Source organism: Hemiscyllium ocellatum, chromosome 33, assembly GCF_020745735.1.
Source record: "Hemiscyllium ocellatum isolate sHemOce1 chromosome 33, sHemOce1.pat.X.cur, whole genome shotgun sequence".
NCBI classification, from domain to species: Eukaryota; Metazoa; Chordata; class Chondrichthyes; order Orectolobiformes; family Hemiscylliidae; genus Hemiscyllium; species Hemiscyllium ocellatum.
This window is the reverse complement of record NC_083433.1, coordinates 1,110,242-1,254,420: the sequence shown is the minus strand read 5'-3', so window position 1 is coordinate 1,254,420 and position 144,179 is coordinate 1,110,242. Positions and strand designations below refer to the sequence as shown.

The 144,179-nt window shown below is 42.1% G+C and overlaps 1 protein-coding gene across 1 annotated transcript; it reads left to right on the top strand.

Annotated features, from left to right (window-relative positions):
• Positions 1 to 66,132: 66,132 nt before the first annotated feature.
• LOC132831521 (branched-chain-amino-acid aminotransferase, cytosolic-like) lies at positions 66,133 to 124,560 on the top strand. The gene is made up of 11 exons (XM_060849717.1): positions 66,133 to 66,410; positions 85,455 to 85,529; positions 91,633 to 91,833; positions 93,046 to 93,156; positions 101,353 to 101,472; positions 102,337 to 102,500; positions 106,901 to 107,043; positions 107,463 to 107,548; positions 109,347 to 109,487; positions 118,992 to 119,066; positions 120,238 to 124,560. The coding sequence occupies exons 1-11, from the start codon at positions 66,348 to 66,350 to the stop codon at positions 120,277 to 120,279; spliced, it is 1,221 nt and encodes a 406-aa protein (XP_060705700.1). The 5' UTR covers positions 66,133 to 66,347; the 3' UTR covers positions 120,280 to 124,560.
• Positions 124,561 to 144,179: the final 19,619 nt, after the last annotated feature.

Here is a 144,179-nt window from a genome sequence, read left to right as displayed (position 1 = left end):
TGCAGTGGCGGCTGGGACGCTAAATATCTTCAAGGCAGAGACCGATAGATTCTTGTTGTCTCGAGGAATTAAGGGCTACGGGGAGAATGCGGGTAAGTGGAGTTGAAATGCCCATCAGCCATGATTGAATGGCAGAGTGGACTCGATGGGCCGAATGGCCTTACTTCCACCCCTATGTCTTATGGCCTTATGGAATGGTGCAGATTAGCGATGGAGCACACCCCCCCAAGATTATTCTTACTGATATGGTGCACCAGAAAACCAAACTATTTTATAAAACGTGGCAGCCCTAAGTAACATTCACGCTACACAAATACCAGGCAATGACCATGCCCAATATGAACCAATCTAACCACTACCTCTTGATTTACAATGGTGTTATCACCACTTAATCTCCCACTATCAATATCCCAAAACAGTGGATTACTATTGACCAGAACTTAACTGGACTTGCCAAAAAAACACAGTGACTACAACAGCAGGTCAGAGGCTAGGAATACTGCACAACTTACCTTCTGACTCTCCGTAATCTGCAAGGCACAAGTCAGGAGTGTGATGGAGTACTCTGAACTTGCCTGGGTGGTGAAGCAACCCATTTAATTGGCACTACATGCACAAGCACCCACTCCCTTCACCATCGACTCAGCATTCAGTAGCAGCAGTATGAACTTCATACAAGATGCAATGCAGAAATTCATTAAAGATTCGCAGACAGCACCTTCCAAACTCATCACTACTTCCAGCTAGAAGGGCAAGGGCAACAGAGACTTAGGAACACCAGCACCTGCAAGTTGCCTTCCAAACCATTCACCAACTGGATTTGGAAATATATCACCATTCATTTACTGTTGCTGGGTCGAAATCTGGAATTCCCTTCCTAAGGGCGTTGTGGTTCAACCCACAGCATGTGATTGTAGCAGGTTAAGAAGGCAGCTCACTACCACCTTCTCAAGGGCAACTATAGACAGGCAATAAATGCTGGCCAGGCAGCAACATCCACATCTCACAAATGAATTTTAAAAAACCTCAAGTAACTTAGGAGTGTGAAACTAGTCTTCAATACTGATGTTAAATGGGTAATAATTTAAAAAATGCCAATTCATAATATGGCTGATTTCTGGTCAGATGTGAAACAAGCTCATGATTTGCTATTGACAGTTTTGTGGCATCAGTGAAGATCACCTGCAGAGATCCAATTTCTTCCACTCAGTCATTGAATTCAAGAAACACAAAAAGGTTTCAGTGCATTGGCAAACTAATTTTTCTGCAATTTTCATAAATAATAAACAGAAACAAGGTTCTTACGATTATACGCAATCTTCTTTAGATGTTGCTGCAATGCATCACCAAGATCTTCAGGCAGAAAACTTCTCTTAAGACCCGGAAGTAAAATTCTACATTTATAGCAAAAGAAAAGTGTCAACTTCATGCATTGTTTCTATCTTTTCACTACAGTATATGTATATATAATCTCTACAAATATACGAATTAGTCTGTACATTTTGTTGCAGTCATGCTGGAATTTCGACAAGCAATAAGTCAACACTCCTTATAACACTCATGGCTGTCCTAATTGAAAATCACTGGTGCATACTTTCCAACAAATGTCTCTGGTTGGAATTGGGAATAGGAACTCCAGCTATTTTTTTCCCTTTATGTCCTGGATCAAAAACATTTTATTGTTGTTGGGAATCAAATAAGGAGAGGATAGGACCGAATCTGTCACTCTCCTTGGCAACATAACTCATATATTGGTATTGCAAATAAATGTGCCACATAATCTGAGTACAAACATTTTTATTGCAGGAGGTAGTGCTCACTTTAGTTCTGCTACAATTTAGTAGTCTGTGAAGTATTTTCAGTTCTCCTAGCAAGTTCTTAAAATGAAACGTAATTTTTTGCTGAGAGTTTTGAGAGGGCATGTAGCCAATCTCTGTTTCAAACAGCACCTCCTGCACCATTGAGAAATTTGACCAGACACGTAAGAAACTTCATCAGAAAAGTCCTGATCGTTTTTCCTTGAGAAAAACTACTTTTAAAATGAATTGATTTTAATTGAAGAGTTAATTTATAAAACTGTGTGCACTATTCTAAACTGATTATAGAAAAACATTAATAATGTTTTGAATAAGACTATCACCTATCCAAGACCCCGGACATATCTTTCAGGTGAAACAGTGATTTATTTGCATGATACTCAATGTAATTTACTATATTTGCTGCTCATATATAATCTCCTCTACAATGGGGAGATAAAACGTGGATAAGGTGACTACTTTGCAGAATACCTACATTTTGTTCACAAATACAACCCTGAGCTTCCTATTGCCTGCCATGTCAGCACATCACCATGTTCACTGGCCAACATCTCTGTCTTGGGCTTGCTGCAGTGTTTCAGCGAAGTTCAACACAAACTGGAAGAATAGCATCTTTTCAAACTGAGGACTCAGCTGCCTTCAGAACTCAATAGTAAGTTCAATAATTTTAGAGCCTGAGCATCTTTTCGCATGCCCATGTCTTTACCCCAGACTGCACACAACAGGCCTTGTCATTACATGGACTGCTATCACAAACATCTCATAACAAGGTGACCAAAACTGAACACAATCCTCCAAGTGTGGCTTTACCAACGTCCTGTATCAACTTAACTTCCCAACCTCTCAACTCAGTGCCCTGACTGATGAAGACCAGTGTGCCAAAAATCTTCTTCACTGCCCTATCCACCTGTGACTCCCCTTTCAGAGAACTGTTCATCTGAACTCCAAGATCCCTCTGTTCCACTACACTCCTTCAGGAAATTTCACCATGATTTCACTTTCCAAAATGCAAGACCTCACACCTATCTATATTAAACTCCATTTGCCATTTCTCGGCCCACTTGCCCAGCTGATCAAGGTCCTGCTGCAATTTCTGATAACCGTCCTCACTGTCCACCGCATTGCCTATGTTACTGTCATCTGCAAACTTATTAATCATACCTTGTACATTCTCATCCAAATTACTGATATGGATAAAAAATAGTAATGGGCCCAGCACTGACGCCTGAGGCATACCACTCGGTCACAGTCCTCCAGTCCACAAGCATCCTTCCACTATTGCCCTCTGTTTCCTACCATCAAGCCAATTGTGCATCTAAATTGTCAGCTCCCCAAGATTCCTTGTGATGTAACCTTCCAGAGCAGCCTACCATGTGGAACCTTATCAAAGGCCTTACTGAAATTCATATAAATTATGTCTACTGCCCTGCCCTCATCAACCTTCCTGGTCACTTCATCAAAGAACTCTAAAATTTGAGAGGCATGATGTCCCACGCACAAAGCCATGATGACTATCCCTACTCAAATCCTGTTTTTCCAGATGCATATATATTTTATCTCTCAGAATTTTTTCAACTAACTTACCTACTACAAATGTTAGGCTTACTAGTCTATAGCTCCCAGGTTTTTCTTTACAGCCCTTTTTGAACAAGGGCACAACATTCACTATCTTCCAGTCTTCCAGGACCTCACTTGGAGCTAATGATGATGCAAAAATATCAGCCAGGGTCCCCACAATTTCTTCTCTAGCCTCTTGCAGTGCCCTTGGATATATCTGGTCAGGACCATGTTCCCCCTCATTGTCATTATATCACATTCTCACACAGCTTTTTGTACTTGTAGCTCACCAAGCATACTCACCATATTTTCTGCATTTACAGATATATAGTAAACCTTTGCAGTCCTCATAATCCTTCTTAATCCAATTCTATCTAAAATCAAACCACATTCTTCTCACTTACTGCCCAACATTCTGGCCTCAATTTTCCTTTTTGAAGTAAAAGAATGTTGGACAACAGGTTTAATGGCATCATTTCCACGATGGCCAAGGGAAAATTACTGCAGATTATCATGCTCTTCTGACTTGCTTATTTATGTAAGCAAGATGTTGAGTGCATTATTCAGCAAACCTGCTAGCGAGATAGAAGTGCTTGCCACTATTAGGATCTCTCAGTTTCTAAGGTTCAGTTGCTGTACTTAATATTCAGCTGGATGCACTTCAGATGTTGCAAGCCAGAAGCTGTCCCTCACACTGTGGTGCTTGCCCTATAAACTATGGAGAAAGTGAGGACTGCAGATGCTGGAGATCAGAGTCGAGTAGAGTGTGGTGCTGAAAAAGCACAGTAGGTCTGGCAGCATCCGAGGAGCAGGAGAATTGACATTTCAGGCATAAGCCCTTCATCAGGAAGATAAGCTTTGACCAGATGGCACAGGAGAAAATTAGGTTCACTGGCACCTTCATGGAAAAAGATCATGGGCACTGGTGGACAGGTTATGGAGAAAAGGTCAGTCCTCTTCCTGACTGACTGCAACAAGAGACCCCGCCCCCCCCACCTGACCAAGCCAGCCTAAGTAGAAATAGCTAGAGACAAACAAAAATGTAGATGACTGAATCCAAGGTAGATGTACAGGGGGCTGGAAGAACACAGCTAGTCAGGCAGCATCAGAAGGTGGAGAAGTCAATGTTTCGGGTATAAACCTTCTTCAAGAGCTGGTGGCATGGATTAGTGCTGTCTTCATTTTGAAAAGCAATAAATAGGAGGGTAGGGGGTGGGGGATGAGGTAGCTCGGAAGGCGACAGGTAAATGCAGATGGGAGGTGATGGTGATAGGTCGGAGGGGAAGGTTGAGCGGATAGGTGGGAATAAAGATGGACAAGTAGGACAGTTCAAGAAGGTGGTGTCGAGTTGGAGGATTGTATCTGGGATGAGGTGGTTGGAGGGGAAATGAGGAAACTGATGCTCTGTGGTTGGAGGGTCGTAAGGTGGAAGATGAGGCCACATGGTATCAATGTAGACTTCACCAGTTTCCTCATCTCTCCTGCCCCACCTCACCCCAGATGCAACCCTCCAACTCGGCACAGCCTTCTCGAACTGTCCTACCTGTTCAAAATGAGACCTAGCTCAGTCAAGCGAAGGAAGGTGATAGTGGATGGAGATGATTTAGGCTTCCTCCCAATAAGGGAGAACCTTCAGACCATTCTGATTAAAAAGACAGACAGAGGGATTGCGCATGCATGCTGAAAAAGAGGCAGCTGGGGGCAGGAAACTGGAATTTATGGACCTAATGTAAGACATCAGAAGAGTTAGTGGGAAGAGACTGAATGTGGAAAGATTTTAAAAAAGGCAAGATATGAAGAATTAAGTTCAGTGGGGCAGGAAGAGTCTAAGATGTTGAGTCTGACAATGCCCGTTGTTCATTTTGGGAGAAGGTAGAAGCAGGCTGACATTAAACAAAGAACGTGCGGATGCTGGAGATCCAAAACAGAAACAGAAATTACTGGCAAAACTTTTCAGGTTTGGCAGCCTCTGTAGAAAGAAAGCAGAGTTAATGTTTCGAGTCCATTAGAAACAGGCTTTGTGAGCTGAGGGAACAATGAGATGGAAAGATGTGGAGCGGAGATCTCGGGAGGAGATGAGGTCAGTGACAGTTCTGGAATCAACAATTTGCTGTTCAGTGATGTAACATAGTCGAGGTGGGGATAGGGGGAACTGTCTGAGGCTTGTCGCTCAGCCTCTATAAGCTAGAGGTCGATTCACCAGATGACAACAGCATCAGCTTTGTCCATAGGTTTGATAATAGTCAGGCAGACCTGACAGAACAGTGTGCAGAAAGTCCAGAGAGAAACAGGTTGGAGTGGGTAAGGAAAGCAGAAAAATGAAGGTAGTTGATATCAAGTTGACAATTCTCAATGAAGAGATCAAGGGCAGTTAAGAGACCATTAGGAGGGAGTTCAGGTGGAGACAAGTATTGGAGATGGATGAAAGGGTACATGGAGAGGAGAGAGGATTCCTGCCCAAAGAAATAGGCGCAGAGTAAAAGTAACAGTCAATCAATTCAATGTCATGCTGTGCCCTAAATTCATTGAGATGAAGACGTAAAGGGATAAAACTCAGTCCTTTGCTGAATACAGATTGTTCAAGAGAGAGGGGAAGGTCAGAGGGTACAGTTAATATACAATAAGAGGTAGGATTACAGGGAGAAAGCGAGAGAATGGAGTTGAGAAACTTATCAGCCATGAGTAAATAATGGAACAGACTTGATGGGCTCAATGGCCTAATTTCTGCTCCTATGTCTTGTGGTCTTATGATTAGAAGATGGGATGGAGCCAGAGGGAAGCTGTTGGCATTTATGAATCATTGGGACTTGTGTTCCATAACACTTGAAAGGAAGAGAATACTTGTCTTGTTAAGGACTGAAATAAGCTGAAGAATGAAATGGTAATGGGGGAAACCAAGAAGCTTTGAGATAGCATAAGTTGGTAGTGATGGAGTGAGAGGTTGACAGTGTACACAAAGTGGCACATGACACTAAATGTTGATCTCAGGATGTAGTAAGAAAAGCTGTCTGAGTTTCATTGCGTGGCTCAGAGATGCCTGAATTCTTGGTGGATTCGAAACGTGAAGGATGGAACTACAGTTGGAATCCACGTGGGATAGGTCGGAGCCAAACACAGTAATTGATTAAGGAGATTTGGGTGTGAAAGTGAATTTTGGCAAACACCTTATAGGGAGGGAAATAAAAAGCAATTGAGGTAAACAGCTGAAAATGCAAATGGAAATTCAAATTCAGGAGAAGAGCAGAACTCTTTCAAGGTGGGCATAACTGGTTGAGAAATGGTGGGAAATTAAACACTCAAGTAAATGGAAATTATTGCAGATAGAAATACAGAAAATGCTGGAGAAAATCAGCAGTTCTGGTAGTAAACACGGAGAGAGAACTAGAGTTAACATTTTGAGTTCAACGATTCTTCTTTGAAAATTCCAGTGAAGCCCAATGGAAGCTGGAGAATCAGCACATTTTCTGCTTAGGCATTTTACAGTCTTCAGGACTTAACACTGAGTTCAAAAACTTGACACCATGATCATTTCCTGATGAAGGGCTTATGCTCGAAACGTCGAATTCTCTATTCCTGAGATGCTGCCTGGCCTGCTGTGCTTTGACCAGCAACACATTTTCAACCATGAACACTGTCCATTATCTTGATTACAGCCACTTAGTATCTTGTTTGCATTGGTTTATTTTCAGCAGAGCTGATCTATCTTCTGTTATTAACACCTCCAATTAATATGTACTCTATATTTGCAGATTGCACTCTGCTTTTTGCACTCTCTTCACTTTTGCTCTGGGAATCCTTACCATTTGTTCCACTTGCTTCTGCCCCCACTCTTTGTCAAAGCATGAAAACCATCATTTTCCAGGTGCCAACAGTTCTGTGGAAGTCACATTTGACTTGAAACTTTAACTTTGTTTCTCCATTTACATATGCCACCAGACATGCTGAGTTTTGCTAGCATTTTGTTCTTATTTCAGATCTCCAGAATCCATAATTCTTAAAAATAAATTCTAATGGAATAATACAGCAAAACTGACATGAAATATTTTATATAATTGTTTTGACATGCTTACCGTGGAAATTTGATTGAGTCAGTAAATACAGGTTCATCAGATGAACTAATTTGGAACTTCACAAAAGATCCATTGCTGACTGGTAGGAGTTGAAGGTTGTTAAGGGAACTGTATTGCTCATCACTTAGAACATACTCCAGAAGCATTAATTTTTGTTCATATGGAATACCGTACATATCACAATTCTGAAGTATGTTTCTTAAAGATGCTGGCGTGACCATGTTTAAGTAACTTTTATTTTCCAAAGTGAATAATATGGCTTTAAACACATGACTTGGGACTCTAACCAAAGGTTGAGCCTCTTTTATCAAAACATTCTCTATCGCCTGTCTTAGGTCACGTCGATCATCGCACTCCAAGAATATAGCTTTGTCAGCTCTTATCCACTTTTCTTCACAGGCAGCCAAACAAAGAACATTAAGTTCCAACAAACGCTTGATAGTTTCCTTAGTTATCTTAACCCAACGTTCTTTATGATTCATTTTGTCATAGTCTGGCCATAAATGATATACTGATGAGGGTTTTAGCACTGAGGTTTGAGCCAGAGTAATTGCATCGAGGATAAATTGGCAGTATGCACATGGAAGGATTTTCTCTATCAATAGCTCATTCCACTTGGCTGCTTCATCATATCTCTGGTCTGATTCAATCCACTTGATATGTCTTCGGTTGTCTGAAAGTCCGAAGAAGGCATTTATATGGACAGGTAGTCCAGTCTTGTTGGCCTCATTATTTGGGAGTGGTAGAAAGAAACTAAGACGCCCTTCGAAGTTTGCTCTTGTTTCAGTCTTTATGGTTTCACCTTTAGTTAATGGAAAAGCCAATCCAACATATGGAGTATAACTTAACTTCTCAGCCAAATCATCTAAGTTAGCCCATACACCTGTGTTGCCTGTACAATTTGTTATTAACCAGTGATTGTGATGTTCTTCTGTTGCAATGCGATGTGAAATAGCTTTAATGCAGGTAGAAGATTTAACACTGGAGATTACTTCCTGCCTTTCAACATTGAGGTTATTATTAAAATTTGGAATGTACTCAGGCTGCAAAGCAGCTATTTCTAAACGGACTTTTACATTTCCACTGGTGTCAATGTGCTTAATACAGACAGAAGTAACATTTCTGAGAAACAGGAGACTCATATCTTCATCTGCTTGGAAGGAGTCAAATAGATCAAAGATCTTTGCTTTGTCATACAAGTTGTCTAATATTTCTGAAGGTTCAGTTCTCAAAGGAAATCGAAATAAAGTTCCATTGAAATAATGTTCTTTTAATGCGTTAGCCCATGTTATGGTCCCAGTCGCTTCCATGGCATATCTGAATGGTCTGAACTGATCTCTGGAGTTTTCAAGAGCTTTCCTGTCCTCTAGGTCATCAAGTGACCATATATATCCAGCTTCTTGTTCTCCAAACAGCTTTTCTTGTGGGTCAAATATACCAATGTATTTTCCACTGAATATACTTGGCAAATCTACAGGAATTAAAGTTTAAAAATCATCACAGGAGATCACAATACTGCCTGCATAAACTGACAAATCAGACTTTAGTTGACAAGCTTCAAATATAAAAATAAACACCAGACAGCTTTTACCTTTAACTGACTGTTCTATGAAATATTTGGTCATATTGACCATATGTTGACAAATAATACTATATTATTACTTTGGTAACTTTGCGTTATTTTGTGATGCTGCTGGTCCCTGTAGCAAAAGTGACTACAATTTTCACAATTTTGTTTTCATGCTGATATACACATCTAAAATATACATAGTCCAGTATATCTGGATATCCAGAAGGCATTTGATAAGGTGAGGCATTAAAAGGTTAACACACAAGTAAGATGGGGTTGGGGTAATTTATTAGCTTGGATAGAGGATTGGCAAACCAATAGAAAGCAGTGAGTTGGAATACAAGGGTCTTTTCTTGATTAGCAAGATACAACTAGCAGGGTGTCACAGATTTTGGTCCTCGGGCCCCAAATATTTACAATCTATATTAATGACTTAGATGCGAGGATAGATTGTCAAATTTACAAATGATACTAAAATACATGGGAAAGTAAGTTGCAATGAAGAAATAAGAAATTTACGAATAGATATGAATAGCATAGGTGAATAGGCCAAGATTTGGCAGAGCTGAAAAATGTATTGCTGGAAAAGCGCAGCAGGTCAGGCAGCATCCAAAGAGCAGGAGAAGCGACATTTCGGGCATGAGCCCTTTGCTCTTTGGATGCTGCCTGACCTGTTGCACCTTTCCAGCAATACATTTTTCAGCTCTGATCTCCAGCATCTGCAGTCCTCACTTTCTCCTACAAGATTTGGCAGACCAAGTTTAACATGGATAAGTATGAGGTTATCCATTTGGTCAGAGGAAAAGAAGAGCAACTTATTATCTAAATGGAGAGAAACTTCAGAGTGCTTCAGTGCAGAGAGATCTGGGTGTCCTTGTGCATAAATTGCACAAAACTAATATGTGGGTGCAGCAAGTAATGGGGAAGGCAAAAGGAATTTTGGCAATTATTGCAAAAGAGACAGATTATAAAAGGTGGGAAGTGTGCTGCAACTGTACGAGGCATTAGTGAGATCCCAACTGGAATATTTTGTACAATTCTGATTTCCTTACTCAAGGTGGGATATTGTTGCATTTGAGACAGTTTAGAAGAGGTTCACTCGATGAGGGGTTTGTCTTATGAAGAGAGTTTGAATGGTGTAGGCTTATACTCACTGGCATTTAGCAGAATGAGAGGAGATCTAATTGATGTCTATGAGATGCTAAAGGGGATTAACAAAACATTCAGAGGGGAGGATGTTTCCCCTGTGTCTAGATTAGAGTGGTGCTGGAAAAGCACAGCAGGTCAGGCAGCATCCAAGGAGCAGAAAATTTTATGTTTTGGGCAAAAGCCTTCATCAGGAAGTCTATTCCTGATGAAGGGCTTTTGCCCAAATGTCGATTTTCCTGCTCTTCAGATGCTGCCTGACCTGCTGTGCTTTTCCAGCACCACTCTAATCTAGACTCTGATTTCCAGCATCTGCAGTCCTTGTTTTTACCTGTTTCCCCTATGTGGCAATCTAGAATAAGAGGTCCTAGTTTTAGGATAAGAAGTAACATATTTAAAACAGAGATGAGGAAATATTAATTCTCTTCTAGGGTTGTGAATCTATTGAATTTACTTTCCTAGCGTATAGCAGATGCTAGGACATTGAGTAAACTTAAGAAGGAGGTAGATAGATTTTTAGTTAGCAACGGATTGAAAGATTAAGGAAAGCAGGCAGGAAAGTGGAGTTGAGGCCAAGATGAGATCAGCCATGATCATATTGATTGGTGGAACAGGCTCAAGTGGCTGAACTACTGACTCCTGCTCGTAGTTCTTGTGTTCTCATATACGTAAAGGTAACACTTATAAATGGCTAACTTACTTCAAGTAAAACATAGAATAGCATTTTCCAGTTGTATTATATAATACTCTTTTGTTTACTAAAAGTAATTCTTGTACCTGTAATGTGATAAACAGTATTGAATCCAAGGCCGAATTGGCCAACTTTGCTGGGATCATTACGCTTTTTACTGATTCCTGTAGTTTGAATACTCTGCCAATCCTCTTCTGAGAATACAGAATTGTTATAAACTATGAGAGCTGGGCCTAAAGGAGCAAAATAGAAAACAGTGATCACAAAGTTGCTGGTAATGTTCACAAACTAAAATAACGATTCTCGTTTGAAATGAAAAGAACTTGAATAGGTTTTTCAAAAACGTTCACAGGTTGTGAGAATTACAAGTAACACTAGTATTCTGTGCCTATTCTCAATTACTCTCGAGATGATGATGACAAGTCGTCTTCCTGAACCACAGCAGTCCAACATTTTGAGAAAGTACTTTGTCAAAATAAACTCTGGAACACTTAATTTAACAAGCTCTATAAGTGCCAGTGTATTAAAAGACTGATTTCATTTTTTTTGTGTGTGTATACATTCACAGGATGAAGGCGTTGCTGGCGTGGCTGACATTTATTGCCCATTCCTAATTGAGGATTAGAGTCAACCACATTGCTGTAGGTCTAGAGTGACACTTAGGGCAGACCAAGTAAGGATGGCAGTTTCCTTCCCTAAAGGATATTAGTAAACCAGATGGGTTTTGCTGACAATCAGCAATGGTTTCATGGTCACCATTATATTCTTAATTCCAGATTTTATTGAATTCAAATTCCACCATCTGCTAAGGTGGAATTTGAACTTGGGACCCCAGAACATTAGCTAGCTCTCTGAATTAACAATCCATCAACAATACCACTAGGCCATTTCCTCCCCTTATGCAGATGGGCCATAAGATACTCAATGGTAAAGAATTAGGGCAAGCGTTGACTTGAACAGTATGCTTCCTTACCTGGAGTGAAGCTTTTTACACAGAGTGTGGTAAGTGTGTGGAGTGTGCTGACAGGGGAGGTGGGAGAAGCAGATATAACTGCAATGTTTCATGGACATTTAGACAGATATATAACCAGGTCAGGAATTGAGGGATACAGACCAGCACAGGCAGATGGAATTAGTTTAGAATGGTATCATAGTCAGCATAGACATGTTGGGCGGAAGGGACTTTCCTGTTCTGTATTGTTCCACTAGCTCTCTCACTAGCTCATCCTGTAAAGTACCCAAAGGGTGATTAAGTGAATGGAAGGGCATTTTCAGAAGAGTGATACCTCTCTTCTTCCACATTGCGCAGGTTTCTGGCATCAGGCAGGTCTGACCAGAGCATCTCCAGATAAAGGATCAATTAATTACTTTTCTAGACTTAGAACAAACAAGTGAGTGTCAAAGCACATGGGTACCTTTGTTACTACTGATATATTTTACACACATCTAACTATTCATTTCCAGTGGTTACATATTGCACAGTGAGTGAGTGAATAAAATTCTGTTCTTTTGATGAATACTATCAACTACTCAGATGATTCCTTAGAGGGAACATGGGTACCATCCATGACATCTTGAACATACGGAATACAGCCATGGCTGTGAATGCCATTGCTATTTCGGTTGGACAGTTCTTATTTGTCCGGCATCTCACAGCAATTGCAGCTCTCTAATTCAGTGCATTTGTTGCATTCTTAATTCTGTGGTGAGTTGCTATTTAAAGCGTGCCATAATTGTCACCTGCAGATTCTTGAAAGCAAAGTAAGAATCATAGATTCTCTACAGAGTGGAAGCAGGCCATTCAGCCCATCAAGTCCACACTGGCACTGCAAAAAGCATCCCACTCAGACTCATCCCTCTATCCTCTCCCTGTAACCCTGCATTTCCCATGGCTAACCCAGCTAGCTTGAACATCCCTAGTCACTATGGGCATAACCAATCCCCAGCTAACCTGCACACCTTTGGACTCTGGGAGGAAACCAGAGTAAACTCACACAGACACAGGGAGAATGTGCAAACTCCACACAGACAGTTGTCTGAGGGTGGAATTGAACCTGGGATCCTAGCAGTGTGAGGGCAGCAGAGCTAATCACTGAGCCACCATGCCAACAAGCTGCAGAATCACTGGTATTGGGTTGCCAATTAAGCCCCTTGGCGCTCAACATCCTGCATTAATGAGCAAACTTCTGTGACTGTATCTTATGAGCAGGTATTTCCCAACAAGGAAATGAAACTAGATGAAAAAGATCACATGTCATTGATCCAGCCACCAGAAGTGACAATAGCAAAAACAGCGCTGCCAAACCTGCATAGTCCTCCTTACCAACATCTGGGACAGCTATTTCATTGTCATACTCACAGAATCATACCTTACAGACAATGTCCCAGATACCATCATCACTGTTCCTGGATATGTCCTGTCCATTGGCAGGACAGACCCGGCAGAGATGGCATCACAGCTGTATGCAGAGGTACAGTCGAAATAGAGTTGCTCTGGGAGTCCTCAGCATTAACTCTGAACTCCATGAAGTCTCATGACTTCAGGTTAAACATGAACAAGGAAACTACCTGCTGATTGCCATGTACTGTCTTCCCTTGCTTGATGAATCTGTACTCCTCCACGTTGAATAATACTTGGAGAAAGCATGGAGGGTGGCAAGGCCACAAAATGCCCTCTTGTTGGCAGTGGGGGAGGGGTGTTGGTTTCACTGTCCACCACCAAATGTAGCTTGGCAACAGCTTTTCTGATCAAGCTGGTCAGGTGTTAAAGGGCATAGCCGCTAGACTAGGCCTGTGACAGATTGTGAGGAACCAACAAGAGTGAAAAACATACCTGACCTCATTCTCACCAATCTGTTAGCCTGTCTCCTTTTGGAGACAAAGTCCCACCTTCACATTGGGAATACTCTCCACCGTGTGTGGCACTATCACTGTGCTAAATGGGATACACTTTAAACAGATCTAGCAACTCAAGACTGGGCATTTATGAGGTACTGTGGGCTGTCAACAGCAACAGAATTGTACTCCAACACAATCTGCAACCTCAAAGCCCAGCATATCCCCCAGACAACCATTATATTAAGCCAGGGGATCAACTCAGGTTCAATAGAGAGTGCAGGAGGCATGTCGGGAGTAGCACTGGGCATCCCTAAAAATGAAGTGAAGCTACAGAATAGGAATGCTTCCGTGCAAAACATCATAAGCAGCAAATGAAAGACAGAGCTGTATTCAACCAAGTGTGGCCTCAGGGAGCCCAAGCAAAACTGAAACTGTGGGAATCAGGAGCAAACTCTCTGCTAGTTGAGATTATACCAAGCACAAAGTAAGATGGTTGTGATTGCTGGATATCAGTCACCTCAGCTCCAGGACATCTCTGCAGGAGTTTCTCAGGGTAGTATCTTCAGCCCAATCATCTGCAGCTGCTTCATCAATGACTTTCCCTTCATCATAAGGTCGGAGGTAGGGACAGTTGCTGATGACTATGCAATTATTCAGCATTATTAAATTGTTCAGCATTATTCGCAATTCTTCAGATACTGAAGCAGTCGTTGTTTAAATGCAACAAAATCTGGACAATATCCAGGTTACGGCTGACAAGTGGCAAATAGCAATCATGCCATACAAATGCCAGGCAAGGAACATCTCCAATAAAAGGCATTCTAAGCACTACACCTTGACATTCAATGGTGTTACCAGCATTATGTCCGCCACTATCAACATCCTGGGGGTTACCTTGATCCGAAACTCAACTGGACTCACCACATAAATACCGTGGCTACACCAGCAGGTCAGAGGCTAGAAATACTGTGACGAGTACCTGGACTCCTAACACTCCAAAGCTAGTCGATCATCATTAAGGCACAAGTCAGGAATGTGATGGAATACTCCCCACTTGCCAGAATGGGTGAAGCGCTAACAACACTCCGTTCTGTCTACTAGGTAATTGCTCATAATTATGCACTGGAAATTATGACAATCTTCCCTATTTGGTAAAACTGAAATGAGTTTCTAGCCCTTTCATAACTCTCGCTTTGAAAGCTGGAAGCTTATTGGGAGGTGATGGCCTAGTGGCATCATCACTGGACTGCTAATCCAGAGATCTGGTAATAGAGTCATAGAGATGTACAGCATGGAAACAGACCCTTCGGTCCACCCAGTCCATGTCAATCAGATTCCCAACTCAATTTAGTCCCACCTGCCAGCACTTGACCCATATCCCTCCAAACCCTTCCTATTCATATACCCATCCAAATGCCTCTTAAATGTTACAATTGTACCATCCTCCACCACTTCCTCTGGCAGCTCATTCCATACACATACTACCATCTGTGTGAAAACATTGCCCCTTAGGTCTCTTTTATATCTTTCCCCTCTCACCCTAAACCTATGCCTTCTAGATCTGCACTCCCCGACCCCAGGGAAAAGACTTTGCCTATTTACCCTATCCATGCCCCTCATAATTTTGTAAACCTCTATAATGTCACCCCTCAGCCTCCGACGCTCCAAGGAAATCAGCCCCAACCCATTCAACCTCTCCCTATAGCTCAAATCCTCCAACGCTGGCAACATTCTCGTAAATCTTTTCTGAACCCTTTCAAGTTTCATAACATCTTTCCGATAGGAAGGAGACCAGAATTGCACACAATATTCCAAAAGTGGCCTAACCAATGTCCTGTACAGCCGGAACATGACCTCCCAACTCCTGTACTCAGTACTCTGACCAATAAAGGAAAGCATACCAAACGCCTTCTTCACTATCCTATCTAACTGAAACTCCACTTTCAAGGAGCTATGAACCTGCACTAGCAGACATGTGATTGGCACCACATGCACAAGGGGCCACTCCTTCTAACATCAATGCTAGTAAAAGCAGATGTACTGCTGAAATTCACCAAGGCTTCTTAGACATCTTCCAAATCCACACATCTTCTATCAAGAAAAACAAGGGCAGCAAACACATGGGAACACCATCCCCTGCAAGCTCCTCTCCAAGCCACTTACCATCCTGACTTGGAACTATGCAACTGTTCTCCTTCAGTGTTGTTGGGTCAAAATCCTGGGATTCCCTCCCTAATAGCATTGTGGACCGCAAGAAGGTAGCTCACCAACACCTTCTCAAGAACAACTAGGGACAGACAATAAATGGAGGCCAGCCAGAGATGGTCACATTCTACAACTGAATAAAAAAAAGGTCAGCTTAGCCCTGTAATCTCTTATGTTAGTTGGGGGCCTGTATTAGCTGTTTTTCTGCTCATTGGTGAGCCATCCTTGTGCTGGCTCCTGTTGTCATTTTTGGGCTGCAAGCATTGTCAGTATGCAGCATGGCACTCGTCAACATCAAGGACAAAAGAGAACATATTAAATGATTCCTGTGGTGTCACAAACTCTCGCTTTCTTCTTTTAAATTCATTCACGAGAGCATTGCTGGCTAGGCCAACATTTATTGCCCATCTCTAATTGTCCTGAGGGCAGCTAAAAGGCAACCACATTGCTGTGGGTCTGGAGCCACATGTAGGCCAGACCAGGTAAGGATGGCAGCTTCCGTCCTTAAAAGGATATTAGTGAGCCAGATGGGTTTTTCCTGACAATTGACAATGATTTCATGGTCATCAGTGGACTCTTATTTACAGAATTTTATTGAATTTAAATTCCACCATCTAACATGGTGAGATCCAAACCCTGGTCCCCAGAACATTAACTGGGTCACTGGATTAATAGTCTGATGATGATATCACTAAGTCCTCACCTCTCCATAAGCTTCCAGCTTTCAAAGGGTGAGGTGTGAAGGGCAAGAAACTCATTTCAGTTTTGTCAAATTGGGAAGATTGCCTTAATTTCCAATGCACATCATTTAAATTATGAGCAGTCATTTGGTAGACAAAACTGGAATATTTCTGAAGAGTGAAAGTGTTTCATCTTGGACTCATCAGAACACATGCAAGAATTCCCAAATTTCAAACAATCACAATTTATATCACAGGAGAACAGAGTGCTGATTGATTTGTAAATTGATCATAATTGGCTGAGACATTGCCATGAGTGGGCAGCACGGTGGCACAGTGGTTAGCACTGCTGCCTCACAGCGCCTGTAGACCCGGGTTCAATTCCCGACTCAGGCGACTGACTGTGTGGAGTTTGCACGTTCTCCCCGTGTCTGCGTGGGTTTCCTCCGGGTGCTCCGGTTTCCTCCCATAGTCCAAAGATGTGCGGGTCAGGTGAATTGGCCAAGCTAAATTGCCCGTAGTGTTAGGTAAGGGGTAAATGTAGGGGTATGGGTGGGTTGCGCTTCGGCGGGTCGGTGTGGACTTGTTGGGCCGAAGGGCCTGTTTCCACACTGTAAGTCTAAGTCTAAGAAAGTAATGAATTATAGATTCCCCAAATTCCTGGATAATTCAAAAAGGTCATAAGACTTGAAAGTGGGTTTTTAAGTCCATGAAAATAAAGTGCTTGTCTCAAACAGACAAACATCCAGATTCCTTAGCTTCTCATTGTTGACTCAACTGAATACAATTTTCCTTGACAAGAGATGTCCTACACAATGTTTTATTTCCACCGCCAATCAAACTAAACAAAATTTAGCCCATTCTTCTTATGCCTTTTGTTGTCAACTTTTTACCTCAATCAATATCGATGCTTTTCCTCTTGTTAAGAGCCACAGATCATGAGAAAGGTCTCAAGTAACTGAATATCTAAGACTAGAAATGGGAGGCAATGGCCTAGTCTAATTATTGTTGTACCCCCTGTTAATTCAGAGACCTAGGTAATGTTCTGAGGACAACGGTTCAAACCCCAACACCTACCAATTTTAATTCGATAAAATAAAATCTGGTGTAAAGAGTCTAAACGATGACCATGAATCCATTGATAATTGTTGGAGAAAACCCACCCGGTTCATTCATTAGGATTGGACAATAAATACCACTTAACCAGCAATGCTCCCATCACATGAATGAATTTTTTAAAAAAAAATTCAGATAACAAAATTAGAGTAGCATTGAAAAGGAAGGGTGTAGTGGGATGGAAACAAATAAACTACTAATTTTCTTACATATATTGTCACAGTTAGAATGGTTGCCATCACATCCATATTATTAGATAGGACTATCATTTAATCAATATTTGTTTGAAATTCATCAGTTATCTTGAGAAAGAATAAAACTGAACTTTTAAATTCTCTTATAATTCTTGTTGCATCATATCAGTTCTACATCTTGAACAGACACACCTTGAAACTTTTTAAGATCCTTCATAAACACAGATGTTGTCCCATATGTTCGTTCATCAAATATAAACACCACCTCCTTAGCCTCAGCATCATCTGCATTTTGAATAAGTTCCTATAGAAAAAGAAAGACCATCAGTTACATAATGCATGATATCTGCTGTGTGGAAAGTGAGAAGTGTTGGGCTTAAAAATGGTACTTCAAGCTAGACCTTTAGGGATTAATTGTTAAGGGTTAACTGCTCATTACAATGATCAATTGAAGCAAAGTGGAAAAATACAGGAAAAGAGGCTTGGTGTAAAAAAAATGCCTGTTTTAGCTGGGTGGTAAATGCATAACATTGATTGGCTGTGGAAACTATTCTTTCACGTAGTTAACATGGAGCCACAAGAAAATCTTTACAGCTTGTTGTCTGCACTGTGGAATGTCTGGAAAAGTTGGTAATGGCGCCTCAGCATGTAATTTTAGAGTCAGATTAGTATAAGTATCAGACTGTTTGCCTCACTCATCTGGATGTTCACCATTGTCTGGGGTTCACAAAAATGGTGGATTGGAATCCAAGACAGAGGTTTAAGTGCCACCATCTCTAAAGTCCCTGACAGATAGAAGCCAATGTGAGATTCAGCTGTTTGCATATATACGTGTATTATGTAGTTTAAGTGAATAGATTTGTTCCATATGTCATACAGTCATAGAGATGTCTTTGGTCCAACTCGTCCATGCTGCACAGATAAGCCAAACCAATCTAGCCCCACCTGACAGCACTCGGCCCACATCCCTCCAAACCCTCCCTATTCATATATCCATCCAAATGCCTTTGAAATATTGCAATTGTACCAGCCTCCACCAATTCCTCTGGCAGTTCATTCCATACACATGCTACCCTTTGAATGAAAAGATTGCCCTTTAGGTCTCTTTTATATATTTCCCCTCTCACCCTAAACCTATGCCCTCTAGTTCTGGACTCCCTGACCCCAGGGAAGAGACTTTGTCGATTTATCCTATCCATGCTCCTCATGATTTCATTAACCTCTAAAAGGTCACCCCTCAGCCTTCGACACTCCAGGGAAAACACCCCAGCCTATTCAACCTCTCCTTATAACTCAAATCCTCCAACCCTGGCAACATCCTCGTAAATTTTTTCTGAACCCTTTCAAGTTTCACAATAACCTTCCCATAGGAAGAAGACCAGAATTGCACACAATATTCCAAAAGTGGCCTAAGCAATGTCCTGTACAGCCGCAACATGATTTCCCAACTGTACTCAATACTCTGACCAATAAAGGAAAGCACATCAAATGCCTACTTCACTATCCTATCTACTTGCGACTCCACTTCCAAGGAGCTATGTACCTGCAATCCAAGGTCTCTTTGTTCAGCAATACTCCCCAGGACCTTACCATTAAGTGTGTATGTCCTGCTAAGATTTGCTTTCCCAAAATGATCAAGATCCCATTGCAATCGGAAGTAACCTTCTTCGCTGCCCACTATACATCCAATTTTGGTATCATCTGCAAACTTGTTAACTGTACCTTATGCTCACATCCAAATATGTCTGTAATATCCAAGTAGAATAAGCGAATAAACTTGTTTCATATTAAAGTGCATGTCATCTTGTATTAATTTTGACCAGATCTTAAACAGCCCGTTAGGTATTTTTAGCATAACAATACAAAGTGCTAGAATTGATCAGTAACAAGTTGATAACTGATGACTTGGAAAATCTCAGGCTAATTAGAAAAAGGCCAACGGGATCAAATGGTATGGGGTAAGAGGGCGATCAAGGTACTGAATTGGATGATCAACTATAAATGGAAGAACAGGTATGAATAGGCCCTTCCTGCTTCTATTTTCTATGTTTTCTAAGAGTCAGCGTGGTTTAGTGAAACGGAATTCTGTTTAACTATGTCATTAGAATTTCTTGAAGGAGTGAACTGCACCATGGGTAAAGGGAGCTTGTTGATGTACTGGACTTGGATTTCCAGACGGCTTTTGCCAAGGTTCTACATAGAGATTATGTGAATAGGTGTTCATGGTGTAGAGGATAGCATACCAGTGCAGATAGAAGATTGGCTTGCATGAAAACAACAAGCATGTATAAATGCATCTTTTTCAGATTAACAGGAAGTGATAAGTAGGGTTCCGCAAGGGTCTGTGCTGATTCCCTAACTTTATACAATTTCTATTAATGACATAGATCACAGGATGTTTCCTCTTGTGGGTGAGCTTAAAACTAAGAGGCATTGTTAAAAAAAATTAGACCACAAATAAAGAAAAATTCTGTCAGATAGTTGTCTAACTTTGGAGGCATGGTCTTTGAATATTGTTTAAGATAAAGGTGGATAGATTATCATTGGGCAAGGGAATCAAAGGTTATTTGGAAGAGATGGAATCTGGAATTCAGAACACAAGCCGGTCAGTATTTTTTTATTCAGTCATGGGATGAGGAAGCCACTGGCTAGGCCAGCATTTATTGCCCATTCCTAATTAGCCAGAGAGCAATTAAGAGTCAACCATATTGCTGTGGGTCTGGAGTCACATGTAAGCCAGACAAGGTAAGGATGGCAGTTTCCTTTCCTGAAGGACATTAGTGAACCATTAAGAATATGATCTTATTGAATGCTACAGTAGTGTTATAGGGCTAAATAGCTTACTTTTGCTTCTATTCAAATATTCATGTGCATGCACTGAAGGGTGAAGCCATTTCTCCCTTCAGACCAGCAAAGCACAGTGGGAGAGGGGAACAATATCCATAGGTGGAATACTTGCGAAGTGATGTCCCAGAACAAGTCAAAACATGGCAAGTATTCAATAATTTTAACTTACACTTGATTAACTAAATTACAATGAAAATTATCATTAGATCAATTATTTTTAAATCAAAGCCTACTAAACTCTATGTAGTATTCAATTAATGAAATCTAGAGATCAAATTAAAATTAAATAGGCAGGCAACAAATAATGTGAAGAATTCCTATTTTCTATGCTTCTATCCATTTACGAATTAAATTTATTTCTGTTAATTAAAAAATACCATGATTTTGAATATAATCACCATTCAGTGTAAACTTATACAAACAGTCAGAGAATAGCTAACAGCAAGGCAGTCAAGTAGGGCCAGGCTAACTACCTGGGCAATGACATGGTGAGGACAGTGCAGGGCAGAGAGAGAGAGAGAGAGAGAGAGAGAGAGAAAGAGAGTGCTGTTTGAATTCATGTATCGCTGGACATTGGAGTACATCTGGGAAAATTAACAAACAGCGAAATTCACAACTAATCTTGGAGGAACTGTTGGGCAAAGTTCACAACACAGAATCAGATAAACTAATCATTGTTTTAAGTCTGTCCAAGAGAAAGGCTGCAGTAGTGAGTATAGTGGATTCTTTCTTGATTATATGTTTTTGGAGATAAGTCTCTTGATTAAACTTAAAATATAAGCCATAGCTATTAATTTAACCAGGGGCAGTGTTTGTAGAGGAATAAGACGGTGTTATTTTCTGGGTCTGTAGATTGTGAAGGAGCAAAAATGGCCTTTGCAGTGATATGTACTTCTTGTCAGATGTGGGAGTTTAAAGAGAGTTTAAGGGTTACTGCGGATTATATCTGCCATAAATGCTGTTGGATGCAAATCTTATCAGATCGAGTGGATTGGTTGGAGAGACAGATAGAAGCGATGAGGAATTTGCAACAGCAACAGTATGTGATGGATGTCAGTTATAGGAAGGGGGGGAAAGTCTCAGATACAGTCACATAGATGGGTTAACTCCAGGAAGGGTGAGAGCGGTCAGCACCTAGGGTGGGAGTCTTTTGTGGATATACCCATTTCAAACAGGTATGCTGTTTTGGAAAATGTAGGGGATGATAGATTCTCAGGGGAACGTAGCATGAACAGCCAAGTTTCTGGTATTGAGACTGGCTCTAATGCAACGAGGGGTACGTCGGGTTCCAAGAGATAAATTGTGTTAGGGGATTTTGTAGTCAGAGATACAGACAGATGTTTCTTTGGCCAGCAAAGAAAAATCAGAATGGTGTGTTGCTTCCCTGGTGCCAGGATCAAGAATGTCTCAGAGAGGGTGCAGAATGTTCTCACAGGGGAGAGGGGCCAGCAAGAGGTCATTGTCCACATTGGAACCAACGATATAGGAAGAGAAAGGTTGAGATTCTGAAGGGAGATTACAGAGTTAGGCAGAAATTTAAAAAGGAGGTCCTCAAGGGTAGTAATATCTGGATTACTCCCAGTGCTACGAGCTAGTGAGGGCTGGAATAGGAGGATAGAGCAGATGAATGCATGGCTGAGGAGCTGGTGCATGGGAGAAGGATTCACATTTTTGGATCATTGAAATCTCTTTTGGGGTAGAAGTGACCTGTACAAGAAGGACGGATTGCACCTAAATTGGAAGGGGACTAATATACTGGCAGGGAAATTTGCTAGAACTGCTTGGGAGGATTTAAACTAGTAAGGTGGGGTGGAGGAGTGCGACCCAGGGAGATTGTGAGGAAAGAGATCGATCTGAGATGGAAACAGCTGAGAAGAGAGGTGAGTCAAACAGTCAGGGTAGGCAGGGACAAGGTAGGACTAATAAATTAAATTGCAATTATTTCAATGCAAGGGGCCTAACAGGGAAGGCAGATGAACTCAGGGCATGGTTAAGAACATGGGACTGGGATATCATAGCAATTACGGAAACATGGCTCAGGGAAGGGCAGGACTGGCAGGTTAATGTTCCAGGATACAAATGCTACAGGAAGGATAGAAAGGGAGGCAGTGGCATTTTTGATAAAGGATAGCATTACAGCTGTGCTGAGAGAAGATTTTCCTGGAAATACATCCAGGGAAGTTATTTGGATGGAAATGAGAGATAAGAAAGGAATGATCACCTTATTGGGACTGTTTAATAGATCTCCCAATAGTCAGAGGGAAATTGAGAAACAAACTTACAAGGAGATCTCAGCTGTCTGTAAGAATAATAGGGTAGTTATGGTAGGGGATTTTAACTTTCCAAACATAGACTGGGACTGCCATAGTGTTAAAGGTTTAGATGGAAAGGAATTTCTTAAGTATGTATAAGACAATCTTCTGATTCAGTATGTGGATGTACCTACTAGAGAAGGTGCAAAACTTGACCTACTCTTGGGAAATAAGGCAGGGCAGGTGACTGAGGTGTCAGTGGGGGAGCACTTTGGAGCCAGTGACCATAATTCTATTAGATTTAAAATAGTAGTAGAAAAGGATAGACCAGATCTAAAAGTTGAAGTTCTAAATTGGAGAAAGGCCAATTTTGACGGTATTAGGCAAGAATTTTCGAAAGCTGATTGGAGGCAGATGTTTGCAGGTAAAAGGACGGCTGGAAAATTGGAAACTTTCAGAAATGAGATAACAAGAATCCAGAGAAAGTATATTCCTGTCAGGGTGAAAGGGAAGGCTGGTAGGTATAGGGAATGCTGGATGACCAAAGAAATTGAAGGTTTGGTTAAGAAAAAGAAAGAAGCATATGTCGGGTAGAGACAGGATTGATCAAGTGAATCCTTAGAAGAATATAAAGAAAGTAGGATTATACTTAAGAGGGAAATCAGAAGGGCAATTAAGGAGAATCCAAAGGGTTTTTACAAATATATTAAGGACAAAAGGGTAACTAGGGAGAGAATAGGGCCCCTCAAAGATCAACAGGGCGGCCTTTGTGTGGAGCCACAGAAAATGGGGGAGATACTAAATGAATATTTTGCATCAGTATTTACTGTGGAAAAGGATATGGAAGATAAAGACTGTAGGGAAACAGATGATGACATCTTGCAAAATGTCCAGATTACAGAGGAGAAAGTGCTGGATGTCTTGAAATGGTTAAAAGTGGATAAATCCCTAGGGCCTGATCAGGTGCACCCGAGAACTCTGTGGGAAGCTAGAGAAGTGATTGCTGGGCCTCTTGCTGAGATATTTGTATCATCAATAGTCACAGGCGAGGTGCCGGAAGACTGGAGGTTTGCAAACGTGGTGCCATTGTTTAAGAAGGGCCGTAAAGACAAGCCAGGGAACTATAGACCGGTGAGCCTGACCTCGGTGGTGGGCAAGTTGTTGGAGGGAATTCTGAGGGACAGGATGTACATGTATTTGGAAAAGCAAAGACTGATTTGGGATAGTCAACATGGTTTTGTGCGTGGAAGATCATGTCTCACAAACTTGATTGAGTTTTTTGAAGAAGTAACAAAGAAGATTGAGGAGGGCAAAGCAGTAGATGTGATCTATATGGACTTCAGTAAGGCATTCAACAAGGTTCCCCATGGGAGACTGATTAGCAAGGTTAGATCTCATGGAATACAGGGAAAATTAGCCATTTGGATACAGAACTGGCTCAAAGGTAGAAGACAGAGGGTGATGGTGGAGGGTTGTTTTTCAGACTGGAGGCCTGTGACTAGTGGAGTGCCACAAGGATTGGTGCTGGGCCCTCTACTTTTTGTAATTTACATAAATGATTTGGGTGCAAGCATAAGAGGTACAGTTAGTAAGTTTGCAGATGACACCAAAATTGGAGGTGTAGTGGACAGCGAAGAGGGTTACCTCAGATTACAACAGGATCTTGACCAGATGGGCCAATGGGCTGAGAAGTGGCAGATGGAGCTTAATTCGAGGTGCTGCATTTTGGGAACTCAAATCTTAGCAAGACTTATCCACTTAATGGTAAGGTCCTAGGAGTGTTGCTGAACAAAGAGACCTTGGAGTGCAGGTTCATAGTTTCTTGAAAGTGGAGTCACAGGTAGATAGAATAGTGAAGAAGCGCTTGGTATGCTTTCCTTTATTAATCAGAGTATTGAATACAGGAGTTGGGAGGTCATGTTGCGGCTGTACACGACATTGGTTAGGCCACTGTTGGAATATTGCGTGCAGTTCTGGTCTCCTTCCTATCGGAAAGATGTTATGAAACTTAAAAATGTTCAGAAAAGATTTACAAGACATTGCCAGGGTTGGAGGATCTGAGCTACAGGGAGAGACTGAACAGGCTGGGGCTGTTTTCCCTGGAGCATTGGAAGCTGAGGGGTAACCTTATAGAGGTTTACAAAATTATGAGGGGCATGGATAGGATAAATAGACAAAGTCTTTTCCCTAGGGTTGGGGAGTCCAGAACTAGACGGCATAGGTTTAGGGTGAGAGAGACCTAAGGGGCAACTTTTTCACGCAGAGGGTAGTACGTGTATGGAATGAGCAGCCAGAGGATGTGGTGGAGGCTGGTACAATTGCAACATTTAAGGGACATTTGGATGTGTATATGAATAGGAAGGTTTGGAGGGATATGGGCAGGTGGGACTAGATTGGGTTGGGATATCTGGTCGGCATCAACAGGTTGGACCGAAGGGTCTGTTTCCATGCTGTACATCTCTATGACTCTATGAATCTTCATTTCAAATAAAGTGAAATCAGAAAAAGCTGATTGGTGCATAACTGGTGAATTTTGATCTTTTATAGTGTAACACAGGAAATGTTTAGAAAAAGGTAGGTGGAGATCCAAGATGGCGGCGACTCAGCAAGTCTGAGTTTACAGTGCTCTTCCCAAAACCTGGGTAAAGTGAGTTACTCACCCCCACCACACTTACCAAACCACCCAAAAAAATTTTCTAACCTTAATTAGCTGTTTACTATTATATTTAAGCAGTTTAATATTAAGTGGATAATGAGTAAACCAAAGGGATCCCGCAGCTCTCAGAAAACAAAGACCCCTCCCCCACCCTCCTCTCCTCCTCCGGCTGCAGCTGATGTAAAAACAGGCCTTGAAGAGATGATTGCCAGGCTGGAATCGACACTCGTCAATTTCATTGTAGAATCCAGACAGAGATGGAATGCATTCGAAGAAAAGTTACAAAAGTACAGCCAGGCTCTCGAGGAATTACAGGGCCGAGTGGAGGGGGCGGAGCTAAAGGCCACGACCTCCGAGGCTGCAGCACAAACAGCTGCAGAACAGGTGCGAGCTCTGGAGCAGAGAGTCCGGGCCTTTGAAATCTACATGGATGACCTGGATAATAGAAATCGGAGAAAGAATATCCGTCTTCTGGGCCTCCCTGAACAAGAAGAGAAGGGACAGTTAGCAGTATTTCTGGAGCGATGGTTGCCCCAGCTTTTAAACCTGGGGGCTGAAACTGACCGGGTAAGGGTGGAGTGGGCCTACTGGGTCGCAGCACGCGGATCTGGCCCAAACCAGCGCCCACGCCTGGTCCTGTTCCGGCTGCAGAGTTATAGGGAGAGGCAGATACTCCTGGATGCCTCCAGAAATCTTGGAAAGGATCCTAAAGCTATGATTCATGAAGGATCCAAGATTATGTTATTTCAGGACTTCTCCCCGGCTTTGGCACGAAGGAGGAAGGCGTTTGGTGAGGTGAAGAAATGTCTAAGGAACTTAAATATTCAATACACCTTACGCTACCCAGCGACGTTATGCTTTACCCACGAAGGATCCGAGTATAATTTTAGATCACCAGAAGAGGCTAAGGAACTTTTAGACTCGTTTAAATAAATCGTAAGAGACAATTTATGTTGGCTTGCCTCTTCCACGCTCCGTGGGGAGAAGTGGATACTTTACTCTACTTTACTTTTGCTTCTGGGAGCAGGGTTGTCTTCTCTTGCTATTTTATGTTATTATACTTAATTGTAATTTGTTGGAGTTGTAATTTTATAGTTATGTGTGTTTGTACGTGGCATTGATGTATCAGATATACTCAGGTATGGGTGGGGAGGGGTGGGGGTGGGGCGCTCACTGTCAACTCTAGCTCGGTATTATATCTAAATCCTATTAAGGAGCGCCCGGGTCAAGGGTGGGACACTGTTTGGGAGAGGATATGGTGGACCTTTAGAAAGGAAGTAAGGCCCCCTGAGAACAGGGGGGAGGATCTCCATTCAAACATGTTTTTTTTTGCTCTTATTGTTTGGAAATAGTTTCCTTTTTATTATACTGTTATGAGTGTATTAGAGAACATTTTCTCTTGTTTGAAGGATGTAAGTGACTCAACTATACACTCTGGATAATTGTGGATTAGATTAGTAGTTAACTGAGTTTCATTGTTTTTCTTTCTTCTTTAGTATCATTCCTTTGAATTTTGATGATTATATATTTAAGATCTATTTTTATATTAATGTTTGTGCTTGAAAGTTCTGTTTATTTTTGTAAATCTGTCAAAATATTAAATTTCTAATAAAAATATCTTTAAAAAAAAAGAAAAAGGTAGGATTGGCCAGCCAGACATGTACAGGGGACAATTAATCGGGTGATGCTTCTCAGAATAGGACACAAACAGCATGTGTGCAACTAGTCCTGATTGTATTGAGAAACTACATCTCTTAGTTAGGAATGCAATCCAATGGACGTAGACAAGTTATCCAGACTAAGTCTGCTACCTCGAGTAGTGAACTGCACTGATGGACTTGGAAGGTTCACGGAAACAAGACAGCTGCTCAGTTTTAACTAGCTGGCAAGCGGCAGACTGTGTAAGGCAAAGGATAATGATAAAGCTGTGGAAAGAAGCAAAACCTGACAAGACAAACATTTGTGGAAGGTAGCACCACTAATCAAGACCAGTTGGAGAGTGTAAATTGTAGGCCATTTAATCTGACATTAGGAAATTACTAAAAACCTGAGTCACAGTCTAAGGAAAAGTGACAGATCACTTAGGACTGAGCGAAGGAAAACTTTATCCACCCAGAGATTGGTAAGCCTGTGGAATTCACTGTGATAGAGAGAGGTTGAGGCTAAAACTTTGAATATTTTCAAGGAGGAGTTAGGATATACTTCATAGGGCTCATGAGATCAAAAGGATTGGGGTGAAGGCAGAAACAGGGTAGTGAGTTGGATGATCAGCCATGATCAAATTGAAGATTTTGAATATGGTCACCATCCAGTGTAAGCTTATGCAAACAGATAGCGAATGGATAACAGTAAGGCAGTCAAGAAGGGCCAGGCAAAGTACAGCAGTTGTCTCCACAACATGTTTTGTTTTCAATAGACAATGGGTGCATGTGTAGGCCATTTGGTCCTTCGAGCCAGCACCACCATTCGTTATGATCATGTCTGATCATCCACAATCAGTATCCTCTTCCTGCCTTAACCCCATAAACCTTGATCCCGCTATCTTTCAGAGCTCTATCCATCTCTTTCTTGAAAGTATCCAGAGACTTGGCCTCCACTGCCTTCTGGAACAGAGCATTCCATGTATCCACACTCTCTGGGTGAAGAGGTTTCTCCTCAACTCTGTTCTAAATGGCCTATCCCTTATTTTTATAGTGTGTCCAAACAGTGTTCAGTTCTAATTTCTGAAAAGTGGTGGTAAGTTTTTGATTGCAGCCAGAGTCAAATTCAAGGGACCTATGGCTAGTATCCCTTTCAAAAATTTTGACCAGGTGGGTGGGATGGCAGGGTGTCTCTACTGGTATTTTGCCAGCTGTGAGGGAATGGCTTCAAATGGCCCATTCGCCCTTGGACAAATTAATGGTATTTCACCTGTGGCAGAATTTGCTTGCTCCATGAGGCAGGCTAGGATTAACAGAAGCTCTCCCTACTATAGAATTTATAACTCAAATTTTACATTTCACACTCTCTCAATTATAGCCTCTACCTTCTCTACTAGCCCTTACAAACTACTCATTTACTTAGGTGTCCAAACTAAGTAATGATCCTCAATGGGAAAGTTGACTGTATTCCTACAAGTGGTCACAGCTGCTATTGTTACTGCTGTGAGAAGACAGCTACTAGAGTTATGATTGGCTAGCAGCAAATGGAGGTTTGGCATCTTCTGACATGTAAAAGGAATTCTTAAGTTGAGTCAGTTGGACAGTCAGTTGGGTTAAAATCAGGTTAAAACTTGACGGCCTTGAGGAGTTGAACTTATCCATGAGTTTTCAACTTGGGATCAGAGGTGGCCAGCTACTGTCTCTTCAAGAGATTATGGCTGACAGTTACCTCAATTGCGGGTAGAGGTGAACAATGAGTCTATAGCTAGGAAACAAACTGGTGTTTCTATGGCCTTAGCCATGATTCTTAGATGGTATGTTGCCTGCTTGGTGCCTGGCTTAAAGAGGTTACTGAGTAGCTGGATAGTCAGGAAACAAACAGCTATAGGTATGATCCAAATTAAAACCAATGTGACAGGTACAAAGAGGTATGAGGTCCGATCACAGATTTTAGTAAGTTAGGAAAGAAATTACAAAGCAGGACCTCAAATATAGTAATATTTATATTATTCACAGTGCTAGCATTAGTGAATGTACAAACGTGAGGAGAGCGTGGATACCTTTATGGCTGAGAGGTGAGCTTTAAATCTATGGGACACTGAACCTCTTATAAATGGAACCTGGACTTGGACAGGCAAATCAGGTTATATCCAAAACCTCTACCTGAGCTACAAATCTACTCAAAATTCACTAAGTTATATCAGTACTGAAGATGCTGCAAACCTTAAACAAATAGAAAGAATGCTGGAGAAATTCAGCAGATCTGGCACATTTGTGGAAAAAGAAACAGAGTTAACATTTCGAGATCAGTGTGATTCTCCTTCGGAACAACTTCTCCCAGTTTTGAACTGTTACTCCTAGCCATTCCAATCCCTTCTAGTCTCAATAAAATAACAGATTTTAGTTATAGAATAAAAACAGTGCTGGAGAAACTCTGCAGGTCTGGCAGCATCTGAGAAGAGAGAGAGAGGGAGACAAAGTTAACATTTCAAGCATGGTATGATTTCTTTGGAATGGTTCCTGCACAATTATAGCAAGACTTTCTTTTTAATTTGTCCATGGAATGTGGACAACTCTGGTTAGACCAGAACGTAGTGCCCATTCTTTCTTTATTCTTGTATTGCAACCCCTCTTCCAATGAAGGCTGACATGACATTTACTTTGCTCATAGCTAACTATACCTACAAGCTAAATTTCAGTGGAAGTCTATCTGACCATAAACACTGAGTAATGTCAAGCCTTTTAAAATGTTCTGGATGTAGGTTTGCTCGCTGAGCTGGAAGGTTCATTTTCAGACGTTTCGTCACTATGCTAGGTAACACCTTCAGTGAGCCTCCGAAAGAAGCACTGTTGGTGTTTCATGCTTTCTATTTGGGCTCCCTTGGGTCAGTGATGTCATTTCCTGTAGTGATGTGATTTACCATAGTGATGTTATTTCCTGTTCTTTTTCTCAGGGGTGGTAAATGGGATCCATTAACCTGTACACAATCCTCCAAATGCAGCAGCACCAGAGCTTTGTCCAGCTGCAACATAACCTCATGGCTCCGAAACTCAATCCCTCTACCAACAAAATCTAACACACCATACACCTTAACAACCCTATCAACCTTGGTAGCAACTTTCAGGGATCTAGGCACATGGACACTGAGATCTCTCTGCTCACCCACACTAGCAAGAATCTTGCCATTAGCACAATACTCTGTATTCCTGTTGCTCTTTCCAAAGTAAATCACCTCACACTTTTCCACATTAAACTCCATCGACCACATCTCAGCCCAGCTCTGCAGCTTACCTATGTTCCTCTGTAATCTGAAACATCCTTCCACACTGTCCACAACTCCACCGACCATGGTGTCATCTGCAAATTTACTAACCTCACCCTCACAGCAGTGGCCCCAAAACTGATCCTTGCAGTACACCAGTAGTAACTGAACTCCAGGACGAGCAATTCTCATCAACCACCACTCTTGGTCTTCTTACAATTAGCCAATTTCTGATCCAAATCACTAAATTACCCTCAATCTCATGAGTCCGTATTTTCAGCAATGGCCTACCACGAGGAACCTTATCAAAAGCTTTACTGAAATCCATAGACACCACATCAACTGGTTTACCCTCATCCACCTGTTCGGTCACCTTCTCAAAGAACTCAATAAGGCTTGTAAGGCACGACCTACCTTTCACAAAACCATGTTGACTATCCCTAATCAAATTATTTCTTTCTAGATGATTATAAATTCTATCTCTTATAATCCTTTCCAACAGTCTACCCACAACCGAAGTAAGGTCCACCAGTCTATAATTACCAGGGTTGTCTCTACTCCCCTTCTTGAACAAGAGGACAACGTTTACTTTCCTCCAGTCTTCTGACATTTTTTCTGTAGATAATGACAACATAAAGGTCAAAGCCAAAGCCTCTGCAATTTCCTCCCTGGATTCCCAGAGAATCCTCAGAAAAATCCCATCCGGCCCATTTTTTTACACTTTCCAGAATTGCTAACACCTCCTCTTTATGAACCTCAATCCCATCCAGTCTAATAGCCTGCATCTCAGTATCCTCCTCGACCACATTGTTTTTCTCCAATGTGAATACTGACGAAAAAAAATTCATTTAGCGTCTCTCCTATCTCCTCAGACTCCATGCACAACTTCCCGTTACTGTCATTGACTGGCCCTACTCTTACTCTAGTCATTCTTTTATTCCTGACATACCTGTTGAAACTTTAGGGTTTTCCTTGACCTAACTTGCCAAAGACATCTCATGTCCTCTCCTGTCTCTTCGCTGTCTGTTTAGGTCCTTCCTTGCTAGTTTGTAACTCTCATGCGCCCCAACTCAGCCTTCAGGTCTCATTTTTACATAAGCTTCCTTCTTCCTCTTGACAACTTCTTTAGTAAACCATGGTTCCCTCACTTGACCATTTCCTCCCTGCCTGAGAGGTACATACTTATCAAGGACACACAGTGGCACGGTGGCACAGTGGTTAGCACTGCTGCCTCACAGCGCCTGAGACCCGATTTCAATTCCCAACTCAGGCAACTGACTGTGTGGAGTTTGCACATTCTCCCCGTATCTGTGTGGGTTTCCTCTGGGCGCTCTGGTTTCCTCCCACAGTCCAAAGATGTGCAGGTCAGGTGAATTGGCCATGCTAAATTGCACGTAGTGTTAGGTAGGGGTAAATGTAGGGGTATGGGTGGGTTGCGCTTCGGCGGGTCGGTGTGGACTTGTTGGGCCGAAGGGCCTGTTTCCACACTAAGTCTAATCTAATCTAACATAAGCTATTCCTTGAACAAGCTCCACATTTCAATTGTGTTCATCCCCTGCAGTTTCCTTCCACATCCTATACATCCTAAAACTTGCCTAATAGCATCATAATTGCCTTTCCCTCAGCTATACCTCTTCCCCTGTGGTATATACCTATCCCTCTCCATCACTAAAGTAAAACTAACCGAATTGTGGTCACTATCACCAAAGTGCTCACTTATCTTCAAATCTAACACCTAGCCTGGTTCATTACCCAGTATCAAATCCCTCGCCTCTTGTTGGCCTATCTACATACTATGTCAGGAAACCCTCCTGCACACATTGGACAAAAACTGACCCATGTAAAGTACTTGAACTATAGTATTTCCAGTCAATATTGGGAAAGTTAAAGATCCCATAACAACTACCCCGTTACTCTTGCTCCAGAATTATCTTTGCTATCCTTTCCACTACATCTCTGGAACTTTTTGGAAGCCTATAAAAAACTCCCAACAGGGTGACCTCTCCATTCCCGTTTCTAACCTCAGCCCATACTACATCAATAGGCGAGTCCTCAAACGTTCTTTCTGCCACTGTAATACTATCCTTGACTAACAATGCCACACGCCCCCCCACCCCCACCCCACCCCCCCTTCTTTTATCACCTTCCCTGTCCTTACTGAAGCATCTAAACCCTGGAACCTGCAACAACCATTCCTGTCCCTGCGATATCCATGTCTCCCAAATGGCCATACCATTGAAGTCCCAGGTATCAACCCATGCTGCAAGTTTGCCCACCTTATTCCGCATTCTATGGCACTGAAGTACTTCAAACCACCCTCCTGCCTGTGAGTACACTCTTGCGATCTTGAAACCTTATTTAGGACCTCATTACCCTCAACCTCCTGTACACCGGAGCTACAATTCAGGTTCCCATCCCCTTGCTGAATCAGTTTAAACCCTCCTGAAGTGCATTAGCAAACTTCCTCCCCAGGATATTGGTACCTCTCTGGTTCAGGTGTAGACCAAGCCATTTGTAAAGGTCCCACCACCCCAGAATGAGTCCCAGTTATCCAGGTATCTGAATCCCTCCCTCCTGCACCATCCTTTTAGCTCAGGGTTCAACTGCTCTCTCTCCCTATTCCTCCCCTTGCTAGCATGTGGCACAGTTAACTATTCAGAGATAACAACTCTGTTTGTTCTAGCTCTCAGCGTCCACTCTTGTTTCTTGAATTTTTGCCTTAAATCCCCATCCCTATTCCTACCTATGTCATTAGTGCTTACGTGGACCACAACTTGACATTAGTTAAGACAAAGAGGCAACCCATGCATACTGTCAAATGTATGTTCAGTCATGTAGCCACCTTCTTTGATCTGAGGAAAGATTACTGGACTCAAAATGGTAACTCTGATTTCTCTTCACTGATCCTACCAGACCTGCTGAGCTTTTCCAGCAACTTATGTTTTTGTTTCTAATTTACAGCATCCACAGTTCTTTAGGTTTTTATCCTCTTTGTTGTAACCATCCTATGATCCATCCTGCTCCAGCTTTCAATAATTAAATTAATTACAATGAAACCCAGGTGAAAATGTAATAAGTGATTTTGAGGGAATGATTCCAATTAAAAGATGACATTTTCCACAGAGTTAATAAGCCATTCATCTATTGTAAAGGATTTACCTTCAGAATTTGGCCACCATCAGGATATCTACGCAGAATCTCTTTCAGATAGTCAATAAATGGTGGAGTAGTTGCCCCAAACTTCTTTCTACATAAATGAAAAAAATTGTGAATTTGTAGTTAATTTCCAAGTTTAAATTGTCTTATTATCCAATTATTTTCTTTGCTAATGGATATCACTATGTTCCACAGTCTGTTTAATCAAAAGCCAGACAAAACATGGTCGTCATACCACCCTTGTAAACAAAATCACCTGAACATGATCAGACAATGGTCCATTCATTCAATATAATAATAATAATGCAATATATTACACTTTGGATTCAAGATCATACATAGGAACTCCTAGAGAAACATGACTTCAAATGGAAGAACCTCAACCTTGATTATTTTCATTTTCTAAACCAAGTTTCTTGAATCTGTTCAGTGTATGTTTGTGCACAAGAAAAATTGAAACAGGAAAGAAAACAAGTAGCACCAAGAAAAATAGAAAGTAACAAAATCTAATAGAGGTCAACATTAGAAAGGACCAAGGCACATAAATGTCTTGAAAATAACATTTAAAACAGGCATTAGGAAGACTTTATTTATAAAATAAAATGCGTTGACTAATAAACAAGGCTGATTCTCTCACTCCTTACACAGACCTCATTTTTGTAGAGTTGTTAATCATACGCTGCTATCCATCCCTATACTACGATATCAACCAGTCACAGACTATAAGCATCATCTCAGAGACTGAACTCACAGCGCAGGCACTACTAAACAATACTATCTAGCCTTCTGAATTAACTGGCCTCTTGTCCAGCTGATTCTTAGAATTAGAACTGGTAGACACATCTTCTGCCTTCTCCTTATATCCCTTGAATCCCTTACCCCCAAAATCAAGAACCTGTCTTAAATACACTCGAAGACGTAGCCTTCATGGTCCTCTGCAGTAATGATTTCCACAGATTAATCACCTTCTGGCTGAAGGAATTCTCCATCTCAGTTCTAAAGAGTCACACCTTCACTTTTAGGTCCTAGTCTCTCCTGCTAGTAGAAACATCTTCCTTATGTCCAGTCTATCCAGGCTTCTTAGTATTCTGGAAGATTTAAGCAGTTACCCCTCGTCCTTCTAAATTCCCATCAGGTTCAGACCCAAAATCCTCACCTGCTCGCCAAACTCTTCATTGCCAGGATCATTCTTGTAAACCTCTCTAGTCTCCCTCCAACATCAGCATGTTTTATTTTGATAGTTGGCCAAAACCTGCTCACAACATCTCAAATGCAGTCTGACCAGAACCTTATACAGCTTTAGCAATAAATCTCTGCTCTTGTACTTCTCTAACTCTCTTGAAATGAATTTTAACATAACATTTATTTTTCAACTGAATCTGTATGCTCCCTTAGGAGAATCCTAAACTAGGACTTACAAGTCCCTTTGTACTTCAGATTTCCAAAGCCTTTATTCGTTTAGAAAATAGTCAATGCCACTATTCTTCCACAGTGCATAATTTTATTGGTCAGGAACCACAGTGCATAACTTCACACTTGCCCACATTACTTTCTGCCAGCTATTTCTTTGCCCACTCTCTTATCCTGTCCAAGTCCTTTTTCAATCTTCCTAATTCCTCAATACTACCTGCCCCCCCACCTATCTTTGTGTCATCTGCAACTTAGCAAGAATATCTTCAGTTTCATTCGCAATCATGAATGGTACTAAACATTGTTTGCGGACGATTGCACATTCTCACCTCTCACTTTATAATGGAGGGATGGTCATAGATGAAGCAGCTGAAGATGTTTTGCGCTTAGGACACTACTCTATGGGACTCCCACAGTGATGTTCTCAGGCTGAGATAATTAATTCCCACCAGCAAAATTAACTTTCTTTGTGCTAGGAATTAATCCACCAGCAAAGTTTTTCCTCTGTTGTGCAATGTCTCCAGTTTTAACTGGGATCTTGAGTGCATAGTTGGTCAGATGCTGTCTCACCTCTGGAGTTCAACACTTTTTCCATGTTTGGACCGAGGTTGTAATTATTAGATCATTGCTTGAAAGGACTGTCAATTATCTAATCCAGCACCACGAAAAGTAGGTTAATGGGGTGGTAATTGGTTGAGTTGGATTTGTTCTACTTATTGTTGATAGAATATTCCTGGGTAAGTTGCCACATTACTGGATTGATGGCAGTGCAGCTGTGGATTTGATCTGCAATCACGTGAACGGTCTGCAGATTGTGGAATTTCAGTGCAGTGTTTTGACCAGAAGACACAGGTTCAGAAGCAGGCCATTCAGCTCTTCAAGTCTGATCCGCTATTCAATGAGATTACTACCGATCTCATAAGCCTCAATGTCCCTTTCCTGCCTTTCCTTGCACCCCTGATTCTCTTACTGTTTAAATATCTATATATTGCAGCCTTGAAGATACTTAATGACCCAGATGCTCAAGCCCCTTGTGGTATAATTCCACAAATTCACTACCCATAGAGAAAAAAATCCTTTCATCCATGTTTTAAAAGGGTGACCCTTGATTCTAAGATTATGCCCTCTAGTCCTAGACTCTTCCACGAGAGTAACCAATCTTTCTACATCTAGGATCACTGGACCTGAAATGTTAAATCTGATTTCTCTCCACAGATGCTGCCAGTCCTGCTGAGATTTAAATGTAATTTCTGTTTCTGCCCCTAAGAATCATGTATTTTAAACTGCCCACATTATGTTAGCTGAGGAATTTCGTAACCCCTGTGAATATAACTACATTTCAAACATCTAGAATGAATTTGGCTTAAAACATCCACGTTACTCAAATCAACTACAATGTATTGAATTTGGTTTAAAGTTAATCCTGGAACATTTTATTTATAGACTTTTAATTCAGATTGAGTGATCAAGAGACAGGAAGTTTCTTTAGAAAGTAATAACTGAAGATAATCATCCAAAGAGTTTGAGCAGGAGGGAACTAATTCTTCCATATCAGTTAAATTGAGGATTCTTTTTCAACTGACAATTAGCACTTGTTATTATCATACTATCATACAAATTAGGAGCAGAAGTAGACCATTCAGTCCATTGAAACTGCTCCATCATTAAAAAGATCACAATTGATCTGATTATAATCTCAACTCCACATTCCCACCTACCTCAATGTTTTGATGTCTCTACTTTAAAAATACTGAATGGCTTTATAAGATGATAAGACATTTAAGCAGAAGCAGGCCATTCAACCTACTGCTTCTGCTCCACAATTCAATTAAATCATAGTTAATCAAAAAGTCATCAACTCTGATTTTCCCATAACCGTTGATTCCCTTATTGATTAAAACTCTGTCTATCACGGCCTTGAATATACTTAATGACCCAGTCTTAATGGCTTTTGCAGTAAAGAATTCCACAGCCTCACGACCTTCTGAGAGAGAAATTTCTCTTCATCTCTGTCTAAAATTGGTGACTTCTTATTCTGAGATTATGCAGTTTGGTCCTAGAGTCTTCCACAAGGGGAAACAACCCCTCCACCTTTACGCTTTCAAGTCACCTAAGAATCTTATATGTTTCAATAAGATTGCCTCTCATTTGTCTAAACTCCAAACAGTACAGGCCAACTAACTCAACCCCTCCTCCTATGACATTCCTCCATATCCAGGATCAACTAAGTGAACCTTCTTTGATTTGCCAATATCTGTATTGGTTTCTTTTAATAAAAGGTCCAAAACTGCTTGCAGTATTCTCGCTGCGATCTGATTAGTGCCATGTGTAGTTTTATCAAAACTTCCCTACTTTTGTATTCCATTCGCTTTGAAATAAAGATCAACATTGCATTTACCTTCTCTATTACTTGCTGTGCCTGTTTGCCAGCTTCTTAAGATTTATACACAAGGATTCTCAAATCCTTCTGTGCTGTAATTTTCTGCAGTCTTTCTGTATCAAAATAATACTCAGTTCCTCTATTCTTCCTGCTAAAGTGGATAACCTCACATTTAGCCACATTATGTTCCATCTGCCAAGTTTTTACCCATTCAGTTAACCTGTCTATATCCCTCCATTGAATACTTGTGTCATTGTCACCACTTGGCTTCCAGGAGAAAGTGAAGACTGCAGATGCTAGAGATCAGAGCTGAAAATATGTTGCTGGAAAAGCGCAGCAGGTCAGGCAGCATCCAAGGAGCAGGAGAACCGATGTTTCGGGCATGAGCCCTTCTTGGCTCATCGTATTTGATCTCTGGGCTGGGACAGAAGGGTATGGTACAAATGAGGCAGTAACCGGGAAGTCAGATGGAAGCAGTGTAGGTGCCTCAGCTCTCACATTTGCCCAGCAATTGCAAGGTTTTCACTCAGCACAGACAAGAACAGGAATTCTAAGAGATTGGGCAAAACTAACCACACACCACCTGGGTGTACCATATATAAGTCATCAAAAGTAGCAGAACACCTATAGAGAGCTGCTAATAAAGCACACAGTAATTTAGATTTCATAAAAATGGGCAGAGATTACAATAGCTGGCTCTACGAGACTGCTTAGAGTCAGTGGATTGGGCCACATTCATGAACTAGCAGCCAACCTAAACGAGTATGCCAATTTCGTCACAAACTTCATTGGTAGGCATGATTTGGAGATGCCGGTGTTGGACTGAGGTGTACAAAGTTAAAAATCACACAACACCAGGTTATAGTTCTGTAGCACATAGCTTTCGGAGCGATGCTCCTTCATCAGGTGACTATCACCTGATAAAGGAGCGTCGCTCCAAAAGCTAGTATGCTTCCAATTAAACCTGTTGGACTATAACCTGGTGTTGTGTGATTTTTAACTTCATTGGTAGGTGTATAGAAGGCTGATTTGCTGAAAAAGTTAATCAGAATGTTCCCCAATCGGAAACTGTAGATGAACCGGGAGATCCATTCCCTACTGAAGTCCAGGTCTGAGGCGTACAAGTCGGGCAACCCTGACCTACACAGGAAATCCAGGTATGACCTTCGTAAGACCATCAGAAGCACCAAAAAGCAATACCAAACTAAGCTCGAGTCCTAGATCAACCACAAGGATACCTGTCATTTGAGCAGGGCTTACATGACATACTCGGCTGCAAATCAAAGTCGGCACCACAGGGATCGGTGCTGGGACCCCAGCTACTCACAACATAAATTAATGATTTGGATAATGGAATAAAATATAACATCTCAAAGTTTGCAGATGATACCAAGTTGGGTGGGAGGGTGAACTGTGACGAGGATGCAGAGATCCTTCAGTATGATCTGGACAGATTGGATGAATGGGCAAATTAATGGCAGATGTATTATAATTTGAATAAATGGGAGGTTATTCACTTTGGCAGCAAAAACAAGAAGAACGTGCACTCATCCTATGCAAACTAGTTGGTGGGAGTATCCGCGCCATGTTTAACCTCTCCTTACTACGATGAGAAGTCCCCATCTGCTTCAAGAAGACCACCATCATCCGAGTGCCAAAGTAAAATCATGTAGAATGCTTCAGTTGGCTCTGACCTCCATAATTATGAAGTGTGAAGGGTTTTGAGAGGTTAGTCATGACTCACATCAACTACAGCCTATCAACTGCCTTGATCCTTTGCAATTTGCCTACCAGTGGAAGAAGTCCACAGCAGATGCCATCTTCCTGGCCCTATACCCATCCCTGAATCATCTGGATAACAGGGATACCCATGTCAGGCTCCTACTTAGTGACTACAGTTCTGTCTTCAACACCATAATTCCAAACAAACTCATCTCTAAATTCTGAGACTAGGATCTGCTCCGCGCTCTGTAATGGGATCCTCGATTTTCTGACTCACAGACTGCAATCAGTAAGAGTAGGCAACAACAGCTCCTCCATCATAATTCTCAACACTGCCTACTCATCACCCTAATATACTCCTTATACACTCATGACTATGTGGCCAAGTTCTGTCCCAACTTCATTTTCACGTTTACTGACAACACCACCATTGTAGGGCTAATCTCAAACAACGATGAGACAGAACACAGGAAAGAGACAGAGTGCTCAGTGGCATGGTGTAAAGGCAACAATCTCTCCATCAACATCAGCAAAATAAAGGAGCTGGTCATTGACTTCAGGAAATGGAGTGGAGGGCATGTCCCTCTCTGCATCAATGGTGTTGAGGTGGAAATGGTCGAGAGCATCAAGTCCCTGGGCATGATGATCACCAACAATCTGTCTTGGTCCATGCATGACAACACAATGGTCAAGAATCACAACAATGTCTACCTCCTCAAGAGGTTAAAAGAATTTGGCATGTCCGCACAATCTCTGACCAATTTTTACAGCTGCACCATAGAAAACATTCTATCTGAATGCACCACAGCGAGGTTTGGCAACTGCTTTTCCCAAGACAGCAAAAACTACAAACAGTCATGAATATAGGCCAGTCCATTGCGCAAATCAGCTGTCCATCCAAAGTTCCCACTGCCTCGGGAAAGCAATCAACATAAGAACAAAGAAAATTTATAGCCCAGGAATAGGCCCTTTGGCCCTCCAAGTCTGAGCTGGTCCAAATCCACTGTCTAACTTGTCGGAGCTGAGAATGTGTTGCTGGTTAAAGCGCAGCATGTCAGGCAGCATCCAAGGAACAGGAAATTTGACGTTTCGGGCATAAGCCCTTCATCAGGAATGAAGAAAGTGTGTCCAGCAGACTAAGATAAAAGGTAGGGAGGAGGGACTTGGGGGAGGGGCGATGGAGATGTGATAGGTGGAACGTCGAATTTCCTGTTCCTTGGATGCTGCCTGACCTGCTGCGCTTTAACCAGCAACACATTCTCAGCTCTGATCTCCAGCATCTGCAGACCTCACTTTCTACCGTCTAAACTTGTCGCCCAATTTCTAAGCATCTGTATCCCTCTGCTCCCCACCTACTCATGCATCTGTCTAGATGCATCTTAAATGAATCTGCCGTGCCTGCCTCTGCTATCTCTGCTAGCAACGCGTTCTAGGTACCTACCACCCTCTGTGTGAAGTACTTTCTGCATGTATCCCCCTTAAACTTTTCACCACTCACCTTGAAAGCGTGACCTCTCATTACTGAATCCTTCACCCTGGGAAAACACTTATCTCTATCTACCCTGTCTATACCCTTCATGATTTTGTAGACCTCAATCAGGTCCCCCTTCAATTTCCTTTCTCCTAATGAAAACAAACCTAACCTACTTAACCTCTCTTCATAGCTAGCATCTTCCATACCAGGCAACATCCTCATAAACCTTCTCTGCACCCTCTCCAAAACCAGAACTGCACACAGTATTCTAAATGCGGCCGAACCAAAGTCGTGTACAATTTAACATCACCTGCCAGTTCTTATACTCAATACCCCGTCCAATGAAGGCAAGCACAACATATGCCTTCTTGACCACTCTATCCATGTGTGCAGCCATCTTCAGGGAACAATGGACCTGAACTCCCAGATCTCTCTGCTCATCAACGTTTCCCAAGGCTCTTCCGTTTACTGTGTGATTTGCTCTAGAATTAGACTTCCCAAAATGCATCACCTCATATTTGCCTGGATTGAACTCCATCTGCCACTTCTCCGCCCAACTCTCCAGTCTATCTATCTTCTACTGTATTCTTTGACAGTCCCCGATGCTTTCTGTTACTCCAACAATCTTAGTATCATCTGCAAACTTGCTGATCATACCAAAAGTACCCTCTTCCAGATCATTTATGTAAATCACAAACAACAGTGGCCCCAGCACTGATCTCTGTGGAACACCACTGGTCACCTTTCTCCATTTCGAGAAACTCTCTTCAACTACTACTCTCTGCCTCCTGTTGCTCAACCAGGTCTTTATCCACCTAGTCAGAACACCCTGCACACTATGTGACTTCACTTTGTCTATTAGTTTACTATGGGGAACCTTATCAAATGCCTTACTACAGTCTATGTATATGACATCTACAGCCCTTCCTTCATCTATCAACTTGGTCACTTACTCAACAAACTCTATTAAGTTGGTAAGGCATGATCTCTCCAGCACAAAACCATGTTGCCTATCACTGATAAGCACATTCTTTTCCAAATATAGACAGATTTTATCATTCAGTATCTTCTCCAGCAACTTTCCCACCACTGATGTCAGGTTCACTGGTCTGTAGTTACCCAGAATATCCCTACTATCCTTCTTGTACAGGGGAACAACGTGAGCAACCCTCCGGCACCTCACCAGTGTTTAAGGATGCTACAAAGATATCTGTCAGGGCCCCAGCTATTTCCTCTCTCGCCTCCCTCAGCAACCTGGGATAGATCCCATCCGGTCCTGGGAATTTGTCCACCTTAATAATCTCTAGCCTACTCAACACATCTTCCCTACTTATGTCAATGTGATCCAGAGTTATCAAACTTCTATCTCTAATCTCAACATTCATCATGCCCCTCTCCTCAGTGGACACTGATGCAAAGTAATCATTCAGAATCTCACCCATTCTATCAGGTTCGACACACAGCCTTCCTTCATCATCCTTTAATGGACCAATCCTTTCTCTAGTTATCCGCTTGCTTCTTATATAAAAATAAAAAGCTTCTTATATAAGGATAAAAAACATGTTCAAAGATCTCTCTCACCATGCTTGTACTCTCTTCCACCCTCTCCAGTCAGGCAGAAGACATACGTTTGTACACATGTATAAACAGATTCAGGAGCAGTTCTTCCCTGCTGTTATTAGATTTCTGAAAGGACCTCTCAATTTTAAATTTAATGTTGATCTCACTGTTTGTGCAGTTTTTTCTGCAGTTGTAACATTGTATTCTTCGCTCTGTTCTATCATCTTATGCACTTTGTATGGTATGATCTGCTTGTACTGCATGCAAAACCAAACTTTTCACTGTACCTAGGTGCAAGTGACACCAATTAAATAAATCAAATTAAAAAGTTGAGGATGATATCATATCAAAAAACAGCTACAAAGTTTAGTAGTCAGCCAGAAGATGGTGAAAATTTTACAAATGTGCAATACTTGACTTAAAAAAAAGTGGGAGAAAAGTAGAAGATAAGGTTAAACTCATAAATATTAAAGTAATAGGAGCCTTTACTCATATAATGAAAAGGAGGAACAGTTAACGTAAATGTTAGCCCCTTAGAAATCAGACTGAGAAATGAATAAAAGGAACAAAGAAATATCAGAAGCTTTGAACAAATATTTTGCCTCTGCTTTAGCAGAAGACCATTTAAAACATCCCAATAACAGTAGAAAATCAAGAGAAGAACCTTAGACAATCACTATCACGAGGAAAATGTACTAATCCTCGCAATATGACTAAAGACTGGTAAGGCCTCCTAGACCTGATGGTCTTGTGTTTGAAGTGAAATGGTTGAATAGGCAGTGGATTCACGGGTTGTAATCATCATGTTAATACCCGTCACAGAATCTTGGCCTGATCAGTTGATCTGACTTCCTATGGAATAAAATTTATTGTATGTCACAGAAAAATATTGGAGTCACCCTGTCAATATAATGACTGCATCAACACACGAGCAGCCTCATCTGCTTCATACCTTGTTTTCTTGCTACTGCTGCTAAAACTGCCAGCGGCTTGACTTTCACGATGCAGCAAAGAAGCCATCATAAGTGATGCTGCTGCATACCTAAATAAAAGTAATATAAATCAGTCACCAAAGTCTGTGGAAGAATCAAATCAAAAAACATGACTTCCAGTTCCTTGGATGCACATCCATCATATCATGTTTCCAGAAGTAAAAGAATATGCAGTTACTTATTGTTCAACCCAATTCACCCAAACCACAAGCTGCCACAACCCCCCTCCCACCTTGATAGTGAAAACACAGAAACTGGGGTGTTAAAGTTAAATTAAGGAAATTAGAAAGGTATGAAGGCAGCATGGCCTAAAGTGGATTTGGAAAACAGATCAAAAACTAAAATGCTAGATAAGCAGTTTTAGACATTAAAGATTATTTTTATAAAACATTGATACCCACAGCATATAGCATACATGGGGAATGGATGTTCTGGTTACATGAATCTGCTAATTCTATGAGAAATATGGCTGGGAGACCTCGACTTGTTGCTACCACAAGGTGAAAGTGAGTTTTACAAACAAATCAGCAGGATTGATCATAATTATGGTCAGCGCAAATGTGATCAAAAACGAGAAACAAACAAATGACCAGTTGTCAGAGCAAATAAACCGACTGTGACGATGCTGCGGCTTTAAGAAGTTATTTTTCTCTTTCTGAAGAGAGGTTTTAAGACAGAGGTGCAGAGCAATCCATCTAAACTACTAGAATAAACAGCTTGTGAAGTTTAGGATTTTTTTTTAAGTTGCAACAATAGAGGCAGTCTGAATAGGCTTGGTATGGCTCTCACAGAACCAGGATTTTCAGTTATTGAGGCAGCAGTTGTTTCTGGGGTCTCAGCAGGGCTGGAAGGTAGTGAATCTCTCCCGCCTGCTACACTTTCTCTCTCAATTTTCTCTAGATGTGTTTCCTTCTGAGCTGCTGGTGTTGCATGTTTCCTGAATTTGCCTTTTGCCAGGGGTGTGTTTATGGGGTGTTACTACATTGGAATGATCACTGTTTAGTGATAAAATGATTTAATGGCGGAGATAGAGGTGAAAGGTAGGAGTAGTGAGGACAGTGATGGACAGCAATCCCATTGTAGCTAATGGGGATTTATTTAAATATATCCAAATATTGCCTAAGTTTAACCTGAAGGATGTAGAAGCCTTTTTCATTTCATTTCAGAAAGTGGCGAAACAAATGAAATGGCCGGTGACCATGTGGGTATTGTTGATCCAGATAAAGTTCATAGGTACAGCTAGTGAGATATATGCATCACTATCAGAGTAAGTATGTGGGGTGTATAATGAGGTGCAAAAAAACCATCTTAATTGCATATGAGCTAGTAGCACAAGCCTACAGATAACATTTCAAGAATCTAAGGAGGGAACCTGGTCAAATATATACTGAGTTTGAAAGGATCAAACGAAGTAATTTTGATAGGTGTATAAGAGCTTTCAAAAAGATCAAACATATAATGCTCTCAGAGAGATGATTATTTTTGAAGAGTTCAAACATTCACTTCCTGAAGTAGTGAGAACTCATGTGGAAAAACAGAGAGTTAAAATTGCAAGATTAGCAGCAGAAATGGCAGATGATTATGAGTTGTTTCATAAATCACAGTTTTACTTCTGACATCAAATTCAGTCTGCGAGGGATAGAAACTGGAGAAAAGAGAAATCCTCAGGTGATAAGAGAAAATGAGATCTCATTGAAGACTGTAAAGATGGTTTACCACAGAGTAAAAAGCAAACCCATTAGGGAGAAAGAGAAAGAAAAAAACCTCAGGTGTTTTCACTGCAGTAAAGTAGGCCACATGAAGTTGCAGTTAATCATAATGTGGAAGCAGGCCATTCAGCCCATTGAGAACACACCAACCTTCTGAAGAGTATCCTACCCATACCTAACCCTCATCCAATCCCTGTGACCTGCATTTGCCATGGTTAACCCACCTAGGCTGCACATTCCTGGACACTATGAGCAATTTAGCCTGTCCAATCCACCAATCTGCAGACTTTTGGACCTTTGGAGGAAACCAGAGTGCCAGAAGAAACCCATGCAGACATGGGGAGAACGTGCAAACTCCAAACAGACAGTTGCCCAAGGATGGAATCAAACACAGTCCCCTGATACTGTGAGGCAACAGTACTACCCACTGAGCCACGTGCTGTATTGATGGCTTAGAAAAACCACTGGGAAGACGAATATGGGAAAACAGGATAAGCCAGTTAGTTTTGTTGAAATGATGAAGGAAAGCCCAGTGGAAGCTAAAAGGCTGCAACGGAATGTACAATCTGGTCAAGGGTTGGTTGAGGACAAAGTGCCAGATCTCTTTAAACAATTTACATGCAAGGATAAGGTTCACTTCGATGTGCCAGGAGGAGCAGGTAAAGAAATTAACATTTTATGAAATATGGGATCAAATAAAACTTTGATGGTGAGAGATGAAGAAATATAAAATTTAGAAGGAAAAGATGATAAAATGTAGAATTCATTATGTCGTAGTTGTGGGTATGTTCACCGAGCTGGGAAATTGATTTGCAGATGTTTCGTCCCCTGTCTAGGTAACATCTTCAGCGCTTTGGAGTCTTCTGTAAAGCGCTGGTGTATTATGTCTTCTAGAATTTATTTGGTTCTGTTCCTGCTGCTTCCGGTTGCCGGTTCGGTTGTTCATAGTAATGGCTGGTATGTCGGGTCTAGGTCTATGTGCTTGTTGATGGAGGCTGTGGATAAGTGCCATACTTCTGGAATTTCTCTCACTGTTCTCTGTTTGGCTTGTCCTATGATCGATGTGTTACCCCAGTTGAATTTGTGGTCCTTGTCATCTGTGTGTGTGGCTACGAGGGACAGCAGGTCATGGCATTTAGTGGGTAATTGGTGTTTGTGGATGCAGATTGCTAATTATCTACCTGTTTATCATATATAGTGTTATATAGTCCTATACAATTCATGACGAGAAGAGCAATATTCCATTTTATAAAGTAAGGTTGCAGAGTCTGGTGAAAAGAGGAGAAGCGATGTTAGGAGTAATAGTGTAATTCTCATTTGCAGGAGAACAATTTATCCTTATGAATGAAGTAGTTGGATCGACGGTGGGAGTGATGCCTATTGTAGTTGAACTGCCAATGGAAAATCAGGCAACTAAAGTGTTACAGGAAGTATATCCCGCAATTTTTCCTGTGTGGTAACAAAGTCATAAAGCCACAGGTTGAAGTAGGAGAAGAAATCAAAGAATAAAGATAAGGAAGTTGAGGATCATTTTTCAGAGACTATGTTTGATCAAATGGTTCAGAATAAACAAAAACGAATGGAGGACAAGTGGATATTTTCAATTCAGAGAAATTAATTGAATTGCAACAGAAAGATGAAAAACTAAATTTAATTAAATTCTCTTGTGGGACATAGGTGTCACTGGCTGACCACCATTTATTGCCCAGAGGGCAACTGACAGTCAATCATATTGCTGTGGGTCCAGAGTCACATGCAGGGCAGACCAGGTAAGGATGGCAATTTCCTTTCCTAAAGGACATTAGTGAACCAGATGTTTTTTTTTCCAACAATTGACAATGGTTTCATGGTCATCATTAGACTCTCAATTCCAGATTTTTACTGAATTCAAATTCCCACCATCTGCCATAGCAGGATTTGAACCCAGGTCCCCAGAACATTAGCTGAATTTTTGGGCTAATAGTCTAGTGATAATACCATTACGCTATTGTCTACCCCTGTTGTAAAGCAGTTAAATCAAAAAGCGTACACAGAAGAGGAATTTGAATGTGTCCCAAACTGTGACTATCTTAAAAATGAAGTCTTGATGAGGAAATGGAGACCATCACATATTCAGGTGGATGCAAAATGGGCAGATGTTCATCACGCTGTATTATTAGTGGGTTATAGAGAGGTAGTGTTGCAGGTAGGTCATGAATTACTAGTAGGAGGTTGTTTGGGAGTAAGGAAAACCTAAGCCATAGTACAACAACATTTTATTGGTCTGGTGTGCATAAGGATGTGGTTGAATTTTGCCAGACATGTCATATGTTAGAGACAAAAAAAACTGCAGATGCTGGAATCCAAAGTAGTCAGGCAGGAGGCTGGAAGAACACATCAAGCTAGGCATCATCAGCAGGTGGAGAAGTCTGTGTCAGGTAACTGGAAAACCTCAGAACAGCAATAAAACCAGAGCACATAATACCGATTCCCGCAGTGAGGAACCAATTACAAGATTGCAGTGGACAGCAACTGACAACTGGAAGCGGCAGATTCAAACCAGTATAAATGCCGGAGGAATCAGCACAGAAGCACTTCACAGGAGGCTCCCAAGCACTGAAGATGTCACCTAGAAAGGGGACGAAACGTTTGCAACAAAAACTCCCAGCTCGGTGAACAGAACCACATCAATCCATTTGAATCAGTTTTGGGGCATGAGGTGACAGGACCACTGAAATTAATTAAGGAGAAATTAATGAGTCAGAATTCAGAGACTACATATTTGGACTGTGTGTCAAATTTTAGGGAAAGATTAAACAGAGTAGGTGAGTTGGCTAGATTGTGTTTAAATGTAGCACAGCATGTAATGAAACAGGAAGCACATGAGAAATCAAAAAATCACAATTTTGCTAGTGGAGATAAAGTGTTAGGGTTACTTCCAGTGGTAGGTCAAACTTTAAAAGAAATGTTTAGTGGACCTTATCAAATCGAAAGGAGATTGATTCAGGTGAATTATTTGATAAGAATATCAGATAGAAAGAAATCTCATGGAGTGTTTCATGTGAATATGCTCCAAAGGCATTTTGATAGTGAAGGACAGCAAAAGGAGAATGTGTTCCTTGTTACAACGCTGAGTGAAGAACCAAGTTCAGATGATTCTGAACTGGACAATCCTCAAATTAAATTGAACAATGAGTAATTTGGGATAAATTACTGAATTGCTTTACAGAGGAGAATTGAAATGAGCTGAAAGAGTTATTACAATCACATGGGGAGAGATGTAGGAACAAGCTGAGGAGTACTAATTTAATTACACATGATTAATTAAGCAATAACTTTACAGACTTAACTATCTAAAGTTGGCCCAGGTTCAAAAGGAGGTTGAATGTGTGCTCAATCGAAGTTGTAGTGACTGGAACTCACCCATAATAATGGTACCAAAACCAGTTGGTACCCAACAATGAATAGGAAAGATGTAGAGGGATATAGGCCAAGTGCTGGCAAATGGGACTAAATAACTTAGGCTATCTAGTCAGTATGGATGAGTTGGACCAAAAGTCCATTTCTGTGCTTACAATTTCTATGACTCTAATTATGTGTAGGCTATCTCAAAGTCAATGCAGTTTCAAAATTTGATTCGTATCTTATTCCACATTGAGAAGAATGTATTAAGAAAGTGGGACAAGCAACTTATATTCCAAAGTTGAACTTACTCAAAGGTGACTGGCATGTTCCTTTATCCAAAAGAGTGAAGATAATTTTGGATTTCATGACACTGAATAGACTGTACAAGTTTAAAGTCATGCCATTTAGTATGAAAAATGTGCCAGCCACATTTCAAAGACTAACTAATAAAGAAGTCATGTTGGGATGTGGTGAACATCGATCCCCTGGTAATGTTTAGTCACACATGGGAGGAACATTTGCAACATATTTTGGGATCATACTGAATTTTAGCAGTGCGGTTGCTCCTCTGACTGACTAAATTGTAGGAGGACTGTCAGAAGGCATTTGATAGCCTGAAAGCTGTGTTAACTACTGCCCCAGAGTTAGCCACACCCAATTTTGTAATGCTATTGAACGTAGCTATCGATGCAAGTGATGTTCGTGCTGATGCTGTACTCTTCCATCAAGATGATGAGAAAATAGAAAGACCTATTGGGTATTTATCCACAAAACTGAATAATCATCAACAGAAATATTCCACAATTAAGAAAAAGAACTTGAGCTTGGTGTTGGCATTACAACATTTTAATATTTATATTGTCTGTAATGTGTTTGAGACAATTGTATATACTGATCATAACCCTTTAAAGTTTTGGAAGAAATTTAAGGAGACAAATTCCAGACTGTTTAGATGAAGCTTATTATTGCAGCCATTCAATTTGAAAATTATTAACGTGGCAGGATAAGAGAACATAATTGCTGATGTGTTGTTGCAACTTTGATGAATAAGAACAAAGGTGTTCGGTGGCGGAATAAAAGACTGCAGTACTGAATGTTTGCAGGCTTAGAGTTAATGTAATTTATATGTACTGTAGTGTACTGGTAACATAAGACTAAGGGTTTGTAAAAATGAAGGCATCTTTGTATATTGATGGTTCATTTCATTTAAGGGGATGTGGCTTTAATAATTATTTTATCCTGTTGTTTCTGAAGAGCGGTATTAAGGCAGAGGTGGAGAGCAGTCTACCAAAACCACTAGAGTAAACAGCTAATAATGCATTGGGTTTGTTTAAATGTTGGAACAATAGACGCAGCCTGAATTGGTGGGGTTGAGCCCTCATAGAGCCAGGAGTATTAGTTGTTTTCAGTAGCAGTTGCTGCTGAGGTCTCAACAGGGTTGAAAAGCAGTGAATCTCTCCCCATCACAACTCTTTCTCTCTCTCTCCGACTTTTGTCTGGATGTGTTTCTTTCTAGGCTGCTGGAATTGCATGTGAGACAAAGCCATTTCCTGAATTTGCCTTTTGCCAACGGTGTGTTTGTGCGATTTTACTAGATTGGAATGGTTACTGTTTGGTCATAAAATAATCTATTAGAGTCAGAGTCATGGACATGTACAGCACGGAAAAAGACCCATCGGTCCAACTCGTCCATGCTGACCAGATATCCTAAATTGAGCCAGCCCTATTTGCCACCATCTGGCACATATGCCCCTAAATCCTTCCTATTCATGTACATATCCAGATGTCTTTTAAAAGTTGGAATTGTCCCAACCTCCACCACTTTCTCTGGCAGCTCATTTCATACATGCACTACCCTCTGCGTGAAAAATTGTCCCTTTTAAATTTTTCCCCTCTCATCCTAAACCTATGCCCTCTAGTTTTATTCTGCTAACTTTTCCAACGATTTAAGTTATTCCAAGCCCCTCTTTCTTTGTTAGATTTAACCATAATATTTCAATAAATTGTGTTTTGCTTGAAGTTGTGTAGCTTGAACAATTGAATTCCATCTGGAACACAGCACTTCTCATTTATCTTTAAAATAAGAAAAAGTTAGAGTGTAAGCTACCTTATTTTATTTTGAGGAGGGCTGGTCTGATCCATAACACCTACTCTGTCCTAACTAGTTAGTTGCTCTACCTTGTACAATTCGGATTTCCCTTTCTGAATCTCAGACTATTGCACTGTGGGAGAATTACTGCCTGTAGTAGGGATAGATGTTTCTGATTGCCATTGCATGACAATTCAGAATATTTAGGTACCAGATAATAGGGACTTTACTGTAAAGTCTGGTTGAAGATTTATAGCTCGGGTGTCTGTTGTTGTGGTTCTGTTCGCCGAGCTGGAATTTTTTGCTGCAAACGTTTCGTTCCCTGGCTAGGGAACATCATCAGTGCTATTGGAGCCTCCTGTGAAGCGCTGCTTTGATGTTTCTTCTGGTATTTATAGTGGTTTGTTCTTGCCGCTTCTGGGTGTCAGTTTCAGCTGTAGTAGTTTGTATGTGGGGTCCAGGTCGATGTGTCTGTTGATGGATGTTCTTGCTGTTTCCGGGTGTCAGTTTCAGCTGTAGTGGTTTGTATATGGGGTCCAGGTCTATGTGTCTGTTAATGGAGTTTGTGGATGAATGCCATGCCTCTAGGAATTCCCTGGCTGTTCTCTGTCTGGCTTGTCCTATGATGGTAGTGTTTTCCCAGTCAAATTCATGTTCCTGGTTGTCTGAGTGTATGGCTACTAGGGATAGTTGGTCGTGTCATTTTGTGGCTAGCTGATGTTCATGGATGCGGATTGTTAGCTGTCTTCCTGTTTGTCCTATATAGTGTTTTGTGCAGTCCTTGCATGGTATTTTGTAAACTACGTTAGTTTGGCTTGTGCTGGCTATTGGGTCCTTTGTTCTAGTGAGTTGTTGTCTGAGTGTGGAAGTTGGCTTGTGTACTGTTATGAGTCCTAAGGGTCGCAGTAGTCTGGCTGTCAGTTCTGAGACGCTCCTGACGTATGGTAGTGTGGCTAGTCCTTTTGGTTGTGGCATGTCCTCGTTCCGTGGTCTATCTCTTAGGCATCTGGTGATAAAGTTGCGTGGGTATCCGTTTTTGGCGAATACCTTGTATAGGTGTTCCTCTTCCTCTTTTCGCAGTTCTGGTGTACTGCAGTGTGTTGTGGCTCTTTTGAATAGTGTCCTGATGCAGCTTCGTTTGTGTGTCTTGGGGTGGTTACTTTCATAGTTTAGGACTTGGTCTGTGTGTGTTGGTTTCCTGTGTACCCTTGTGGTGAATTCTCCGTTGGGTGTTCTCTCTACTAACACGTCTAGGAATGGGAGTTGGCTATCCTTTTCCTCTTCTCTCGTGAATCGTATTCCTGTGAGTGTGGCGTTGATGATTCGGTGTGTTTTTTCTATTTCTGTGTTTTTGATGATTACAAAGGTGTCATCGACATATCTGATCCAGAGTTTGGGTTGGATTTGTGGTAGGGCTGTATGTTCTAACCTTTGCATAACTGCCTCTGCTATGAGTCCCGAGATTGGTGATCCCATGGGTGTTCCGTTGATTTGTACGTATATCTGATTGTTGAACACCCATGGGATCACCAATCTCGGAACTCATAGCAGAGGCAGTTATGCAAAGGTTAGAACATACAGCCCTACCACAAATCCAACCCAAACTCTGGATCAGATACGTCGATGACACCTTTGTAATCATCAAAAACACAGAAATAGAAAAAACACACCGAATCATCAACGCCACACTCACAGGAATACGATTCACGAGAGAAGAGGAAAAGGATAGCCAACTCCCATTCCTAGACGTGTTAGTAGAGAGAACACCCAACGGAGAATTCACCACAAGGGTACACAGGAAACCAACACACACAGACCAAGTCCTAAACTATGAAAGTAACCACCCCAAGACACACAAACGAAGCTGCATCAGGACACTATTCAAAAGAGCCACAACACACTGCAGTACACCAGAACTGCGAAAAGAGGAAGAGGAACACCTATACAAGGTATTCGCCAAAAACGGATACCCACGCAACTTTATCACCAGATGCCTAAGAGATAGACCACGGAACGAGGACATGCCACAACCAAAAGGACTAGCCACACTACCATACGTCAGGAGCGTCTCAGAACTGACAGCCAGACTACTGCGACCCTTAGGACTCATAACAGCACACAAGCCAACTTCCACACTCAGACAACAACTCACTAGAACAAAGGACCCAATAGCCAGCACAAGCCAAACTAACGTAGTTTACAAAATACCATGCAAGGACTGCACAAAACACTATATAGGACAAACAGGAAGACAGCTAACAATCCGCATCCATGAACATCAGCTAGCCACAAAATGACACGACCAGCTATCCCTAATAGCCATACACTCAGACAACCAGGAACATGAATTTGACTGGGAAAACACTACCATCATAGGACAAGCCAGACAGAGAACAGCCAGGGAATTCCTAGAGGCATGGCATTCATCCACAAACTCCATTAACAGACACATAGACCTGGACCCCATATACAAACTACTACAGCTGAAACTGACACCCAGAAGCGGCAAGAACAAACCACTATAAATACCAGAAGAAACATCAAAACAGCGCTTCACAGGAGGCTCCAATAGCACTGATGATGTTCCCTAGCCAGGGAACGAAACGTTTGCAGCAAAAACTTCCAGCTCGGCGAACAGAACCACAACAACTTTACCGTAAAGATAAATTGCTTTGCGAATGACTCTCATAAGAATGATGAACTATTTGTGGCTAACTAGTATTGTTAAAGATTGCATAAAATTGAATGATGGGAATTTTTTTGTAAGTACAGTAACTAAGAGAGACGATAAAAGCAAACAGGCTAAATCCCATTATGGCAATCTTTGGAATTTAAATTCATTTAACAAATCTAAAAATGAAAACTAGTCTCCGTTATGGTAATCATGAAGGTATCAGCAGATATTGTAAAAACAAATCTAATTGCTAACACCCTGTAGAAATCTGCTCTCCTTGCCTAGTCTGGTCTACACTTGACCTCAAACCCACAGTGATGAGGTCAACCCTTCACCTTCCTCTGAAAGCCCAATAAGCCACTCAAGGGCAATGGGGAAGGACAAAAACTTATCTTTACCAGAACTTCCCAAGCCCCGTGAAAGAATAAAGAGGAAAAGATCTGACATAAAGAAAATGTTAGAAGACATTGTTAAATTAGTAGATTGTGAAGGAAGTAGTCTCATATAATTTAGAGAACTTTAATCAAAAGGAAGTTGTTAACCTGCATCAAACACGTGTATCATAGCCTGTCGTTGAATAATTGCACAGTCCTTTCCCTCCCTTCCCCATCCCCTCAGTTTAACTTTTACCTCAGTATCTTTCATAAATTGGAATGGAGATGGGGGTATCTCGCTGGCTTGATTATGTTTCTCGATCATTGTAATACTGAGTGTTTGTAACCTGTGTTCTCTCCTTTACCTTTCACTGGGGATCATAGCTGCGCTCGGTCTGCAAAGACTCACTAACCGTTTACCAGAGGACAGCAGCCGCGCGCCAGGATTCAGAACCGTTAGAGTTTGAACCGAGCTCGAGCCCGCGCCCGGACCCGGACCAGGACTCGCAAGGGAAGCCCCGCCCTCGCCGCGAACTCCGTCCCGCGCTGGGAGCGCGCCCGCAACACAAACCCCGCCCACTAAAGTCTTCCCCCGCCCCCAATCTCTGGTGATCGTTGGAGTTTGAAATGCTCCTGTTTTCCCGCCTGCATCGGGGGCTGTGCCGATGCTGCAGGTGAGATATTTGGACAATGACGAGAATTTTCCAAATTACCCCCCTCAACAAAGACTCCTTTTATCTTCTGGAATTAGACATTTTTGTTACTCCAGCAGTAGAGCAGTCAACTCCTTGTACTCGAGCGGAGATTTTGAGATTAACCTTCATTTGAGGTTTCGTCTCAGTGATCCAATTTGTGAACCTACCATGTTGGTATTTTACCTATCTAAAATCAAACAGCTCTCTCCTCAGATGGAGGAACTAGGTGCTTCACAAAATTCTCCGCCAATTGTTGGAAAAATTATGTGTTAACCTGGCCTCCAAAACAAAAATCTTTGATGCCTTTAATGGCTTCAATTCCTCCTGCCACAAATTGATGCCATGGATTATCCTTCAGGACAATCAGACTGGCAAATGGTGGACATCTGACACTGTGGAGAAGTACTTATGGTACTTCATTTTCTACTTTCTAATCTTTAAATGTTTCTAAAAATATCCTCACATGATAAAGGTTAATATATCACACGATTATCACAATCCTGATAAGCATACAGGGAGAAAGTTGTGAACTTACTTAGAATTTCACAGGTACTCCTTGCTCTGTGACCTAAGCTTTAAAACTGTTGGGTGGATACAGTCTGGAACCAAATATTTGTTTAGAATTTTCTCTCCTGTTACATCACAAAGTGCCATCTGTGTTAAATTTAATGGGTCCAATAGTGAGGCAAAATTATGTAATGTTCATCAGTAAAGGTAATTTGCCTTGGAAACATGTCTTTATTTACAATATACAATATCGTAAAACAGGAATGCTGAAATGGCTCCAGGGGGGTTTAGGGATGGGGAAGACTTACCCATTTTTACTGTTTACTTTTTTCAATCTGCCATAAAATTAAAATTGTTAACTACATCAGTCTGTCTGCAGAACCTGGATGACAGTGAGTTCAGCATTTGCTGTTTTAGACACTGAGAAATCTCCTACAAAGCTGGAGTTGCATGGCCCTGGTTTAAGTTATAAAGGAATCTTGCCCTGTTGCAGGCAGGCCCCCATGTATTGATACCAGTTTCCAGTCTGGATAAATGGGGAGAGTTAACTGCAGGAAGGGCATCTGGCTGAAAAGCCACCAGTCAAATCCAGCATGGTTTTACAAGGTGGGAAAATCTGAATCAAGAGTTATTGAGAAGTCCCCTCTCATTTGCAAGGGTTATTTTTATATTTGTGACCACCTATTACTTAGGTTAAGCAATTTGAGCACTTCCTGGTATCGCTGCTACCAGGCCAAATTTTATGAAGTCCATCATGTTGGACAGGATGATACTTACATGTCATAATGTTCAAGTGACCCCAGCGCATCAGTTCGTAATGCCTCCTGACTCTTCACTTCAAAACTAAATATTTGATTTGTTTTTCCATTTATTATTTGACACGGCTTAAGGGGAAATCTGAATCCTTGATGTTTGTTGTGACCACCTCCTATATGCACTACCCAACATTTGTAATCAGATTAAAATTCATAAGAAACAAATCAATCTATCAAACTGCTCCCAGACTCTCAAAAGGATTTTCTGTTGCTGTGCCATTGTAACTACATCAGTTTATTACCAGACACCCTGTTTAAGGAAGAACAAAAGTATTCAAAGGTAGAAGACAGAGGGTGGTGGTGGAGGGTTGTTTTTCAGACTGGAGGCCTGTGACCAATGGAGCGCCACAAGGACCCATACTGGGTCCATTACTTTTCATCATTTATATAAATGATTTGAATGTGAGCATAAGAGGTATAGTTAGTAAGTTTGCTGATGACACTAAAATTGGAGGTAGAGTGGACAGCAAAGAAGGTCATCTTTGATTACAACAGGATCTTGATCAGATGGGCCAATGGACTGAGAAGAGGCAGATGGAGTTAATCTAGATAAATGTGAGGTGCTGCACTTTGGGAAAGCAAAGCTTAGCAGGGCTTATACACTTAATGGTAAGGTCCTAGGGAGTGTTGTTGAACAAAGAGACCTTGGAGTGCAGGTTCATAGCTCTTTGGAAGTGGAGTCACAGGAAGATAGGATAGTGAAGAAGGCATTTGGTTTGCTTTCCTTTATTGGTCAGAGTATTGAGTACAGGAGTTGGGAGGTCATATTGCAGTCGTACAGGACATTGATTAGGCCATTTTGGAATATTGGATGCAATTCTGGTCTCCTTCCTATCGCAAAGATGTTGTGAAACTTGAAGGGTTCAGAAAAGATTTACAAGGATGTTACCAGGGTTGGAGGATTTGAGCAGTAGGGAAAGGTTGAATAGGCTAGGGCTATTTACCCTTGAGCATTGGAGGCTGAGGGGTGACCTCATAGACGTTTATAAAATCATGATGGGCATGGATAGGATAAATAGACAAAGTCTTTTCCCTGGGGTGGGGGAGTCCAGAAATAGAGGGTAGAGGTTTAGGGTGAGAGGGGAAAGACATAAAAGAGACCTAAGAGGCAACGTTTTCACTCAGAGAATGGTACGTGTATGGAATGCATTGTCAGAAGAAGTGGTGGAGGCTCATACAATTGCAACATTTAAAAGACATCTGGATGGGTATATGAATAGGAAGGGTTTGGAGGGATATGGGCCAGGTGCTGGCAGGTGGGACTAGTTTGGATTAGGATATCTGGTTGGCATGGATGAGTTGGACCGAGGGGGTCTGTTTCCATGCTGTACATCTCTATGACTCTATGTGTCTCATTGTGAAGACCATAATTTATTGATCATCCCTATAGTCCTTGACAAGATTGTGGTTGGAATCAATATTGTGCAGGGTGACTGACCGAGCTATTGGGATGGATTTCCAGGATTATCCGTCCATCAGTCCATCGATCTACTACATCTAATGTCAAAGCTTAGAAGTCTCTCACATTAAAAAAAATCTATTCTTGTAACCAAAGCAAGTAATTTAATAATTCCTGAGATTGTACTTCATTTATCACCTTGTTGCACATTCATTTGTATATAATACACTTGGTCTCTTCAACTAGTTTGTTATTATAGATTGCGACTAGCTAAGGCTCGAGCACTTATCCTTAATGCACTTCACTAATTACAGCTAGCTAACTTTAAATTTCTCATTTGTCTCTATTTTCTGCTTCCTGTTTGTTAACCGATCCTCTATGCATGCTAATATAGTAACTCCCAACTCCATGATCTGATATTGGTGGCACATTATTACAGTTTTTGGAATTTCAAGTATACTAAATCCACTAGCTCCCCATTATCAGTTATGTCCTCCAAATACTCTCTCTGATTTGTAAAGTATGATTTTTATTCCCTTTTAACTTTGTATGATCATACTGTAACTTTCTAAGTGCATTGTTAAGACTTCCTTAATAATAGATCCCAGCCATGTCTCAATGACTAACATGAGGCAAATTTGTTTTTAGTTGTTTAATTGTTTTCTCTCTCTTTCCTCTCCCTTCCTTAAATAATGTTGTTACATTTTCAAACTTCCAATTTGCTGGGACTGTAGAATTTAAGGAAATTTGAAAAATCGTAACCAATGCATCCAGTATTTCTGCAACAAACTCTTTGAGAATCCTGGGGTGTCAGGTCAGGTCCTGAGGGTTTGTCAGCTTTTAGTCCCTTAAGAATAAAGAAAATCTAAAATTAAGAGTCTAATGTTGACCATGAATCCATTGTCAATTGTCAGGAAAAACCCATCTCGTTCACTGATGTCTTTAGGAAGGGAAACTGCCAACCATACCTGGTCTGGCTTACTTTTGTTTCTAGACCCAGAGCAGTATAATTGATTCTTAACTGCCCTCTGGGCAATTTGGAACGGGCAATATATGCTGCCTCGCCAGCGATGCTCTCATCCTGTGAATGAATGAATAAATAAAAACTATCTCCAATATTTTTAATCTACTTATATTAACCACTAAGTTCCTCACTCCTTGCCCCCTTGGTTAACATCTGCTAAAGTGATTACTTAATGATGCTTCCATTGTTTAATGTGTATGTACTCCTGAAGTTTAGCTTCAAAAGGTTAGTGTCTCATTTTTAGTTCACTTGATCATGCTTTTGGTTTATTCTTGTTCTCATACATGCCTTATTGAACCAGAATTGATCTCCTCAGTTAATGATACTGATCATGAGGGTAACATACGAACTGGTAAGGTTACAGATTGTCATTGAATCCAATTCTGCCACTGCTGGTGGCTTATATGGATGCCATCATTTTCCTTAGGTGGGAAAACTGCGCTAGCACGCTGGAAGCGTTGCTGGATCTCTTCATCAAAGCTGCTTTGTCTGACAGGACACTCCTGAGACATTGGTCAGAGTTCTGTAAAGCCTCCCATGGACCTTAATTATCAAGGGTTCTCTCCAACCAAGCCAGGTTGATGGAGGACCTTTATCTTATAGATGTTTAGAATGAGAGTATGCTCTCCTATGTCTCCATGAAGGTGTTGACAACAGTCTGGAATCCTCTGAGACTGCACATACGCAAGCATCATCTGCATGTTGATGACATTGTTGTGGTGACTTTGGCTTGAAGGCGGCAGAAATTGAATTATTTCCTGTGGTTCTGTAAGTTAGCTCCACTCCAGTGGGGAGCATGTTGGTAATGATGTGAAGCATTGCAGCATGATGGATTGAGAACAGTGTTGGGGCTGTGATGCAGATCTGCTTGATCCCAGTCTGAATGGGGAATGGGTTAGTGGTGGAGCCATTTGTTATTACCATAACTTCCATGTTATCGTGGAGCAGGTGGAGGATACTGACAAACCTCACGGTGCAACCAAAGCAGAGAAGAATGCTCCATAATGGTTCCTAATCGATGGTGTCAAAGGCCTTTATAGGAAGACCATGTACAGGAGTAGGTTCTTTTCTCTGCATTTTTCCTGCTTCTGTTGTGCGGTGTAAATCATGCAAGTTGTGCCCCTCCATGGCCAAAAGCCACACTGCAATTCCAGCAGGAATTCCTTAGCAACAGGAACAAGATGGTTAGGGAGGACCTTGGAAATGACTTTTCCAGTTGTCGATAGCAGGGGGATTCCCCTGTAATTACCACAGATGGACCTATTATGACACCAAATTTATAGTTTACAGAACTGTGGTGGTTTCTGTCCTCCTATATGGCTGCGAGATGTGGACCATCTATAGCAGACACCTCAAGGCACTGGAGCAGTACCACCCGAAAGCTGCCTGTGCAGGATTCTGCGATCTGCAAGAAAGATGAACCAACAATAGCATTGTCGAATAGGCCAACATCAAGCCCCTGACCACCCTTGGGCTGTGATGGACTGGGCATGACCAACAGGAGACTCCTTATGCAGGTGCTCTATTCCCAGCTCCAAAACAGCAGGTGAGCCCCAGTTGGACAGAGGAAGCGTTTCAGTGATACCCTCGAGGCCTCACTGACAAAATGCAGCATTCCCACAGGCACCTGGTAATCACTAGTCCAAGTCCTTGCAAAGTAGAGAAGGAGTATCCGGGAAAGTGTTGAGCACCTTGAGACTTCCTATTGGTAAAAAGGAGGAGCCAGGTGATAACAGTGTAAGGAGTGTGCTACTACACCAATCTCCACCCACCCCTTCCACGACCATCTTTTTCCCAAAGTGTAACAGAGCCTACGGAAGGCACATTGGTCTCCACAGCCACCTACAGACGCGCCCTGAGAGTGGAAGAGATTTGTCCTTGTATTCAAGGGATTGCTAATGAGAATGATGATCTATGGATGACAACTTTTGCTAGTTCTGTTCTGAATTTAACTTGTTTAGAATGTTGGTGCTATATTGCAAAGCCACAGTAAGAGCCCTTATTTTGAAGAAAGGACTTTGTCTCCAAGACAACTGCTCAGTGTTGATTCCTACAACTGCTGTCAGTGACAGATGTAACTGTAACAGGTACATTTATGAGGATGAGGTTGATTAGGTTTTGAACCATTGTTGGTTCCTTCAGCCCTACTGCAGTCCTCGTCTGGCAGGTTTTTCAGGATTTGACCATCTTGGTTACCAACAATATTATTCACACACTTCTGATATTGAATGTTGAATTTCCCCACTCAGACTACATTCCTTGCCGTTGCTATCCTCAATGCTTCCTCCAAGTGTTGTTCAACATTGTTATGGACCAGACCAAACTCATTGAAAATATAACAAAGAGATAGCCTAGGCCTTTTAAAAATGTTATTTAAAGGCAAAATTAAGGTGCTGTGTTCCTTATGTGATTCAATTGATCTACCACTAGGCTTTAAGCAAAGCATGCTTTATTTTTACAACATAGTTAAAATACAAACAAACAAAAAAAAAATCAGTGTAACTAACTTTATTGAAATACTTAATAAAATAATATATTATGTAAATAATAATTTTCAACTGTTCCAATATATCAGCATCCCATAAGCACACCCTTGGCAAAGGCAAATTCAGCAAAACAGAATTACCTCTCATACTATCTCTTTTCCAGTACAGGCAAAATAAACATTGAAAGCAACAATCTAGCAGCAGAGAGAGAACTTAAGATTTTTGTTGCAACAGAGAGAGAGAGCTGTATCTATCAGCTTCAACAGCCAGCTCCAAACCCCAACTGAAAGTAAAACTGAAACCTGGGTCTGTGTGAGCCTAACTCATGCTTCTTTTGTCTAACTTAAAGAAAACTCAGGGAGCTCAACACTATTTACGCACTGCCTCTGAAGCTGACATTCCATTATCACTGTGGCAACACCCCTCTAACAAGAGTAACAACACAGGACAAATCTCTCTTAAAGGCATAGTAACATCACAAACATGGAGAAGTACTGATTAGTTAGCTCAAGTGTGGGGGCTGATGATACATGACAATCAGCAGGGGTTTTGTTGTCCATTCATGGCCTGATGCAATAAAACTAGCCTTCCAGCCTGCCTTGATCCCTTGTAATTTGCCTACCAGCACAAAGTCCACAGTAGACACCATTTCCCTAGCCCTAAATGCATCCCTGGAACATCTGGATAATAAGGATAACTACATCAGGCTTCTACACATTGACAATAGCTCCATCTTCAACAGTATAATCCCAACCAAACTAACCTCCCAACTCTGAGACCTGGGTCTCTACATTGGAACTTTGACTTCCTGATCCACAGAGTGCAATCAATGAACATATGCAACAAAACACCACCTCAACAACAATCCTCAAAATCCACCCAACTCTCCAATCTATCTATATTCTGCTGTATTCTTTGACATTCCCCTTCACTATCTGCTTTTCCATTAATCTTGGTGTCATCTGCAAACTTGCTAATCAGACCACCTACACCTTCCTCCAGATCATTTATGTATATCACAAACAACAGTGATCGCAGCACGGATCCCTGTGGAACACCAATGGTCACAGGTCTCCATTTGGAGAAACTCGCTTCCACTACTAACTTTCTGTCTCCTGTTGCCCAGCCAGTTCTTTATCCATCTAGCTAGTACACCTGGATCCGATATGGCTTAAATTTCTCAACCAGCCTACTATAGGGAACCTTATCAAATGCCTTACTGAATCCATGTATATGACATCTACATCCCTTCCTTCATCAATCAACTTTGTCACTTTCTCAAAGAATTTTATTAAGTTGATAAGATAGGACCTTCCCTGCACAAAACCATGATGCCTATCATCGATAAGCCCATTTTCTTCCAAATGGGAATAGATCCTACCCTGCAGTGTCTTCTCCAGCAATTCCCCTACCACTGACGTCAGGTTCACCAGTCTATAATTACCTGGAGTATCCCTGCTACCCTTCTTAAACAAGGGGACATTAGCAATTCTTCAGTCCTCCAGGACCTTGCCAGTGTTCAAAGATGCTGCAAAGATATCTGTTAGGGAAAGATATCCTTTATGGAAAGAAATCTGCCATTCTCACCAGGTCTGGCCGACGTGACTACAGGCCCACAGCAATGTAGTAAACTCTCAATTGTCCTCTGGGCAGTCAGGTGTGGGCAATGAATGCTGGCCAAGCCAGCAACGCCCACATCCTATGAATGAAAAAAAAGTTTAGACTTACGAAATAAGAGTTTTCGTATTTTATAACTTGTAAAATGCTTTTTTCAGAAAATGCTGGAAGTATTTCCGAATTAGCAGCGACTGACATGAACTGTACTCCACCTTCCTTGCCCTCGCAACCCATTTCAAATTTCTGGAGCTTGAGACTCCAGAGTGTCACGCATCTGACAACATGAAAACAAATAAGGTTATCTCTGAAATCATTTTATAATAATTAATATTAAAATACTCGCAATCTGCAACGGAGGAAATCATTTTGGACATGTAACTTTGCCAGGACTGGAAATAAGCATAAATGATTGGAAAGAAACATATTCCGTACCAGCAACAATTCGCGGAGTTGACAATCTATCAATAGGAAGATGCTGATAAACTAAATATATCCAGAGCCTCTGAGGCAGCAATAATCCTACCAGAGGGAAAAGATTTCTGAGTATGATAATAACCTTGAGAATTTTGAAACACTTTGGATGAAATCAAGAATGGGGTAAAATATTCATATATTAAAAGTTGTTCATTTGTACAATGATATTAATGACATGTCTAGTATTCGTTGAAAGATTAAAATAAATAATTGAAAGCAGAATTTGCACATTGTTAGTTTCCAGCCAAACAGTATGCAGTCCCATCAGGTTTCACAAGTGGGTTAGAGTTATTGAACATATTGCGCATTGCACAGTTAATCAGTTACCTACCCGTTACATCTCCACCCCCCACTGCAAAGCCAATCGGCTGCTTCTATTCTTCTCCACCCCCCCCCCCCCCCGCAAAGCCAATCGGCTGCTTCTATGCTTCTCCACCCCCACCCCCCTCCCTCTGCAAAGCCAATCGGCTGCTTCTCTGCATCTCCACCCCCCACTACAAAGCCAACCACGACTGCCTCCCTGCTTCATCGCTACCCTCCCCCACCAACACTGCAAAGCCGTTCGGCACCCTCCTTGTACCTCCATCCTCGTTACAAAATCAGTTAGTTGTCTTGTTTTTACATCTGTACGGTTCTATGTGGCAGACTTTTGTACACCAAGTAAAGAAAAACGTAGCCAGATTGGAAGATCTCAATACGTCTGGCAGTATCTGTGGAGACTAAGTAGGGTTAACGTTCCAGTCCAGTGACCCTTTTTCAGACCTGCTAGCAAGGAAATGTATTTATTTAGATAACGGGTAAATGGGAGTGTTAAAGGAGTGAGCTGATAGGCTAGGGTTTGTGGATTTGGAGCCCAAAAAGGGGGAGAAAATATCAAATGGCTTGTTGGTAGTAAGTCAGAAAGCTGCAAATGTGTTGCTGGTCAAAGCACAGCAGGCCAGGCAGCATCTCAGGAATAGAGAATTCGACGTTTCGAGCATAAGCCCTTCATCAGGAATGATGATTTCTGATGAAGGGCTTATGCTCGAAACGTCAAATTCTCTATTCCTGAGATGCTGCCTGGCCTGCTGTGCTTTGACCAGCAACACATTTGCAGCTGTGATCTCCAGCATCTGCAGACCTCATTTTTTACAGTAAGTCAGAAAGAGAAACTACATAGATGATAAGTAGGGACTGTGAGTACTCATAGAATCCCTACAGTGTGGGAACAAGACGCTTGGCCCAACAAGTCCATACTGACCCTCCAAAGAATATTCCCCCAGACCCATTTCCCTACATTTCTACATTTACCCCGACTAATGCACCTAACTTACATATCCCTGAACACTAGCATGGCCAACTCACCTAACCTACACATTTTGGACTGTGGGAGGAAACCCACACAGACAGCTGGAATCAAACCTGGATCCCTGGTGCTGTAAGGCCACAAATGCTCACCATTGAGCCATCATGCCAAGTAGTTGAGAAGCATGACAGCACATGAAATGTCGGGATAGGTTAAATACATGGAAGATTGGGTTCATGCTCTAACATTGTTAAACTCGTCACCAAGCAAAAGAGGAGGTATTGTTCCAGCTTGCAATAAGCCTCGCTGGAGAACTGCAGCAGGCCTGAGTCAGACATGTTGTTATGGAAACATGGTGGTATATTGAAATGGCAAGCAACTGGAAACTCAGGATCATTTTATGGGTGGAGTGTAGGTGTTCCACAGAGTGGTTACTCCAGTGTAAAGACTGCATTGCAAGTGGTGAATGCAGTAAACTAGACAGCAGTACAGGACATTGGTTAGGCCACTTTTGGAGTAGTGTGTGCAATTCTGGTCTCCCTGCTATAGGAAGGGATGTTGTGAAACTTGAAAGGGTTCAGAAAAGAATTGCAAGGATGTTGCCTGAGTTGGAGGGTTTGAACTATAGGGAGAGGCTAATAGAGTGGGGCTATTTTCACTAGAGCATCGAAGGCTGAGGGATGACCTTATAGAGATGTATAAAATCATGACGGGCATGGATAGGATAAAAAGACAAATTCTTTTCACTGGGGTGGGGGAGTCCAAAACTTGAAGGCATAGGTTTAAGGTGAGAGGGGAAAGATTTAAAAGGGATCCAAGAGCAATGTTTTCATGCAGACAGTGGTGCATGCATGGAATGAACTGCCAGAGGAACTGGTGGAGGCTGGTACAATTACAACATTTAAAAGTATCTGGATAGGTATCTGAATAGGAAGGGTTACAGGAATATGGGCCAAATGTTGGCAAATGGGACTAGATTTATCTAGGATATCTGGCCAGCATGGAAGAGTGGACTGAAGGGTCTATTTTCATGCTGTACATCTCTATGATTCTAAGTATAAGTAAATCACTGATTCACTGATCTGGGGCCTTAGATATTGAGGAGGGAGGGGTAATTGCAATCTGCAATAGCACAGGAAGGTACATCAAATATTGCAATCACTGACAGCACAGCTCTCCATCAATACTGACCCTTTGACAGTATAGCATTCCCTTAGTACTGACTCTCTGGCAATACAGCAATCCAACAAGACAATGATTACAGTATCATAAGTTTAGGTTGGCTATGGGAGAAAAAATCCAGAGTAAAAATAGTTAATTGGGGGTGCTATTCTGCTACCTCAGTACGTCTTTCTGCAAAAGCTCTGTTTGGTTGTGCTCTCTCTGGTTGATTTAAAAACATAATAGGACCACTAGGTTATTTAGAACCTGAAAGTTACTCTGCCTTTCAGAAAGATCATGACTGACCTAATTGTGGCCTTAACTTCACTTTCTTGCTTGAATTCCATATTCCTTGATTCCTTTAATGACCAAATATCTGTTGATCTTTTTCTTGATTATACTTAACAACTAAGCATTCACGGCTCTATAGGGTAGAAAGTTCAGAAGATCGACAACCCTAAACCTAAACAGTTGGTGCTTTATCCTAAGTGTAAGATTAATTCATTTTTCTACACTTTCCAGCCAGAGAAACTGTCTCTAAGATCTACTTGTCAAGAATTTGGTATGTTTCAATGAAATTGCATCTTTTCTGAAACCCAGTACAGTAAATAGAAATATACTTGATCAGTCTGTTGTGTCATGTTATGACGTGGAGTGCTGGTGTTGGTCTGGGATGGACAAAGTTAAAAATTACACAACACCAGGTTATAGTCCAATTGGTTTATTTGGATGTACAAGCTTTTGGAGCACTGCTCTTTCGTCAGGTGGGGCATGCTCATAGGGACACAGAATTTATAGATTCATCCTTCACCTGTGTTCATCTATTCCCTGCCTTACCACTGCCCCTCACCCTCACACCCAATCCGAAAGAAATGTTGACTTCACCTCCTGATGTTGCCTGGCTTCCAGTTTCCTGGTTGTCTACCTTTTCACACTGCCTGCAACAACTGATTATTTGGTTACACCAAAAAACTGCAGGTGCTGGAATGCAAGGTAGACAAGAAGGAGGCTAGGAGAACCCAGCAAGCCAGGCAGCATCAGAAGGTTGAGAAGTCAACGTTTCGGGTGTAACCCTTCTTCAGGACTGAAAGAGGCAGAGAATCTCTTCAATGTGGGCATCCTGAAGAAGGGTTACACCCGAAACGTTGACTTCCACCTCCCGATGCTGCCTGGCTTGCTGGGTTCTTCAACCTCCTGGATGTCTGCACAGCAAATTATTTTATAGTTACCACATCATCAAGGCACAGAAGAAAACTATTCGGCTCATTCACCGAGTGTGTGCCCCGGATACATTATTGATATTTCATTGCATTGCAAAGTTGCTCCTGTACCTCCTGCACTATTCAGCCTGTTTGCGGAGGCGGAACCTGTTTTACAGCGCTGTGACGGGGCTGGAGGTAAACTCGAGCCGGTTTAGTATGCTTGTGGGACTCAGTGCAATGGCGGCAGCAACAGCAAGAACCGGAGCGGGTTTGCTGAGGGTGAGTGTGCGCCTCAGGGGATGGGAATCATTGCACCAAGGCCGGAAATGGTTGAATTGCGCCGGGGACTTCCAGATTTTGATTAAAACTGAATCTGGTTATGGATTTCGAGCCTCCCAAAACACTCACTGTGAGCTACGGCTCTACAGTCAGCAGTCACCTTAGTAATTTCTATAAGTGATGTATAAACACAAGTCAGTTTGTGGCAGAATGTTTGACCGCGGCTGCATGCAGTGATGAGCTCAAATCTGTGCTACCGTGAGGTTTGAAACGAGTTTCTGCATGGTGATGTGGTGGGCTATAGCTTACTCAGGGAGTCAGGCTTGCTGTGTGTCAAAACACACCTCACATACACATTGTAGAAGGTTTGGATAAAGATGATGGAGAGTTCAGTGGTCTTTCTTTTGGAAATGTCTGACTGGGAATCTCACCCGCTGTTTCATCTGCCGTTTGTATCTGTTGGAAGCAATGGCAAATTGATATTCAACTTTTTTGGCAACATGAGCCCTTCTTCAGGAATTAGAAGGGCTCATGCCTGGATGTCGATTCTCCTGCTCCTTGGATGCTGCCTGATCTGCTGTGCTTTTCCAGCAACACATTTTCAGCTCTGGTCAGACACTTCAGCCAATTTCCCTCCTCAGTTTAGAGCACTGAACTGGATGCAGTCTGGGACTTTTGATCAGTGCAGCTCTGTGTGGTTTATCGTTGGAATATTCACATTCGTGCAGAGTATTGGTAGCTAAAGATTTGGGGATCTCAGTAAAAATGAAACTTGGCTCATTTGTCAGTGCTTGTAAAGTTAAAAATTGCACAACACCAGGTTATACTCTGTCTATGCTCCCCCAACAAACCACCCTCCTGTCCTGGCACCCTCCCCTGCCACTGCAGGAATTGCAAAACCTGTGCCCACACCTCCTCCCTCACCTCCATCCAAGGCCCCAAAGGAGCCTTCCATATCCATCAAGGTTTCACCTACACATCTACCAAAGTCATTCATTGTATCCGTTGCACCTGATGCGGTTTCCTCTACATTGGGGAGACTGGATGCCCCCTCGCAGAGCACTTCAGGGAACATCTCTGGGACACCCATGCCAATCAACCCCACCGCCCCATGGCCCAACATTTCAACTCCCCCTCCTACTCTGCCGAGGACATGCAGGTCCTGGGCCTCCTCCACCGCCGCTCCGTCACCACCTGATGCCTGGAGGAAGAACGCCTCATCTTCTGCCTTTGAACACTTTAACCCCAGGGCCTCAATGTGGACTTCACCAATTTCCTCATTTCCCCTCCCCCCCCCTTACCTCAATTCCAACCTTCCAGCTCAGCACCGTGCCCATGACCTGTCCTACCTACCAATTTCCCTTCCCACATATCTGCTCCACTCTCCCCTCTGACCTATCACCTCCATCCCCACCCCCCCATTCACCTATCATACTCTTTGCTACCTTCCCCCACCCTCCTCTCTGACCTATAACTGCCATCCCCACCCCCATTCACCAATTGTACACTTTGCTACCTTCTCCCCAGCCCACTCCATTTATTTTTCCACCCTGGAGGCTTCCTGCTGTATTTCTGATGAAGGGCTTTTGCCCAAAACATCGATTTTCCTGCTCCTTGGATGTTGCCTGACCTGCTGTGCTTTTCCAACACCACTCTGATCTAAACCCCTATACTTTGACTACCCCAGTCCAACACTAGTACCATGTCATTATTTAATTTTTATGTAAGTATAGTATGTGTTTCCTCTTTAGACACATCATTCCTGATGAAGGGCTTATGCTCGAAACGTCGAATTCCCTATTCCTGAGATGCTGCCTGGCCTGCTGTGCTTTGACCAGCAACACATTTTCAGCTGTAATAGATAGTATAGCCAATTTATGCTTGGGTGTGCAGTGTGACACTGGAATATGATAAATAAAATAAATTTTTCAATAATATATATGGTGCTGATCCATTAATAAAAGCTTTCACTGCCCCGATTTCCTCACAGTGTTGAGTGGATCAGGAAATAATATTCAGTAATACTGGAAAAACGGAGAAAGGCACTAAAGATCAGAGGGGATTGTAATATTACTCCAATGTTACGAAATGAAAGGTCTTCAATAAAATAAACACTCTGTATTAGCCTATTTTAGTTTGTGCACAGAGAAAATATTGAACTTCTTTTAAAAAATTGTTAACAGAACGTTTTGTTTCAAATGACATCAGACAATACAGTTTAAATGTGTCAATAGTTCAACAACACAGTGACAGAGATATATTGCAAAACAGTTTATGGGTTCACAGAAATCGTTTGTCAGTAAGAGCTGGATAGTGCCTTACATTTATTTAGTTATGTGTCAACAAGAAGGAAAGTAGTCATTCTCAGCATTCAGCCCTTAGCAAGGGCAAGTTCAGAAATAGAAACCTGGTGGAGTCTCTTTCCTAGTAACAAAGGTTTCAGAAACCTCAGCATAGTTACATGGGGGAAGTGGTAGTGTAGTGGTCACGTCAATGGATTAGTAGTAGAACATGAGGCTAATGTTCTGAGTTTGAATCCCACCATGGCAGATAGTAAAATTCAAATTCAATAAAAATTTGAAAGGGGAGAAAACTAACCTCATGGCAACCACTGTCATTTGTTATAGAAACCCATCTGGTTCACTAATACCCTTTAGGGAAGGAAATCTGCCAACCTTTGTCAGCCTGATGCTGCCTGGTTTGCTGTGTTCTTCCAGCCTCCTGCCTGACTACAATCCTTCCTTTGTCTAGCCTACATGTGACTCCAGACCCACAGCAATGTGGTTGACTGTCAGTTACCCTGTGGACAGGGGTGAGCAATAAATGCTGGCCTAGCCAGTGCTGCTTTATCCTATCAATGCATAAAAAATAAATAATTCAAATATATTTAGCAACATGCAGCACCACAATCACATTGCATATCAAAGGATAAGTGGTACAACCTGGCTTTGATTACAAGGGGAATGGTACAGCCTGGTCCTGATCCCTGGGTGGGCCCGGTAATCTGAATCAGTAAATACGCATCATGCCTTGCAGTTTACTTGAGTTAGAGACTATTTTGTTTTCCATTGAAGTAGAGATACGTGTTTGGAGTGAGGTGTGGATAGGATTTTAAACTAAATGTGGGGGGAAGAGTTGGGAATTATGGGAAAACTTAAAGGGAGAGGGCTCAGCAGAAGTTTTTAAAGTTTCCAGAACAAGTAATTGGACAGAGTATGGAAAGAGTCAGGAATCTAACTTCAGGAACAGCAATGGGGACAACTGAGGAGGAGGCAGTCACTGTAGCACTGAGGGTATTGATCTTAAATACATGCAGTAAATGTGTATGAAACAAGATAAATAAGCTTGCAGCACAAAGTGAAATTGGCATGTTCAATCTTGTGGGTGTTATAGAGACATGGCTGCAAGAGGATCAAGGCTGGGAACTAAATATCCAAGGATGTAGGGCAGTAAATAAATCAGGAGACAGAACAGAGTATATAAGAAAGGCACAGTTACAATTATGGGAGATTTGAATCTGCAGGTGGACTGGGAAAATCAGGTTGGTTGCAAATTCCAAGAAAAGGAATTTGTGGTGTGTCTGCGATTTTCTTTTGGAGCAGTTTGTGGTAGAGCCCACTAGGGAACGGGTAATTCAAACAGGTGATGTGTACTGAGGCGGACCTAATTGGGGAACGTAGGATGATGGAATCTCTCGGAGGCAGTGACCATAATATGATAGAATTCACCCATGTCAGTTTGAGAGGGAGAAGCTTGAATCGGATGTAATTGTATTACAATTGAATGAAGGTAACTATAGAGACCTGAGGGAGGAGCTGGCCAGAGATGATTAGTAGGAGAGCTTAGCAGGGAAGACAGTTGAACAGCAACGCAGGAGTTTCTGGGGGTACTTCAGGAGGTACAGCAGAAATTCATCCCGAGGAAGAAAAAAAACTAAGGAGAGGATGAGGCAAACATGGCTGACAAAGGAGCTAATGGACATGATCTATTTGGATTTCCATAAGGCCTTTGACAAGGTGCTACAAAAAAGGCTGCAAGATGAGAGTACATGGTGTTAGGTACAAGAGACTGGCATGGATAGAGGGTTTCCTGACAGGCAGAAGGTGGGGATCAAGAGATCTTTTTCAGAATGGTTGCTGATGACTAGTGGAGTTCCACAGGGATCAGTGTTGGACCACAACTATTCATGTTATGTATTAACGATCTGGACAAAGGAACTGAGGGCATTGTTGCTAGGTTTGCAGATAACACAAAGATAGATGGAGGGACAGGTAGTGTTGAGGAAACAGGGAGGGTGCAAAAGTACTTGGACATGCTAGAAGAGTGGACAAAGAAGTGGAAGATAGAATACAGTGTGAAAAAGTGTGAGGTTATGCATTTTGGCAGAAAGAATAGAGATGTAGACTATTTTCTAAATGGGAAAGGTTTCCAAAATCTGAAGCACAGAGGGCCTTGGAAGTTCTGGTTAAGAATTCTCTTAAAGTTAACATGCAGGTTCAGTTACTGATTAAGAAGGGAAATGCAATGTTAGTATTCATTTCAAGAAGGTTAGAACACATGAGCATTGCTGTACTTTTTGACACTATTCAAAGCTCTCGCAGACCACATTTGGAATGTTGTGAGGATCTTTGGGCCTCGTATTTAAGGATGGATGTGCTGGTGTTGGATACGGTCCAGAGGAGGTTTGCAAGAATGATCCCGGAGATGAAGGGCTTGTCATATGAGGAGCAGTTGAGGACTCTGCGTCTGTACTGGATGGAGTTGAGAAGGATGATGGGGAGTTCTGACTGAAACTTACAGAATACTGAGAAGCCTGAATAGAGTGGATGTGGAGAAGATGATTCCACTATTTCAATAAATTAGGACCCAAAGGTACAGCCTCAGAATGAAGAAATGACCCATTTTAGAACTGAGATGAGGAAGACTCTTCAATCAGAGCAGTGGTTAATCTGTGTAACCCATTATTGCAGATGACTGTGGAGGCCAAGTCATTGAGTGCACTTAGGACAGACAGGTTCTTCATTAGTAAGGGGATCAAGGGTTACAGGGAGAAGGCAGGAGTATGGGGTTGAGAACATATCAGCCATGATCCAATGGTGGCACAGTCTTGATGGGCTTAATGGCTTAATTCTGCTTCTGTACCTTATTATCTAAACAGTTAGGGGAAGAGATCAAAATTTTGGATTACTCCACCAAGGGCTGTCAAAACACAGGATCAATGTGCTTCTATCCTGACGCACTTTGTATGGTACGATCTGCCTGTATAGCGTGTACAACAACACGTTTAACTGTATCTCGGTACGTGACAACAATAAATCAAACAAAACGATGTCCTTCTGTTCTGTATGCTTCCCGGATGCTCTGGAATCACAAACACAAAGCATTAGCTAAGTTCTTCTAATACTTAATTTGTATTTTTTAAGACCATACTGCATGTCTTTTTTCAGTTTATATAAAAGCATAATTGATGAAACTTGGAAGCATTTTATTTTGGTTCATGGTATTAATAAACAGTCTTACTATCTCTACTCAAATAGTGGTTACACTGTTGTTCGAAGTTGTGTAGTAATCTACAATTAGCCATAGTTAGTCCATAGCGAATAGCACTTCTACTCCCAAATTAAAAAGTTGTATCAGAAACAAAAACAGAAATTGCTGGAAAAGCTTAGCGGGTCTGGCAGCATCTGTGGAGGGAAATCAGAGTTAACAATTTGTATCAGGTGACCCTTTTTCAGAACACTGAATAAGCATCCAGTGTCTGCAGTTCTTCTGGTTTTATTTAGAAAGTTGTGTGTTTTGTGTCCTATTCCAGAAACCACCTTCTGGATGAGATGTTAAACCAAGAAGTTCTTTCGGGTGAATATAAAAGATCTTACTGACTGCTGCAGTAAAGAAAATATGCATTTTGTCAAAGCTTTTTGTCTTGCACCCATCAGGACCCAGTGTTCCCTCTGAATGTTTTTTGGTGTGCAGACCTCTGAGTCTGTGCATGGCAGTAATGTCTGAAACCAGAAGTCAGTGCAATCAGAATGTGGAAAATATTGAAGTAGCTGTGCAACTTAGAGGAATGTTGATCAGGATCTTTCACAAGAATACAAATTCAAGTAGTAAAGTCAATATCTATACACTGAGAGGAGAGTGCAGATTAGTTAATGAGTAGACCAGTTGAAGAAGGCAGCTCGCTGCTGCTTCAAGTTAACTTGGGATGGGTAAGAAACGCTAACCCATCCAGCAATGCCCGCAAGAGAGATTTTTTTAAAAAACTGTTACCATGGAGAAGGAGAATGTGCCCATTAATGCTGTATGACACTTAACTGCCGTACAACTTCCTTTATATATAGGTTGACTGAGTAGTTGTGGATTTGTCCTGAGAAATAATTCAGCAAATGGCTTTAACATATTTGTTGAGTTGAAGTCAGCATAGTGCACATACACATTCTTTCCCTCTCCTGAGTATGAATATAAAGAGAGAGCCACACTTTGAGCCTGACTGACAATCCAAAGTGGATTGCTACCAAGTAACTAGATCTTATTAATAACAAAATACTGCAGATGTTGGAGATTTGAAATGAAAACAAAACACTGGAAAAACTTAGTAAATCTGACAGCATCTGTGGAGGTGACAGATGCTCCCAAACTAGACCTTCTTACATTATTTCAAACAAGACCACGGAAGTTCATCCAACTGCCATTGTCAATAATTAATCTGATTGGCCTCACTAAAAACCTTATCTTGTCATTTCTTTCACTGACATTTTTAGGAGATTGTGATGTCAAATTGGTTGCTGCATTTTTGACATTATGACAGTGACTACACTTCTGAAATAATTCATAGAATCTCTACAATACACATAGAGGCCAATCAGCCCATTGAGTCTACACCAACCCTCTGAAGAGCATCCACCCAGATCCTTGCCTCCACCAGATTCCTGTAAGCCTGCTTGGTTAATCCACCTAGACTGCACGAGGAAACCAGAAGACCCAGCAGAGACAAGGGGAGAAAAATCACCCAAGGGTGGAATTGAACCCAGGTCCCTGATGTTGTGAGCCAGCAGTCCTAACCACTGTGCCAATGGGAGCTAATTAATTAGCTGCAAAGTACTTTGTGCTTTAGAACATTGTATGGTTGCAAAAAATGCTATATAAATGCAAGTATATTTTTGATTACACATTTTTCTTCACGTTTTGTTGCAAGGTCATTTTTAAAAATTATTTTTCCATTTGTTCCACATCGTTCAACTATCTGTACTTTGCAGTCTTAATGCTGGTTTTAATTGGATATTTGCATCAACAGCTGTTTATTGGCTTTTCAATTGAAATGCTATTCATTTTTTTGAAATCAAACTGTTTCATTACTATCAGTCTTACTATGCCATCCATCACCTTTAATGTTCATTTACTCACCGCCAATGTTGTGGCAGCAGTATTTGCCAAATTTACAAGATGCATTGCAGCACCTCACTAAGCTTTTTCAGTATTACCTTCTAAAACATTCTACATCCCAGAAGGACCAGGCAGTAGAAACATGGGACCAGAATCACTCACAAAGTCCCCTCCACACCACTCACTATCCTGACCCAGAAGTATATCACCATTGCTTTGGAACTCCCTCCCTAACATCATGTTTTGGACTGTGGGAGGAAACCAGAGGGCTATACCAGATGAATTGCAACGGATCAAGAAAGGGGAAGCTTAAAGATGGACAACAAATGCTAACCTTCCCTGTTTAATACATTCTGCCAATAGTTGAGATGAACAGCCCATGTACCTAGCGTCACATCATCACTGGAATTCATACGTCACTTTACTCATTTGAGTGACAGGCAGAGCATCCTGTTAGATAAAACTACCACTCATGTCACCACTGTATTGTAGTTTAAAATAGCTTGCTCAAGTTGTGAAGATACTTTACCCCACAATGTAATTCATATTATTATAGTAATAGAAGCAGGAGAAGGCCATTTGGCTCGTCAAGCCTACTCGGCCATTCATTAAGATCATGGCTGATCTATCCATTGTCCCACCTCCACTTACCTGCATTATCCCCATAACTCTAAATTCCCCTACCATGCAAAAACCTATCCAACTGTCGCTTGAATATATTTAATGAAGCTGCTTCTACTGCTTCCTTGCAGACAATTCCATAGATTCATTATTCTTTGGGAAAAGAAGTCCCTCCTCATCTCTGTCCTAAATCTACTCCCCCTAATCTCGAGGCCATGTCCCCTAGTCCTAGTCTCACCCACCAGCGGAATCAACTTGCCTGCCTCTATCTTATCTATACCTTTGATAATATTACATGTTTCAAAAGACTCCCTTTCATTGTGCTAATTCGAGCAAGTACAGTCCCACGCAGCTCAACCTCTCATCATAGGGTAAACCACTCATCTCTGGAATCAACTTGGTGAACCTCCTCAACATCACCTCCAAAGTCAGTATACCCTCCCTCAAGTAAGGAGACCAGAACTGTGCACAATACTCCTGGTGTAGCCTCACCAACACTTTGTACAATTGCTGCTCCCTGCTCTTAAATTCAATTCCTGTAGCAATGAAACCCAATATTCTGTTTGCCTTCCTGATTACCTGCTGCACCTGCAAATTAACTTTTAGTGATTCATATACAAGCACTCCTAAGTCCCTCACACAATGCATCTCTTCAACTGTTCACAATAGGCAGACCTACTGACCGTACTCAACCACCTATGATTGCAGAACTCAGAATATAATGTTACATATCATTTTGCAATTCCACAGCACCTGCTGAAAAATTACTAGTTTTAAGAATTATACTAACAACCACATTAATCAGATCTGTTGGTATCAAAATGCAGTTTAACTATCTTAACTAAAGGCTACATTCATTAATGTGCAACAACCTCCTTATGCAGATTAAAGAAGTATGTAATGAGCATTTTCCAGCATGTTGACCGATCAGGAGTAGCCCTGGGATTATTGATAATTCCCACAAGAAATCAACAAAATTAATACAGATTAGTAGATTACATAGTAAGAATGCTTGGGACATTCTGACCGTTGAAGCGTTCTGCATGTTGAGTGCTTTTAAAAGTCTGTGCTGATCTTTTGTATTGGCATTTTGAACAATAGTGTTTCAAAGAAAATGCTTTCCTCCTTAATCATCTGTAAATTCTTGTGTTAGGAAAGCCTGATGCTCTTTGTTCGTTAAAGGGATGTGAGCCATTGGCTTGGCCAGCATTTATTGCCAACCCTTTATTGCTCTGGAAAAGGTGGTGGTCTCTTTGTCTGGTACTGCTGTAGTCCATGTGGTATAGGGTCTGCATTAGTGCTATTGGCAATAGACTTCCAGAATTTTGACCTAGTGTCAGTGAAGGAATAGAGATTTATTTCCAAGTCAGCATGGTGAGTCACTAGCAGAGTTGGTGGTGTTTCCAAGTATCTGCTTCCCGTGTCCTTCTAGGCAGTTGAGGTCATGGGTTTGGAAGGTGCAGTTAGAGGAGGGTTGGTGCGTTACTGCAGTAAATGGCACACATTCAGCCACTATACATTGGTGAATGCAGAGGATGTTAAGAATGAGGTGCCAGTCAAATGGGCAGCTTTGTTCTCGAAGGTGTCAACCTTCTTGAGTGTTGTAGAAACTGCATTCATTGGGCAAGTAGGGTGTATTCATCACACTACTGACTTGGGTCTTATAGATGATGGACTGGCTCTGGGGAGTCAGGAGGTGAGCTACTCACTGTAAGATTCCCCTAGCCTCTGACCTGCTCTTCAAGCTACAGTATTTATATGGTCAGACCAGTTCATTTTCTAGTTACTGTTAATTCCTGGGATGTTGATAGTGGGGTGAAACTGTGATGATGATAGGCATTGAACATCAAGGGATGATAGATTCTCTCTTGTTGGAGATAACCATTGCCTGGGATTCAAATAGTAACTAATATTTGTATTGTACAGCAGTGTAAACCTGGGTATTGTCCAGGTCTTGCTGCATATGGACGTAGATTGCTTCAATATCTGAGAAGTCATGAATGATACTGATCATCATGCATTCATCTTATTTTTGACCTTGTTAAATTGATCATTTAAACATGGACTGCTTCAGTATCTGAGGAGTCATGAATAACACTGAACAATTGTGCAATCATTGGCAAACATCCCCACTTCTGACTTTATGATGAATAGAAGGTCATTGACGCAAGTGAAGGTGGCTAAGCCTAGGACACTAGTGTCCTAAAGAAGGGTCCTGCCTGAAACATCGACTCTCTCGTTCCTCGGAAACTGCCTGACCTGCTGTGCTTTTCCAGTGCCACACTTGATCAACTCTGACTCTCCAGCATCTGCAGTTCTCAGTTTTTCCTGACCATAGGACACTACTTTGATGAACTAGGGGCTCTTGTGGCATATTGGCGCACATCTCTTCCTCTGAGATAGGAGGCCCAGTTCAAGTTCCACATGTGTAATTATGTCATTGGACAGATTAGATTAGATTCCCTACATGCTCTTTGGCCCAACAATTCCACACCAACCCTCCAAAGAGTAGCCCACCCAGACCCATTCCCCTACCCTATCTTCCCCCTGACTAATGCACCTAAAACTATCGGCAATTTAGCATGGCCAATTCATCCAGCCTGTACATCTTTGAATTGTGGGAGGAAACTGGAGCACCCAGAGGAAACCCATGCAGACACGGGGAGAATGTGCAAACTCCATATAGTCACCCACCCAAGGTGGGAATTGAAACTGGGTCCCTGGTGCTGTGAGGCAGCGGTGCTAACCACTGAGCCACCGTGCCACCTCTCAAGACATTGTTATAAAAGTATGACCTTGTAGAGCTATAACTGTGGTGGCACAATGATATTGTCTCTATCCAGAGGCTTGCATTAAAGTCTCATCTTTTCCTAGGGTATGCTCCAACATCTTTGAACAGGTAGCTTAGAAAATAAACCCTGCAGAAGTAGACTGTTTTGAGGGGCAGTGATGGAGTCCCCAACTCTGAGCAAGCAGTCCTGGGTTCAAGTTCCGCCTGCTCCAGATACGTCTCATAATACATGATTGATTAGAAAATGCCTATCCTGAGGAATTCTGGCCCTGTGTTGCAGTTGTGATATCCCTGTGTCCGAGCCGGGAGGCCTCTGTTCAACTACCACCTACTCCAGAGATGTGTAATACAACTTCTGAACTGATTGATTAAAAAAATCTTCTCTGAGAAACTCTGGAATGACGTCCTGGAGAAAGTGAGGACTGCAGATGCTGGAGATCAGAGCTGAAAAATGTGTTGCTGGAAAAGCGCAGCAGGTCAGGCAGCATCCAAGGAGCAGGAGAATCAACGTTTCGGGCATAAGCCCTTCTTCAGGAATGAGGAAGCTGTGCCAAGCAGGCTAAGATAAAAGGTAGGGAGGAGGAACTTGGGGGAGTGGTGCTGGGAATGTGATAGGAGGTTAAGCTGAGGGTGATAGGCTGGAGAGGGGGTGGGGGCGGAGAGGTCGGGAAGAAGATTGCAGGTCAAGAAGGTGGTGCTGAGTCCGAGGGTTGGGACTGAGGTAAGTGGGGAGAGGGGAAATGAGAAAGCTGGAGAAATCTGCATTCATCCCTTGTGGTTGGAGATGAAGGAGTGGGGCTCTGAAAGCTAGTGCTACCAAATAAACCTGTTGAACTATAAACTGATGTTGTGTGGTTTTTAACTTTGTCCACTCCAATCCAACATCAGCACCACCAAGCCATAGCAGAGAGTTATCACCTTGATTCCCATGGATTCCAGTTTTGCTAGGTCTCCTTGATGTCATAGTTGACTAAAGCATTGAAGTGAAGAGCAGTCATTCACTTATGGAATTCTGCTCTTTTGTCCATGTTTGGACTAAGGCTGTAATGTGATGGAGAGCCAAGTGGCCCTGTCAGTGAGCAAGTTAATACTTTGCAGATGTTGCTTGATAGCACTGTTAACAACTCTTCTCATCACTTTGCTGGCAATTAGGGGCTTACAGTTACTAAAGTTGAGATTAGCTAATCTACCTTTGCAGTTTTAAACTTGACAACTTCACCAGCAGAATTTAAATGTATATGTTTTCTATCAGTTAATGATAAATGGAATATAAAATGAGGGAAGGTTTCCCATGATGAAATTAAATATTTAATTGCTGTCTGTATTTAACAAGTTACACTGTAATACATTCAGTAGTCAGTGTAGGCAGCACATAACTGATCCTTCATTGACGTGGACTTTGAAACATTGTTCTCTTCTTCAGTTTAACTTTTACTTTTTTCTCTATTCTGTAAATCATTAGCATAGTTCATGATGTTCTAAAAGAGGATAAACACCCTTTCCCTGTCTCACACAAACTATCACTGAGCATACGTCTGCCGGAATATAAGTTGAGAAGAGAACAAAAATTGGAAGAAAATTCATGAGCATTTAAAGGAGAAAAAAGGATGATTGTAACAAACATGACCCCATTTGTTCACTCTGACATGCTGATGGGCTTGTACAGTTTCACAGTTTATATATACATATATTTCCATTTCCAATTCTTGGGCTCCTTTTTATCTGTGGGTGAAAAAGAAACTGCTTTGCCATTGTGTCCGTCAGGGACAGTATTACAGGGATGGCATTGCAGGGACGGCACTACAGGAACAAAATTACAGGGGCAGTATTATAGAGACAGAATTACAAGGACAGTACTACAGGGGCAGAATTACAGGGACAATATTACAGGGACAGTATTACAGGGACAGAATTACAGGGACTATTACGGGACTGTGTTACAGGGACAATATTACAGGGACTGTGTTACAGGGACTGTATTACAGGAACTGTATTACAGGGGCAGTATTACAGGGGCAGTATTACAGGGACAGTATTACAGGGACAGAATTACAGGGGCAGTATTACAGGGACAGTATTACAGGGGCAGAATTACAGAGACAGAATTACAGGGACAATATTATAGGGACAATATTACAGGGACAGTATTATAGGGACAGAATTACAGGGACAATATTACAGGGACAGAATTACAGGGGCAGAATTACAGGGGCAGAATTACAGGGGCAGTATTACAGGGACAGTATTACAGGGGCAGAATTACAGGGACAGAATTACAGGGACTGTATTATGGGACTGTGTTACAGGGACTGTGTTACAGGGTCAATATTACAGGGACAGAATTACAGGAACAGTATTACAGGGACTGTATTACAGGAGCAGCATTACAGGGACAGAATTACAGGGACTGTGTTACAGGGACTGTGTTACAGGGACTGAATTACAGGGGCAGTATTACAGGGACAGTATTACAGGAACAGTATTACAGGGACTGTATTAGAGGGACAGAATTACAGGGACAGTATTACAGGAACAGTATTACAGGAGCAGCTTTACAGGGACAGTATTACAGTGGCAGAATTACAGGGGCAGTATTACAGGGACTGTATTACAGGGGCAGTATTACAGGAACTGTATTACAGGGACTGAATTACAGGGGAAGTATTACAGGGACTAAATTACAGGGGCTGTATTACAGGAACTGTATTACAGGAACTGTATTACAGGGACTGAATTACAGGGACTGAATTACAGGGGCTGTATTACAGGGACTGAATTACAGGGACTGAATTACAGGGGCAGTATTACAGGGACTGAATTACAGGGGCTGTATTACAGGGACTGAATTACAGGGACTGAATTACAGGGGCAGTATTACAGGGACTGAATTACAGGGGAAGTATTACACGGACTGAATTACAGGGGCAGTATTACAGAGACTGTATTACAGGGGCAGTACTACAGGGACTGTGTTACTGGGACTGAATTACAGGGGCAGTATTACAGAGACTGTATTACAGGGGCAGTACTACAGGGACTGTATTATAGGGACTGAATTACAGGGACTGAGTTACAGGGGCAGTATTACAGGGGCAGTATTACAGGGGCAGTATTACAGGGACTGTATTACAGGGACTGAATTACAGGGGCTGTATTACAGGGGCTGTATTACAGGGGCAGTATTACAGGGGCAGTATTACAGGGACTGTATTACAGGGACTGAATTACAGAGGCAGTATTACAGGGACAGAATCTTACCTTTTTAAAAAATAAGTATTCCAAATTCACTAATACAGCTAAGAATTGGTGCTGGGTGGGACAGGTTGGCCAAGAGTCGCTGAAGAGCAAAGAAATGGATGAAGGAAAGTACTGGCTTGTTTTTTTAAAAGCACAGTAAATACATCAACAAAAAGAAATTCTGATAGAGTTTGGAATCATTTGAAGCGGTCTGGCGGCTCCTTATGGGCATCTATGTGTACACATTGGACAGGGCAGACTCCGGTTTCATTCGGTGCTCAAACATGAGTAACAACTCGGACTGAGTTAGGAGAGAACAGTCCAAGCAGCCTAACTCAGCAATTGTCAGGAAAGGAGCAGATTGTAACACACTGATCAAAGCCTCTGCCATTGTACATTGTATGTGTATCAGAGAAACAACTTAAAAAATTCCACACAAATCTCATAATGTCTTTACACACAAATCTGAACAATTACTGAGAACCAAGGACCATTTCTCTGACAGACGATCCCTTGCACAGCAACACACTTTTCATTGCTTTTAGAGCAAACATTTCTTTAATTTTCTTACCTTGACGGAATCACTAATATTCAAGACTATCCAAACAATGATACAGTTTTAGAAAACGTATTGTAGGTTTAAATGTTGAAACCTTCACTCTAGTTCCCTTTTGTATTGAAGCTTCACTGCTAGTGTTCTCCTCTAGACATGACCACGGGAAAAGGACTGTACTTTGAACCAAGCAGAGAAGATTCTTTCTTCTAACCTTTGAATGCTGACCTCGTAAGATGCAAATGAATCTTTTTGCCTGAGCAATAAATGATTATTGAAGGCTGTGCTACTTGGAATTTGGAATTCTGACTACCGTAGCGAATGTTAATGAGAGTGTTCTGCAGGCTGATTTTACTAAATTGTATTTTAAAATCTTTCTTACTGATCAATGTCAGCTGCTAGGTGCTCACTCAAATATAATTCACATTGCAGTTGCATTATTATCTTGTTCAAAGTTTGTGCATAACAACACGATTTTTACACAATGTTATGCCGTTTAGAAAAGGAATGTTGAATTGGCTGTCAGAAATACTTCTCAAATAGCATGCTATTTTGATGTACAAGGGTTGTTATTATGTATCACATATGGCATTTTGAATACAGTGACAGCCCATAGCCCACAGATGATTTAAGAATAAGGTTGTTAGCATTGTTTGATCTTTGATCATTTATTTTGGAAAAGGGAGTGGCCTTCATTTGATTTACCATTGCAGATGATTATTAAGGCTAGCTCTTGACAAACAGTTCTCTGCCAAAAGCATTGTAGACTGTTGTTTTTGATGTTCACTTTGTAGTCAAGTTGCTGTTGCTGCTGTTGTTGGTTTTGGGGTGCATGCCAGCTGTCTCTTTTGTCAGTTAGTGACTTTCAGCTCTTATATTCAACACTTGAGGCACTTCATGTCACACACTGAGACACTCTTAAAGTAGAGTTTTGGGTGCCCTGTAGTCACCTGGCTCTGACTATGTCAACTGGGAGACAGTGAGGTCTGCAGATGCTGAAGATCAGAGTTGAGAGTATGTTGCTGGAAAAGCACAGCAGTCAGGCAGCATCCGAGGAGCATGAAAATCGGCGTTTCAGGCCAGAGCCCTTCAACAGGAATGAGATTCCTGATCAGGAATGAGATGAGATCAGGAGTGTCATTCCTGATGAAGGGCTCCGCCCCAAAACGTTGATTTTCCTGCTCCTCGGATGCTGCCTGACCAGCTGTGCTTTTCCAGCAACACACTCCCAACTCCAACTATGTCACTACACCAAGGTCCATGGTTACTTTCCTCATCCTGAGGGTTGCCTGATCCACTGAAACTGTATCTATTTGATTAGTGTCAACTCTCTCGTGAGCTTTGTCTTTGAGTGGACTGCTGCATTTGTGACCTCCAACAAGCAAAGCCAGCTTCCCTTTTTGCCTGGTATGATTCCAAACAACTGAACGTTTCCCCCTGATTCACAGTGACATAAACATTGAGCACTTTTATAAGTGCTCCTTCATGCCACACTTAGTAAAATGTGGTCTTGATGTCAAAGGCAGTCACTCTCGCCTCACCTCTGGGATTCAGCTCTTTTGTCCATTGTTGACCCAAGGCTGTAATGAGATCAGAAGTTGATGGGTCAGGTAGAACTCAAATCTGAGTGGGTTATTGCTGAGCAGGTGCTGCTTGATAGCACTATTGATGACACCTTCCATCACTTTACTGATGATCGAGAGTAGGCTGACAGGGCAGAAATTGCATAGGTTGGATTTGCTCTATAATTTGTGTACAGGAAATACCTGGGCTGTTTTCCACGTTATAGAGTCATAGAGATGTACAACACGGAAACAAACCCATCGGTCCTTCTTGTCCATGCTGACCAGCTATCCCAACCTAATCTAGTCCCATTTGCCAGCACTTGGCCCATATCCCTCTAAACCCTTCCTATTCATATACTCATCCAGATGCCTTTTGTCAGACAAATGTGGTTGTCCTGTCATCGATTGGCTAAGGGAGCTGCATGTTCTGGAACTCCAAGTCTTCAGTACTATTGCTGGGATGTTATCAGGGTCCCAAACATTTGCAATATCCAGTGCCTTCAGCCTTTTCTTGATGTCAAATGGAGTGAATCACATTGACTGGGGGTTGGAATCTGTGATGCTGGAACCTCTGGAGGTGGCCTCGGTGGATCATCCACTTGGCACTTCTGGCTGAAGATTGTTGCAAATGCTTCAGCTGTATCTTTTGCCCTGATGTACTGGGTTTCCCTATCATTGAGAGTGGCAACATTTGTGGAGGTTCCTCCTCCAATGAGTTGTTTAAGTGTCCACCACCATTCACAAACTGTGGTAGCACTGCAAGCTTAGATCTAATCTGTTGGTTGTGAGATTACGTAGCTGTATCTATCACTTGCTATTTAAACGTTTGATGCATATGTTGCCTTTTATTTTGTAGCTTCACCAGGTTGACATCTCATTTTTAGGGATGCCTGATGCTGCTCCTGGCATGCCCTCCTGCATTCTCCATTGAACCAGGGTTCATACCTTGGTTTGATGGTAACGGTTGAGTGGGGGATATGCTGGGCCATGAGGTTGCAGATTGTGCTGGAAAACAATTCTGCTGCTGTTGATGGCCCACACCACCTCGTTGATTCCCAGTCATCAGTTGCTAGATCTGTTTGAAGTCTGTCTCATTTAGACAGTGATGGTGCCACATAGTATGATGGAGGATATTCTCAATATGAAGGAAGGACTTTGTCTTCACAACAATTGTGCGGTGGTCACTTTTACTGACAGTGTCATAGACAGATCCATCTGCAGCTGGCAGATTGGCAAGGATGAGATCAAGTATGTTTTCCCCTCTTGTTGGTTCCCTCACCACTTGCCACGGAGCCAGTTTAGCATCAATGTCCTTTAAGATCTGACCAACTCAATCAGTAGTGCTGCTACTGAGCCATTGTTGGTGGTGGACATTGAAATCCTCCACCCAGAGTACATTTTGTGCTCTTGCCATCTTCAATGCTTCCTCCAAGTGTGGTTCAGAATGATTCATCACCATAGGGGGATGATAGGTGGTAAACAGCAGGAGGTTTCTTTGCCCATGTTTGACTTGATGCCATGTTGAGGAGTCCCTGTGCAACTCTGTCCTGACTGTATAGCATGGTACCACCACCCTGGCTTCTGTTGGGACAGGACATGTAACGAAATGGTGATGGTGGTGGCCGGGACATTGTCTGTAAAGTATGGTTCCGTGAGTATGACTATGTCAGGCTGTTGCTTGACTAATCTGTGAGACATCTCTCCTAATTTTGCTACTAGTCCCCATATATTAGTCAGGAGGACATTGCAGGATTGACAGGGCTGTTTGCTCATTGTTGCTTCTAGTGCCTAGGTCAATGCCAGGTGGTCCATCCAGTGTCATTTATATTTTCCTTGCTAGTGGTTAATGCAGCTGAGTGACTTGCTAGGGCATTTGAGAGTCAACCATATTGCTGTGGGTCTGGAAGCACCAGTAGGCCAGACCATTAAAGAGGCAGAATTCCTTCTACAAGTGGGCCAGATGGGTTTTCAGCAATGATCAGTTGTTACATGGAAATTGCTGGATGTCTCTGATTATTATTTTAATTTAAATTCCACCAACTGGTGTGCTGTAATTTGAACCTATGTTCCAGAGTATTTACTCTCTTCTCTGTGGATTATTAACCAAGTGACTGTCAACTGAATAGTAGTATTTTTCAGGACACCATGTCAGTGACCTGTCTATCCTGCCAGCTTTGTCCATCTCCATTCTTTGTTCCCTCTCCTTTGACCATCTCCCAAAATCCAACATCAATGGGGTAGTTGGATTCAATTTTCAATTTTTAGTGGAGGAATTATATCACTGAACTGAAGAGAGAAAGAATACTAAGAAATCCACAGAAATTGTTTTATATACAATGTACAGTATATTCTTTCTTTTCTCTATATGAGCCATTTCATTTAATTCTGTGAGCTGATGGTTTCCCATACCCTTCTATTATCTCTTAAGGCCAAGGTCAGTATGTCCCCAATAGCTTTTTATGGACCTTGCTGCTTTTGCACTATGGAGATACTCCTGGAATGTCACTGTCATCTCTGTAATTAGAATACTAGCCCTATGGATTGCGCTGCTTAGTGTTCAATAGTGCCCTGCAATATGTCAAGTCAACTTATCAGGTTTGCCACAGGAGAGATTTGATTGCAGTTCTTTCATCTTATTGTATATTATTTTACAGCCCAAGAGACTCAATAACCCACACACTACCACCAGAAATTAGCCACTTAACTATTAGTTAACAAGCAAAGCCATGAAAATGGTCCTTTGATTATTTCTGTCTGGCTATAAGGTGTGCCTGAAATCTCTGTACCTCAGAGTGTTGAGTGTAATACTTATTCTGAAATGCCTTGAGATTTTGCCAATTCACCTTGTGCAGTCATTTCACTTGATATTAATTTCAGGATCTTCCGTTTTGCAGGTTTTTTCACAACAGTTGTTCCATGCTCACGATGTTCGCAATGGATCCCGAAGATCTATTAACACAATGTTTAAGGTAATGTGGAGATCTGTTAGCACAATATTAAAGGTAACCAGTCTGTATACTATATAGAGTTCTGCAGTATTTTGTAGCAAATTGAGTCTTGTAATATTTTGGATTTCACAATAAAAACTCCTGCACTTGGCAACCATATTTGTTTACGGGTTGTGGTGAGATGTCATCCTTACCTAATTTCTCTTGAGCTGCCTTCTAGAACTGCTGCAGGACATAGGTACGCTCTGTGTGGTTTGGAAGGGAGCTCCAAGACTTTGAGCTAGCAATTGACAAAGGAACATCAATATACTTGATAGGATGTGTCTTTGTTGATTCTGTTGCCAACGCCATAGAGTCATACAGCATAGAAGAGGCCTTTCAATTTATTAAATTTGTGCCGCCTTTTCTGCACAAATCCCACTTTCCAGCTCTTGACCCGTAGTCTTGAATGTTGTGACATTGCAATTGCTCATTGAAGTACTTTTTAAACGTTGTAAGGTTTCCTGCCTCAACTATTTTTCCAGGCAATACATTTGAGATCTCTACCATCTTCCTCAAATCCCCTCCAAACTTCTTGCCCTTCACCTTAAAAGTATGCCTTATTTTTATTATCCCTTCAACTAGAGGGAAACGTCTGCTTTCTATTCACCCTGTCAATGCGAATCTTAATCTTACATGCCTCTATCAGGTCCCCCCTCAGCTTTCTCTGCTCTAAAGAAGAAAAACCTGAGCCGGGCCAGCTTCTCTTCAATGCTAAACTGCTCCATCCTAATGAATCTCCTCTCCATCCTCTCCAGTGCAATCATATCATTCCTGTATAAAGGTGAAGTTATCATAGGGCTGCTTTCTCATTAGAAAGAAATGACTGGTGGCGGTTTAAGCTGAGGTACACCATACCTCAGGCAAGGGGAGAGGTTGAGAAGGAGAGTCCCTCATGGTAACCTCTACCAGTGCGGGAATTGAACACATATTGTTGGCATCACTCTGCATCGCAAACCTGACTATCCCTGATCATACACAATGCAGGAGTAAATTACTGCAGAGGCTGGAGTCTATACTGAAAACAAAAAAAAATGCTGGAAATCTCATTGGTCAGGCAGCATCTGTAGAGTGAGAGCGAGCTAACATTTCGAGTCTAGGTGAAACCTTCTCTCTCCAGGTAGAGATTAATCCTGTCCTTCAAAATGTTCTCTGATTGTTTCTCAACTGCTGATGTGAAACTCGCAGGTCTGTAATTCCCTGGTTTATCCATAACACCCTTCTTGAAAAGTGGAACCATATTAGCTGTCCTTCAGTCTTCTAGCACTTCCCCAGTGGCCGGAAAGGAATTAAAAATTTGGGTCAGAGCCCCTATAATTTCTTCCCTCACCTCTCATAGCAGCCTGGAATATAACTCATTGGACCTGGGGAGTTGTCTACTTTTAAGTCTATCAAAAGCTCCAACACCTCATGCTGAGCCGTCTGGCCAGTTTAATTTTTTTTGTGGTGACTTGATGCACCTATATACAATTGAGCAGCTTACTAGGCCAATGAAAGAAGCACTTTAGAGTCAACAATAGACCAGATCAGGGCAGCAGGTTTACTTCCCTGTAAGATATCAATGAGCCAGATGGATTTTGCGATAGTATGATAGATACTTGTTTGTAATTCCAAATTTACTAATTAATTGAACTTATATTCCCCAGCTGCCAAGATGAGATTAGAATTTATGTCTCCAGAGCATTATAGAGTCATAGAGATGTACAGCAGGGAAACAGACCCTTCGGTCCAACCCGTCCATGCTGACCAGATATCCCAACCCAATTCTAGTCCCATCTGCCAGCACCTGGCCCATATCTCTCCAAACCCTTCCTATTCATATACCCATCCAAATGCCTCATAAATGTTGCAATTGTACCAGCCTCCACCACATCCTCTGGCAGCTCATTCCATTCACGTACCACCCTCTTAGGTCTCTTTTATATCTTTCCCCTCTCACCCTAAACCGATGCCCTCTAGCTCTAGACTCCCCCACCCCAGGGAAAAGACTTTGTCTATTTATCCTATCCATGCCCCTCATAATTTTGTAAACCTCTATAAGGTCACCCCTCAGTCTCCGACGCTCCAGGGAAAATAGCCCCAGCCTGTTCAGCCTCTTCCTGTAGTTCAGATTATCCAACCCTGGCAACATCCTTGTAAATCTTTTCTGAACCCTTTCAAGTTTCACAACATCTTTCTGATAGGAAGGAGACCAGAATTGCATGCAATATTCCAACAGTGGCCTAACCAATGTCCTGTGCAGCTGCAACATGACCTCCCAACTCCTGTACTCAATACTCTGACCAATAAAGGAAAGCATATCAAACGCCTTCTTCACTATCCTATCTACCTGTAACTCCACTTTCGAGGAGCTATGGACATGCATTCCAAGGTCTCTTTGTTCAGCAACACTCTCTAGGACCTTAAGTCTATTAATTCTGCTAAGATTTGATTTCCCAAAATGCAGCACCTCGCATTTATCTGAATTAAACTCCATCTGCCACTTCTCAACCCATCTGGTCCAGATCCTGTTGTAATCTGAGGTAACCCTCTTCGCTGTCCACTACACCTCCAATTTTGGTGTCATCAGCAAACTTACTAACTGTACCTCTTATGCTCATATCCAAATCATTTATGTAAATGACAAAAAGTAGTGGACCCAGCACCGATCCTTGTGGCACTCCACTGGTCACAGGCCTCCAGTCTGAAAAATAACCCTCCACCACCACTCGCTGTCTTCTACCTTTGAGCCAGTTCTGCATCCAAAAGTTGAAAATGTGTTGCTGGAAAAGCGCAGCAGGTCAGGCAGCATCCAAGGAACAGGAGATTCGACGTTTCGGGCATGAGCCCTTTTTCAGGAATCCCGAAGAAGGGCTTATGCCCGAAACGTCGAATCTCCTGTTCCTTGGATGCTGCCTGACCTGCTGCCCTTTTCCAGCAACACATTTTCAGCTCTGATCTCCAGCATCTGCAGTCCTCACTTTCCCCTGCATCCAAAAGTCCAGACCTCTCACTCTAGTCCAGTAACATTACCACTATGCTGCAGCAACACTAAGTTTCTGAATTAGACAAACATGTTGTTGTGGGTGAGAAACTAGCAGGATCAACTAAACACTTTAGTTTAGCTTTTACACAGAATGTCAGTTTCAGACAGGAAGGAGACATGGGATAATTTCACCCTTTTCCGACGTCTCCACTAACTGCAACAAGATGTGTTTTAATGAAGAAGAGTCTTTACTCCTTGAATGCTGAGACTTTTAAGAACAGACATAAGATACGCTTTAAAGGTTTAAAAGAAAGAATAAGCATTTTATTTTTCTCAGCATCCAAATTGAGTACAACAGTATAAAATCCACACATGCAAGAAAGGTGATTACAAAGAATACACCTAAATTTCTGAAAATGTCAGCGATGATTTCTGCTGCTCCTCAGACGCTGCCTGACCTGCTGTGCTTTCCAGCGCCACACCTTTTGACTCTGTTTCTTATCTGAAGCCAGTTTATATCACATGGCTTTGTCTAGATGGTTAGACGAGCTAAGCAATTGGCTCACAATGGGGAGTGCTTGATCTTTCCATCAGCATTCCAGTTTTAAATAGCTTCCAAATACCTTTCTTTAGATCTCTATCTTTAAAGCCAGCAAGTCTATCAGGTATTTTTGCTCTGAGTGCCTTTAATGTAATTTAAAGAGAGGTGCAGTTATCAGCACCTGAACACATCAGTTACATTTCACGTTTTTACCCAGGGACATGCCCTGGCTAAATCAGTCACTGTGGGTGTACAGAAAGCATAAAAGAAAGTCACTTGACACTCTGCACTGCATCTTGTGTTGAGTTGAATTATCCTTTTACAATGAAATATAGGCTTTCCCTGGGTTACGAGCGCCCATACTTACAAATCGACCTTCGTAAAGCCTATATTTTAAAACTTCGACATACATACAATGGTTTGTAATAACGAACGGGCAGACTACTTTGCATGACACTCAAAACACTGCGCATTTTCAGCGGTTCGTTGTATATACACACACTCACACGCACACACAATTCTCTCTCTCAGTCAATTATAAATTCTGTATTGTATTGTAGTTACATTTATTATTATTCCTGTATTATTATATTTAAGATGTTTCAGGTAAAATATATACTAGATACTAAGACAAACATTTTACTAATTGACGCTAGATGTGAACCGTATGTAACTGTTCTGGCTTACATACAAATTCGATTTATGAACAGACTTAAAAACAGAACTCGTTCATAACCTGACGACTTCCTGCATTGACTAAGTTATTCATTACAGAATGGACATATGGTGAAAGTGAGATCTGCAGATGCTGGAGATTAGAGTCAAGATTAGAGTGGTTCTGGAAAAGCACAGCAGGTCAGGCAGCATCCGAGGAGCAGGAAAATATGCGTTTCAGGCAAAAGCCCTTCATCAGGAATGAGGCTGGGAGCCTCCAAGGTGTTGAGATAAATGGGAGGGGGGTGGGGCTGGGGAGAAGATAGCTAAGAGTACAATAGGTGGATGGAGGTGGGGATAAAGGTGATAGGTCAGCCAGAGGGTGGACCGGATAGGTGGGAAGGAAGATTGGCAGAATGGGACAGGTCATGAGGGTAGTGCTGAACTGGTAGGTTGGAACTGGGGTAAGGTAGTGGAGGAGAAATGGGAAAACTGGTTCATTGATGCCCTGGGGCTGAAGTGTTCCAAGGCAGTAGATGAGGGGATTTTCCTGCTCCTCAGATGATGCCTGACCTGCTGTACTTTTCCAGCACCACTCTAATCTTGACTCAGATCTCCAGCATCTGCAGTCCTCACTTTCGCCATACTGTATGGTGTAACAATCTGGAGAGCCGTGTATATTAAAGGGGTAAAGGCATCATAGAGATCATGGGCTGCTCTCTCATAAAAGTGAAGTGGGAGTTGATTCAGGGCATGCTGACACAGGCACACAGACACAAGATGGCCGCTGAGCCATACGTTGGTCACGTAGCACACAAGATGGCCGCTGCGTCATTACATGGAAAAGAATAGCGAAGCATACAGACACTGCCTGAGGCCAACAAGATACCAGCACAATAGACACAGAACATAGATAATTAGTTTAAGGCGGATGGGAGAGAGAATTCACGTCAGTAACGTCTACCGCCCTCCAAACGATCACGACCAATTACTAGAGCAATGGACTTCTGCATAGCTGCTAAAACTGACAGTGACTTTGTAATGTTTTCTCTAAACAAATCAGGCAGCATCCAAAGAACAGGAAATTCAACGTTTCGGGCATAAGCCCTTCATCAGGAATCCTGATGAAGGGCTCTGGCCCGAAACGTCGAATTTCCTGTTCCTTGGATGCTGCCTGACCTGCTGCGCTTTTCCAGCAACACACTTTCAGATCTGATCTCCAGCATCTGCAGATCTCACTTTCTCCTTTCTCTAAACAAGCCATGCTGTATAAAAAAAGACTTGATATTTGGACCATTATACCACGAAATGTATAAAATACTGTGACATATGCTCCGAGGGGGAGAGCAGGCTCACAGCTGACAGCCTTGCTGCTGGACGTCTCTCTCTCTCTCTCCCTCCCCCCCCGCCCGCGCCCCCACCCCAGAGCTCCGCTTTCTTTGTACAATAAACTCTGTTGTTGAATCCCGATTCTGACTCCGAGACTGGTGATTTTTTTCCCCACAACAAGAGCATCTGATCATATGTCGATATTAAAATGGAGTGTGCTGAAAGGGTGGGATGAACCTTGTATGAATTTCCATACTGTAGCGTATCTAATCTAATCTAAATCTCTGCAGAATCTCTTACTACATCCAGCATCTCCAGCTCTGCACTAATCCAGAGAAGTGTCCTTCAGTGGCCGTGAGGTGGCAAATTTAAACTTCAGAAGAGTATCATGTTACATTGATTGGGGCTGTGCAAAAGGTCACTGATCTAACTGTTAACTCTATTTCACTCTGCATAGATGTTTCTAGTATAGATTTTGAATTACCAGCTTCCAGAGTCTATTTATTTTGTAATAGCTTGTTGTTAAGCTTGTCATTATATCATCACACTGGCCTTTAAGAAGGCACCCTGGTTAACTCTCTTTCTCCCATGTATAGGCTGCTGATTTACAGATTGAGATTTCCAAACACCCCAAGGAGAAGCCTGACAGCAGCAAGTTGGTGTTTGGAAAGTCATTTTCAGATCATATGTTGACAATAGAATGGAGTGCAGAAAAAGGATGGGATAAGCCACTTATTAAACCCCTGCAGAATCTCTCACTGCACCCAGCATCTTCAGCCCTGCATTATTCTATTGAGGTAAGTTTTCTTTACAGTACTCATGAGGTGGGGAATTTAAATTTTGGGGCAGTATCTCATTATTTAAATCAAGGCACTGCCAAGTGTAAAATGGTTCAAAATTTCTGACCCAATGTACTACCTTATTTAACTCCCATCCATCCACTATTTATGCTTTTGTGTCTTGGAACTTTTTAGTTCATTTTCCCTTTCTAATACACTTTTTTAAAAGCTGAGCAAGATAATATTTATGTTATGATTACCAGTTTTCCTCTTCTTTATAGTATTTATTTTTAATAATAATTCAGAAACTATTAGACCTATTAACTGTTACTTTGTGATAAACACCTGACTCTTGACATTTTCCTGTTGGCCTCCCCTTCTGTTCTCATTTTCTAGTTGTATCTCCAATTTGAAAAAGGATTGATATGCAAAACATTAGACCTTTATTTCTTGCAGATGTTTAGCTGCAATGTGTTCCCAACTGTTTCTGTTTTATATCCTTTCTACCTAGACCATTAACCATTTGGGCTTAGAATGTAAAGCTTTCCTTGTAGCTGATCCCTATATTAGCCATTTTTAGTTTGCAGAATGGTTTTCAGCAGGTGTCTCTTCTATCCCTTTAATTTTAGGATAGTCAATGAACTGGATGACTGGTGTATATGCAACTATTTACAACCTCATTTCCCAGCTAGCTCCCAATGGTCTCTACAAGTTACAAAACAGTAATGTACTTAAACAATCAGTGCTGTAGTCTGAATCCACTTTTACTAACCGTTGCGTGTCAATATCAGCATACAATCTTAATGAAACATTTAGCAGAGATCTAGAGGGAAGGGCAATCAGAGAAGCTAACCTCTCAGTCACTTGTCCACTCAACTTCAGACCAGGAAAAAAAACTGATGAAATATACGTACTGTTACTGTATCCGTGGCTTTTACAATCCCAGTAGTCATGAATAAATACAACTGGAAGTTCAGTTCACTCTCTGCGCTGTCTCCAAAGGAACTGTAGACCCTGTGCCTTTGCCCACTCCCTCTCCACTATCTCACCTCTCCCACAGATAAGTTGCTCACACACTCCAATTGGTGCTGGGGTTCTGGGAGGAGATGCAAATGAAATAAATGGGTGGAATTAATTTATTCTTGTGTTCTTCAGCAATGCAGTTGAAGCATTGATGAATAATTATAGCTTGAACTCAGATATTTTTTCACTGCTGTTTTTATCCAAAAGCTGTTTGAAGGTATGAAAGCTTTCCGAGGGATAGACAACAAGATTCGCATGTTCCGACCTGATTTGAATATGGAACGAATGCATCGATCAGCGCTCCGAGCATGTCTGCCGGTATGTAGGACAAAGGACATTTCAATGTGTTGTACGTTAATTGCATAAAGAATGAAAAAGACAGATGTAAGTTCATATGGTGTCTTAAACTGTCTCACAGGAATATCTCAAAGTGCTCACCTTATGAACATATGAGTTAGGAGCAGGAGATGTCCATTTGGCTCCACCAATTCAATAATATTGTACTTGATCTAACCATAACCTCAAATTCATATTCCTGCCCGTCCCTGGTAACCTTTCATCCCTTTACTTTGTCCCTGCCTATGACTATGTCTCTGCTTCCACCAGGTTTGTAAGAAGAGAGTTCCAAAGGGTGCCTCACAATGAGAGGAAAAACAATTGCCTAAGCTGTGTTTAAAATGGACAACCTCTGAATTGTAAACAGTGATCAACGAGTTCTAGATTCTCCCATAAGAAGAAATATTTTCCACATACTTCCTGTCACTCCCCTCGGGATCTTATATGTTTCATGAAGTCACTTTTTACTCTTCCAAAATTCAGCAGATACAATCCGAGCTCATCCAATCCTTTTTCGTAACACACATCCCTCCACCCCCATTCCAGGTATTAGTCTGGTAAAGTTTCACTGAACTCCTTCCACAGTATTCACATTTTTCCTTAAGTGAGGAGACCAATGCTGTACCCAGATGCAGTCTCACCAGTGCCCTATATAATTGAAGGAGGAAGTGAAGTCTGCAGATGCTGGAGATCAGAGCTGAAAATGTGTTGCTGGAAAAGCGCAGCAGGTCAGGCAGCATCCAAGGAACAGGAGATTCGACGTTTCGAGCATAAGCTCTTCTTCAGGAAGAAGAAGGGCTTATGCCCGAAACGTCGAATCTCCTGTTCCTTGGATGCTGCCTGACCTGCTGCGCTTTTCCAGCAACACATTTTCACCTATATAATTGAAGCACAACTTTGCTACTTTTGTATTCAATTACTTTCCTAATTACTTGTTGTACCCAGACAGTAACATTTTGTGATTCTTGGATGAGGACAGCCCTCTGTACATCTCTGAGCTCTGCAATCTCTCACCATTCAGATATATGCTTCTTTTTACTCTTCCTGCCAAAATGGACAATTTAACAATTTCCTACATTATGCTCCATTTGCTCACTCATTTAACATACCCACTTCCCTTTGTTTGTTCCTTATTTCTTGTTCACAAATGACTATTTTACAATCTTTGAATCCTCAGCAAATTAGATAGCATCACCATCTCTGAACCAGAAGATCCAGGTTAAAGTCCCACCTGCACTGGAGATTTGTCACAGCATGTCTAACAAGTTGATTAAAGTATCTATAATGAAAACTAATGCAAAGTATCTGTTCAATTAATCTGCCATTTCCTTACTTAGAACAAAGAACCTGGCAGCACAGGAACAGGCCCTTCGGCCCTCCAAGCCTGTGCTGATCCATATCCTCGATCTAAACCTGTTACCTATTTTCTAAGCTGAAAATGTATTCTCATTCCTGATGAAGGGCTTATGCCCGAAACGTCGAATTTCCTGTTCCTTGGATGCTGCCTGACCTGCTGTGCTTTAACCAGCAACACATTTTCAGCTGTGATCTCCAGCATCTGCAGACCTCATTTTTTACCTATTTTCTAAGGCCCTGTATCCCTCTGTTCCCTACCCATTCATGTATTTGTCTAGATACATCTTAAATGATTCTATCATTCCCACCCCTATCACCTCCGCTGGCAACATGTTCCAGGCCCCCACCACCCTCTGCTTGAAGAGCTTTCCACATGTATCTCCCCTAAACCTTTCCCCTCTCACTTTGAACTCATGGCCCCTAGTAATTGAGTCTCCCACTCTGGGAAAAAGCTTCTCGCTATCCACCCTGTCTACACCTCTCATGATTTTGTAGACCTCAATCGGATTCCCCCCTTAACCTCCGTCTTTCTAATGAAAATAATCCTAATCTACTCCACCCCTCCTCATATCTAGCACCCTTCATACCAGGCAATATCCTGGTGAACTTCCTCTGCAACCTCTCCAAAGCATCCACATCCTTTTGGTAATGTGGCAACCAGAACTGTACACTGTATTCCGAATGTGGCCAAACCAAAGTCCTATACAACTATAACAAGGCTTGCCAACTCTTGTACTCAATACCCTGTCTGATGAAGGAAAGCATGTTGTATGTCTTCCTGACCATTTTGCTGACCTGCATTGCCACCTTCAGGGTACAAAGGACCTGAACACCCAGATCCCTATGAACATCAATTTTCCCCAGGACTTTACTATTTACTGTCTGGTTCGTTCTTGAATTGGATCTTCCAAAATGCATCACCTCGCACTTGCCCAGATTGGACTCCACCTGCTATTTCTCTGCCCATCTCTCCAACCTACCTATATTCTACTGCATTCTCTGATAGTCCCCTTCACTATCTGCTGTTCCACCAATCTTGGTGGCAATTGAAACCTTCCTCCAACACATTTATGTATATCACAAATAAAAGTGGTCCCGGCACGGATCCTTATGGAACACCACTGGTCACAGGTCTCCATTTGGAGAAACTCCCTTCCACTACTACTCTCTGTTGCCCAGCCACTTCTCTATCCATGTAGCTAGAACACCCTGGGCCCCATGGGTCTTCTTGTTCTCCATTAGCCGACCATGGGGAACCTTATCAAAACCTTACTAAAGTCCATGTAAATGACATCGACAGCCCTTCCCCAATCAATCAACTTTGTCACCTTCTCAAAGAATTCTATTAGGTTTGTAATACATGACCTTCCCTGCACAAAACCATGATGCTTATCTCTGATAAGCCCATTTTCTTCCAAATGGGAATAGATCCTATCCCTCTGTATCTGATCCAGCAGCTTCCCTATGACTGACGTCAGGTTCACCAGTCTATAATTACCTGGAGTATCCCTGCTACCCTTCTTAAACAAGGGGACAGCATTAGCAATTCATCAGTCCTCCGGGACCTCACCTGTTCAAGGATGTTGCAAAGATATCTGTTAAAGCCCCAACTATTTCCTCTCTCACTTCCCTCAGTAACCCAGGTCAATCCCATCCGAACATAGGGACTTGTCTACCTTAATGCATTTTAGAATACCCAACACTTTCTCCCTCCTTACGTCGACTTGACCGAGAGCACTCAAACATCTAACCTCAATCTCTGTCATGTCCCTCTCCTCAGTGAATACCAATGCAAAATACTCATTAAGAATCTTGCCCATTTTCTCTGGCTCCATGCATAACTTTCCTCCTTTGTCTTTGAGTGGGCCAACCCTTTCTCTAGTTACCTGCTCCTTATATATGAAAATAAAGCTTTGGGATTTTCCTTAACCCTGTTTGCTCATGACTCTCATGACTCCTTTCAGCCCTCTTAATTATAGAGTCATAGAGATGTACAGCATGGAAACAGACCCTTCGGTCCAACCTGTCCATGCCAACCAGATATCCCAACCCAATCTAGTCCCACCTGCCAGCGCCCCGCCCATATCCCTCCAAACCCTTCCTATTCATATACCCATCCAAATGCCTCTTAAATGTTGCAATTGTACCAGCCTCCACCACATCCTCTGGCAGCTCATTCCATACATACACCACCCTCTGCATGAAAAAGTTGCCTCTTAGGTCTCTTTTATATCTTTCCCCTCTCACCCTAAACCTCTACCCTCTACTTCTGGACTCCCCCACCCCAGGGAAAAGACTTTGTCTATTTATCCTATCCATGCTCATCATGATTTTGTAAACCTCTATAAGGTCACCCCTCAGCCTCCGATGCTCCAGGGAAAACAGTTCCAGCCTGTTCAGCCTCTCCCTGTAGCTCAGATCCTCCAACCCTGGCTACATCCTTGTAAATCTTTTCTGAACCCTTTCAAGTTTCACAACATCTTTCTGATAGGAAGGAAACCAGAATTGCATGCAATATTCCAACAGTGGCCTAACCAATGTCTTGTACACTGCAACATGACCTCCCAACTCCTATACTCAATACTCTGACCAATAAAGGAAAGCATACCAAACGCTGCATTCGCTATCCTATCTACCTGTAACTCCACTTTCAAGGAGCTATGAACCTGCACCCCAAGGTCTCTTTGTACAGCAATACTCCCTAGGACCTTACCATTAAGTGTATAAGTCCTGCTAAGATTTGCTTTCCTAAAATGCAGCACCTCGCATTTATCTGAATTAAACTCCATCTGCCACTTCTCAGCCCATTGGCCCACCTGTTCCAGATCCTGTTGTATTCTGAGGTAACCCTCTTCGCTGTTCACTACACCTCCAATTTTGGTGTCATCAGCAAACTTACTAACTGTACCTCTTATGCTCGCACCCAAATTATTTATGTAAATGACAAAAAGCAATAGACCCAGCACCGATCCTTATGGCACTCCACTGGTCACAGGCCTCCAGTCTGAAAAACAACCCTTCACCACCACCCTCTGTCTTCTATCTTTGAGCCAGTTCTGTATCCAAATGGCTAGTTCTCCCTGTATTCCATGAGATCTAACCTTGCTAATCAGTCTTCCATGGGGAACCTTGTCGAACGCTTTACTGAAGGCCATATAGATCACATCTACTGCTCTGCCCTCATCAATCTTCTTTGTCACTTCTTCAAAAAACTCAATCAAGTTTGTGAGACATGATTTCCCACGCACAAAGCCATGTTGACTATCCCGAATCAGTCTTTGCCTTTCCAAATACATGTACATCCTGTCCCTCAGGATTCCCTCCAACAACTTGCCCACCACCGAGGTCAGGCTCACCAGTCTATAGTTCCCTGGCTTGTCTTTACCGCCCTTCTTAAACAGTAGCACCACGTTTGCCAACCTCCCCATTCCCGATATTTTTCCAAAGCTTTGTCTTATTTTTTAATATTAATTTTAAATCTCACTTTCTATAGGACCAACACTCTCTTTGATAATTCTTCTTTAAATAATTATAGAAACTCTTACCATTTTGTTTTATACTTTTGATTAGGTTTTTTTTGTTTTTTTTCCTTCATTTGTTGGTTTTTCTTTATTGATTTTAAAATACCATCCAATCTTCTGACGTACCCCCCATCTCTGTACAACTGTATGTTTTTTCTTTCGAGTTGATTCAGTATTTACTGGTTAACCACCGCTGCTAGGTCTGTCCCTTGGGATTTTTCTTAGTTGTTGGAATGTATCTACTTGTGAATTCTGAAGCAGCCTCTTAAATATCTGTCACTCCATTGACTTTTCCTTGAACCAAATTTTGCAAATTAACTTTAGTCATCTTTCATGGCCTCACAATTATCCTTGTTTAAAGAGTGTGCTTTATCCATTCCTTTCTCCTTCAAACTGAATGTAAAATTCTGTCATATTATGGTTGCTGTTATCAAGGGGTGTCTCCACTGTGAGTCACTAATTAATTCAACTCATTGCACAAAATCAGGTCTCGACCAGTCTGATTCCTGGTTGGTGCCAGTATACGCCTGTTCTATGAAGCAATCCTGAAAACACTCTATGAGTTCCTAATCTAGACTCCCTTTGCTTGCATGACTTTTCCACTTCATGTGGTAATTAAAATTGTCCATGATTATTACTGTGCCTTTCTGTGAAGAGCTCATTATTTCTTTCTTTATAATCCAAATTACTATGTCGTTTCTATTAGGGAGGCCTGTACACCATTACCACAAATAACTTCTCACCAATAGTACGGTGGCTCAGTGGTTAACATTTCTGTCTCACAGCGTCAGGGACCATGGTTCAATTCCACTCCAAGCAATTGTCTGTGTGGAGTTTGCACACTCTCCCTGTGTCTGTTTGGTTTCTTCCCAAAGTCCAAAGATGTGCAGGTTAAGTGGTTTGGCCATGCTAAATTGCCCATAGTGTCCAGAGATGTGCAGGCTAGATGGATTAGCTCTGGGCAATGCAGGGATAGGAGGGATGGGATGCCCTTCAGAGGGACATTGTGGACTCGAAAGGCTGAATGGCCTGCTTCCACACTTTGGGGATTCTCCGATTTGTTTTTTCTCATTTTTAACAAAATACATCCACATCATGGTTTCCTGAACTTAAATCATTCCTTTTGATTGTTTTAATGCTATTGTTAACTAATAGAGTGACACCTCCACCTTTTTCTAGTTTCCCGACATTCCTTCAAGATCCCAATCCATGTCAGTCTGCGGCTATGTGTCTGTAATAGCTATCAGTTCACACTTACTTATTTTTATTGTCAATCTCAGGTCGCCTGTTTTGTTTTGAATGTTATGTGCATTCACATAGAGCCTTTAGTTTTATTCCTTTGCTGTCTCTGTAAACTCTAGTCCTGTCTGTTAGTTTATTATTTGACTCAAACTCTCTATCCCTTCTTGTCATGATCTGTTTATCATTTCCCATACTAATACCTTTCTTTCTTTGTCCTTGACTGTATTCTGATTTACCACATCTTCCCAAATTTTATCCTTTCCAAAATAGTGATGTGACTGAGTCAAAATGTAGAAATTATGCCCTTTGACACCCTGCCTTTTATTTTGGTGCCTGGGTTTTTTCTCTCTCTCTCTCTCTCTCTATATATATATATATATATTTTATATTATATAGAGATTGCTTCCTTTTCTTCCTCCCCCCTCCTCCACAAATAAACCTGTAAAGTTTTGTCCAGCTCTGGGCTGCTATTCTGAACCCTGCCATCAGGTCTGCAACACCACCATCTGGACAACAGGAAACCGGAGCACCCAGAGGAAACCCACACAGATACAAGGAGAACATGCAAACTCCACACAGACAGTTGCCTGAGGTTGGAATCGAACCCGGGTCCCTGGCTCTGTCAGACAGCAGTGCTGTTACAGCTTAAATTCTACTACATTCTTTCTTAATCCCTCCTCTTAAGGTAAAGATGCAAGATGTTATGGGTATAGTATTAGCATGGGTAGACGATTAGTTGACTAACAGGAAGCAAAGACTTGGGATAAATGAATGCTTTTCTGGTTGGCAATCAATGACGAGTGGTGTGCCTCAGGGATCAGTGTGCATTTATTCACAGTTTATATAGATGATTTGATGTTTGGGACCACGTGTAGTGTGTCAAAGTTTGCCAATGAAACCAAGATGAGTGGTAGAAGACTGTGGAACTTTGCAGAGGAACATTGATGCTTTAAGTGAGTGGGCAAAGGTCTAGCAGATGGAGTTCTTATGTTCTTATGTTTCCCGTATCATTATGATTGGTCAGTTGGCTCAGCTCTTTGTAGAGCCTCAAACCTGTTGGATGGTGTCAAAAGCTGAGGTTCCTGCCCTCCTGCTGTCTGGGTCGCCTCATCTGCCTCACTTACAGTCATGTGTGCATAAACACTGACCAAATTAGACAACCCAACCCAACTGCTATGACTGCCTCCTGGTCCAAAGAATCTGGGTAACCTTACCCTTCTCTACAACATTGTATTGTCTGTGGGTCAGCATTCTGCTCGGACACTCTGAGCCGAAGCTGCTCAAACTGCAAACATTTGCCATAAATATGTTTACTCTGGATCTAGGTTGCATCCAGGAACTCTTCCATGCTGCACTTGTAGTACGTTACCTGTCTTGCCATCCTTAATGTGGTACAAGTAACTACTTACAAGTCAATATAAAATTGAATAACATCAGTATCAGCAACCACCAGTTGCTATATTATGCTGAACCTTAAGCATAAAATAAACTTTAGTAACTTACCAGAAACTCACTCACTAACCAGCTCCTCCTGTAGCAGAGTTGAATCAATTTCTGAGTTTGAAGCAATTTAGAAAAAGCAAAACAACTGAACTCTCTTTAATGAGTTAAATGCCTCGCTCCATTCCAATACATTTCTAAATCTACTCCAACTTATTATTTGCTAAATGTGACTATTGATTTGCACCATTCAAAGTACATGCCACCACTTGCACACACTAATGCAGTACTGACGGCATATTCCTTTGACAGTGTCACCATTCATGTGTAATATGAAACTAAGCCACACATTTGGCTGTTTGTCGGTTCCAGTTCAAGTACATGCGTAGGAAGGAAAAGCTTCACTTATGTTGTAATGACAATATATTTTCGTTCTATTCTCAAGCACACAGCAGCATGGTGTTCTCTTACCCAGCAGCATCTGTTCTTTCTCAGAATGCAGATTTCTAGTCTACTGATATTGTCCATGTTGTTCCAAAATGATGCCATCTGTTGGGTTGCCCTCAGGAGTATAGAGGCTCTGCGTTGTCAGACTTTCTGAAGCTTATCTGTATTTTAGGGCTTTGACAAAGAAGAACTCATGGAGTGCATCCGAAAGCTCATTGAAGTTGACAGAGAATGGGTGCCATATTCTGACACAGCAAGTCTCTATATCCGGCCCACTTTCATTGGAACCGAGGTATGAAGCCTTTGTTTTTCATGTTTTCAGTTGGAGTATGTCTAGAGTATTGTTTAGGGGATTTGCTTGCCAGTGTTATGCTTGCACTGAAGGAGAAATCCTACAGAAACAAGCTCATGACAACTGATCATTCTTTAGATGCTTCTATGTCACATGATCTTCCTCCTGGTGACTGAAATCACAGATGATTCAATATAGTCAGAGGTGATTTGCCTGGCTGTCTTTGTGACAGTGCTGGTTCCACACTAGAACTACCAACTTTAAATCCATTTTTCTCTTTTCTGTGCTCTGGATAATTTTATTCTTGATTTCCTTCCTACCTTTAAAAAATTCCTTTCTTTTGGATATTTTTGAGCACATTTTAAATATATTGCCCAAATCCTCCCAATCTCACTTACTACTTTCTGCCATGTGAAGTATCTCAGAACACTTCAAGAAATGTACTGTACAAATCCAAACTATTGCTTGTCCATTTCCCTTTAAATAATTTTTATTGTCTCAGCTTCATTATCTGATTGTGGTAATACATTCCTTTGCTTTAAAATGTTTTTCTATAAACTTATCCCTTGTCCTTTTACAAGCCCTAATCTTGTTTCCAAGTCATTTATTCACTCACCAGTGCTATATATAATCACATTCCGTGTACTTTCTCAAATTCTGAACCTTCTCTGTTACACAAATACACAGCTGATGTTTTAAGTCCCAACTGTAGTTCCCATTTCTGCTGTTGTGTATTTGGTCAGCAAGTTATTGATCCCCATTTGCAGGGGAAGTTTACACCAAGTAGTTCTCATTAAACATTTGTCATGAAGCTGCAATGAGTGGAGCATGCTTTCATATTTCCATATATACATTTTTTCCCAGCCTTCTCTTGGGGTGTCTCGAGCTAATCATGCCCTACTCTTTGTTATCATTGGGCCTGTTGGACCATATTTTGCCACAGGAAGTTTCAACCCTGTCTCGTTGCTTGCTGATCCCAATTTTGTACGTGCTTGGAAAGGCGGCGTAGGTGACTGCAAAATGGGAGGGTAAGTAATGTTGAACAAATGAAGATGATTTTCAGATCAAATGTTTTTAAAAAAACTTGTTTCTCACTCTATGATAGAGAAAACACCATGTTGTACATGGTCGAACAGGTAAGACGCACCTCAGTGACCTTACAGTTCCCAGATTTGATTTTCAGTCTATCCTCTAGTCAGCATTAACAATGATAGGCTAGGAAAAACACAAGGGCCCATTACTCAGATCTTCCTGGATGTTTCTGTATTAGCATCAGATGAGCATTAGATTTGGTGGTATAGCATTTCCTCTCAGTTACCAACCCAGTAACTAAATTTCCATCAGCTACAATTTCTCGTACAGCCAGTTATCTGAGTCTGCTTGCAGTTTCGCTGCAGTTCGTCACCAACTGCAGTGAGGATAATGTGACAGCACTCAGAGGGGACAAACTAGGACAGAATATTTTGAAAGTTGTAATACAACCAGACAAAGTTAGCGTTGTTTTATGAAAGGGGACTCAGTGAACATTCTCTGAAGTGCTTTTAAAACTTTTCTTTAAATAAGGAAACTGAAGTGAGAACATTAGCTCAGTTGCGGACTCAGCAATGCTCTTGATAACTGTAGCAAAGTATATATTGCCGTAAACAACAATGTTCCATGTGCTTACTTTCTTATTCACTTGTACTGACATATTAACTTTGTGATTCATGTGTCAGGGCCCCCAGCTCCCTTTAAGCTCTACAATCCCCCTCGATTGAGGGATGACACTTTATTTGCTAAATTTTTCACCCATTCACTTTACCTATCTGTATCACTTTTCTGGCTCATTATGTCCACTTCATTTCCTGCCAATATTTGTGTCATCTCCAAATTTAGTAACCGCACATCAGTCCCTTCGTACATATTGAAATAGCCTGTAAATCAGCACTGATCCCTGCATCACTATTCCTTGTACCTTGGCAACCGAAACAAGATGAATTTATGCTTATTCTCCATTTCCTGTAAATTAATCAGTCCTGTATCTACTCTATTATATTATCTCCTAAAACATGAGCTCCTAGTTTACATAGAAAACTTTGCAAAAATAATTTTACCACCTCAATCCAAATTGTTTGTTACTTCAAAAAACTCCAAAACGTTAGTCAAACAAAATTTTTCTTCACAAAACCATGTTGACATCAAGTCTTGAGATTTTCTAAACTCCTCATTTTGTCCTCCTCAATGAAAGTTTCTGGCATTTTCCGTATATCAGAAGTGAAGCTAACTGGACTGTAGTTTCCTACTTTTTTTTTAGTAAAAGAATTTCCAACCTGACAAAACTTTTCCAGAAGCTAGGGAAATTTGAAAAATTGAAACCAGTACATTTACTATCTCATCAGCTGCTTCTCTTAAAACTCTAGGATGAGGCCCATTGGGACCAGAATACAAGAACAGAGATGTACTGCTAAGGCTGTATAAGGCTGTAGTCAGACCGCAACTAGAATATTGTGAGCAGTTCTGGGCCTAGTATCGAAGGAAGGATGTGCTGGCATTGGATGAGGTCCAGAGGAGAGTTACAAAAATGATTCCAGGGATGAAGACTGGTTGACGTGTGGGTGAGGACTCTGGGTCTGTACTGGATGGAGTTTACAAGCATGAGAGAGGATGACATTAAAATTTCGAGGCCTGGCTAGAGTGTTTTTGGAGAAGATGTTTCTACCAGTAGGAGAGACTAAGACTGAGGACACGGCCTCAGAGAGAAGGGACAACCTTTTAGACTGAGATGAGGAGGAACTTCTTCAGCCAGAGGGTTGTGAATCAGTAGAGCCCATTGCTGCAGAAGACTGTGAAGGCCAAGTCATTTTATTTAAACCAGATGTAGATAGGATGTTGATTATTAAGGGGATCAAGGATTATGGGAAGAATGTACGAGAATGGATTTAAGAAACATATCAACCATGATCAAACAGCGGAACAGACTCGATGGGCCAAATGGCCTGCTCCTATTTGTGACGTGGGAACTTGTCAGCTTTCAGTTCGCATAATTTTATCAGTTTTCTTCTTCTGACGAATGTTTTAAATTCTTCCCTCCCTTTTAGTTCCTGATTCACAATTATTTCTAGGATATTATTTGTATGTCTACAGTAAAGAGACAGAAAATATATGTTCAATTCATTTATCATTTCCTTGTTTTCCATTATTATTCCCCAGACATGTTTTCTAGTAAACTAATGCTGTACCTACTCTTTTGCTTCGTTGGCAATGGATTTTCTCATGGAATCTTTCTTTCTCACTGGAAAGTATTTTCCCTGAGTCTTCTGAAAAATATCCTGCAATGTGTGCACTTCATCTCTGGGGATCTACGCCATCACCTAATTTCTCAATTCACTTCAGTCAGCTCTGACTTCATGCCCTTGAAATTGCTCTTACTGTTATCATCCCAACATGCACCTTCTGCATTGTATTGCTAATTTCCACCCAAATTGATTCTTCATGTAGATGACCCAAACTAAGATTATCTCTCTCTCTCTCTCTATATCTCTCTCTATTCTGCAGTGTCATCTTTATTTAACAGAGATTCCCCTCTACTTTTCATAGCTCCAATTCTTAAATATGTACCTTGAACATTCACATCTCCATATTTGTTATCTAATAGTCTTGTCTCTCTAATAGCTATCGATCATACATATTTATTTCTATTTCTACAGTCAATTTGTATTTCTATATCTATAATAGGAACAGAAGTAGGTGTATAGCCCATTAAGCCCGCTCCACCATTTAATAAGATCATGGCAGACCTATTTTAAACTGTATCTTTCGGTTTTGGACTCACCCACAAAAGAAAACACCTTCTCCACATCCACCTTTTCAAGACCATTCAGGGTCTTGTACACTTCAATCAAAGCACACCTCACTTTTTAAAACTCCAATATATTTACATCCTCCCTTACAGAGAGCAGAACTACACATATATTCAAGATAGGGTGGAGAACTGGGTCTGGGTGGGATGCTGTTTAGTGGGTTAGTGCAGACTCAACGTGTCGAACAGCCTGTCTCTGCAAGTTATGAATTCTATGATTCTGTGCACTTAGGGATAGCCTCCTTAGTTCTGATGTTTTATTAATTTTGTAACCTCCAGCTTATCTGCTGGTGCACTATTAAATTTACACTCTTTATCCCTTTTTGCCACACTTTGATCATTTCATTCTCTTATTGCTACCTTGCCTTATTTTCTCTATATACTTTACCATGTCTGCCCAAACCTGATCCTCATGGCCATTTAAAGCTCTCTCTATATCCTAGTTATATAACTTGCCAGAACACTGCTTCCAACATAGTTCAGAAGAAATCAATCACAAAATCGCAGTGATATGATTCTTATATTCCCCAGCACTGGTGCTAGTGCCCCATACATCAAAATCCATCCCTTCAGCATCAATCTTAACATTAGCGCAATTCGGAGAAAGTTTGTAAAGTTAATTTCTGGAATGAAAAGGATCTGTCAGTTTGTACCTATGCTCACTGGAGTTTAGAAAACGAGAGTTAATCTTCTAAAAATATATAAGATGCTCAGGAGCTCAAAAGAATAAATGCTAAGATGCTAATGTCTTGGTCCCAATTTTAAAAACAAGAAGTTCTAGAAGCTTTTGAATGTATTCTTGATTGACACACAGACATTGTTGTCAAGGCTGGCATTTATTTCCTGCCCCTATTTACACTTGGACCTGCCAGAATTGAACTTGCTGTAATTGATTTCCGAAGTGGCCTAGAGAGCCAATTAAAAGTCAGCCTCATTACAGAAGTCATTTGGAAGTGCGACTGGGTGAGAACAGCAGATTTCCTTCCTTAAAGAACATTAGTGAACCAGATGGGTTTTTACAGCAATTGACAATGGCTACATGGTCATCATTAGACAAGCTTTTAATTCCCAATTCAAAAGGGTTATAGTTTTAAAATAAAGAGTTTCCTATTTGAAGTGACAATGAGTAGGAGTTTCTTCTTTCAGAGACATTATATCCCTTAGAATTGAGTCCCAGAGAGCAGTGGAAGTTGACCCATTGAATATATTTCAGTTGAGTCAGACTGACTGTGAAATACAAAAGAGCCAAAGTTTATAAGGGCATAGACAGGAAAATGGACTGAAGGGCACAGTCAGATCAGCCAAGATGTTATGAATGGTAGAACAGGTTTGAGGGGCTGAATGGTTCACTTCTCTGATTTCTTTGTTCAGGAGTAAATAGTTAATCTTAATGGTTAAGGTGATTAAATTAATATTATTCTGATTTTGAAGACTGCTATTTGTTGAGTGATATTTCAGTGCAGATGTAACAACCAAATCCATTCCCAGTCTCAGCCTCTTACATTTTATGTTCTTAACATTTTGAAATATTTCCTCACTTGAAGGTGTGAACATCTGACAGAATTTTCTTCTCATTTCCTTGCTACCTAGAAATTATGGTCCAACGATATATGTTCAGAATGAGGCCCAGAAACAAGGCTGTCAGCAAGTTCTGTGGCTCTACGGAGACAAGCATGAGCTCACAGAAGTGGGAACTATGAATATCTTCATTTATTGGAAGAATGAGCAAGGCGGTAAGTGACATGGCAATTCCAGCTCCTCACTCACCGTGCTGGCACTGACATGTTAAAATGCGTTATGATTCCCAATTCTACTAACAGTAAAATTGCATGGTTTACATTCTCCCACTTCTGAAAGCCCAAGCTTGACATCATCCAATGTTAGTTTGAGATTCTCTCCATCTTTTTGTGTGTTATTATCAGCTGTCCTACTCAATGGCTCTTGACTTTTAATCTGTGTTTCTCAATAATGACCAGCAGATTGCAAATTTTAAGTGTAGTGTTAGCCCATGAAAGCTCCCTAGTTTTAAACACGCAGTAAAATTATGGTCAGTGAGATCTCTTTAGCTATCAGTCACACTTGTTCAATGATTGTTTTGGGCAGTAAATTTAATTTTCTAATTTGTTAAAGGATTCTACATTTCTCTCCTCAGAGGTAGAGTTGCTCACTCCTCCACTGGATGGTACAATCCTCCCAGGAGTCACAAGGCAGAGTTTGTTGGACTTGGCTCGTCAGTGGGTAAGTTGGTTTTCTGGGAACTGATCTTTTTTTTGATATTCTCTTCTATGAATATGAAATACTTTACCAGTAGCCACTGTCTTTCATAACTGAGCCACAGGCTTATGTTCTGGGGTCATCAGTTTAAATCCCACGTCAGAAGCTGATGGATTTTATATTCAGCTTATAAATCTGGAATTGAAACTAGTCGTGGTAATGGCGATCATAAAACTAACATAATTTGCTTGTTAAATCCCATCTGGTTCAAAATATTCTGCTCTTACCTAGTCTAATCTACATGTGACTCCAGACTGACATCAATATGGTTGAATCTTAAATGTCTTCAAATTGACCCAGCAAGCTGCTCAGTTCAAAGCAGTGAGTGTCAAATACTGGTCTTGCCAACGACATCAACATCCGATAGCAGATTACTTGTTTTAAAAGTACATCCATTTGCAAATAGCATGAGATCCTATTGCTGATTTTGGTTTATTGCTCTCTTAATTTAGATTGCTTCCTGTCTTTCTGAATGTGTGACAGGCTGCTGAGAAATGGCATGAGGCAGCAGAGTGCCCACATGTTCCCAGCCAACTTCAAAATGTCAATGGAAGGGGTGTGCAGTGTTTGGAACCAACTGGATCTTGTTGACTATGAGGTCCTTGATTGATGTTGTTAACCTGGGCCTATCAGGAAGCCCTGGCTGACCAATATTATCAGGGGATCACCCCTACCTGGACAGAATTTCACACTGGCTTCAAGGTCCCATACCTCCCACGGGAGCATGTGCCCAACAACCTGAGCTGCCTCTGGAATCTGGGTTGTATGTCTTTCAGGGAGAGGAAATGGCAATTCCCCTACAGAGTGCTGCTGCACACTGTCCACCTCTTCTCCCTCATCCACCAGATCTGGTGCATTTCTCCAGCACTTTATTTTATATTATACAACAGAGTCCTTTTCTCCTTTTAAAAGGCAAACTGAAAAATAACATTTGAGAGCTATGGTCTGGTTTATTTTACATGAGCAATGAGAATGAAGAGTAAGCAATTGCGAAGAAAATTAACAATTTAAAAAATGGTAATAATTAATTCTCCAGATCAGCATTGTTGGACTAAGCAATACTAACTTGTAAACCATGTTCCTCTGAATCTTCAGTGTTTGAAATTAACAGTTGCTGCACGTTTCCCTGTTGGTGAGAGGAATCCAAACCCTCAGTTTCAGTCGCTCCCTCTGTTCCTGCCAATGAGTAGCAAATAATCATTTTTGGGACAGATCTTAAACTAAGGAGGCTTCACTTTTCTAATCCAAGATACAAATTTGTACTTTTTTTAAATTTGGGGATGTTGCTGACAAATTCATCAGCTGCCCATCCCCAGCTGACCTAACAGAATAGTGATGGGTCTTCTCCAGGAATTACAGTTATGTTATGTAACACGGAGAAAGTGAGGACTGCAGATGCTGGAGATCAGAGCTGAAAATGTGTTGCTGGAAAAATGCAGCAGGTCAGGCAGCATCCAAAGAGCAGGAGAATTGACGTTTCGGGCACGAGCCCTTCTTCAGTAATGAGGAAAGTGTGCCAAGTGCGCACACTTTTCTCATTCCTGAAGAAGGGCTCATGCCCGAAATGTCGATTCTCCTGCTCCTTGGATGCTGCCTGACCTGCTGCACTCTTCCAGCAACACATTTTCAGCTGTTATGTAACATGGTCATGTTATGTGGAAAACTGCAGGGTGTTCACATTGAGGAACATGCATTTAGGTTAAAAGAAGTCAAGAACTAGCTTGTGGTTCCAGCTTCATTAAGCTCTTGTCTTTATTTCCAGGGGGAGTTTAAAGTTTTGGAACGAGGGATAACAATGGCTGAACTGATCAAAGGGCTGCAGGAGAATCGAGTGGCCGAGGTTTTCGGTGCTGGTACAGCCTGTGTTGTCTGTCCAGTGAATCGAATCTTGTACCGTGGTCAGGTGGGTCCTCTTAGAATCATAGAATCAGACAAAATGAAAATACCATAAAATGGTCAGGAAGTAGAACTCTAGAAGGCATTTCATGGAGTAACAAACACCACCTGTCACATAAGAACATAAGAAATAGAAGCAGGAGTAGGAGTAGGCCATCTGTCTGCTCGGACGTCCTCTGCCATTCAATAAGATCAGTGCTGATTTTTTTGTGCATTCAGCTCCACATACCCACCTGTTCACCATAACTATTACTTCCTTTTCTGTTCAAAAATCTATCTACCTTTGCCTTAAAAGCATTTAATGAGCTAGCCTCAACTGTTTCCCTGGGCAGGGAATTCCACAGATTTGCAACCCTCTGGGTGAAAAACTTCCTTCCCAGCTCAGTTCTAAATCTGCTCTTCCTTATTTTGAGACTATTCCCCCTCGTTTTAGTTTTGCCTGCCTGTGGGAACAACCTCCCTGCTTCTATTATTACTTTCATTATTTTATATATTTCTATAAGATTCATTCTTCTAAATTCCAATGGATATAATCCCGGTCTACTTCGTCTCTCCTCATAAACCAACCTGGTGAACCTCCTTTAGTGTCAATATATCTTTCTCAAGTGAGGAGACCAAAACTACATACATTACTCCAGGAGTGGCCTTACCAGCACCCTATACAGCTGCAGTGTAACCTCCCTGTTTTTAACTCTATCCTTCCAGCAATAAGACCATAAGACATAGGAGTGGAAGTAAGGCCATTCGGCCCATTGAGTCCACTCCGCCATTCAATCATGGCTGATGGGCATTTCAACTCCACTTACCAGCGTTCTCCTTGTAGCCCTTAATTCCTCGAGACAACAAGAATCTATCAATCTCTGCTTTGAAGACATTTAGCGTCCTGGCCTCCACTGCACTCTGTGGCAATGAATTCCACAGGCCCACCACTCTCTGGCTGAAGAAATGCCTCCGCATTTCTGTTCTGAATTTACCCCCTCTAATTCTAAGGACAAAATTCCATTTGCCGCCTTTATTTCCTGCAAGCCAACTTTTTGTGAATGATGCACAAGGACTCCAAGGTCCCACTGCACAGCAGCATGCTGAAATTTTTCACCATTTAAATAATAGTCCATTTTGCTGTTATCCTGACCAAAATGGATGACTTCACATTTATGATTTGGAGATGCCGGTGTTGGACTGGGGTGTACTAAGTTAAAAAGCACACAACACCAGGTTATAGTCCAACAGGTTTAATTGGAAGCACACTAGCTTTCGGAGCGACGCTCCTTCATCAGATGATTGTGGAGGGCTCAATCGTAACACAGAATTTATAGCAAAAATTTGCAGTGTGATGTAACTGAAATTATACATTGAAAAATTGATTGTCTGTTAAGCCTTTCATCTGTTAGAATACAGTGATAGTTTCACTTCTTTCATGTGTAAATCACAAAACCCTTCTTTTTAAAGTTGCATTCTCGCGTTAGCTGCTAACAATGGTGATAGCTAGACAATATGTTGAAGGTGTTAGCCCCCTGTATTCTCTGTTTATGACCTGACGTTTAAATTGATTCTAATCTAATAAATGAGATAACAGTGTTTTACATAACTTCCTGCAGTGTTTGAGCTCAGAGTTCTACATGAGTGTATGTAGTTTTTGAGCAAAGTGCAATATGTCACATTTATCAACATTGTACTCCATCTGCCAGGCCCTTGCCCACTCACTTAAACTGTCTGTATCCCTCTGCAGATTTTCAGTGTCCTCTGCAGACTTTGAGACACCACACTTGGTCCCTGACTCCAAATTATCGATGTAAATTATAAACAATTGCAATCCCAACACTGATCCTTGAGGTGCACCATTAGTGCCAACCAGAAAAGTACCCATTTATCCCCACTCTTTCCTTTCTGTTAGTTAACCGATCTTCCATCCATGCTAATACTTTATCCATTACGCTGTGTGCCTTTATCTTATGCAGCAGCCTTTTTTGCGCCACCTTGTTGAATGCCTTCTGGAAATCCAGATGCACCCACATCCATCGTTTCCCCATTCTCTACCATGCTCATAATGTTCTCAAAGAATTCCAGTAAATTAGCTAAACATGACTTGCCTTTCATGAACCCATGCTGTATCTGTCTGATGAGACAGTTTCTATCCAGATGTCTCATTGTTTCTTGATAGATTCATGCAATTTCCCCACTACAGAAATTAAACTAAGAGACCTACAGTTACCTGCCTTTTGTCTATCTCCTTTTTTAAACAGTGCTGTCACGCTTGCTGTTTTCCAATCTGCTGGAACTGTTCCAGATTCCAGCAAATTTTGGGAAATTAGCATGAGTGCATTTGCTATTTCTCTGCACCATCCCTTTTAGTATTCTGGGATGCATTCCATCAGGGCCAGGAAACTTGTCTGCCTTTAGCCCCATTAGCTTGCCCAACACTATCTGTTTAGTGATAATGATCATTTCTTGGTCCTCAACTGCAATAGCCTCCTTGTCACCAATTATTGCCGTGTTGTTTGTGTCATTCACTGTGAAGACCCATACAAAGCACCTGTCAACGCCTTGGCAATTTCCTCATTTCCCATCATAAACCCCCCCCCCCACCTTCTTGTGCTCTAAAGGACCAGTGTTTACCTTAACGAGTCTTTTTAATTTAATATATTTGGAGAAACATTTGCTATCTGATTTTATATTCTGAGCTAGTTTACTCTCATAATCTATCGTACCTTTATAGATTTTTTTAGGCTTTCTTTTGACCTTTAATGATTTCCCAATCCCCTGGTTTCCCAGTAATCTTTGCCACTTTATATGCATTAGCTTTCATTTTGATACCCTCCTTTATTTCCTTAGTTATCCATGGCTGATTATCCCTTTTCCTACAGTCCTTCCTTTTCACTGGTATATAGTTTTACTGAGCACTGTGAAAAATCACTTTGCAAGTTCTCTACTGTTCCTCAATTGTCCGACCCAGTCTACTTTAGCCAACTCCTCCCTCATCCCATTGTAGTTTCCTTTGTTAAAGCACAAGACACTGGTATTAGATTTTACCTTCTCACCCTCCATCTGTATTTTAAATTCAAATCCATACTGTGATCGCTCCTTCCAAGAGGATCCCTAACTATGAGGACATTAAGTATTCCTGTCTCATTACACAGGATCAGATCTAGGAAAGCTTGTTTCCTCGTCAGTTCCATTTCATAGTGTTCAAGAAAACTACTGTGGATTCTTTCTGTGAATGCCTCGTCAAGGCTGCATTAACCAACTTGGTTTGACCAATCAATGTGTAGATTAAAATCCCCATGATAATTGCAGTACCATTTTTACATGCATCAGTAATTACTTTGTTTATTGCCAGCCCTGTGATGTTGTCATTTGATGGCCTACAGACCACGCCTATCAGTGACTTTTTTCCCATACTATTTTTTATGTCCACCCACATTAATTCAACTCTTTTTTCTGTGAACTCTAAATCATGTCTTCAAAATTTGTGAGAAGATGTCTTAAATATCAGAGCTATGTCACCTCCCTTTCCATCATGTCCGTCCTTCCAAATATTCTGATACCCCTGGATATTGAACTCCCAGTCATGATCTTCCTGCAACTGACACTGTCTTGGCCACTAAATCACACCCATTCATGATGATTTGTGCCGTCAACTCATTTACCTTGTTTCGAATGTTGTGAGCATTCAGGTAAAATGTTCTTATGCTAGATTTATACCTTCTTTTGAATCCTGATGCTTTCACCAGAAGAATCTTTGTTTTTAGACATTCTCTCTTTTTTTGTCACGACCTGATTTCCCACTTATCTTAGTGCTACACTGCTCAGCTGCTTCCTGCTTTTTATTTACCATCTTGATTCTCTTTATCCTCAAGCCCTCAACACTCCAGCTAACTCAGAGTCTCTCCTTAGGTTCCCATTTCCCTGCCAAACGAGTTTAAAGTCACAAGAGTATTGGTCCGGTCACTGTTTGGGTGAAGACTGGTTCATGAAAGGAAGCTCATGTTTAACTAAGCCACTAGAATTCTATGAAGATATTACGAGCACAGAGGAAAATGGGCACCCAGTAGATGTGGTGTATCTAAATTTCCAAAAGACATTTGAAAAGGCTGCCGCATAAGATAAAGATGCAAGGCATTATGGGTAATGTATTAGCATGGATAGAGGATTGGTTAACAGGAAGCAAAGAGTGGGGATAAATTAGTGCTTTTCTAGTTGGGGATTAGTGGCTAATGCCTTAGGGATCAATGTTGGGACCACAATTATTCCCAATTTACATAGATGATTTGGAGTTGGGGACCACGTGTAGTGTGTCAAAGTTTATGGGTGACACTAATTGGGCGGCATGGTGGCACAGTGGTTAGCACTGCTGCCTCACAGCGCCTGGAGACCCGGGTTCAATTCCCGACTCAGGCGACTGACTGTGTGGAGTTTGCACGTTCTCCCCGTGTCTGCGTGGGTTTCCTCCGGGTGCTCCGGTTTCCTCCCACAGTCCAAAGATGTGCGGGTCAGGTGAATTGGCCATTCTAAATTGCCCATAGTGTTAGGTAAGGGGTAAATGTAGGGGTATGGGTGGGTTGTGCTTCGGCGGGTCGGTGTGGACTTGTTGGGCCGAAGGGCCTGTTTCCACACTGTAAGTAATCTAAAAAAAAAAGATGAGGGTAGAGCAAAGTGTGCAGTGGACTGTGAAACTTTGCAAAGGGACATGGATAACTTAAGTGAGTGGGCAAAGTTCTGGCAGATGGAGTACAATGTTAATAAAGTCATAGAGCCATAGAGATGTACAGTATGGAAACAGACTCTTCGGTCCAACCTGTCCACGCCGACCAGATATCCCAACCCAATCTAGTCCCACCTGCCAGCACCCAACCCATATCCTCCAAACCCTTCCTATTCATATACCCATCCAAATGCCTCTTAAATGTTGTAATTGTACCATCCTCCACCACATCCTCTGGCAGCTCATTCCATACACGTACCACCCTCTGCGTGAAAAAGTTGCCCCTTAGGTCTCTTTTATATCTTTTCCCTCTCACCCTAAACCTATGCCCTCTAGTTCTGGACTCCCCGACCCCAGGGAAAAGACTTTGTCTATTTATCCTATCCATGCCCCTCATAATTTTGTAAATCTCTGTAACGTCACCCCTCAGCCTCCGACGCTCCAGGGAAAATGGCCCCAGTCTGTTCAGCCTCTCCCTACAGCTCAAATCCTCCAACCCTGGCAACATCCTTGTAAATCTTTTCTGAACCCTTTCAAGTTTCACAACATCTTTCCGATAGGAAGGAGACCAGAATTGCACGCAATATTCCAACGGTGGCCTAACCAATGTCCTGTACAGCCGCAACATGACCTCCCAACTCCTGTACTCAATACTCTGACCAGTAAAGGAAAGCATACCAAACGCCTTCTTCACTATTCTATCTATCTGCAACTCCACTTTCAAGGAGCTACGAACCTGCATTCCAAGGTCTCTTTGTTCAGCAATAAATGTGAAGTCATCAATTTCAGTAGGAATAACATTAAAAAGGACTATTACTTGAACGGTAAAAAGATGCAGCATGCTTCTCTGCAGAGGGACCTGGGTGTCTTGTGCATGAATCACAGAAGGTTGGTCTACACGTACAAGTCGTAATTTGGAAGGCAGATGGAATATTATCCTTCATTGCTAAAGGGATTGAGTTTAAAAGCAGGGAGGTTATGTTGCAGCTGTACAAGGTGCTGGTAAGGCCACACCTAGAATACTGCGTGCAGTTTTGGTCTCCTTACTTGAGAAAGGAATAGATAATATAGACGTAGAGTGGATGTTTCCACTGGTGGTGAAACTAGTACAAGAGGGCATAGCCTCAGAATCAGGGGGAGCAGATTTAGGATGGAATTGAGAAGAAACGTTTCACCCAGAGGATTGTGAATCTGGAATTCCCTCCCCAGTGAAATAGCTGAGGTTCCTCAGTAAATGTTTGTAAAGCTAAGATAGCTAATTTTTTGAACAGTAAAGGAATAAGGGTTATGGTGAGAGAATGAGTAAATGGAGCTGAGAGTACAAAATGATTAGCCATGACTATATTGAATGGGAGAGTGGGTTTGAAGGGCCAAATAGCCTCCTCCTGCTCCTAGTGCTTTTGTTCTTATGACCATCTCTCTTGAACAAGTCCCACTTTCCACTGAAACGGTCCCAGTTATTCAGCCATCTAAAGCCCTCCCTTCTACACCACTCCCTCATCATATACTAAACTGTCTAATCTGCCAGTTCCTGGCCTCACTAACATGTAGCACAAGTAGTAATGCGGAGATTGCTTTCTTTGAGGACGTGGCTTTCAATCTGACTCTGAACTCCCTAAATTTAGCCTTTAGGGCCTCATCTCTCTCCTTACCTATGTTGTTGGTACCAATGTGTACCATGGCCATTGGCTCGTACCACCCCCCCCACCCCCCACCCAGCCACCAAATGCACTGCGGCTGTTTAGTTACCTGCAGGACCTTTGCACAAGGGAGGGACCATACCGTCCTGTTGTCACTCCAGTGGCTGCAGAAGTGCATTTCTGTTCTCCTAATGATTGAGTCTCCCATTCCTACAGTTCTAACCACCTTTTTTCCCCAGTCTGTGCAGCTGACTGACCCGTGGTGCTGTGGGCTTTACTTTGGCTGGATTTACCTGAGGCATTATCACTGTCGCCAGAACTCAGCAGAGAGTACTGATTGGCTGTTGGGATGGCCTTGGGGGACTCTTAACTTACCTACCTCACCTCGTGCTTGTGTGTGATGGTCACCCATTATCCTCTGCACCTTCAACTCTGTGGGGTGACCACCACCTTAAATGCACTAACTCTCATTCTCCCGGATGTTCCTTAGTGCTTCCATACTTTGCTGAAGATCTGTAATCCGTTGCTCGATTTGGGGATACTGATGGTATCTCCTACATGTGTTGCTCGCCGATGTAATCAGCAAATAAGAACTCCCAAACATTATGGTGGAGCATGCCGTTTGAAAGAGCTGGTCTGATATCCATTTAATTAACCCAAAAATAAGCCACTAAACAAAAACTAAATCAAATTTTCACTAACGCACACTAACAGAAAACCAGTAAGTACAGTAATTCTAACAGGTTATTTGATTACAGTAAGAAAATTTAAGGGTTATACTCACCCCTCAAGCAGCCAATCACTTACGGTGTGTCACTCTGGGCTCCTGTGCACCTTCTCACCAGAAGCTGTTTAGCCCTTTGCCTGTTCCTGAATCTCCAACCTCTAACAGCTAACTAAGATCATAAAGGATTCTAATTCAAATCTGACCATTGTTTTAGGGATTCCAGAAACCAAATAATCAATATTGGTCCAAACAATATCCCAACCAGCATCAGTTCAACTCAAGAGATTTGCAGCAACAGCTTGACTTTGTTTAAATACTTTGTTAATCTTCTTTTTCATCAGGGTGATAACTCTCAGCATGCTTCCTCCACAGGAACTGCTGGTTGCCATAGTGCACTTACGTCATCAGTTAAGAAACCATTCACTCCGCTCCCTCCCCACCCCTTTCATTTCCATCCAGCCTCGTCTACAGTGTGTAAAGGCCAATATCATTGTAACATCATCTCATGTTTTATGGGGATTCAGAAGACCTCCTTTTTCTCAAGTTTCTCCCTCCTCTGCTGAATGCACCTGACTCCTCACTAAAGCTGTCTTTCATTTTTGCTTGTATCTCTTAAAATAACATTTGAGAGCAATGGCCTCATTTATTTTACAAGAGCTATGGGAGTGAAGAATATGCAGTTTCAAAGAAAATTAACTATTTTAAAAATGGTAATAATTAACTCTCCAGGTCAGCATCGTTGGCCAGAGTAACACTGACTCATATACAGAGTTCCTCTGGATCTTCAGTATTAGAAATTAACAGCTGCTGCACATGTTGAATTGAATTGAATTGAATTTATTGTTACATGTACAGAGACACAGTGAAAAGCTTTGTCTTGCGAGCAATGCAGGCAGATCACTGAGTTAAATAGCATAGATAGTTAAATAATAGGTAAACAGCGGCAAAAACAAAACATTGATACATACAAATGTTAAGAGTTTGTGAGTCCATTCAGTATTCTAACAACAGTGGAGTAGAAACTGTTACAAAATTGGCTGGTGCTTGTCTTCAGGCTTCTGTACCTTCTGCCCGATGGTAGAGGTTGTAGAAAAACATTGCCAGGGTCTTTGAAAATGCTGGCGGCCTTTCCTTAACAGTTGACCTGGTAGACAGATTCTATAGATGGGAGGTTGGCCTTTGTGATTGTCTGGGCTGAGTTCACCACTCTCTGTAACCGTCTCTGATCTTGAAAGGTACAGTTACCATACCAGGTAGTGATACACCCAGACAGAATGCTCTCAATGGCGCATCTATAAAAGTTGGCAAGGGTATTCACCATCATGCCAAATTTCCTCAGCTGCCTGAGGAAGAAGAGACGTTGTTGGGTCTTTGTTACCAGTGCGTCCACATGAACAGTCCAAGAAAGCTTGCTGTGGATGACCACTCCCAGGAGCTTGACACTCTCCATTCGTTCCACCTCTGTGCTGGTAATGTGTAGGGGGGCATGAGTAACATCCCGCTGGAAGTCAATAATAAGTTCCCTGTTTCCTTGCTGTCAAGAGGAATCCTGACTCCCTCTGTTCCTGCCGATAAGGAGCAAGTAAACATTTTTGGGATATAACTTAAAATAAGGAGGCTTCACTTTTCCAATCCAAGTTGCAAATTGGTACTTTTTAACAATTGAAAATGTTGCTGACAAGTTCATCAGTTGGCCATCTCCAGATGACCTGACAAAAAAGTCTTTAAGCATCTTATCCAAAAGACCAATATTCCTTGTGAGCCAAGTGTTTTCACAATGCTGATTTGTAAATGGTAGTATAACCAACAACAATACAGATTCTTTGTCAGCCTGAAATGTAAATACACAGTTGCCAAGAAGATCATTGTATAATGTTCCTCTAACAGTTCACTGAGGCGAACTATCAGCAGCATGGAGCTGGCCTGGCTGAAGTCAGATATTCAATAGAGACCAGGTTCAGCCTTGGGTTCTTTGAATCTTTGCAGTTCAGTTTGACACTCTGCATTTGTTTTGTTCATTGAGCCAGGTTTAGAGTTCTGATATGGGTGGGTGGACCTGGGAGGTGAAGTGTAGAGGCTGAGAAGGGCTGAGGCATGTGGAGGAGGACAGGGTGGAAGGTAGGAAAGGCATTCAGGCTGAACTGGGATAGGGAGGGGGACATGGAATGTGACAGGAATGGGGTGTTACAGACGCTTTCTGATCCAACATGATCTTATTAGAAGGTAGAATTGAGGGCCCCTATGTTGTAATCCTGTCCCTAGTGCATGTGACTATGTAACCAGGACATTAGCATGTGACATTTAAAACACAACCAGAAAACTAACAATGAGCTAGAGGTAAAAGATTTACATAACAGGACAAGTTAAAAACATGATTTTTTATTTGAAAGCATGTTAATGCTGGACTGCTGCAGGTAAAACTTTCTTTTTGCTCTCTTTCAGAACTACCACATTCCCACCATGGAGAATGGCCCAGAACTAGCGAAACGGTTCCTGAAAGAGCTAACAGATATTCAGGTAGATGTTAAGCCTGTTGAAGTTCAATTAAACTAAACTTTGTGTCTGTTTAACTCTCCCACGATAGAGCTGATGATTTTATTTAACTTCATACTTGTGTAAGGTTTCCATCAACAGCATCTCTTCCCATTATAGAGTGCTGCATTTTTCAAAGCTGTCCTTTAATCTAGTGAAAATGATCAGGACATGTTTTTGTTTTGAAGTAATGTTCCATTCTCTATGCTCAGAAATATTTGCTTCAGCCCAGTGATCAGCAACTTTCGCTTGTATTGCCACTACCTGCAAGGTGATCTACAGGGAGTAATATGGTACTGTAAATAAAAGGCTTTTTAAAGATGGTCTTGGGATGGTCCTGGTAAGGCTGGTGTTTATTTTCCATCCCTGAACTTTCTAACAGTTTGATACCACTAAATCCCACTGAGTCAGATCCTGGTCCAATCAGGGGCATTAAAGAGTTAGCCATGTTAGTATGAATTGAGATGGGGCAACAGGCTTCCTTCAAGAACAGGAGGGAATCAGTTTTGTTTTTTACAAAAACCCTGTAACTTCATGTTTCTAAGATATATTTTGGCTAAAGCATCTTGGAACTGTGGATGGAATATAATCCCAACTTTATCATTTCCTTTAAAGGAATAAAAGCCTCCTTCCTCTTCTTAAACTCTAACATTCGGAGCCTGAGCAAGTCAGGATCACATTTCTAGGTGATCCCTGCAATATTCTTTGGGTGCTTCCTAATTTAAAAATAGACAAGGCAGGCTAATGGGTGGGTGTGGATTTGAAAGGAGAAAGATTTGTTCTGGAATCTTGGAATGGCTTATAAGGAGGCAGTTAATGCAGGGTGTTGGTAGGTTGGAGCATAGAGTGAAAGAGAGTAATCACTGAAACCTAGTGTGGGAGGTATAGGGACATCCCTGACACAGGGGTCCCAGTCTGATTACCCCCCTCTCGTACAAGGGGTCCTCAGGCAAGTTATAGCACTTCAGCTGTTGCCCTGACAATCTGGTCCGTGCACCCCCTCTTTGAAGAATGAGAGAGATGTCAATCACTGTGATCTTTTATGTGTATCTGGTGTGTGTTTCTATGCTATCAGCCTTATGACTGAGATGAATTATGGGGAGAGACAAATGCTGATACAGTCCCTGATAAAGATATAATTGTATTTTAATTGCAGTATGGCCGAACCCCAAGCAACTGGACACGCCTGGTGATATAAGCGCTAGAAATCTGTTTCCCATCCTGCAGGGAGCTGAGCCAGATGCCATCTGTGCTGTTTTGAAATGGGATACATGATATCCTTTCTGATAATTTATGTTGCTTCAACAAAATATCTGACACTTACTAATCTAGTTCAATAATAGATCTCGTCAGAATTTAGATTTGATGGTACTGTCTTTTTAGATTAATTAGTCTAACTAACTAAATAATAGTAACTGTTTACCAACTATGCTACTGCTTTTTATGGGACTTTTGAAAGTTAAATTCTACTTGATGTCAGTGAATACCAAAGTGCTTAGCATTACTGACCCTGGTGCAATGTCAAACTCTCCACTGCAGATGTCCAAAGAGATCACTTGTGCAGGAAGAAGTGAGTAATATTTCAGCCACGATCCTATTGAATGCAGAATAGGCTTGAGAGGCCCAACAGCCTGCACTGTTCCTATATCTTATAGTCTGTCTTATGTTCTTTCTTCTCTCCTGTCTGTCAGCTACAGTAGTCATTAAAACTGGAAATGTACATCCATTAATGTCTGGACCAGGAATGTCAGTTTAACATGTGAGGGAAACACGGCCTTTTCCTTTCAGATACAGAGTAGTCTGCCGTGCAGTTTCTGTATTTTTGGAACCAAATTCAGTTTCTCATTTTTATCCCTTGAGGCTATAACAGCTGCAAGATTTTGTCTCGAGGTTTCTGCTGGGGTTAGGTGCTGAAAGCTGCTCAAAACAACTGGCTATTGGCTGCTAAGTCTGCTGCACTGGGTGTGACAATCTGAATTCGGCCTCTTACAGTCTCTTCACAATAGGCACATCTTTGCCAGTAGATCACCCTGACAAACTGAGGTTTCTATCAGCATGTTCTCTCTGTTTGCATTTAGTATGGTTGCTTGCATGGTGCTAAGTTGATGGTGATTGAACTGACCAGTGTGAAACAAGACATAGTAAAACTTATGTGCACAATGTAAACAATGCAGTATCCTACAATGGCTTCTTAAATTTATGACTTTCAGTATTGCTGTGTTTTTTTTTACCAAGTTAGTAATAAATTTGTAATTCTCTGACTGTCCTTACTAGAATGTGAAGGTTCACAGAAGTAAATGGACAATACCATCTTGCATTTTTTTTTTCTTATTTTTGATTTATTCTCCTTCTGAAAACTCTCTGTCCAGTATACAGTGCCTGGCTTCCACTCTGTGGCTGTTTGAATAGTTAGTTATGGAGGGGAAGGAACAAAATTGACCAGCCTTGGGAACAAGCTTGAGTTCTGATCAAAGGCCATCAATCAGAAAGGTTAACTTTGTTCCTCCTCAAAGATGATGCCTTACCTGTTTTTGTTTCAGATTTTCAGCATCCAGTAGTATGTTGCTTTTGTGGTTGACATCCAACCTGCCATTATGTACCACAGTGCAATGACTGAGCTCACAGTTCTGAAGTGTAACTCTAACAAGAAAACAACCATTTGCCAGCACTTAGCTAGTCAGTCAGCACCTGTACAAGGCAAACAGAGGAATGATGAGGGTGGAGATAGTTCAACATGAAGAATCTGCCCACAAATTGATGATGAAGAATCTGCCCACAAATTGATGACCTGACTTTTCACAATTAAGAATATTTTCAAATGTTCCCGGTGAATTTATTGATATTAGTGGTAGGTGTGAATTAGTGAAACAATCCCACCTAACACTCTATCAGCTATTAGTTCAATAAGATGATGCAGTAAGCTTTTCCCATAAAACTCTGTAATATTTAAACTCAGTTAGGTTTAGCATCTGGGATCACCCTGTCTCACCTTTTCCTCTGCTTTTAACTTTTCTCGCATGTTTGGTTTGTTGGTTGACAAGGTCTCTGACCTATGTAGGCATAGTTGCAAAATGGTTGATTTAACAAATGACAATATTTATATTCTGTAATGTAACTTCTGTAATGTGTTTGTGACCATGTGAAAATCTGAATATCCCAGTGTGACCATATGTGTACCCAAACTGCGTGGCATGACAATGCATTTATTCTCATTTATTAGCCTGTCTGTGAGTCCACAAGCAGCTCGAGAATAGGTACACATACATGTGCCTTTCTGCATCCATACCTCAATGTATCCATTTGTTAATCCACATGCATATCCACATATAGGTATATCTTCAGCCACATGGAATGGCAGTGTCTCAGTGTAATATTTATTTAAAAGGTACATTTAATTAGGATGGTAAACCACTGACCATGTCACCCAGCATATTCATTTTAAATTGTCATGTTGAAACTGAGGCTCCAGTTTCAGTCAACTGTGCTATAAGAGGCAAACATTAGTGATGAGAATCTTCATGTTGCTGAGTTCAACAGGAAAAGTTGCCCCACAGATTGATGACCTGACTTTTGAGTGACTTTGACACTGTCTTAGCTGGGTTAAGTAGACCGTTTGGAATTTTATCATTTTTTATGGGATGTGGGTTTTTATTAGGCAAAAACAATGATCTGCAGATGCAGATTCCTGATGAAGGGTTTTTGCCCGAAACGTTGATTTTACTGCTCCGCGGATGCTGCCTGAACTGCTGTGCTCTTCCAGCACCACTGATCCAGATGTGGTTTCTATTGTCCATTTCAAGAATTACATGCAAAGCAGAGCAGGTAAAGGTGGTAGATTTCCTTCCCTAAAGAACATTAGTGGGATGCTTTTTATAAGAATGATTATATAGCCAACTGTTGGGATTGCATTTTATCTTAGGTCTTTAATGAATTCCAATTTCACCATCTCTATTGTGATATTTGAACCAGTGTCCCCACAGCACTGACCCGAGGATACAGATTACTTGCCCGGAGATTTTACCACTATGTCACCAACACCCCATGAAAGTGTTATTCTAATATCTGCCTGGTGAATTTGAAAGTAACTGGTCCAAATATGCCATTTACCAGCTTTTAAAACCCAGCTATTAACCAAGCTGTTCAGTCTTCAATAGAATCTAACAATATCTTTAAGGAGACTGTAGTTGTTGACATTTTATTTCACCTTAGGCCTTCCCTATCTTCAGGATTTGTCCTCATCACTTTTAAAAATGCTGGATAAAGATAAAACTTATTCAGTATTAGCTTTTGACTCAATGTTTCAAGTCTTCAGTAAATTTCTTTATGCATCCCTCAATTCAGTCACTAGATGGAGTAATGCTAAATGGTGAGCACAGAGTGGTCTAAGGAAGAAGAAAGAGCAGAAGTTACAGAACCATGGTTAGCCAGTACCTTCTGGTTAATTGAATATAGAGAAGGGCAAATAATAAACATTTGAGAGGTTAGTGTGAGCTTTGGACCCAGTAACCTAAAAGTAGCTATTGGCAGGCAAAGTCACACTAACAGCACATGCTTCCTGCCCATTATACTCTGCTGATGAAGGAGAAACTCCAGTCAGGTCCTACAGCTTTTCCAAGTCTGCACCTCACATTCTCCCAGTTAATTATAATTCAGGTGAACAGATGTACCCTGCACCAAAATTCCCAAGAGATTTTAATCATCTTGTACACTCTTTAAGCCTTAGGGCTAACAAAGATATAAATTGAAACACAAAAATTACTGTCCATACCAGGTTGGTCCAAAGCATCAGCAGCTGCAAATGTGTTGCTGGTCAAAGCACAGCAAGCCAGGCAGCATCTCAGGAATAGAGAATTCGACGTTTCGAGCATAAGCCCTAGTGGGTAACCAATGAACCATATGCTGAACTGACATCTCCTGGTTGTTGTGTGCTGCATTTTCCAATTTTACTTCAAGAATTATGGGCTTGCATCAGAGTAGACATGAATGGTCAGAGAGAAAAGATGTTGCAAAACAAGGCAGCATTGCAGAAGGTGATGTACAGCTGCAGTCAGAGATGACCTCAGTGCAGGTACTGGATGTGAGTCAGAGATTTCACTACTTCACAGTTTCAGGGAATACAAAGGTTGCTATCTCCAAAACTCTGTTCACTTTGAAAGCTTGATTAGACATTCAGATATTCCGATATTCCTAAAATTCATCTTGTGGTGTGCTACTTTTACACAGGTTGTCATGTTTTCATTCTAGTTGGTGTGCCTGGCTGTTGACATGTGAATCATCAAGTGTATTTATTTGTCACTTTGTGTGTGTGTGTGTGTGTGTGTCGGTGAGTGTATTTGTATTTCTGCTTGCAGTGCTATCTTCGATTACCATGTACTGCTTACTAATCTGTATTCATTTCATTGTAAAATCCCTCATGCTCATTTGTGCTGTTAGCACAACATATGCCTTGATAATTCTGAAATAAGACCATAAAACTGAATTGTGTTGTCTGGTTTTGCACTATAATGATATTTACAATGCATGAGCACCTTATCTGTACCTAGGTACAGTCATACACCTGCCGTTAGTCAATTTTATTATCAAAGGAGGTTTCTTGTGGTGGTGTCCTGAGTTCTGGACCAGGAAGGGGAAAATGATGCTGGAAATCAGAAACAAAAACAGAAATTGCTGGAGAAACTCAGCAGATCTGACAGCATCTATGGAGAAAAAGCAGAGTTAATGTTTTGGGTCCAGTGACCTTTCTTCAGACTGGAGGGTCATTGGATAGAAACATTAACTCTGATTTCTCTCCACAGATTCTGCCAGACGTCCTGAGTTTTTCCAGAAATTTCTGTTTTGTTTCTGGATCCAAAGAACTGGGTTCAGGTCCCATCTGCTCCAGAGGTGTGTCATTAAGATCTCTCAACAGGTTGATTTGAATTTTTTAAAAAAGCCAAATCATGGTCAGTTTGCCTGCTCAGCTACACTGCATGTTTAGCATGCATCAAGAACAACAATCATCAACAATGGAATGGATGCATTTTATATGAAAGAAAATTTGATGTAAATTTCCAATGATTAGGGTTAGGGAGTGAACATCATCAATTCAAAATGCCAGACAACTCAACTGGAGATGAAGGGGAATGTTTAAGAATATCACAGTTCCCTAAATTTATAAGATTGTAAAGATTGGTTCCATTGGAAGACTGTGGAGATGTTTGGATGTTGTAGAAAAAAGTTGCGAGAAGGCCACTCTGGTCTCTTCGAAAAAACACTTGGAAGAGACAATTCAGCTAAGTATAGAGCCAAAGCCTTATAGACAACAAATGTGGTGTGGAACTGAGTGGAATAGAAATAGGAATTCTCTTACCTATTGTTTACCCTGCCTTGAAAAGTAGCCAGGCAGAGCAGAGTCTACTTGGAGCACCTAAGTTGGGAACAGATGCTCTCAGGGAAATGCAGGACAGAAATGTGAAGGTTGTTTAGGAAGCACTTGCTCAGAGTGCTGGACAGGTTTGTCCCACTGAAGCAAGGAAGGGATGGTAGGTTGAAACAACCTTTGGTGACAAGGATATGGAATGTCTAGATGAGATTAGATGACTTACAGTGTGGAAACAGGCCCTTCAGCCCAACAAGTTCACACTGACCCACCAAAGCGAAACCCACCCATTCCCCTACATTTACCCCTTACCTAACACTACGGGCAATTTTTAGCATGGCCAATTCACCTAACCCGTGGGACTGTGGGAGGAAACCGGAGCACCCAGAGGAAACCCACGCAGACACGGGGAGAATGTGCCAACTCCACACAGTCGCCTGAGTCGGGAATTGAACCCGGGTCTCTGGTGCTGTGAGGCAGCAGTGCTAACCACTGTGCCACCGTGCCACCCATTCAAGAAGAAGAAGGAAGCTTCTTAAGGTGAGGAGGCAATGATCAGACAGGGCTTTAGAGGGTTACAAGGTAGCCAGGAATGAACTGAAGAATGGAGATTGGAGAGCTAAAAAAAGGCATGAAAAAGCTTTAGCGGATAGGATTAAGTAAAATCCTAAGGCATTCTACACTTATATGAGGAACAAGAGGATGGCCAGAGTGAGGATAGCACCGATCAGGGACAGTGGAGGGAACTTGTGCCTGGAGTCAGAGGAGTTGGGGAGGTCCTTAATGGATATTTTGCTTCAATATTCACAAGTGAGAGGGACCTTGTCATTTGTGAGGACGTGTGAAATGGGCTGATTGGAAGAAGGTTTAGGGGAGATGTCAGAGGTAGGTTCTTTACACAGAGAGTAGTGGGTGTAGAGTCAGATACATTAGGGACATTTAAGCGAATCTTGGATAGGTACATGGGGTTGATAGTACATTGAAGGGTGTGTAGGTTCATCTGATCTTAGAGTAGGATAAAAGGTCAGTACAACAGTTCAGCAGCAGGAAGAGCGGGAGCAACAACCAGGGGGTTGCTGGGAAGTGACTGCTTTGAAAACATATCTTGTGAATAGGCAGAACGCACACTGACCATGAGAGGACACAGGACTGCTGAGTAAGTGAAGTCATATATTTGGGTGGTTGTGTTACCTGAAACACTACATAGTGTCTCCCACCCATCTTCAGTTCTGTGCCCCGGATTGGTAAGATGGCTAGTTTTTTTTTCTTTATTCTTCAATTTAGAATGGTGGGAATGGAGGTTGAATGTTCCTCCCACAGAATGTAGGAGGTAAGGGTTGCCATTAGTGTCCCTGCTGACTTAATCTGCGGCAAGTGCACCCAACACCAGCTCCTCGAAAACCGCTTTAGGGAATTGGAGCTGGAGCTGGATGAACTTCGGATCATTCAGGAAGTGGAGGGGGTTATTGACAGGAGTTAAAAGGAGGTAGTTACACCTCAGGTAGAAGAAAACTGCAGATGGCTTACCGTCAGGGGACCCAAAGGGAGCTGGGGTACAGTTCTCTGGCACAGAGTCTGTCCCTGTTGCTCAGAAAGGAAGAGGGTAGAGAAGCAGACCATTAGTCACTGGAGACTCCAAAGTTAGTGGGATAGATAGGAGGTTCTGTGGGAATAAGAGAGACTCACGGTTGGTGTGTTGCCTCCCAGGTGCCAGGGTTTGTGATGTCTGGGACGTGTTTTTGGGATCCTTGACGAGCAGCCCCGAGTCATGGTCCACAGGCACTAACAACACAGGTAGGAAAAGGGATTGGGATTTAAGGCAGGAATTCAGGGAACTAGGGTGGAAGCTTAGAGCTAGAACAAACAGAGTTGTTGTCTCTGGTTTGTTGCTCGTGCCATGCACTCGCGAGGCAAGGAACAGGGAGAGAGAAGAGTTGAACACATGGCTACAGGGACCGTGCAGAAGGATGGGTTTCAGATACTTGGATAATTGGGGCTCATTCTGGGGTAGGTGGGACCGCTACAAACAGGATGATCTACACCTGAACCAGAGGTTTAAATTAATTCAGAAGGGGGATGGGAATCTGAATTGTAGCTCCAGTGTACAGAAGGTCGAGTGTAGGTCATGAATAAGGTTTCAAGGTTGCAAGAGTGCACCGGCAAGCAGGAAGATAGTTTAAAATATGTCTACTTCAACGCCAGGAGCATCCAGGTGGGTGAACTTGCAGCATGGGTAAGTACCTGGGACTTTGATGTTGTGCTGTTTCAGAGACATGAGTATTGCAGGGACAAGAATGGTTGTTGCAGGTTCCGGGGTTTAGATGCTTCACTAAGGACAGGGAAGGTGATAAAAGTTGGCGGGGTGGGGGGTGGGTGTGGCGTGGCATTGTTAGTCAAGGACAGTATTATAGTAGTAGAAAGGATGTTTGAGGACTCGTCTACTGAGGTAGTATGGGCTGAGGTTAGAAACAGGAATGGAGAGGTCACCCTGTTGGGAGTTTTTTATAGGCTTCCAAAAAGTCCCAGAGATGGAGAGGAAAGGATAGCAAAGATAATTCTTTATAGGAGCAAGAGTAACAGGGTAGTTGTTATGGGGTCTTTAACTTCCCTAATATTGACGGAAATGCTGTAGTTCGATACTTTAGATGGGTCAGTTTTTGTCCAATGTGCGCTGGAGGGTTTCCTGATACAGTATGTAGACAGGCCAACAAGAGGCGAGGCCACATTGGATTTGGTACTGGGCAATGAACCCGGCCAGGTGTTAGATTTGGAGATAAGTGAGCACTTTGGTGATAGTGACCACAGTTCGGTTAGTTTTACTTTAGTGATGGAGAGGGATGGGTATATACCACAGGGGAAGAGGTATAGCTGGGGGAAAGGCAATTACTTTGCTATTAGGCGAGATTGAGGATGCATAGGATGTGGAAGGAAACTGCAGGGGAATGGACACAAACGAAATGTGGAGCTTGTTCAAGGAATAGCTACTGTGTGTCCTTGATAAGTATGTACCTCTCAGGCAGGGAGGGAGTGGTCAAGTGAGGGAACCTTGGTTTACTAAAGAAGTTGTCAAGAGGAAGAAGGAAGCTTATGTAAAAATGAGATTGTGGATAGTGCTGAAGGATGTTGCAGGTTACGGAGAGACATAATAAGCTGCAGAGCTGGGCTGAGAGGGGAGTTTAATGCAGAAAAGTATGAGGTGATTCACTTTGGAAGGAGTAACAGGAATGCAGAGTACTGGGCTAACGGTAAGATTCTTGGTAGTATAGATGAGCAGAGAGACCTCAGTGTCCATGTACATAGATCCCTGAAAGTTGCCATCCAGGTTGATAGGGCTGGTAAGAAGGCATACGGTGTGTTAGCTTTTATTGGTAGAGGGATTGCATTTTGGAGCCATGAGGTTATGTTGCAGCTGTACTAAACTCTGGTGCAGCCGCATTTGGAGTATTGTGTACAGTTCTTGTCACCGCATTATAGGAAGGACATGGAAGCTTTACAAAGGGTTCAGAGGAGATTTACTAGGATGTTGCCTGGGAAGAGGGAAGATCTTATGAGGAAAGGCTGAGGGACTAGAGGCTGTTTTCATTAGACTGAAGTAGGTTGAAAGGTGACTTAATGGAGACATATAAGATAATCTGAGGGTTTGATAAGGTGGACACTGAGAGCCTTTTTCCTCAGATAGTGATGGCCAGTATGAGGGGACATAGCTTTAAATTGAGGGGTGATAGATATGGGACAGATATCAGAGGTAGTTTCTTTACTCAGAGAGTAGTAGTGGTGTGGAACGTCCTGCCTGCAACAGTAGCAGACTCACCAACTTTAAGGGCATTTAAATGATCATTGGATAAACATTTGGATGAAAATGGAATAGTGTAGGTTAGATGGGCTTCAGATTGGCTTCACAGGTCAACGCAACATCAAGGTCCAAAGGGCCTGTACTGCGCTGTAATGTTCTATGGGGTGAAAATGAGGATTGCAGATGCTGGAGATCAGAGCCAAAAGTGTGGTGCTGGGAAAGCGCAGCAGATCAGGCAGCATCCGAGGAGCAGAAGAATGGACGCTTCGAGCATTAGCCCTTCATCAGGAATGAGGGGAGCCCAGGGATTGGGGGGGGGGGGGGAGGGTGCTGAGAGATAAATGGGTCAGAGGGAAAGGTAGCTAAGAATATTATAGGTAGATGGAGGTGGGGGTGAAGGTGGTAGGTTGGAGAGGAAGGTGGAGCGGATAGGTGGGAAGAAAGATGGACAGATAGGCTGGGTCAAGAGGGTGGTGCCACATTGGAGGGTTGGATCTGGGATAAGGTGGGAGGAGGGGAGATGAGGAAACTGGTGAAAGTGGCATTGATCCGTGTGGTTGCAGGGTCCCAAGGCAGAAGATGAGGAGTTCTTGCTCCAGGTGTTAGGTGGTGAGGGAGCAGCGATGGAGGAGGCCCAGGACCTGCATGTCCTTGGCGGAGTGGGAAGGGAATTGAAATGTTCAGCCATGGGGCGGTGGGGTTGGTTGGTGCAAGTGTCCTGGAGAAGCGCTGTATGAGTAAGCGTTCTATCTCCCCAACGTAGAGGCGACCACATCGGGAGCAATGGATACAGTAAATGACAGGTGTGGAAGTGCAGGTGAAACTTTGATGGATGTGGAAGGCTCCTTTGGGCCTTGAATGGAGGTGAGGGGGAAGGTGTGGGTGCAGGTTTTGCGATTCCTGTGGTGGCAGGGGAAGGTACCAGGAGGGGAAGGTAGGTTGGTGGGGGCGCGGGGTGTGGACCTGATGAGGTAGTCACGGAAGAAATGGTCTTTATGGAAAGCAGATGGGGTGGGGAGGGAAATATATCTCTGGTGGTGGGTCTGTTTGGAGGTAGTGGAAATGGCGTAGGATGATGCGGTGTATATGGAGGTTGGTGGGGTGGCTGGTGAGGACCAAGGTGGGCTTCTGTCCTTGTTGGGGTCAGAGGGGTGGGGTTCGAGGGCAGAAGTGTGGGAAATGGATGAGATGCGCTGGAGGGCATCGTCAACCAAGTGGGAGGGGAAATTGTGGTTTTTGAAGAAAGAGGCCATCGAGAGTGTGTTCTGTGGTGGAACTGGACCTCCTGGGAGCAGATGTGGTGGAGGCAGAGGAATTGGGAATAAGGGATAGCATTTTTACAGGAGGCAGGGTGAGCGGAGTAGTCCAGGTAGCCGTGGGAGTAGTCCAGGTAGCCGTGGGAGTAGTCCAGGTAGCCGTGGGAGTCGGTGGGTTTGAAGTAGATGTTTGTGCTTTCTCCTCCTGTTCAACCTGGAGGAGTACTATTTCATCAGCCAAGAGAGGATGGTACATAGTAATGCGCAGGAGGTTTCCTTGCCCATGTTTAACCTGAAGCCATGAGGTTTCATGGGGTCCAGAGTCCATGATGAGAACTTCCAATTATATACCACTGTGCAGCTACCTCTGGTGGGTCTGTGCTGCTGATTGGACAGGAATTATCCAGGATGGTAATGGCGATGTCTGAGGACATTGTAAGAGGGTGCTGGGTGGTGGTGAGTGGGACTAGATTGGGTTGGGATATCTGGTCAGCATGGACGGGTTGGACCGAAGGGTCTGTTTCCGTGCTGTATTTCTCTACGACTCTTTGACTCTATATGATCCCATGAGTATGACTCATGTCAGGCTGTTGCTTTACTAGCCTCTCCCAGTTTTGGCAATAGTCCCCAGATATTAATACGGAGGACTTTGTGAGAGTTCACAGGGCTGTTTCTGGTACCTACATTGATGCTAGATGATCTATCTGGTTTCATTTTTTTGAGACTTTGTAGTAATTGATACAACTAAGTTTTTTTTGGGCCATTTCGAGAGCTGTTGAGAGTCAACCACATTGATGTGGGTCTGGAATCATGCCAGACTAGGTGAGGATGGCAGACTTTCTTCTCTGAAGGACATCAGTGAACCAGATGGGTTTTTGACAATCGACAATAGTTTCATGGTCATTGGCAGATTCTTAAATCCATATTTTTTTTAAATTGAATTCAGATATCACTATCTGCCAAAGTTGGATTCAAACCTGAGTTCCCAGAACTTTAGCTGTGTTCTTGGACTAATAGTCTCATTTTGAAAGCATTCCCTGATGAAGGGCTTTTGCCCAAAACATCGATTTTCCTGCTCCCCGGATGCTGCCTGACCTGCTGTGCTTTTCCAGCACCACACTCTTGACGATTTGGTTTAATAGTCTCATGATAAAGGGGAGACTGTGCCCTAGTACAATTGTGTGGCACAAATGTTACTTGTCACTTTTCAGCACAAGCCGGGCACTGCTGCATTTGAGGAGTCACGAATGGTGCTGATCATTGTACAATCGTCAGTGACTATCCTCACTTCTGACCGTATGATGGAGGAAAGGTCATTGATGAAGCAGCTGAAGATGGTTGAGTCTCGGACACTACCCTGAGAAACAGCGATATTCTGGAGTTGACATGACTGACCTCCAAAAACCACAACCAACTTCCCATGTGAAAGGATCTCAGAAGATGTGGATTCAATTAGCAATGTGCAGTGTGGCTAAGGGCTCATTGCCTTTTGTATGAAATTACAGGTAAAAAGTGAGGTCTGCAGATGCTGGAGATCAGAGCTGAAAATGTGTTGCTGGTTAAAGCACAGCAGGTTAGGCAGCATCCAAGGAACAGGAAATTCGACGTTTCAGGCCAGAGCCCTTCATCAGGATGAAGGGCTCTGGCCCGAAACGTCGAATTTCCTGTTCCTTGGATGCTGCCTAACCTGCTATGAAATTACAGGATCAGGCTGCCTTCACACACACACACAGCCACTTTAAAATATTGAGGCTGTTTTCTCCCAGACAGTGTTTTGCAGCTTAGCTCCCAGTTTGCTCTATCAGATGATGATGCACTTTTTGATGTGAACCGATCATCTCTCCTCAGCAACCCTCTGAAGAGATGAACATGAAGTTACTGCCGTGATATCTCTGTGGTCACCGCAAGCTCATAGACTGACAGTGACTGGTGTTTCTTTCAGTACTATTAAAATAAACCAGTTTCAACATTGAGTTTAATGTAAACTGTTTTATTATTGATTTGTTCTCTTTATATAAATATATTTTATCAAGATTATTCACTTTTTAAATAAATAAAGAATATCTGACAGTAACGTCCATCATTATTGTTGAATTCCTTTGCTCTGATCTTCTGAACATCCCATCATTCCCAATGGATCATCTGAATTAGAATTGACCTGTCCAGGTTGGAAACAATCATTGCGTCTTTGTGTGCTTCCGTGGTCATGTAAGAGGTCATTAACACGCCCTTCTCTGAATTTGCAGTTCTCCGTTAACTGAAACTGAAGCAAACTTCAAGTCAGAAAGTATTGAAGGTATTAAATTTTAGCTGAAAACTGTGGGGTGCAACTTGGGGTAATTTGGCAATGAGATACTTATGCTGAGGAAAATTCACTTGTAAGTTTCTTATAAAACTCCTGATGACTGGATGTTGGCAAACGCGGTGCCACTGTTTAAGAAGGGCGGTAAAGACAAGCCACGGAACTATAGACCGGTAAGCCTGACCTCAGTGGTGGGCATGTTGTTAGAGGGAATCCTGAGGGACAGGATATACATGTATTTGGAAAGGCGAGGACTGATTTGGGATAGTCAACATGGCTTTGTGCATGGGAAATCATGTCTCATAAACTTGATTGAGTTTTTTGAAGAAGTAACAAAGAAGATTGATGAGGGCAGAGCAGTAGATGTGATCTATATGGACTTCAGTAAGGCGTTCGACAAGGTTCCCCATGGGAGACTGATTAGCAAGGTTAGATCTCATGGAATACAGGGAGAACTAGCCATTTGGATACAGAACTGGCTCAAAGGTAAAAGACAGAGGGTGGTGGTGGAGGGTTGTTTTTCAGACTGGAGGCCTGTGACCAGTGGAGTGCCACAAGGATCGGTGCTGGATCCTCTACTTTTTGTCATTTACATAAATGATTTGAATGCGAGCATAAGAGGTACAGTTAGTAAGTTTGCAGATGACACCAAAATTGGAGGTGTAGTGGACAGCAAAGAGGGTTCCCTCAGATTACAACGGGATCTTGACCAGATGGGCCAATGGGCTGAGAAGTGGCAAATTGAGTTTAATTCAGATAAATGTGAGGTGCTGCATTTTGGGAAAGCAAATCTTAGCAGGACTTATACACTTAATGGTAAGGTCCTCGGAAGTGTTGTTGAACAAAGAGACCTTGGAGTGCAGGTTCATAGCTCCTTGAAAGCGGAGTCGGTCAGCATGGACGAGTTGGACCAGGGGGTCTGTTTCCGTGCTGTTACAGCTCTATGACTCTATGTTAAGGGAAAAAGAGAAACTAGGGAGCGAATAAAGCCCCTTCAAGATCAACAAGGCCATCTATATGTGGAACCACAGGAGTTGGGTGAGACACTAAATGGGTATTTCATGTCGTTATTGACTGTGGAGAAGGATGAGAAAGCTAAGAACTTGGGGAAATAAATAGAAGAGGAGGTACTGGATGTCTTAAAACTCAAAGGTGTATAAATCTTCAGGACCAGACCACATATATCTTAGAACTTTGAGGGAAGAAATTGCTGTGCCCCTTTGAATGTTTTGTATCATCGATAACCATGGGTGAGGTAGCAAGAGACAGAAAGTTGGCTAATGTGATGCCATTATTTAACAAAGGAAAAGACAGGGAACTGATGTCAGTGGTGGGTAAGTTGTTGGAGGGAATTCTGATTAAGGATTGATTAGGGAGAATCAATGTGGCTTTGTTTGTGGGAAATCGGTCTCACTAACTCGATTGAGTTTTTTGAAGTGTCAAAGAAAATCGAAGATGGAGTGGTATATGTTGCTGATATGGACTTTAGCAAGGCATTGGACAAGGTAGAGTTAGGTATAAGGTTAGATCACATGGAATACAGAGACAGCTAGCCAATTGGATGCAGAACATGCTCGAAGGTAGGAGGCAGAGGGTAGTGGTAGAGGGTTGTTATTTGGACTGGAGGCCCATTACCAATGGTGTGTCACAAGAATCAGTGCTCAATCCACTGCTTTTCATCATTTATATAAAAGATTTGGATATGAATATAGGGAGAGGCTGAACAGGCTGGGGCTGTTTTCCCTGGAGCGTCGGAGGCTGAGGGGTCACCCTATAGAGGTTTACAAAATTATGAGGGGCATGGATATGAAATGAACTGCCAGAGGAAGTGGTGAAGGCTGGTACAATTGCAACATTTAAAAGATGTGAGGGTGGGTATATGAATAAGAAGGGTTTGGAGGGATATGGGCCGGGTGCTGGCAGGTGGGATTGGATCAGTTGAAGATATCTGGTCAGCATGGATGAGTTGGACCAAAGGGTCTGTTCCTGTGCTGTATGATTCTATGACCCTAAGGTCCAGGCCTGATTTAGGGAGGGAACGTCAGAGCTTTAGACAATGACATGCTGATGATATGGTCACAGTGGTGAAACGAGAGAAGTTGGAAACCCGAGTAATGCTGAGAATTTCAGGAGAAGTTAAACTGCCAACATCACACCCCTATTCAAAAACAGGGAGGGAAGCAAAAAGCAGGTATTATAGGTTGATTAGCCTAGCATCTATTGTTAGAAAAATATTGGAATAAATTAAGTAATAGCAAAAGATTTAGAAAGCCATAATCTAATCAAGCTGGATCAACATGGTTCCATGGAAGGGAAATGATGTCTGACTAATTTATTATAATTTTTCTTGGATTTCTGAACCAAAGTGGACAGAGGGGACATCAGGAGACATGTTGTATTTGGACTTCCAGAAAGCCTTCAACAAGGTACCTCAGAAAAGGTTAAGTCATAAGGTAGAGCCCATTGTTTAGATTAGATTACTTACAGTGTGGAAACAGGCCCTTCGGCCCAACAAGTCCACACCGACCCGCCGAAGCGCAACCCACCCATTCCCCTACATTTACCCCTTTACCTAACACTACAGACAATTTAGCATGGCCAATTCACCTGACCTGCACATCTTTGGACTGTGGGAGGAAACCGGAGCACCCGGAGGAAGCCTACGCAGACACGGGGAGAACGTGCAAACTCCACACAGTCAGTCGCCTGAATCGGGAATTGAACCCGGGTCTCAGGCGCTGTGAGGCAGCAGTGCTAACCACTGTGCCACCGTGTCTTGGAGATAGTATATTGGCAAGGACAGAAAATTGACTCAGGACAGAAAACGGAGTGGGATAATGGGTTTGTTGTCCTGATTTGTGGGATTCCACAGGAATCAGGGCTGGGACCGCTACTATTTAGAAAAAACATCAACAACTTGGGGGAAGCAAGTGAATGTACTGTAGCCAGATTGGCAGATGACCAAAACAGATCGAAATGCAAGTCATGAGAGGGATACAAACAGTACAGAGAGATGTTGATAGGTTAAGTAAGTGGGCAAAATGTTGGCAAATGGAGCATAATGTTGAAATGGAGTTAGAATCTCATTCTGAGGAAGGGTCACTGGATGTGGGAAAATGTGAAGCTGTTCATTTTGGGAAGGGAGAACAAAAGAACAGACTATTATTTAGCAGACTAAGTGGAGAAAACCTGGGATATTTGTGCATGAAATATAAAGCTGGCACACGGGGGTAGCAGGTAATCAGGAAGGGCTCATCGAATGCTGGCCCTAATTTCAAGGGATTTGGAATACAAGAGTAGGGAAGGCTTACTGTAACGGTACCGGGGCTGGCGAGACCACATCTGGAGTACTCAGAGCAGCTTTGGTTTCCTTATTTAAGGAAAGAGATCATTTAATTGGAGGTAGTTCAGCAAAGGCTCACTTGGGTGAACCTGGTCAGGAGGGATTGTCTTGTGAGAAAAGGTTAAACAGGTTGGGACTCGACTCATTGGAATTTAGAAGAAGACGAATTAATCTCATTGAAACGTAGCGGATTTTTAAGGGGCTTGACAAGGTAAATGCTGAGACCACGTTTCCCCTCATGGGAGAGGCTAGGACCAAGGGGCATTGTCTCAGAATAAAGGGGTGCCAATCCAAGACTGAGATGAGCTGAAATTGCTTCTCTCAGAGGGTTGAGTATCTTTGGAACTCCCTGCCACAGACAGCTGTTGGGGCAGAGTCCTTCTGTATATTAAAGGTTACCAGAGAGATTCTTGATCAGAGGGGTGTCAAGGGTTATGGGGAAAGGACAGGGAAGTGGATGTGAGGAATGTTGGATCAGCCATGATTGTATTGAATGATAGAGGAGGCTCAAGGGGCTGAATAGCCTACTCTTCCTATTTAGAACAAAGAACATTACAGCGCAGTACAGACCCTTTGGCCCTCGATGTCACGCTGACCTGTGGAACCAATCTGAAGCCCATCTAATCTACACTATTCCATTCTCATCCAATGCCTATCAATGACCATTTAAATTTCCTTAACATTGGCGAGTCTACTACTGTTGAAGCAGAGCGTTCCACATCCCTACCACTCTCTTGAGTAAAGAAATTACCTCTGACATCTGTCCTAGATCTATCACCTCTTAATTTAAAGCTATGTCCCTTCGTGCTAGCCATTGCCATCTGAGGAAAAAGGCTCTCAGTGTCCACCCTATCTAACCCTCGGATTATCTTATATGTCTCTATTAAGTCACCTCTCAACTTTCTTCTCTCTAAAGAAAACAGCCTCAGTTCCCTCAGCCTTTCCTCATAAGACCTTCCCTCCATACCAGGCAACATCCTGGTAAATCTCCTCTGAACTTTTTCCAAAGCTTCCACATCCTTCATATAATGCAGTGACCAGAACTGTACACAATACTCCAAGTGCGGCCGCACCAGAGTTTTGTACAGCTGCAGCATTTGTTATGGTCTTATGGGTGTAGGATTGGAGGTGGTTAGAATGAGGAAGGGACCAGGTTCTATGAGGAATTTTTGCTGTTGTTCATCGTTTAAAGAAATGCTTTGGATGAGAATGTGGAAGCATGGTGAGTATGTTTGCTATGGCACCAAAATCAGTGGTAATGTGGAGAGTGAAGAAGGTTATCTAAGAGTACAATGGGATTTTAATCAACTGGGCCAAGGAATGGTTGATGGAGTTTAATTTCAATAAATATGAGGTGTTGCATTTTGGTAAGACAAACCAGGGCAAGACTTACACAGTCAATGGTAGGACCCTCCTCACAGCTTGTTTCTAGTCAAATTAAACAAGGGATGCTCGCATCGGGGCAGAATATTAAAAAAATCGAGAGTGTGGTGCTGGAAAAGGCTTTCCTGATGAAGGGCTTTTGCCCAAAACATTGATTCTCCTGCTGCTCGGATGCTGCCTGACCTGCTGTACTTTACCAGCACCACCCTCTCGACTCTGATCTCCAGCATCTGCAGTTCTCACTTTCTCCTGAATATGAAAAAGCCGTGGTTGATCCAGTCTTGTAGGGAAACTCACCATGCTGTACAGGGTGCTGTTTGGGTGTGAACACAAATAACGAGCACTCTTTCGTCCCTTAATCAAAATCCCGTTATTGGTGAAGGCAATATCCATCAGAGCTGCAAAAGAAAGGCACTTTGTGAAGAACTCTGTTCTGCTAATTTCAGAATCAAACATGGGACTGAAAACAGAGAATCACAGGGAGGGAAGAGAATTGCAGGGAAGGAGGGAGCAGGGAGAATCAAAGGTTGGAAGGAAGAGTTCAGACACCCTGACGTGAAAGACACCATATACATGTCTTATTGGATGCGTCTTGCAGTGGAATCTTAACATGCTGTGTAATTATTTTTTTCATTTTAAAGAGAAATATCTTGGGCTAATCTTCTGTTTACTTAATTCTGTTACTTTTCTTATCATTGACAATATATCTGCAGGACAAAAGTTGAAATATATCCCTGTCATGAAAAGGAAGGCTTACATTTATATAACACCTTTCACTGCCTCAGGACGTATCCAAGTGCATTACTTTTGAAGTGCACTTACAGGTAGTAATGTAGGAAATGTTGTCCAACACCTCACCCCACAGAACTGTGTGAAAGGGGCATTAAGATTGTGTTCCAGTTTCTGGAGGCAGATTTGAACTCAACTCTTTGATAAACTTTTATCACTGAATTAGAGCCAAAAGCTGCTGATCCTTCCAGTAGATATCAGGGACTGTATAGATATCTCTGAACTCCCAAGCAGCCAATGTTTAGGTTCCTTTGACTACCATTCATCATGCTCATTATCACTCTAACACTCAATGATACAGTTGAGGTGTTGAATCTCACTCACTGGATACTGTTGCCTCATATAATAATTATGAGCTCACTCAATGAACTTCAAAATGTAAGGGAGGAAGAAACACTGTAGCAGGCCAAGTTAATCACTGCAGGCTGGACCCATGTCCTCACATGTCAAACAGAGACAAAAGGAGGACAGGTTCTGCACTGGTTATTCCAGCTGATCCTACCACTAATACAGGGAAACAGGAATAACTGACAATTGGGATTTGCCCAGGTCTCTGTAAAGTATGTATGTTTTTAAGGTTTCTCATCTGGGTGGCTTGGTGGTTGGCACTGCTGCCTCACAGCACCTGGGACTAGAGTTTGATTCCACCCTCGACTGACTGTGTGGAGTTTGCACATTCTCCCCGTGTCTGCGTGGGTTTCCTCCGGGTGCTCCAATTTCTTCCCACAATCCAAAGATGTACAGGTCAGGGTCAATTGGCCATAGGAAATTGCTCTGTTGTGTGTAGGTTACGTGGATTAGAAATGGTGTTGTGTGCAGATTAAGTGGATTAGTCATGGTAAATGTGACATTATAGGGCTAGGGTGGAGGAGCTGTCTGGAGCCTCTTAGGAGGGTTGGTATGGACTCAATGGGCCAAGTAGCTTTTTTCCACACTGGAGGGTTTCTATGATTTTGCTTGCCAGAGGATTCTAGCTTTTTCTGGAAACTTGATAGTATTTTAAGCAAGTTCTCCATCTCCAAAAATAAATCTCTGATTTTGTTATTTTCACTTTGCTGGTTTGTCTTTTCTCTATTTCAAACTGGCTTTTGCTTTTGAATGGTAAGTACTCATCACTCTGCCTTTCAAAGCTCCTTTATGCACACACTGTTTTGACATTGCCTCATGAATACTTACTTATCACCTATTCCATTTTTCACTTTTCCCAGTGCTGATAGCTAAGGTTTATTCTGTGCTTAAAGTACAGCAACTGCTGGGAAGGGGGAGTAAAATAGGTAAGTATACACTTGAATAATGTAAGGATGCAGGATAGGCACCAAAGAAGAAGAATCTGAAAAGGTCAGAATGTCTGGAGTATTGCAAATTGGCAAAGGGTGAATCAAATTAGAGAGATTAATGCATGACTCAGAGACTGGTGTGGACAAATGAGTTCCTGTTCATGAGTCACGGCATCTGTTCTGAGGAATACGGGGTCTATACCAATGAAGAGGGCTCAGTCCATACTGTACTGAAACTAGTGCTCTCATGTGCCACATATCTGTGGAAGCATTGAGGATTTGAACTAAATAGTGTGGGCCAGGGACCAAAGTTTGATAAGATGAGGTCAAACAAAAAGTAGGGTCAATTTCAATAGAAAGGCATTAATGTGAGAAACAATAAAACAAACTGACAGGAAGAGATCAAGAGGACATATAGAAGAATAAATCTACATATAAGGCTCGGAATTACAAAAAGAATAAAAGGATAAAAGGCTTTATATCTGAAAGCACTTAACAGATTAACTCAGATCATAAAAATTAACTCAGATCATAAACAAAAATAAGTAAGTGTGATCTGATAGCCATTACAGAACTGGCTCAAAGGTAGAAGACAGAGGGTGGTGGTGGAGGGTTGTTTTTCAGACTGGAGGCCTGTGTTCAGAGGAGTGCCACAAGGATCGGTGCTGGGCCCTCTACTTTTGTCATTTACATAAATGATTTGGATGCGAGCATAAGAGGTACAGTTAGTAAGTTTGCAGATGACACCAAAATTGGAGGTGTAGTGGACAGTGAAGAGGGTTACCTCAGATTACAACAGGATCTGGACCAGATGGGCCAATGGGCTGAGAAGTGGCAGATGGAGTTTGCTGGATAAATGCGAGGTGCTGCATTTTGGGAAAGCAAATCTTAGCATGACTTATACACTTAATGGTAAGGTCCTATGGAGTGTTGCTGAACAAAGAGACCTTGGAGTGCAGGTTCATAGCTCCTTGAAAGTGGAGTTGCAGGTAGATAGGATAGTGAAGAAGGCATTCGGTATGCTTTCCTTTATCGGTCAGAGTATTGAGTACAGGAATTGGGAGGTCATGTTGTGGCTGTACAGGACATTGGTTAGGCCACTGTTGGAATATTGCGTGCAATTCTGGTCTCCTTCCTATCAGAAAGATGTTGTGAAACTTGAAAGGGTTCAGAAAAGATTTACAAGGATGTTGCCAGGGTTGGAGGATTTGAGCTATGGGGAGAGGCTGAACAGGCTGTGGCTGTTTTTCCCTGGAGCGTCGGAGGCTGAGGGGTGACCTTATAGAGATTTACAAAATTATGAGGGGCATGGATAGGATAAATAGACAAAGTCTTTTCCCTGGGGTTGGGGAGTCCAGAACTAGAGGGCATAGGTTTAGGGTGAGAGGGGAAAGATATAAAAGAGGCCTAAGAGGCAACGTTTTCACGCAGAGGGTGGTACGTGTATGGAATGAGCTGCCAGAGGATGTGGTGGAGGCTGGTACAATTGCAACATTTAAGAGGCATTTAGATGGGTATATGAGTAGGAAGGGTTTGGAGGAATATGGGCCGGATGCTGGCAGGTGGGACTAAATTGAGTTGGGATATCTGGTCGGCATGGACAGGTTGTACCAAAGTGTGTTTCTATGCTGTGCATCTCAATGACTCTATGACATAGCTGTATGATGACCTGGATTGGGAACTGAATATTGAAGAATATGGGACATTTAGGGAGGACAGGAGGGAGGGGTGGCTTTGTTAGTTAATTATGGTTCAGGAAATCAGAGAGTGGAAACAGTTTGGGGAGGGATGAGAATGTTAAAGGTAAGAAGTCACTTATGGGAGTGATTTACAGACCCTAAACTGCAATCATATGGAAGGTTGGTACATAAAGGGAGAAATAATGACAGCTTGTCAGAAAGACTCAGTAATAATCAAACAAGATTTGAATCTACATATCAAATGGAAGAGTCGGCCAAGATAAGGAGTTCAATTAGTGTTTTAGAACAGTGTGTTCTGGAACCAACCAGGGAGCAGGTTAAAGAGGAGGCGATGACCAAGTGTCATTATCACTAGACTATTAATCCAGAAACTCAGGTAATGTTCTGGGAACCAGGCCCATGGTAGGATTTGAATCCAATGAAGGTATGAAATTTAAAGTCTAATGATGACCACAAAGCCATTATCAATTGTCAGGGAAATTCCATCTGGCTCAATGTTCCTTAGAGAAAGATAAATCTGAAGGATTTTGACAGATCGAGGCTGGGCATTCATGAAATGCTGTGGGCTGTCAGCAGCAGCAGCAGAATTATGCTCCAGTACAATCTGCAACCTCTTGGCCCAGCATATCCCTCACTCTACCGTTACCACCAAACCAAGGATCAACTCTGGTTCAATGGAGAGTGCAGGAGGGCATGTCAGGAGCAGCACCAGGCAGACCTGAAAATGAGGTGTTGACCTGGTCGAGATCCACAACACGACTACTTGTGGGCAAAACAGTGTAAGCAGGAAGTGATAAAGTTAAGCAATTCCATAATCAGATGAGGTCTAAGCTCCTGCCACATCCAGTCGTGGTGGACAATTAAACAATTCACTGCAGGAGGAGACTCCACAAATATCCTCATCTTTACTGATGAAAGAGCCCAACACATCAGTGCAAAGGATAAGGCTGAAGGATTTGCAACAATCAGCCAGAAGTGCTGAGGAGATGATCCATCTTGGCTTCCAAAAGTCCCAGCATCAGATTCCAGTCTCCAACCAATTCGATTCACTCTGTGTGATATCAAGAAATCGTTGGAGACACCAGAAACAGCGGCTATGGGCCCTAACAACATTCCAGTAATAGTATTGAAGACTTGTGCTCCAGAACGTGCTGCTCTCCTAGCCAAGCTGTTCCAATCGTTACAACACTGGCATCTACCTGACCACATGAAAAGATGCTCAGCTAAGTCCTGAACACAAAAAGCAGGACAAATTGCACCTGGCCAATTACCACGCCATCAGTCTACTCTCGATCCTCAGTAACGTGATGGAAGGTGGCATCAACAGTGCCATCAAGCAGCACCTGCTTAGCAAAAACCTGCTCAGCGACACCCAATTTGGGATCCCCCAGGGCCACTCAGCTCCTGACCTCATTACAGCCTGGGTTCAAACATGGACAAAAAATTCCAGACGTGAGGAGAGATTGACAGCCCTTGACATCAAGGCTACATTTGGACAAGTATAGCATCAAGGAGCCCTGGCAAAACTAGAATCAGTGGGTATCAGGGTGCCAAGTGTCTGCTGGTTAGATAATACCTGGTACATAGGAAGATGGTTGTTGTTGTTGGAGGTCAGTCATCTCGGTTCCAGGGCATCCTCAGGGTGGTATCTCAGGCCCAACCATCTTCAGCTACTTCATCAATGACCTTCCCTCCATCATAAGGTCAGAAGTGAGGATGTTCCCTGATGATCGCACAATATTCTGTGCCATTCGCAACTCCTCAGATACTGAAGCAGAGCTGAAAATGTGTTGCTGGAAAAGGGCAGCAGGTCAGGCAGCATCCAAAGAGTAGGAGAATCGACGTTTTGGGCATAAGCCCTTCTTCAGGAGTCAGGCTTATGCCCGAAACGTCGATTCTCCTGCTCTTTGGATGCTGCCTGACCTGCTGCCCTTTTCCAGCAACACATATTCAGCCCTGATCTCCAGCATCTGCAGACCTCACTTTCTCTTCGAAGATACTGAAGCAGTCCAGGTTCAAATGGTTCAACAAGGTTATTTGGAAGCACTAGCTTTCGGACCGCTATTCCTTCATCAGGTGGTTGTGGAGTATAAGATTGTAAACACAGAATTTATAGCAACAGTTTACTGTGTTATATAACTGAAATTATATATTGAAAAAGTCCTGGATTGTTTAAGTCTCATCTTTTAGAATGAACATGTTGGTTTCAGTTCTTTCATATGTAAATCGCAGAACGTTTTAACAAAGTTACATTCTCAAGTGAACTTTAACAATTAGTGTCATGTCGTCCCAGATAATGTATTGAAAGTGTGAGCTTCCCTGTGTGAGACTGTCTGTGCCACAATGGTCAGACTGATTCTAGTCTAAACAACGGATTTACAGAACCTTACTGTGGATTCATGCAGTTTTTGAGCAAAATAAGATGTAATTCTGCAAGTACACATTCGAATCTGTGAGTACGTGCGTGTGTGTGTTTGTGTGTGTAGGAGTGTCTGTGTGCATGTCTGTCTGTGTGTGACATGAACCCAATGTCCCAGTTGAGGTCGTCCCCATGGGTACCGAACTTGGCTATTGGCCTCTGCTTGCCCTCTTTTCGTTGTTGCCTGTCCCGAAATCCACCTTGGAGGACGGTCACCTGAAGGTCTAAGGTCAAATGTCCTGGACCACTGAAGTGTTCTCCGCCTGGGAGGGAACACTCCTGTCTGTTGAGTGTTATGCGGTGTCCATTCATGCGGTGCTATAGCCTCTGCTTTGTCTCACCAATGTACCATGCCTCAGGGCATCCTCATCTGCAGTGTATGAGATAGACAATGTTGGCAGAGTCTCATGAGTACCTGCCACATACATGGTGGGAGGTGTCCCCATGTGTAATGGTGGTATCTGTACCGACATTCTTG

Bases quoted from the DNA above. Each gene is read 5' to 3' on its own strand.
- LOC132831521 (XM_060849717.1), top strand. From the start codon at position 66,348: ATGCTTGTGGGACTCAGTGCAATGGCGGCAGCAACAGCAAGAACCGGA. The intron at 66,411-85,454 runs GTGAGTGTGCGC...TCCGTTTTGCAG, and splicing joins CCGGAGCGGGTTTGCTGAGG to GTTTTTTCACAACAGTTGTT. The intron at 107,044-107,462 runs GTAAGTGACATG...TTCTCTCCTCAG, and splicing joins TTGGAAGAATGAGCAAGGCG to AGGTAGAGTTGCTCACTCCT.